The sequence below is a fragment of the Crocodylus siamensis genome, chromosome 15, assembly GCF_052110815.1.
Source record: "Crocodylus siamensis isolate JL-2025a chromosome 15, ASM5211081v1, whole genome shotgun sequence".
NCBI classification, from domain to species: Eukaryota; Metazoa; Chordata; order Crocodylia; family Crocodylidae; genus Crocodylus; species Crocodylus siamensis.
Genome location: NC_143409.1, coordinates 14,803,168 through 14,941,900, shown reverse-complemented (window position 1 = coordinate 14,941,900; position 138,733 = coordinate 14,803,168). Strand labels below are relative to the sequence as shown.

General features: G+C 50.4%; 6 protein-coding genes across 12 annotated transcripts; 3 read left to right on the top strand and 3 right to left on the bottom strand.

Annotated features, from left to right (window-relative positions):
* Positions 1-24,039: 24,039 nt before the first annotated feature.
* WDR93 (WD repeat domain 93) lies at positions 24,040-41,269 on the bottom strand. 3 transcript variants are annotated; one of them, XR_016439345.1, is made up of 17 exons: positions 41,003-41,269; positions 39,841-40,036; positions 38,371-38,435; positions 38,158-38,240; positions 37,014-37,146; positions 36,382-36,420; positions 35,242-35,329; positions 33,996-34,179; positions 33,516-33,586; positions 32,021-32,107; positions 31,268-31,399; positions 30,403-30,619; positions 29,647-29,707; positions 28,888-29,044; positions 28,708-28,777; positions 27,660-27,840; positions 24,040-26,605 (listed from the first exon to the last, which is right to left on the bottom strand). XR_016439345.1 is itself a non-coding variant. In XM_090029178.1 (16 exons), exons 1-16 carry the CDS (start codon positions 41,267-41,269, stop codon positions 26,506-26,508), a joined length of 2,061 nt encoding a protein of 686 aa, XP_089885304.1. In that variant the 3' UTR covers positions 24,040-26,505. The 3 variants fall into 3 exon arrangements, 2 of the variants coding, with proteins under 2 accessions (XP_089885304.1, XP_089885305.1); XM_090029178.1 differs by lacking the exon at positions 28,708-28,777; XM_090029179.1 differs by lacking the exons at positions 28,708-28,777; positions 36,382-36,420.
* On the top strand, positions 41,246-47,312 carry PEX11A (peroxisomal biogenesis factor 11 alpha). Of its 3 annotated transcripts, none has more exons than XM_090029182.1 (3): positions 41,246-41,370; positions 43,151-43,266; positions 45,088-47,312. In XM_090029182.1, the coding sequence occupies exons 1-3, from the start codon at positions 41,246-41,248 to the stop codon at positions 45,654-45,656; spliced, it is 810 nt and encodes a 269-aa protein (XP_089885308.1). In that variant the 3' UTR covers positions 45,657-47,312. The 3 variants fall into 3 exon arrangements, with proteins under 3 accessions (XP_089885308.1, XP_089885306.1, XP_089885307.1); XM_090029181.1 differs by lacking the exon at positions 41,246-41,370 and adding an exon at positions 42,877-43,070; XM_090029180.1 differs by lacking the exons at positions 41,246-41,370; positions 43,151-43,266 and adding an exon at positions 42,870-43,070.
* Positions 47,313-51,869: 4,557 nt separating this feature from the next.
* On the top strand, positions 51,870-66,865 carry PLIN1 (perilipin 1). 3 transcript variants are annotated; one of them, XM_090029460.1, is made up of 10 exons: positions 51,870-52,996; positions 55,307-55,423; positions 55,549-55,747; positions 56,984-57,066; positions 57,557-57,821; positions 58,987-59,174; positions 61,060-61,212; positions 62,497-62,730; positions 65,084-65,171; positions 65,349-65,548. In XM_090029460.1, exons 1-10 carry the CDS (start codon positions 52,952-52,954, stop codon positions 65,414-65,416), a joined length of 1,440 nt encoding a protein of 479 aa, XP_089885586.1. In that variant the 5' UTR covers positions 51,870-52,951; the 3' UTR covers positions 65,417-65,548. The 3 variants fall into 3 exon arrangements, with proteins under 3 accessions (XP_089885586.1, XP_089885584.1, XP_089885585.1); XM_090029458.1 differs by lacking the exon at positions 65,084-65,171 and having other exon boundaries at positions 52,203-52,996; positions 65,349-66,865; XM_090029459.1 differs by lacking the exons at positions 55,307-55,423; positions 65,084-65,171 and having other exon boundaries at positions 52,209-52,996; positions 65,349-66,865.
* Positions 66,866-68,388: 1,523 nt separating this feature from the next.
* Positions 68,389-73,478, bottom strand: LOC149852132 (ras-related and estrogen-regulated growth inhibitor-like protein A). Its single transcript, XM_090028465.1, has 4 exons — positions 72,844-73,478; positions 72,239-72,292; positions 71,749-71,825; positions 68,389-70,429 (listed from the first exon to the last, which is right to left on the bottom strand). Exons 1-4 carry the CDS (start codon positions 73,127-73,129, stop codon positions 70,004-70,006), a joined length of 843 nt encoding a protein of 280 aa, XP_089884591.1. The 5' UTR covers positions 73,130-73,478; the 3' UTR covers positions 68,389-70,003.
* A 1,319-nt stretch (positions 73,479-74,797) lies between these two features.
* KIF7 (kinesin family member 7) lies at positions 74,798-91,145 on the top strand. The gene is made up of 18 exons (XM_090028464.1): positions 74,798-76,262; positions 78,280-78,480; positions 79,550-79,958; positions 80,808-81,339; positions 82,778-82,915; positions 83,307-83,531; positions 83,955-84,151; positions 84,855-84,964; positions 85,315-85,467; positions 85,980-86,182; positions 86,343-86,540; positions 86,867-86,992; positions 87,579-87,755; positions 88,038-88,253; positions 88,571-88,777; positions 89,176-89,374; positions 89,519-89,668; positions 90,406-91,145. The coding sequence occupies exons 1-18, from the start codon at positions 75,470-75,472 to the stop codon at positions 90,786-90,788; spliced, it is 4,617 nt and encodes a 1,538-aa protein (XP_089884590.1). The 5' UTR covers positions 74,798-75,469; the 3' UTR covers positions 90,789-91,145.
* Positions 91,146-91,246: 101 nt separating this feature from the next.
* Positions 91,247-115,799, bottom strand: TICRR (TOPBP1 interacting checkpoint and replication regulator). Its single transcript, XM_090028462.1, has 22 exons — positions 115,046-115,799; positions 113,424-113,709; positions 112,575-112,813; positions 112,051-112,294; positions 111,636-111,768; positions 110,943-111,085; positions 108,486-108,698; positions 107,967-108,118; positions 106,482-106,582; positions 106,064-106,157; positions 105,821-105,900; positions 105,242-105,469; positions 104,066-104,162; positions 103,712-103,784; positions 103,017-103,163; positions 101,024-101,114; positions 100,670-100,731; positions 100,033-100,185; positions 99,192-99,349; positions 96,217-98,950; positions 94,258-94,371; positions 91,247-93,894 (listed from the first exon to the last, which is right to left on the bottom strand). The coding sequence occupies exons 1-22, from the start codon at positions 115,703-115,705 to the stop codon at positions 93,776-93,778; spliced, it is 6,321 nt and encodes a 2,106-aa protein (XP_089884588.1). The 5' UTR covers positions 115,706-115,799; the 3' UTR covers positions 91,247-93,775.
* Between the last annotated feature and the right edge of the window lie 22,934 nt (positions 115,800-138,733).

Genomic DNA, 138,733 nt, shown 5'->3' with positions numbered 1-138,733 from the left:
GGTGGGATTGGCTCTTTGAACTTTTCTTGATTCTCACAACCCATCCGAGGGTCAACAATGCTCAAGGTACATCACAAGGCTGCTCACCCCAAGAGCACTGGTGGGCATCACACCTCGGAGACGTATATTTGGCACTCCCTTAGAATCATGAACCTACTCATTACCCACTATTAGGGCTACACTTAAAGGTAGAGGGATCTCATAAAATACATAGTCCACCTCCTTCCATTCTCACCTGAAGCCAAATTAATTCTTGCTGCTCATTCTGTTTCCATAGCTTAATATTTTCTAATAGTTCAGCTATCCCTCCTTGGCTTGCATCTGCAGCACTAGCTTTTTTTCACAGTGGTCTCCCATTCAGGCCCACGACAGTTTAGCTTCCAAGATCAGGTATACCCAGTCTAGTGTGCTCACAGCAGATTACAGCATAGAGTCATAGAGAAGTAGGGATGGAAGACACCTCCAGAAGTCATTTAGTCCAACACCATGCTAAGGCAGGATCATTCCTATCCAAACCACCCCATCCAACCATAATCTAAACTCTGTATCAGCCCTGACACAACATAGACCTAACACCCTAACCTGCCACAGGTAAATCAAGGGAACCAGTCACCTTCTTCTCCAACCTTTTGCACCATAACAAACCACTTCCCAGTTAGTGCCCTACTTTTAGCTTGCTACCAAGAGCATGTGCCAGTGCTCTATTCCTTAACAGGCTTCTTTGTTTAATGTTTCTAAAAATCTTTTCACTAGAAATATCACAGACAACCAGACAGCTGCTTCAGCCCCCTCAAACATGGCCTTTCTAATTGGTTGAGCCAGCTGGGGGGTTGTTGTCCTTCCTTCCCCCCAGTACAAGTGAAGGAATAATTTGAACAAAATCAAACACCCCATGAGACTCAGCGATGTTTGTTTAACTCCAGCATTGGTGTCAGCGTTCATCCACTCATGCTCCCTTGTAGCTGCTGACAACAGAAGTTCCAAGATATCACATGAGATGATGCGGCTGCAGCATTCCCACTTCACCCACTTTCAGGGGACATCAGAAATTGCAAAGAAAGCAGTTTCACCTCAGAAGCAATGCAGCCCTTTGCATAGCATAAAGAAGTTCATAAAAGCTTCGGAGAATGACACAGACTCTTCAATGTTCTTCTCACCAGAAACCTCAAAGCATTTCAGATCCTCTTGAGGCTAAATGAAATGCACAGAGCTGTAAATTCCATTCCTTTCTTTTTTGCCTTTGAGGGGCAAGACTTGTAAACTGTAGTTATTTACATTACAATGCCTTTTTACATATATTTATTCAAGACAGCAATATTTTAAACCTTCAGTTAATAATAATATGAAGTCCTCTTAATTAACGGAGCTTGTAAAAGCTACGCTGGCATCCAGAGCTAGAATTGACAAGAGGAATTACTTCTACAGAAACATAATAATGAACTTGTGTGCAAATCACAATACTGATAAGAATTATGTACTGCATCTGGTTTCAATTTGCAGTTTTGACCTTTCACTGAAAATGAATTTTAATAGGCAATTGACTTAAATAATTGGTATGTGTCCAAATCAATATGGGAACGTGATGGCTAAGTGGTTAAAATAATTGAGGTGTATGAGATTTTTTTAAAAGACTTTAAGATTCAGGTCATAGAGTTCATGTTTACAGAGATGAGAATTCAGCTGTAAGGCTGGGCTCACACTAAAGCAGCAAGTATGTGCAACATTTGGCAAACCGTCTTTTTATCTCCTGGAGCATACCCAGTGGAGCATTATAGAGTGAATGATTCTTATAAAGAAGCAGGGTGCAATTCTCAAATCCTTTGCTTTTGTGTTTGGGGCAATGAAGATAGTAGCTCTATGCTCTCTTTGCATTACCCCTGGTGTAAGGCAGGCAGATAAACACACTTACCTCCCATTGTCATATGTTAGCGCGGTCTTTGGGCATGCCTCTTAACATGGACAATGGCCAGTTTATAGCACCAGAGACTATTAAGGACATGTTCTCTCTTTTCTAATTTACACAAACAAATTTAACACCAGGCATTAGAAACACAGTTACTATATAGGCAAAGTTAGGGCAGGGAGGCACCTTAGAGACTAAATGGGTCAGAAAGTTATAAGCTTTCATAGGCAACAACCTACTGCATCAGATGCTATGAATACAGTTACTCTACAGTGAGAGAAAGGACTTTGAAAGACGGCCTGTTGAGGATCCATGTTATTTTCTGACAGCTTCTTTTTCCTAACTGCCAGCACTTACCGGCTTGGTCTCGGACTGAAAGGTCAAGCTGTGCCCCGCTGCCTCAGCAACATCCCCATTGCCGTGGATTCTGCGCTGCTGACAATTTTGTCAATGATGTAGCAAGCAGACCACCTCCATCCTGGTCTTCCATAGCTGAGCTGGCCTTGAAGATCTCACAGAGGAACAAACTTTTTCATTGGTAAAATGAACAAATGACTCGGTGGCACACGCAGATCTCAAATGCAGTCTGAGATGCTGCTCCTCACTGCACTTACAGGCATCTGCAATTTTGGGGGGATGAAGATAAGAGCTTTGCTACTTACAAAAAGAGGAATAAGCCCTGCCATGAACTCATGTACAGCCGTATTCAAGGGGATGGTGTGGGTATGACGCAGAAGAAAGTGTGACGGGCTAGCTGGCAGTGACCTAGCCCAGGGGTTTTGAAGGGGTAAAAGATGATTGGAGGACTTGGGATTCCCTTTCCGCACCAATCAGGCCCCAGAGACACCCCCCCCCGTGTCCCAATTGGCCCCTTGGGTCACCTGGAGGGGGATAAAAGGGCCAGTGTGGGCTGACTCAGGGGAGAGACCAGCGAGGGACAGCAAGGAAGGAGCTTCACAGAGCTGGCAAGAGCTGAGCCAGCGGGGCAGAAGCAGTGCCCTGGAAGAGCCTGAAAGAGCAGGACCTGCAGGCAGCACTGGGCGCCTCAGCAGCGCGGCGTGCGGCCAGCAGGAGAGGCCCCCCCGGGCTCCAGGATCCCCTAGAGAGGCTGCAGCCAGCAGGAGGCTCCCCCGCTCCAGGAAGGATCTGAGCAGTGATCTGAGGGGTTCCCAGCTCTGCTTCCAGCTCCTCCAATCAGAGGCCGGGCAGGTTGATGTGAGACCGGGGCCCAGCAGGCTGGAGCAGCGCCCCCAGTGGTGGCTGTGTGGCAGTGGTCCTGCCTACCACGTGGGAGATCTGGGTTTAAGTTCTAGCTAAGGTGACTTGGGGGGAGTGAGACGACAAGAAGCAAGTCTTCTTGTGGAAAGGGGCCATTGTGTTCCCCCCTCCAGGTACCAAGGCCCCATATTTCCTTGTCATTTAACATTTTGCATTTTGTGCCTTTTTTATAGTTCACCAACCCATATTGTTTGTTCTGCTGTTTGTGTTTTACATTTTGTTAACCCTGTTTTTTGTCAGCGATTGTAAATGTCTAACCTTTGTTGAATCCTGCCCCCTTGGGGCATTGTAGTGTCCACTGTACTCTCTGATTTATGCCTGTTATGTTCCCAGTATTAAAAGGTATATGGTTAAGTCCCCATGGGTGGTCTGGCACTGCTCTATAGGGGGAGGAGAGTCCCTACACCTCCCACAGCGCTTGTGCACCTGCTTTGATCCCTTCAGTTGGAGAGGGGGTGCCTCTTGCAGCACCACCCGGGTTACAAAAGATTCCCCCAGAAACTGATGCTTCAATTTGCCCTACCTTTAAACAGCCTCTGTGCCGTGTTCATCACCGAATGCTGACCAATGGCTCTAATGTTGAGCAGAAGGATTCTGGCTTTTTTACAGTACATAAGAAATAAGACATTTTCTAACCAGCTCTAGACTGATCTTTTCCCACAGAAAACTGTGAATCTTCAACAGAAACATGGACACTCCCATTTCAATGTAGAAATCCTTCCTGGAAGGTGCTGTCTGAGCACTTCAAACTCCCAGTCTCCACTCTAGACTGAGCCCCCCTGATCAAATGGCATCTCCTACAGTAAACTAGGATTTTACCCTCTGATGAGGAGTAGACGGGAGGTCACGGGAATTCAGGGGTCATACTGTAGTGCTACTGGAGAAGCCATCCGGTAGAGGGGAATGAATTCATAGAAAAATCCAAAGTATATTTCGCAGGGAGCACTGCAGCAGCATCGCCAGTTCAAAACGCCAGAGTTTTGGAGCTTTCAGGTTTTTGCTAAAAGAGTTCAAAAATTTCTGTGGAAAGTGGGTGTTTGTTGCAAAAAATCACCTATGTTGGTTTGTTAGAAACTTAGTTTTGCATTAAAAATAGTTTCATTCGAAAGTTTTCCTAAATAAACCGTTCTCACTCACAGAGAGAAGACAGAACTGCCTTTGCGGATGCTTAGCCACTGCAGAAGACCAGCGTCTCCACTTGAAGTCTTTGGCATTGACCAGTGGGAGACAGAATCCTGGACTGGAGGCAGCTGTCTCCTCACATATTTATATGTCAACCGCTGCTACACTCTGGTGTCTGCGATTAATGTCAAACTTGGAATAAGCAGGGATATCTCTGAGCATGGCCCTGGGTGGGACCTCGCCAGCTGGTGTGAAGTGCTGAGTCCCCTTGGTGAGCTGTGCCCCTGTCACATTCAAGCCTTAGGAAGACAGTTGGTACAAACATGTTCACTATTAACGGCTTTTTTTTTTTTTTGATTCACTATTAACGGCTGTGCTCGTGTACCTGTCCTCTGCTCAGACTCGTTCCTTTAGAGCCATTTCTCCTCTCTGCAAACCAACCAGCTGTGGCCGAATTTAAGGCAGGGCAGGGAGAGGTAGGACTATCCCGCTAACCCAGGCTGAAATGGGACCAGGTGCAGCTCATTCACTTCACTCCAGATGAGAAGAGAGTTTCTGCTCTGCTTCCTGGGAGAGTGGGAAGTTTGGAGTTGATGGCTATAGTGGGATACACTTTTGTAGGGCGGGTGAGTCAAAACTCGAGTGTCTGGCTCCAGTCAGATGCCTCTGCCTTTGGTGGCTGGCATTGGCTGCAAAGAGAACAGCTGTTTCGGGAACTAAGATGTAGGTCACTGGGGTAACGGATCTGGCTTTGTTTGTATTCAAAACAGCTGCCTCACTTGGAGGCTGAATGGCTAATTGCAGGGAGCAGGCACTAAGGAGCCAGAGGGGAGTGTGCTTGGAAACACTGAATAAGAAAGCAAAACTGCTTAAATAAATACAGCTAAATGGTCTGGCCCTTCTGGGGGCATTGAGCTGGTATAGATCAGTGGCCTTTAGCAGGCCTTTTCCAGTTCATATGATGGCAGGATTGGACCTGCTAGAGCATGCGTCTCAATCTTTTTTAGACTCAAGGTACCTCTCCAAAACTTTTGAGAATTGCATGGGACCCAAATTCAAAAACTAATGTATTCATTATAGTGCCTACCTCACTGCACAGGCGGCTGGCAGTGAAAGTGGAGGAGCAGCTAAGCAGGGAGGGTTGGAGCTTGCCCTTACCCGATTATTTCTTTACACCTGAAACCTGAGCCTGCCTTTATCTGCTTATCTCCTCACACCTTGCTTATCTCTTCTTTTGAAGAGCAACAGGAAGTATGATGCAGAGGCAGTCATCTATGTGTATCCCTTCTAGATATGAGGCCCTAAGGAAATGTTGCTGCAGTGCTTTCTTTTTAGTGTCGGAACTCATGGTAGAGGTGATATTCTTTATTCGAACTAGATTTTTGCAAAAAAAAGTCTTTAATTTCTTTTTATTGTGTTCTTTTCAGGGCGAGGGTAGTCACAGCCACACTTCGCTGGTTAAATTAATCATCTTTCTGCAGTGAAATGAAGGGTCAGGCTAAGGAGCACATGTCAGAAATGAGCGCTGATAAGAATGGTACTCTCCAGTCCCTAGGTATTGCGACCTGTAGGGTCTGTGTTAAAGAGAAAACTGAGTATGCTGCTAATAAATGCCTAATTCTACAAGCTTTGCCTGTTTGTTCCTCTCTACGAGCAGCCCCATAGACATGACTGTTTTAGAGTATTCATTCTTGAAAAAAGCCTGGTCTCTACAAACACGTAATCGAACCCGCCTGGAATCGCGTAACACCGTAATACCCATCGCAGCCAGCCCCCAAATGAACCAATCCCTGGAATGCTTCCAGTAAATCCTTGTGACAACCTCCCTGTTGCACCTTCCCTGATACAGTCTCACAGTAACAGCCTCCAGTCCTTTGCAAGTACAAGTGTGCTGCCTCTTGTACAGCTGAATTTAAGGTACAAACCCGTTCCTAAGAGATGCCCCCAACTCTTGGAGAAGCTGAACTGCACAGGATCTCAGTCAGCCTACAGCACAGCATTTCCCTCAGACAGGAGAAGCATTCAGACTTCTACGACTTGGTCCTGGCTCTTCTCCAGCCGCTCCTGACAAAGCACTGGTAAATCAAGCACAGGGAACAATATGCGCTGGCAGGGGGGGAAGGGACCATATGGCCCTAGAGAAAACCCTTCTACCCCAACCTCTACGAACTGCTGACCTGAACAGGTGCAGGCGATATTTCTCTCTTATGAGAAAGGGAAGCAGCACAGGCTGCCTGTTAACTTTTGTTCATGTCTGAGAGAGGCCGGCAAGCGTGTCTGCTGTCGACATCAGTGCTTTTCCTCGTCTGTGTTCAGGCCAGCGACCTATGGCAAAGGCCTGGGGAAAGAGACTAGGTTTGAATGCAGCAGGGCAGGAGGGAGAAACTGTGTGAAAATGTGAAAATGTGTGCACTGAAATCAGGAGGCTGGCTTAGCAGCAGGGTGAGAGGCTGCACCACAGTAAGAACGTAGGAACAGAAGAAGTGCCATCCTCGGTCAGAGCAATGGTCCATCTAGCCCAGTAGTCTGTCTCCAACAGTGACAGAAATGGATGCCATAGAGAGCGAGAACCAAACAGAATTATTTCTAGAGTGATTTATCCCCTCTTCAGTATTCTCCCTGGCACCCACCATTATTGGCTTAGATATGCCAGAGGAAACATCTCCAACCATTCTGCTGAAATGGTTTTCCATGGTTTTTTATTCCAGCCATGAATAGATCTATTGTCCATTAACCCATCCAGTCCCATTTTGAACCTGGCAATGCTATCTGCCTCTACCACCTCCTGTAGCAATGAAGTCCATAAGTTATCTGCATGTTGTATAAAAATATTTTCTCTTATTAGTTTTAGACCTTTCACAGTGAGGTTTCAGCAGGTACCCTCTAGTTCCAGTATCCTGTGACTTGGTGAACAGGGGCAGATCCAGAGGGGGTGAGATGGTGCTATCACACAAACACCCCTTTGCTACCAAGAGCTCTGATCTGGGTTGCTGGATACATGCACAGTGAGGCCTCTGCAGCCGCTCCAGTCTCCTTTTCATATTCCTGGGAGTTACTGATGGGGGGAAATCTGCAATGTTGTCAGAGGGGATGTCACTTAGGAGCTCGATGTTTGGCAAGTCACTTTGCCAGGCTGACCTCATCTTTCATAATGCTTGTGATGCTCTGTGAAGCAAGGTTGGTGGGGATTAACCCTGTGCAGCACTTTCAGGCCCAGCATTTAGCTAGAGTGCAAAGCATTTTGATGTCACTGTGATCGACAAACAGGAGGCATGTCAAAACAGCTTCCACACTTCTGTGTTCCAGGAGTTAAAGAAAAGATTCATTTGATATCATCCCAAACATGGGGTGAGGCAGGCCCTGGATAGGGCATCTGACATGAAACCAATGCTCTACTTGATCCTAGCAGAAAGGCCATTAAAAAGAAATCAGAAGAGACCGGCTGAAAGCAATTTATTGGTTTACAAAATGATGTATTACATGCGCCGTGGCTCCAGGTTTGCAGTAATTTAGGCTGGTATTGATTGAGGAGAGACTGGGACATATTCCACTGGCTTCTTAATTTCAGTCTGATTTGGCTGCAATTTGCAGTTGAGAACCAAGTTTAATGAGATGAACACAAACCAAGCAGTGATGCCCCCTGCCCAGCAGGAGCAAACAGTCCCCACTTTGAAAGCCGCGTGCAAATGACTTAGAAGGTAAAGCAGAGAAAACAAGATGGGTTGGTAACCAATAAAGTGGGTCTGTGATGCATTTGTGATGGGCATCACCTGAATACACATTTGCTGTCTGCCCCACCCCCAGCATATACGTGCTGTCTGTTTCCTTATATTATTGTGCTTATTTTGATTCAATTGGCACTGATTAGATAGCATAATAAAGCCCAAGTACACATGGACACTTACAAAGGCCTCTAATCACATCATTACAGCCATGGGATGAGTTGGTAGAGCTCCAAATTATCAAAGTCATACATTACTGTCCGGGCGAATGGCATATCTGCCCTCAGGAAAGGGACAGGCTGTAAGTTAAGTGCCAGCCTACTGAACGTGCAAATGCATACTTGGTCTGTGGGATAGTGGTCATAGCACTCATCACAGAAGAAGGAAAAAGCTGCTGACTTTGGGGAGCAGGGTTTCTGCCATGACATCGTTATTTGGGTTGGGAGGAAGGGACAGCACCGCAGATCATGTCACTGGGTGGGATTGTGGGAGACAAAGTGAGCACCAGGGAGTTGGAAAGGCAAAGGTAGCTTTTTTCCACCTTGCATCCTCCTTAGCCTGGACTGTCAAGAGGCAAAATGGCTCCCAAGCTTAGCTTGAGTGACAGAGGGGTCTGCTCTCAGTTACTGTAGCCTGCCAGAGGTGTCCTAGGTTCTGTGCCCTCGGCATGCCCCCTACAATGAGGGTTTGAGAAAGGCAGCTCACAGCTGTATTCAGTAGTGCTTGCTGAGCTTGGAAGGCTCTTACAGACCCTGCATGCCACAGCGGTTGAAGGGGGCTGCAGGAGGAAGACAAATCCTTCCTCCTGGTCTGACTCCACCAGCACATATGCTTGGTGTTCTCTGTTATTAATGCATTAGCATAAAGTGATCACTCAAGTTCCACCTGCCTGCAGTGAGAAGAGAGGCTGAGCAGGCCGTGCAACTACTTTAAGCTGATTTTTTCCTGAGTTTGCGAGCAAAATGATACATGTTCCACATGGATTCCAAGACTTCATCCGTTTAAAGAACAATGCTGTGTTGCATTCACAGACGGGCAGACTCACCCGTCCTGGAATGTGTGGGAGAGGATGGACAAATTTTTTGGGGAAACCGGTGCAGTTTGCCAGGGAAGGGCCCAGACATGAGTCCTTTGCCAGCTGGGACTAACTTGAGCCCCAAGTACTGCCCATCCTGCAGACCTCCCATGCCAAGGAAAGGATGGTTGCCTCACACCTTCGTGGTGCACAAGTGCTCAACTGATATTGCCGCAGAAAGCCAGTCACTCTGGGCAGGAGGATGGAGGATCCTGCAATGGCGCCTTTACAGGCACAGACTCCTGGGGAGGGGTATGCGCAGCAACATGGCTCATCCACTGCCCCTCAACATTTCTACAAGGCAGGAGAGCTACAAATCGCAGCTCCCAGAGCAGAAATGGAACGGGACGTTTCTCCAGATAAGAAAGGCTTGGAACATGCTCGCTGGCACAGGTCAGTACTGCCAGTGAGTCAGCTAAGATGGTTGGCTTGATTCACAGAAGGCTTGTTCCCACGCAGTCCCTGGGCCTCGTTCCAAAAAATGAAGGGTAGAATTTGAATCACAGATTTCCTTCCACGTGACAGCACAGTGTGGCCACACTGCAACACCTGGAAGAAGTTTTTTGTCTCTTTCTGTGCCTTAGGGTAGCTGATCGCCTGGACCACCCATGGAGATACCATCACAGGCAACCATATCCCTCCAGGCCCTATTATCTGTGACCCTCCTGCTGGATCTCTCTTGGATCATGCATCACTGCCTACCTACTGCTTTCTAAGCTACAGGCTCTCTCACAAAGCAGGAGGCTTAAGAGAGAGGGCACAGCCACTGGGGGTCACTTAGAGGCACAAATTTCATGAATATCTTACTGACAGCTGCACTAAATGTCAGCAACAGCTCAGAGATCCCCTCCACTGAGCTCTTGTATTGATTGTGGAGGTCGCAGGGAAAGGTGCAAGTAAAAAAGATCTATTACCTGGCTTACGCCAACAGTCAGGTGTTGGATAAAAATAGATGAGCCTGATCTTGTGTGAATCTTGAAAGCATGCGCTTTATAGCACTTCTTAGCCAGATGCTGGCAGAGAGAAAGGAGGAACGGAGGTGGCTGAGCCAATTAGTGTCTCAAAGCATTTGCCGGTACGAAAGCTTTTCTGATCTCCAAACGCTTGTTCATTTCAGTTCTGTAATATTGCACTTGTGAGGCTCTTCACAGAAATGAGCAGGCTTTCACAGATAAAGGGAGAGGCGGCTTTTTGCTCCAGCAAGGTGCACTGGCTGACCTTCAGGCCTGCTGATCAAGTTGGCTAGAGCTCCTGAGACCACACAAGAGCTCATGCCAGGGTTTCCTTTCTCCTGGTGACTCATGCTTGCTCCTTAGGTGGGAAATCATTGAGAAGCTCGAAGTGCAGTACTTCATGCTAAAGGGCCATTTGTTCACTGATAGTCAAATGAGCTCCATGCCCCTCAGTTCTCAGAGACGGGGGAGCGTGGTAGCAGAGCGGTTAGTGTCGCACTGGGGCTCTGGAGGCATTTTCTTAAGCCCTGCCAGGGACTCATGCTGAAGACCAGACCATAAATGGGAACCTGGACAGGTGTGGTGAGGCATAAAAGGCAGTCAGACATGGTGCTGACCACACCACTCCTTTGTGCTTTCCTGACTACAGAAACTGGTGTGCCTCAGTCATGCTGGCCCCAGGGCTGCTCCACTTTGGAAAGCCTCTGTCTTTGATTACTTCTTGACAGGCAAAATTCAGTCTCAAAGAAGAACCAAAGCAAACTGGTGGCTCTAGGGCAAAGCAGATGGCATGAGGCTCCTGCAGAGAATCACTCCCGCCCTGAGCACACAGAAGTGCAGAGAAATCCATGCAGGAAGCCCAGCCCCCAGCTGCAGGGACTCCTCTCCGTCACTAACGGGTTCTGAAATGAAATCCAGCTGCCTGCACATCGCCTTGCTTCGCTTCAACCCAGGAAGCAAGGACCTCGGAAGTTATTGGCAGTTTTAATTAAAGCCAGAGCACACCAGAATAGTGCAGTGCCTGTTCCAGACAAGACTGCAATAACCGTCGCTCATTAAACAGAGCAGCAATATTGTTCACCAGAGACGAGGACATTAGCACAAATAATTGGCATTGCTCGGATGGGGAGCCTGTTCAGCCAAGAGGAGGATTGCAGGGATTGCTCCAAAGCCATAGGAAAATGGTTCTGGGCAAAGGCATCTGCTCTTGAAGAGAGGGCAGGGAGCAGAGCTCCTGGTACAGAAGGGCAGGCAGCTCTCTTCTATAGCCAAATACCCCAAAGCAGCCCCTTCACTTCTAAGTATAGCCTCTTTGGGAGATGTGTTGAAATAGTGTGCTCTCCAGCTAGTCTGCCCCTGCCTCAAGAACCCCCTGGAAGAACTGTCTGGGGGGATCAGAGAAACACAGAGAAGTAGGGCTGGAAGAGACCTCCCGAGGTCATCTCATCCAACCTCCTGTTCAAGGCAGGACCATTCCTATCCAAACCATCCTGTACAATACCTAATCTAACTCTACATAAGTCTACCCCCAACCCTGACACAACACAGACCTAACACCCTAACCTGCCACAGGTAAAGCAGAGGAAACATGGCAGTTGACATCCTGCTTCTATGAAATGTTGTCAATATATGCTCAAGAGGTCCCGAGTAAAGGGCCATGCCCCCTGCTACAGAGAAATGCAAAACCCCCACAGTTCATAGCAATCTGGCCATGGGAAAAAAATTCCTTCCTAACCCCAAGCATGGTGATCCATCTGATCCTGAGTGGAGGGGCAAAACCCTCTCTGGCTTTGCTCCCAGCAGGAGCATTGGCACACCCCAGTCAAATCTTCAGCCTTGGCTGTAGCCAACACCCAATGCCTCTGAGGGAGGCTTAAAAACACCCTGATACATGTAGCAGAAAGGTGAGGTGGGGGCAACCAGCAAGGCTCAGAAACCTAGGAAATACCCATAGCAGAACATAGGCCTAGCTATGCCTAGATCATCCCCAACCAGTGGCTGTCTAACCTCTTCTTGAACACCTCTAGTGATAGAGTCTACACCTTCTCTAGGCAGTCTGTTCCACTGCCTCGCTTCTAACAGTGAAGAAGTTGTTTCTGGATATCCAATCCAAATTTACTTTGCTGCAACTTCAAGACATTGGTCCATGTCCTCATCTCTGGAGCAAGAAAAAAAAGGTGCTTTCCCTCTTCTTTATGGCAGTCCTTCAAGTATTTGAAGACTCCTATCATGTCCCCTCTTAAGCACCTTTTCTGCAAGCTGAACGTGCCTGCCTTGTATGACTTGCCTTCCAAGCCTTTTATCATCTTTGCTGCCTGCTTCTGGACCCTCTCTAGCTTCTCCACATCCATTTTAAATGTGAATCCCAGAACTTCACACAGTATTTCAAATGAGGCCTAACCAGTACTGAGTAGTGAAGCATTATCACCTCCTGTGTCTCTTGCACCTAATGCTTCTATTGATGCATCCCAAAACTGCATCCACCATTTGTGCGACTGCATCATCTTGCAGACTCGTATTGTGTCTGTGGTCTACCAAGACTCCCAAATTCTTTCTCATAGTGCTGCCATCCAACCAGGGATCCCTCATTTTATGTTTGTGTTTTTTATTATTCCTCCCAACTTGTGGCATTTTGCATTTGTCCACATTGAACTTCACCCTGTTAGCTCCAGCCCAACTTTCCAATTTGTTGAGATCTTTCTGAATTGTGCTCACATCCTCCAATGTGATTGCAAGCCTTCTTAGTTTTGTGTCACCTGCAGACTTGCTCAAGACGCGTTCTATGCCAGCATCCAAAGCGTTAAGAAACACATTGAACAGTACCCGGCCCACAGGACAGACCCTGTGGGACTCACAGGCAGAGGGAGAAAAAATCATTTTGGTGTGCATGTGCCCTGCCCCCAGCGGACAAATCTGTGGGGGAAGGGGCAGGGGAAGGGGAAGTGTTGTGGGGTGGAGGGAGGGGAGAAAGGGAGTGGGGCTGGGACTGGGGTAGGCCCTGCACAGCCAGGGTGGGGCGCAGGAGGGAGCCACAAGTGGTTCATCCGGGGGTGCCTGGCATGGGGAGAGGGTGGCGGCTCCCACAGCTGCACACACCCCAGGAAGCGGGTGGGGCGTGTGCCCAGGATCTGCGCGAGGTGAAGAGGGCAACCGCTGAAGGCTGGGCTTGGGGCTGCGCTGAGCTCTTCTTGGCAGGAGGTTGGGCCACGCTGTGTTTGGGGTGGGTGGCAGCAGTACTGGGAGTGGGAGTTGGGGGGGCTACAGCAAATTTTGGGGTGGCTGCAGCCCCCCCGTAGCCCTCCACCCAGTGCTGCCTCTTCCCACCCCAAGCACAGCACAGCCCAGCCCTGCCACCTCCCGCTGGGAAGAGCCTGACACAGCCCCAGCCTCAGCCTGCAGTGGCAGCACACCCCGCGCAGATCCGGGGCACAAGTCCCCGGTGCCTCCCAGGGTGCGCATAGCAGCAGAAGCCATGCCCCCCCAGACAAGCTGCTCGCGGCTCAGGTCTGTGCCTGGGTGCAGGGCCTGCCCCAGCCCCAGCCCCAGTACCTTCCTCATCGCTGCCTGCACGCCCTTCCCCACTCCTACTGCAGCCGCTGTCCTGCATTTGGGGGTCTAATCCCCATTCAGCCCTCTCTTCCACCACCTATGCTGGGACTGCACTCAAAATCTCCTGCCATCCTGATGTGGAACTGTTAATAATGACCCTTTGCTTGTAGATATTGAGCCAGTTATCTATCCACCCTGTGGTAGTTTCATCTGACCCAAATTCCTCCAATTTGTTATGAGAAGGCTGTCTGGGACCTTGTCAAAAGCCTTGCTGAAGTCCAGATACACTATATCCACAGCATCTCCTTCATCCACCCGAGTAGTCACTTTGTCCAAGAAGATCAGGTTTCTTTGACGATTTGTTTTTCATGCATCCATGCTGGCTGCTTGAGATCAGCCTTCCCTCCTCCAGGTGCTTGCAAATGACCTTCCTTAGGATGTGCTCCCATAACTTCCCAGATATTGAGATGATCTAGTTAATCATTACTATGTTGCGGGGGTAGGGCAGACAGCAAATGTATATTCAGGTGATGCCCATCACAAATATGTCACAGACCCACTTTATTGGTTACCAACCCATCTTGTTTTCTCTGCTTTACCTTCTAAGTCATTTGCACGCGGCTTTCAAAGTGGGTACGCTTGGCTCCCACTGGGCAGGAGGCATCACTGCTTGGTTTGTGTTCATCTCATTAAACTTGGTTCTCAACTGCAAATTGCAGCCAAATCAGACTGAAATTAAGAAGCCAGTGGAATATGTCCCAGTCTCTCCTCAATCAATACCAGCCTAAATTACTGCAAACCTGGAGCCACGGAGCATGTAATATGTCATTTTTAACTGCATAAATTGCTTGTGATATGGACACGTCACACACACAGACACCATTACCAGAGAGCTGACAAGTAGCCCAAGAAAAGGTTCCACCTGTGAGATCAATCTCAGCCCAATTTATGACAAGATTTTTGCATCTCAAGCCCAAGGGGATGTAGCAGATTAGGGGCTCTGCTCCATTTGTATCTTTACAATTCCTTGGGAGAGGGGTATTTTGTGGAGGTGTTGACATGGTGCTTGCTTGCTTGCTTGCTCTGATGTTTCTTGGAACTGGGTGTAGTTTGATCAAGAATCCAGTCAGGTTCTCATATCAATGAATTGGTAAGCAGATGAGTATGGGCTTGATGAGCTACACCGGTGGAAGAACCTTTCAGAAGAGGTACCACTGATGCAATGAGCCAGGATAGCTGGGTAGGACTGATCTTTCCTTCTGTTTGCTCAAAAATCTACAGGACAGGTGGAGATAACCTACACAACTCAGTGAGCTGAGTGGGATATATTTATCCTTGGTGTGACTGACCACAGTCAGTGAAGTTACCTTTAGAGTTGCTTTGATATCTTAACTAGCAAAGACAGATCTAAAACCTAGTATTTTCAAAGCTGGCATTAGTATGAGATTGCAAGAGCAGAGCAGATTTGCCTTGCAGGGACCATAAATAAAAGCTGTGTTGCGCCATTGTTAATAAAGCAACTTCTATTTGTGCCCACAATATCCATGTTCTCAATGCATTTTACTTGCCAAATCTTGATTTTCCTGTTACTGCCTTGAAGAGGAAGTTTTTGAAATGACTATTTTTGGACTGATCAGTCAAGCATTTGATTTGAAAAGGGTAGTAGCATTGGAAAAGGCCTTCTTTTTAATAAAAATATATAAAACCAGACATATTGACTTCAGTGGAGCTCTCCCAGCTTGGACCACCTGTGGCTCTGGTCCAGAATACATAAGCCCTATGCCCCTTCCCTCCAGATGAAGGGTTTGACTACACTTTCAAAAGAAGTGCTGAAATAGGACCTGGCTGGTTCAACACTGAGAAGTGTAGTGCTCCCTTTGGGGAGGAAAAATCCTTAACAAACTTACAGGCTTGGTGGCACTACACTAGCTAGCACCACATCTGAAAATGACCTAGGGGTCATAACTGACCATAAAATGAATATGCACTACCAGTGTGATTCTACAGTTAGCAGAGCAAACAATATGCTGGCATGCATCAACCAATGCATCACAAGCAAAACTAAGGAAGCTATTCTCCTGCTCTACTCAGCATTGGTGAGGCTGCAGCTGGAGTTCTGCATCCAGTTTTGGGTGCCACACTTCGAGAAGGATGTGGAGAAGCTTAAGAGTGTCCAGAGAAGAGGTCTGAAGAGCAAGCCATATGAGGCTAGCCTGACAGATATGGGATTGTTCAGCCTAGAAAAGCGAAGACTTCAGGGGGATTTGGTGGCCCTTACAAATATATCAGGGGAGAGCATCAGGGGCTAGGCAAACAATTATTCACCAAAGCGCCCCAGGGGAAAACCAGGAGCAAGAGTCATAAACTCCTAGAAGGTTTCAGACTGGATATAAGGAAAAACTTCACGGTTTGTGTGACCAGACTCTGGAATAGACTCCCAGGGGGGTGGTATAGGCACCTACCCTGGAGATCTTCAAAAGGAGACTGAACACACACCTTGCTGGGGTTATTTGACCCCAGCAGTCTTTCCTGCCCAGAGCAGGGGGGCTGGACCCGATGATCTCATGAGGTGCCTTCCAGCACTAAACTTCTGTGAATTTGTGGAAGATGTATTTACCTGATGTTTACCTCAGTGGTTCAGTGGCTGGGAAACTCGCTGTGGGGTAGGACTGAAAGAGTTCTCATGGACGGATCTGTGCCGTCCTGGCAAGAAGTAGCCAGTGGTATCCCTCAGGGGTCTGTGCTTGGACCGGTGCTTTTCAACATCTTTATCAATGATTTGGATGGGGGAGCGAAAAGCTCACTGGCCAAGTTCGCGGATGACGCCAAGTTATTGGGCAGTGTGGTCGTGCCTGAAGATAGGTTGCAGATACCGACAGACCTGGACAGGCTCGAGAGTTGGGCAGACCAGAACCAGATGAAGTTTAACACTTCCAAGTGTACGGTGCTCCATCTGGGGGCAAACAACCCTCAACATACATACAGGCTGAGTGGTGACAGCTTGACTTGCACCACGGCCGAAAGAAACCTAGGGGTAAAGATCGAACAACACATGAATATGAGCCATCAGTGCGATGCGGCAGTCAGCAGGGCAAACAACAGGCTGGCATGCGTCAACTGATACATCTCGTGTAAAACTAAGGAAGTGATATTCCTGCTGTACTCTGCACTGGTGAGACCACAGCTGCGTCCAGTTCTGGGTGCTGTACTTCAACAAGGATGTGGAAAAGCTTGAGAGGGTCCAGAGAAGAGCCACCCATATGATCAGGGACTTGCAAGGCAAGCCATACGAGGAAAGGCTGAGAGACCTGGGCCTCTTTAGCCTAAAGAAGAGAAGGCTAACAGGGGACTTGATAGCAGCTTACTGCTATATCAGGAGTGTATCAGGAGCTTGGTGAACAACTGTTCACTAGGGTACCCCTGGGGAAGATCAGGACCAATGGATATAAACTCCTGGAAGGCAGCTTCAGGCTTAATACCAGGAAAAACTCCTTCACAGTCAAGATGTCCAGACTGGAATAAACTCCCGCCAGAGGTGGAGCAGTCACCTACCCTAGCAGTTTTTAAGAGGAGACTGGACAGTCACCTCGCTGGGGTCACTTGACCTCAGTTGTCTTCCTGCCTAGAGTGGGAGCTGCGAGCTCCCTTCCAGCCCCCGACAATCTATGAATCTATGATGTGTTTACCCGATGTTAAGAAAACTCATGCTGAGGACATGTTGTTCAGACTCTGCTCATCTTTACAAAAATATTGTTGCTGAAAGACTGTGTGAATCCACAGCTCAAAGCTGGATGGTGCATTAAAATAAAGATGGCTTTAGGCATGGCTTTATGAATTTTAGAGGAGTGCTGGATCTATCTTCAGGCAGGGGGTAAGGTTTTTGAGTCACAATAAGCATAATTTGAATCTGCTGATCATTTTTACTCACAATTATCTTTTCTAGTAGGTGCTTTTTTGCATATCTGTTCAATTGTATTCAGTTGTTTTTGCTAGCACTTTATGACTGCTGGGTGATTATCTCTGAAGCGGGGCTTTGACAGCCACTCTGTGTACAAAAGACGAAGGTATATTTCAAAATGAGGCCAGGGAACAATTGTATCAGCACTGACCAATCAAACTACAAACTGTACTAGCTTTTTCCAAATGGATCGGAAATGAGGGAATAAAAAGTGTGCATCTTTCAACAAAATAATTGTGCTGCAATGAGACTGCTCTCATGCATTCTGAAGGGAAACTAATTCTAACAAAAGCCTAAATAACTTGAGCTGCAAAGTGAGGAACCAAATTTTCCCCCCAAATGTGGGTTTTGGAATCAGCCCATTTAGAAAGAGAAATGCAAGCTACAATGCCCGGAAGCAATTCGGGATTTTCTCAAAATCTGACCAAGGCTCTGGATTCAGTTGGATCAGAGAATGCTTAAGTCCCTCTTTGAGCTTTTCATCCTGGCTCTCATATTAATACACATCAGCTCAGAATCTGAGCACCTCTCCTGATGGGGGAACAATGAATTGCAAAGACTACAGGCCCGTAGAAAAGGGTTTCAATAAAGTCTGTTCCTGAAAAACAGAGATTAGGGATATTCTAGCAAAGACAAACAATCCTAGGCCTGTTTCTCCCATATTCAGGTTAGCTCTTATATATGGCTCCATTGACTTGGTTTGGCATTTTCAGGTTTATCAGCCGTGCCAATGCGCTTTCTAGCATTTCAGATTTCTTCTTCATTTGTACTAAAAATAATGAGAAACTATCAACCTCCAGAAAGGTGGGTCAAGTTGGAAGAATGGAGATGACAGCAGTGGTGTGGAAGGGAGATGCTATTGCAGAGGTGAGAGAGGGCAGCAGAATCAGACCACATCAGCAAATCCATTTGCTCATTCTCATTGTAGCTACAATTTCCGTTTGGCTTATTTTAATGAGAGAAGTTTGTAAGGGGTGAAGGTACATAGGTGCCTACTGTCAACAGTATGTGGGTATCTTTACAAAACTCCCTATCAAGCCTGGTCTCACAGTCCTATTGCTTCTCTGTACCGCCCCCAATGTTTATGTCAAGTCTTTTTATCACTTGTTTTGGCCACACCAGAGGGTACCAGCATTTCATGGTTTTCACTGAACACCCATTAGATTGGAAATGTGCCTTGAAGTCACAGACTTCAGGTACTTGTGTTATTCAGCTTATCAAAGTGGGGGGTAACGGTGTCTTGATCATAGTCTGGAGAACAACACTTAGATAATGAGCTCTTCAGTCTCTCAGACACAGACATAATTAGATCCAATAACTGAAAGCCACACTTAGGCAAATTCACACAAATTATTACCTGTGAGGGTAATTAGAGGAAGACTTTACTTGGGGCTGCAGGGGATGACTTTAGTCTGGGCTCCACCCCCGATAGGTTTTAAATCTAGATTGGATTTTTCTCAAAAGACTATTTGCCAGTTGAAACAGGACTTAATTGAGGAAAGTCCCATGGCCTGTGGAATACAGGGTATCAGACAAGATGATCTCTTCTGACCTACCAACCTAGAAGTCTGGCTAAAATCTCCTCCCTGCCTGATTGCTAATTTTCCTCAGCTCTCAGTGCCACGTTTCCCCCTGCAAACCTGTTTCTGTTCTAGTCCCATTCATAATGCATGTCTTTTTCCCTTGTGTCATCCACAAAGAAGGCATGTTACTAGCCACACACAAGGGTACTGCATCTTGGCACTAGCATTACTGGTGAGAGGGGGTGACTAGGGTAGCAGTCAGTGCACGTAACTGCATGTGTGTGTTTGCATCACTTGGTCCTCTAAATAATTTGTCCTCTCTCTTTGTGCCTTTATCTGCCCTGGGACTTGCCCTTTTGGGGCTGTCAGTTCTGTGGGGTGTGTGCCCCAATGTGCTCTTAATTAGGGAAAATGCCATGACAATAAAGCAAGCTCAGTGCTTCCTCAACGGCACCAAAGTGACGATGCACATCTCACTCTGGTCAGCTGCATTAAATCCTTCTGCTCTGGTTGGCTGCCTACTGCTCTGGCCTGCTAACAGATGGCTGACTCCGCACTAGAACTGAACGGCCATACCTATCCCTTGACCTTACTGATCCCACACAGCAAGGCAAACTAGACCAGAATCAGGATACTCATCAGTAAAACAAAACAGCTGAATTAGGCCCTACTGAGACTGCCTGGAACATGGTGCTATCTTCTGGGTGAACTGGACAGATGAACCAGAGAGACGAACTGGAACGAGTCCAAAGAGAAGCACCTGAGATGACCGGCACAGAACAGGAGGGGAGAACAGAACTAAAAACACAGGGCTTGGCAAAGCTGCCCAAGGCTGGAGCCAGCGCACAAGTCAAGAGAGGATCCAAGTGCTGGGAGCAACAGGCTCTGATTAGGAGTAACAAAACTGGACCATAGAAAACATTTGTGTGTATCCTGTGGGGCAAGGATGGACTAGAAGAACTCATAGACCCTTCCCATTTCCAACTCCCCTGCTTCTGCCCGAGCAGGCTGCTCTTCAGCGAGAGTGAGGGAAGTAGACTTGAGCCTATAGACCCTCCTACTCCCTGCTGGGATAGATGCTGTCTGCACATAGCCAAAAGCTGTGCTGGGCACCTTTGATGGTGCAGTGGCTTGTTAAAGCACAGCCTGCTTTTCCTCTGTTATCTTCAGCAGAGCTGTTTCCCCTGGGATAGGCTTTGCCTTGGCATTATTCAGCCTAAGGATTTCTATTTCTGCAGGAAGGGCATTCCCATGATGGAGCAGGACATGTTTATGGTGAGGGCTGAACAGGTGAAATACCAGACCAGACAAATACCCCTGCCCCAGAGAGGTTACTATAGTAAGTGCCATTTAGCACAGGGATCAAAGATACAGCCCGTGGGCTAGATCCAGCCTGTAAAGGCACATCATCCAGCCCCCCGTCCTAGTCCCATGAGGGGCCAGTCCAGAACCCTCCCCCCTCTCCTCATGCCAGATCCAGCATCCACCCCATCTGCTCTGGCCAGTTCAAGATGTGAGCCACATGTATGTGGCACAGTCTCGGACTGGCCACAGTAGATGGTGGATTCAGTATGGAGGGGATGCAGTCTGGGACCTGTGCTGCATGCAGCATCCACCCCAAACCAGCTGAAGCGGGTGCCACATGAGGCTCACATCCTAACCCATCTGTAGTGCAGTCCCAAACCAGCTGGAGCAAGTGCTGCAGGTATTGGATCTGGTATGCAGGGGTGGGAGGTCCATGAGCCCATTTCAGCCCATGGGGCCAGCCCTGCACTGTTCTACAGCCTGTGCACTGGTCTCCACAGGGCCAGACAAGTTTCACACCCGTAATTTAACACATTGAATCTCATTCCCCTACTGCCAGCAGGAAGTAAAAGCATACGTCTCCTCAGACCATTCATGGGGCTCTAATAGCCTTTGGGGTGCCTCTTCCTCCAAAGAGAAACCCCTTTGAAGGGAAGTCTCCTGACAGTTATAGACCAGAGGACTTCCAGCAGTATGTCTCCAAGGGAGGAATTGTCAGGCTTAGGGTCAGAGCTGCCAAGGAGGCTCAGGGATACTGTAAATGTCCCAGCTTCCGCTGGTCCCCCATGATCTGAGAACAGACTCGTCACTTCTGCTTTCCTGATACGATCCTGACTCTGAATCTCCCACATCCCCACAAAAACCTCACTGAGCCCTCAGGAAAGTGCCTGTGGCTCCCTGAGCTGGGGAGTAGGCAATTTAGTGACAGGACCCCCTGCCAAGACATGGGGGCAGGCTACAGCAGTGAAATACACTGGCCTGCTACACTCTGCTCTCCGCAGACTGTGCAGCATGAGCTCCCCCGTGAGGGACCCTGTGCTATAGCCAGCTTGCTGGGGTGATGCTCATCTCACCTCTGCTCACTATAACCATCACCAATGGCCAAATTCCTCCTTCACTGAAACCAAAGTGCCTTTCACTGCACTGGGCTTGCTGCTCTGTGGACAGACCTGGACCCACCTGAAAGCACAGGTGAAACCCTCGCAGACTTGTACTTCTGCATGACAATACTTAGGACGCCTCTCAAAGCCCCTCCTCAGCTTTCAGTGGTGGCAGGATCAGGTCCCAGTTTGGCAGCTGAAGGTGTGAGTCAAAATAAGGATGTTTCATTCACTGCAGCTGCACCTGCAGCTGCTCCTTCTCCCATGGGGCCTCCCACTGCCTCATTCTTTTGATCAGGCAGGTCAGTGGGTCTTACCCATGGCCAACATGAGTGGTCCATAACCAAGCACCACTGGAATTCATGCAGGCTCACTGATGCGCTCTGTGGTCAATCAGCCCAAATCCTGCCCCAACCCCCTGCCTTCGCTGTTCTAACCCACTCTGACTCTCACATCCTGACACACGTGGATCCCATGGGGAGGGTAGCAGCTGTGAGGGCTTAAATCCAAATAATGTGGGGAGTTTTCAAGGACCAGACGAGCATCTGAAACTCTCTGCCTAATGTGTGAACAACATAATTTTCCTTTCAAATACTGCCTTGCCCTTGAGCAGCTGCACACGTTTTCTCAGCACTTCAAACAAACCAAGCTAAAACCCAGCATGAAAACTTAAGCTAAAACAAGTGCAATTTGTCAGAGTGACAAAACACTGTGAAGTGGCCATGGCTTGAGAGGACCTTCAAAGCCCAACCCATTCAGGTGTCCCAGGAGCTCCACAATAGTGCTACACTGAGCCTTTGAGTGCTGAAGAGGAAATGTTTTGTGAGTATGGAGTCAGCTGCCACAGGGAGCCCAAGTCCAGCTGAATCCTGGTATGAGATGGGAATGTTCACAAGTAAAGTTACCTGGATGTCCTGGTTCTGCAAGATCCACCTGGCATCCTGGTCCCCTGTGTAGAGCCTGGCACCTCCTCCTAGTTTCTACAGAATGATTTGGGTCTGTCTCCTGCTCCTGACTTCCCATCTCTGCCCTGAATGCCCAGTGCTGCTGTTCTCTCCAACCTAATCCAATGGGCCTGCCCAACAGTGATTAGTAGTATTTGCAGGCTTGAGCCAGAAATGATTTCCCTTTGACAACGATCATAGGAGCACCTGCAGAGAACTGCTTATAGTATAAGCTCCTCATGCCAGGGACCACATCTTTGGGCAGTTCCGGGTAATGTGGGGCCTCTGCAGGACATACTTGGAAATCTGGTGGTCTCACCAGATGACAAAGCTAACCTATTTAACAATTTCTTTGCCTCCATTTTTCTGAACAGAGACTAGGTCATCCCCACCACTTGGATCCCCGATGGTCCCAGGGGAGGCACAGCCAGGCCCAGGGTCAGTGAGGACCTAGTCAGGGAACTTCTGGAGGGACTGGACATGTTCAAATCAGCAGGTCCTGATGATTTCCACCCCAGAGTGCTGAGGGAATTAGCAGAGGTCATTGCGGGACCCCTGGCACAGCTTCACAAGCACTCGTGGTGCTCTGGCAAGGTGCCAGAGGACTGGAAAAGGGCCAATGTGGTCTCCATTTTCAAAAAAGGGAGGAAGGAGGACCCAGGAAATTACAGGCTTGTTAGTCTTACCTTGGTCCTGGGGAAGCTCTTTGAGAAAATTATCCAGGTGCACATCTGCGAGGGGCAAGCAGGAGAGTGTACGCTTAGGGGTAACCAACATGGGTTCATTAGAGCAGGTCCTATCAGACCAACCTGGTGGCCTTCTACGACCAGGTCACAAAATCCATGGACGCAGGTAGATGTAGTCTTTCTGGACTTTAGGAAGGCCTTCAACACTGTCTCTCACCCTATTCTCGTTAAAAAATTAGGAGATTGTGGTGTCGATGCCTACACAGTCAGATGGGCTGCCAATTGGTTGGAGGGCTGCACCCAGAGAGTGGTGGTGGACAGGTCATTTTCGACCTGGAGGAATGTGGGCAGTGGGGTCCCCCAGGGCTCAGTCCTCAGGCCTGCACTGTTCAACATCTTCATCAGCGACTTGGACAAGGGGGTGAAAAGCACCCTATTCAAATTTGTGGATGACACTAAGATGTGGGGAGAAGTGGGCACGCTAGAAGGGAGGGACAGGCTGCAATTGAATCTGGACAGGTTACAGGGGTGGGGGTGATGAGAATAGGATGGGATTCAATACCGACAAGTGCAAGGTACTGCACCTAGGGAGAAAGAACCAGCAGCATACCTACAGGCTGGGGAACTCCCTTCTCATCAGCACAGAGGCAGAAAAGGATCTTGGAGTCATTATAGACTCCAAGATGAACATGGGCTGCCAATGTGGGGATGCAGTCAGGAAGGCTAACTGCACCTTGTCATGCATCCACAGATGCATCACGAGCAGGTCCAAGGAGGTGATCCTCCCCCTCTATGCAGCACTGGTCAGGCTGCAGTTGGAATACTGTGTCCAGTTCTGGGTGCCGCACTTCAGGAGGGATGTGGACAACATGGAGAGGGTCCAGAGAAGGGCCACTCACATGATCGGGGGTAGCAGGGCAGGCCCTACAAGGAGAGGCTATGAGACCTGAACCTGTTTCAGCCTCCACAAGAGAAGGCTGAGGGGGGATCTGGTGGCCATCTATAAAGTGGCTAAGGGGGACCAGCAGGCAACGGGAGAGTCCCTGTTCCCCCAAGCACTACCGGGAGTAACAAGGAATAACAGCCATAAGTTGACTGAAGAGTAGATTCAGGCTACATATCAAGAGGCACTACTTCACAGTCAGGGCGGCTAGGATCTGAAACCAACTTCCAAGGGAAGTGGTGCTCGCTCCTACCCTGGGGGTCTTCAAAATGAGGCTAGATAGACACCTTGCCGGGGCCATTTGACCCCAGCATTCTTTCCTCCCATGGCAGGGGTCGGACTTGATGATCTCTGCAGGTCCCTTCCGACCCCACCAACTATGAAACTATGCGCATATGATGAGCTGTAACTAAGTGTAAAAGAAAACTGACAAGAAGGGCAAGGAGTGGCTCCAGGAATTGCTAAGCCTCTGCAAAGTGACACCTTGTCAGCTGTGATGCTGCTGTTGGCATGCAGAATCAGGGAGCCAGCCCAAGAGGAGCTGTATTGGCAGAGGTCCATGTTTAGCATTTTGCAGCACTGTTGTCTGCCAAGGGTTAAACTGGACCACAAGTTCTGTCAGTGCCAGGCAAAATGAAGCGGTCCTTACTCAAGCAAAGCATAGCTCCCCCACTTGAATTTACTAGGCAAAATGAAAGAGAAGAATTTAGGATCTAAAGCTATGGACTGTGAAGCGTCACTGCCACCTCCTTGCCTGGAGGAAGCTGTCATCCCCACTCCAGGTACACCAGCTGCCTGCAAAGGGACAGATTTCCTGTGCAAAGTCAAAACCTGCTGGAGTCTGCACAGGCCCCCACAAGCAGCCCTGCACCAAGGGTGACTGGGGCAGCAGTGTCCAATGGTGAAGAAATCATGCAGTGCTGCCTTTCACAAAGGGTGGCTTCCACTGTGTGGGTGCAATCAGTGCTTGGTACACATGCCCCCTGACCTTCCTGTTCAGCCCTGCTGGCTAACACCTAGAAAATACAGCCTTACAACTAAGGCCTGATCCAAAGTCCATGGAAGGCAACAGGAGTTTTATGTGCACAAGGAAAGCAAACTGGGGTCAAATTCAAAAGACATCCTCTTAAGCTTTCTCTGCTGCTTACAGTCAGCTGATGAACACTGGGCTCTTCTCAGCCTCTCCCACAGCAAAACAACCAGCAGGCTGAGCAAAACTTTCCAGCACTGCCCACTCCATGTACCTGATAGGAATCTCCTGCCAGTCTCCCCTATCCTGAGTGACCTCTTCTCTTTACTGATGTCCAGTGAGCCCTTGCTGGGTCCAGGCAGAAGTGCTGATCAGAGGCACAGGCCAACCCCAATCACGGCCAGTGACAGCCAGCATGGAGTTGACGATCTGAGAACAGAAAGCAGAGCTAGGAATATGGTCAGCTAGTCAACAAGGGCAGTACCCAGGTTCAGGTGCTTGTCACTAACCAGCATCTCCACTGGCTCCTGGAAGGGGAGTCTGAATTGCTGGACATGCCAGGAGGTCATTGCCCATCTCAAGCACCCAAAAGACTCAAGTCCAACGATTTATTCCCTACCTACAGCATCACAGAAGAAGCCCTGTAGGGTGAGGAAAACTTCTTTTCTTGACATGACAACATGACAGGAGAAGGAATCCAGACATGAAGGCCTTGTGCAGCCTCCTGCTTATCCAGTGGGGCCAGAATGGCTGTAAGGAAACAAGATGGGAGCTCTAACCAACCTCAAAGCTGATACAAGATCAAACTCAACCTTGAACCCGGTGAGACTAGTGCTAGGCAGTGCTGCCGGATGGCTGGGAAAAGCAGCTGGAGGCTAGGGCTAGCAGTGGCATTAGCATTAACCTTGGTTTGCCCATCCTGGGTCAAAGAAGCTTGAAGAATGTCTGGACTCTCTGTGGTTCCCATCTTGTACCTGCTCCAGTGAGCAGGCTTGTAGGGTGGTGAGACCTGCTGGGGAGTTCCAAAGTGGCTGTGGTACAAAAGCAGAGCTGCATTTGAGAGCCAAATGTGTGATACACCAGACGCAGATGCAATCACAGACGGCTTTGTTGACAGGGTTTAATAACAACTGAGCTGCTGGTAACAACGTGCTGCTGCTGAGCCAATCTTCCAGAACCCTGTGAATCTCAGTCACTCATCAAATCCTCCAGTTCAACTGCTTGACCTGCTGGCTGGCTTTGAGAAGAGACCCCTCTGCTATGATTCTGGCCCAACAACACTGCTCATGCCTGGTTGTGCCATGGCTATAGACAAGGGGTGAGGAGCTGCTGGTGCAGGCTGAGCAGCAGGTGTGGCAGGAGGCCAGGAGCCAATCTGTGCATTGAGCTGCCTCAAGATGGAGGCTATGATGAGTTACAATGAAAAGTTGCTGTTCACACATTGGAAGGCTGACCATAGCTACTCCCTTGCAAATCACTTCTTCTGTCTCTCCTTCTGAAGGGTGGCCGCGTACTTCTGCAACCGGCTCCAGCATCCCGGCATCTGCTGGCTGAGCCCCAGCAAGTGCTCTTGTCTAACGCAGAGAAGAACCCAGCCATTAGTGTGGCCCCTGTCACCACCTCAAACCCCATTCCCCAGCTGACCGGGACATAGTTAGCTTTGTGTGGCTCCACAGAATCAGTTTAGAATAGATCTGTGTGAATGAAATACCCCCTTCCAAAACACACATGTTCAAAGATGTATATCACCATGCAGAGAACCTTCACAGACCATTTAGGGCACACAAACATCTGGGCTCTTATGGGCTAGAAAATGAGCTACAGCCTCTACAGTTGTCCTCACACAGCTGTGTGCACAGTGCATACAGTCAAATTATTGCGCGCATGCCCAGCAGGGACTTTTCAGATGCATAGAGAAAGGCCCAGTGTGTGTTTATCCAGAATCGCATCCCTCTAAACTGAGATTGGTGGCATAAGCTCTGAATAAGAGAGGAATCTGAGGGGGTGGAGGTGTTCCTGCCTCCCCCATTTTTATAGTATAAGGATGATATGAGAATCTCATTCTCGGGGAAGTTCTGTGAACTTTCAAGAGAGGAACACAGGCAGTGATATGAGATGAGCACCTCTCCGTCTACAGCCAGCCAGCCAGAGCCCTGATTCAGCGCTGGAAGCAGAGGAGAGTTGGGGAACACTGTTAGGTAATAAGCAGTCTATGAGGCCCTTCCCACAGCCACCTGCTGTACTTCAAACTCCCAAGCTATGGGCCCACTGCATCACTGGAAGGTTTCCTTGGATCAGACCATAGGTTTCCCAAAGTAACAGCTCAAGGAACAACAACAAGAGATACTACAATGCCACCTAGTGACAACACAAGGCAAGTCCACTTGCCAGGCACAGGTTATGCTGTGTGTGGTCCAGAAGGTAATAGCTCCCACTATGTGTGTTAAATGAAATATAGCCATGGGACTATGAGTGGGAGGAAAGGGAATCATTTACAGATCCAAGCTCATCCTAGCCATAGCTGGAGCAGCATTTCCATCCTGAGGTGGCACAAGGAACTGCCCTAATGCGAGTACAGGCAAAGCCCCAGCTTCTAACTTTCCAGACTTCCCAGTCAGAAGACCTCACCTGTTGCGCAGGAAAATGTCACATCTCTTGTCCCATGGCAGGTGCTGCAGGGATTCCGGGGGAGACTCCAGTTTCTTTGGGAAAACATCCCTGAGCGGGTGGGAATTGAAGTCAAAGAGGAAGATGGTGCTTTGACTGTCTTTGGCCTGTGACACAGCATCTGCCTGCTGCTGCTCTTGCCCTGGAAAGCAGAGATGAGAGGGCAAGGAGCGTTACCTCCCTGTGAGGCATATTCTGCAGCCTTACTATGCATGGGACAATGAGAAAGGCTGCCACAACTGCATTGGGCAAATTACCCTGTCCTGACAGCTGCTCTGAAAAAGTTATTCAAACAGGAGAAATGAGAACAGCCTCAGATGAGTCTGCTTTGTGCCAACACCATCACAACTGAAAAACAGGCTTCAGTTCCCAGCAGGCCACTAAGTCAGAGAAACATGCATGGCCAGGGCTTGGTGAGAAATCTGTCAGCACAGATCTTATAGCAGTGGAGCTCCAGAGCATGTGTTAGAGGCTAGTACAGGGCTGGTTGGGCCCAGAGCACTCCTTGTTCCCTGCTGCTACATCTTTCTGGAGAAACTACTAATACAGCAGGTCTTTCTGAGGAGGGCTCTATCAGTAGGCAACTGCTGTAGGTGCCAAAGTGGGAGAGAGCTGCAGCAGGGAGTGGCAAACAGGTAGGGAAGAGGAACAAGTGGTGGGCATGGAGGGGAGGGTCTATGAAACACCCTCCTAAGTAGCCGGTGGCCTGCGCTCTGAGTAAGGCTCAGAACCCCCGCACCAGCCATCTGGGAAGGATACAAGCACTCAGTCAGTTCCAAACTCCAGTCTGGGGTTGCCATCTCCACCTAACCCCTCTCCTGTGTGCCCAAGGACAGACTGCAGGCAAAGAAGGAAGCAGGCAGACTTCTGAGCCACTCACTTTGATTAGAGCCCAGCAGTGAGGCTTTAAGTCCTTGTGCACTCCAGTAGAGCAAGCAGGGACTGCCCACACCACTCTCTGCATGCAGAGACAATAGCACACAGACATCACACACAAACACTGACCAACCTCAAGGCTCCAGGATGGCGGCATGACTTCAGGATTTGCTGCAAGAAGGCTGAGCAGATACTTTCTCCTCCTGAGGAACCACCAGCTTGACAAGCAATAGAGACCAAGAGTCCCCTTCCCATTCCCACATCCACCAAGTTAACTGCCCGCACCTGTGCCCTTGTGTGTCTCACTCCCTACCTTGGAGGAGTAGGTGCTGGTTCTCAGTATCCAAGGCAAACACTGGCTGCCAGGGGGATGCTACTGTGTAAGAGGGTGGGGTAACCAAGTGGCAAATGGTCTGCAGCATGGCTGTGTCTATCAGGGACACTGTGCCATCCCGGGAGAACACCAGCACCTGAAATACCAAAGGGACACTTAAAACAGTGCACAAGATGGCTGACTGGAGCTGGCAGGCTCCTCATATTAGGCCAGTCATGGAAGTGAGAGTCCCACCACTCACAGTAAGGACAGATGAAACTATGCATATCAGCAGTGAGCTGTGGGGGAGGCCAAGCCTGGAACAACGGGAGTGCTACTGGTCAAAATAGAGGTGGGTGACAGAGCAGCCTGGAACCAGGTTGCTCAGTGCCTGCTGACTAATGGCTAACTCTAGCTAGGTGTTTTTCACCCATTATTTTCCTAAGGACTGAACTCTCAAGGCTGCTTTGCCTATTTCCAAGCATCTGTCCATCTCTGCTGGTTACACAACTCCAGTCTCTGGCTCTAGTTTATAACTGTCTGGGGTTGTGTTTTCCCTTGAAGCCTCTCGGCACCAGGGATCTTCCAGCAGTGAGACTGTTCTGTTGTGGTCATCCCTCTCATCTCAGTCCCAGGTACCACAGGTCTAGTTGCTCAGCTCACTCCTCTCTGCATATTAGCCTAACCATGACTCTGACTCCAGGCCCTATTATACATTCACACTCTTCAGAGGACCTTGGCAGGGGCTTGCAAACTCACTGTGCCACTGAAGGTGAGAAGGGGTGCCACTGTGTTGATGGTCTGACCTGGATCCTCTGGCCTGTAAAATAAGTGTGAGCTTCTGATGTAGACTCAGCATTTTAATAGGCACAGTGACAGCAGCAGCAGTAGGACATGGCATAGGGGCACACATGGGGCTCATGCCATGCTACTGTTACCAACAAAGCACAGACTGCATTTGAACCCCCCTACAGTCTGTGCCTGGATGCCTCTGCCGTGGCTGGGTGCAGAAGTGCAGCCCCTTGTGAGTATACCTGCCCACTAAGGAGAGCAGTAACAGAACCATGAAACTGGCACTGCTCCCCAACCTCAGACTGGCAGGTGGCCAACAGCCCAGGACTCTGGCAGAGAGTGCAGGAAACTCCACCCCTGCTTCCAGTTGCAAGTTCTTTTGGGAAAGAGAGGGGAGAGAAAGTACTGGGGAGAGCACAGCTGGGTGGGAATCAGCTCTAGATCAAACCAGCCCAGAAGACAGCCATGCTAGTGGCTCCATAAGCCTGTGTCACTGCCTGTGACGATGAGGAGATGCCCCCAGTCTGGCCTCATGCTGGCACTGGGACCACTGGCTGCTCTAACTGATTGTCTGTCACTGATAACAGCAAATTCCTGCGGGTAGTTGAAGGAGTCTCCCCCTCCAGGTGAGAGGAACTTACTGGGAACTGCACATTGTTCAGATGACACAGGATATCTGGCCTTTGCACAGCTGTCAAGGGAACAAGGGGGTGCCCACCTCACCTGCCTGCCAGAAGCACTGTGTTGGACTGTCCAGTCCATGATGCTGCCACCAGGTGGAGAGATCCATCCACACACAATGCTAGGAGCTGCACTTTGGGGTGGGCAGGGTCTCCGCTAGGGCAGAGCCCCTGGTCCTTGGGGGCAGCAAGACACGGCAGGAAGTGGATGCTGCGGATCAGGCATCCCTCAGGGAGGGCAGTTACACCTAGGGGGCTTCCTGGGGAGAAACAAGCATCACATGACTAGTAACAATATGCAGCTTGTTAACACAGGGGCTGGCAATGTAAATAGCCCCACTCCTATGAGCTGGGCCAAGACCATTCCTCCTACCTACAGTTCAGTATGAAACAGCTGCTACCTTCTCAGCTGTGGCCTACACAGGTGCCACCATGGAGATTACTACCTCTGACTCTTGTCTGGGACAGTCTCTGTATCACAGCAGATGACTCAGCCCCCAGTGTCATCCAACATGTTAATCCCACAACATGGTGACATTACAACAACCCCAGAGATGTTCTGGCGTGTGATGTCAACCTGAGGGAGCATTCTGTGGACATTAGGCTGAGGCGGGGAATCAACCCAGATGTTGCAGTTCACACCCAACAAATGCACACGAACTTTGTGGGTACCCTGGAAGATAGTTTAGTCCCAAATGAAACAGCTCAAGATGTGCAGCACAATACAGTCCATTACTCAGCTAAGGCCACATGGGAGGTTTTGACCACCCATACCAGGAAACTGTTGAACCTGGAAGTCCTTCAGAAGGCATTCTTGGAGCCATATCCATGACCTGCCACTCGCACACCTTTGGGGAGCCCCTGCCCCAGCCAGCGTCCCACTGGCTCCCATCCACAAGACAGCTCACCTAGACGGTTGTTCCAGACAGTTATTGTTGAATCTTCGCATGCCAAAGCCAAGTAAGAAGAGCAGGAGCTGACGGCTGAGCATGTGATCAGAGCTGCACATGGCCAGACAGCATCAGGTTTCAGTTCAGTATCTAGAGGGAAGGTGGTGACTGGAGAAAGCCTTATTTCCAGGAAGACACAGAACCCCCACTCCATGAGCCCCTGAGCACAGTGGGTGCCATTCAGGAAGTCACACTGCAACACTGCCTCTCTGGGAGCCCCTTGAGCAGCCTGGAGCCCTCACTATCCAACTGCCCCCTTGGACCAGAAGGGCACACATCAGATAAAGGGCCTGCTCCTCTCCTCCCCATTTCCCTGCTGGTCATGGAGAATGAGTCTCCTCCTGCATCAGGAGACTTAAAATGGCCCTTGAGCCTCCCTGCAGTGTGGTAGAAATCCCCTCATCTAAATCTGACCTAGCTTGATTCCGCTGCTGCTTATAGGTCTCTGTGAGAATGAATGACTCAGAACCCAAGATGCCAGGGAGCAAACCACCATGAAGACAAGCACTTAGCCCACAAAGAGATGTACAGAAATCCCAGAACCAACACTGGGAAAGGTCAGATCACAGGCAGGGATCTTCTGTGAAAGCACAGGATGATGCTGAGAAAGATTGGGAGATTCCCTGCCAGGGAAACTTGGAGGTCATTCTTCTTTGAAATCTACAGCAGCAGTTTGGCCATCAGGGCTGGAGTGGGGTTTTGTCTTCTTACCTGCTTTCTCCTTTAGGGGCCGGGTCAGTAAATACAGACAGAGATTGTGGCTTCCACTCCAGTGCACACTGATACCAGCTGGGACCTCTGGAAAAGGGGAAGAAAAGAAAGCTAAAGTCGGTCTTCCTTAAACCTGAAGGGAGCAGCAGAAGGGATCTAAGCTACATTGCAGCCATCTGTGTAATCAGCCCCAGCCCTGAGCAGCAGCTGGTCCAGGGCTTTTCACTGAAGAAGGCTTGTCTGGATCCCATGTTTCTTGAAGTCTGTTCAGGCAAGGCCAGAACTAGAGTAAAATCTCTTCTTCCCATGATTTTTTTCCTTGCCCTGCCTGTGATGACAGGTTATATCCCCCTGCCCCCAAACACACAGCAACTCTGAGTATAAGAAATGACCCAGGCAGCCCTGCTGGACCACAGCCACCAAGAATGGAAAAGGCTTTGCAGTGGAGTGGTATAAAAATACTGTCCCTTGACCCACCTCCTACAGATATAACCCCAGTGCCAGCTGGTTCAGAGCAGCTAATTCCTAGTCTGAGCCAAGCTTCCTGGCAGTCTGGGCCATGCAGTGTGAAACAATGCTGATGCCACATGCTGACTTGCTTGACCAGCAGCAAGCAGTTAAGTATGAGGGAAGATATTTGCTTTGCTATATTCCAGAATCCCACAGCAGACAAACCAGCAGGACCAAGGAGTTCAAAGCAGAATCGCATAGCAGCAGAGACACTGGATTGTGGGGCCTCTCCCCGCATTCACCACTGCCCCACTCCATCCTCTCTCTCATCTCTCCTCATGCTTGTTTGTCTCCCTTCCATCCCCACACTCAGAGTATTCCTTGATGTCCACAGATGCTTCCCTGACAAAGTGCCCTGGGAAACATCTGAGTACTCTAGGAACACTGAGGATTGTGCCTGTTCTGAGAAAAAGATAGCTTTGCTGGCACCTGCTACACTTTTCATCCCCATCACCAAGAAGAACCAGGACAGTGGGAAGACGCAGCTCTCCAAGTAATACAGACTGCTGATGTAGCAAATCCCATGAACACCAGACTAACGGACGGACGGACAGAGAGATTCACTGCTGAATCCAAAGAAAAAGCCCCAAGGGAGTAAGTACTAGTATCTCCCCCCGGCACATCCTGTAAGTGGCTGGATCAGAGTCATACTTTATGCCACTTATGCTGAGACCCTCAGCAGCTGCCATATCAACAGCAGCCAAGTATCCAATTAGTTCAGCATTGTGTCTCCAGTGGTGGTCTATATCAGATACTTCAGAGGAGAAGAGGAATCCTTCCTTTTGTAATAATATAACACAGAGAAAGGAGGGAATTCTTATGAACCCCAGCTGGTCATTTGCCTAGGCCTGAGACAAAAGGAATGATAGGCCCTTGCATTTTCACCCTAACTCTTGTCCTTGCAGATGCTGTTCTTAGTCCTAGCAATTCCTGAATCAGTTTGAAGCTCCATGGGTTAACAATATGTTCCACCCATTTCAGGTACCTGGCTGTAATTTGATTTCAGGTCCCATCTGCAATATCCGACCAGGCAAGATAAAATGAAACATAGTGTGTCTGGAAAAGAAAGAGATCATCGGTGTAAGCAATGGAATTATGCTGATAAACAGGCAGCAACCTACTGTGACCAGGAGTGGTGGTGGCTGGGCCCTCATGCCTGGGGACTAGGGAGCTAAATTTGCAGGCCACGATTTACAGCAGTGGTGCCCAAATATTTTGGATTCTCATTCTCCATTCTCAACCTTCAAAATGTCTCAGATCTCTGGTCAGCAAAGATGCTATAAGAGGCATAAGGAGCCTGATGTGATCTGAGCAGCAGCTACAGACCCCTAGTTAAAAGCTTGAGTGAAGAAGTGCCCCAGAGGTGGCAATATAGAATGGAAACTCCTAGGATTACTTATGGCTGAAATGTTAGATGTGCCAAGAATGGGTGCAGGGGCCTTCATGGTTCTTCCCCTCTCCTCACCTGGGAGTCTCCTCCTTGCTGTCAGATTCACTGTCTCTCTCCAGGTATGTTTTGAAGGTGCTGTGAAAGATTGCATCCTGCTGCTCCAATTGGCAGTCCTTAATCATGTGATTGTGTCCCAAACCAAGTACACTGCCATCATCAATTTTCATTAAGGCATCCAGTGGACTTTTAAATATGCTTCCTGGATTGAGGTCATAAAGCAGAGTGACAGGCCTAGAAGGAGCAGAATCGACAGGGACCTGGGAAACTCTGGGGTATATCTAATCATCACCCCTTGTAAGTGTGATTGCTTTCTCATGGATGTAGGAGGCTAGACCCTATTCTTCTGCCTATGGGTGGAAACATCTCCTGTCACCTGGATGTTTCAATATAGATTTCATGTTTTTATGCTATTTTCCATGTTCTCATTCCTTTTTCTGATTGGCTAAAGGTAGGGGCTCACCTGAAAACACTCAGAGCACAGCAGCACTACACTGCTAGCCCCTTGCATTTCCCTGCCAGTGTCTTGGCACAGGGACTACTCCCTTCAGGTCCTCCTTAGACCTTCTCCCCACAAAAGACTCAGCTTTGGGTCACTGCATGTTCTTACTGGGGCAAGGGAGAGGAGCACACCAAAGCACGGAGGCCTGGGGCTGCTCTCAATTATTTGAGAGCCAGGATAAAGCCGGTAACCACCATAAGTTCTACATTCACTGCCAGGAGCCAGCTCCTTTCCCAGTTCAAAGGTGGCTACCTGCTATCTCACCCCCTTTGGTCTGCCTTCCTCTGCTCTCTTCTATCATACCCCTCTCTCTGCTCCTGTGCAGCTGAGATTGGGCAGGCACATGGACAACCAAGCTGACTCAGTAACAAAGCAGAGGGGAAGAAAGGCCACAGAGGTCAGTGAGTGAGCATGAGAAAAGATGCACAGCCCAACATGCATCTATGTGCAGAACCCATTGCCATAGTGCTGGGTCAGGGATGGGACCTTCAGACAGCAGTGCTATATAAATAATCACTGTTAAATCACAAAGGTGATGAATTATTACTGTGTCTAACTAAGCAGCTATTCCCACTCCAGGGTCTGTAATGATCTCCAGACCAGAGCAAGGGAGGAGGCAGTAAGGACTTTACTGTAACTCTCCTTCTCTGTTATACAGCTACACAGACACAGAGGCATTGTTACTTCATCCGACTCAAGGAAATTCCCACTTCCCCACCAAAAGGAAGTGGCCCAAAGCAAAGCACAGAGAACAATGCTGACCTGAGAGGGGTTTGGGTGGCCTGACCTTCAGCAGCAGCATGGGGTGACTCAGCCTGGCACCTAACTTGCTTGTAGACATGCGTGTCTCCTGCAATGGGAGAGGAAGACTGCCCTCAGCATGGGTACTTCCAGGGGCCTGTCTGCAGCCTGTGCTGCCTCAAACTAACACTAGGCAAACTGTTACAGCTGACCCCCTGCCCTACTGTTCTCCTGGGAACCAGATGCTTCCCTGCAGGAAGGGTTTGCAGGGCTTAGCACCCAGTACACTGCTCATGGAGATCCTCTATTCAGCCAGCTAGTGTCATAGTGATATTACAAGGGCCATACTCCTGCAGCCTGAGGGACGCAAAGGCCATGGTTTTGAACAGAAACACTGGGAGGAAAATATGCATAGCTGCATGGCAACCTGCTTCCTCTGGCTCTCAGACCTCAGCTCCTCCTTCAGCACCTCCTCTTCTCCATGCTCCACCTTTTAAAGAAGTCACTACCACTAGATGTTTGTCCCCAAATGCCCCTGAGTACAGCACAACCCTGGGAGCACCACATAAAGGATGAAGGCTCCAGAGATAGAGGGGCAGGATAAGAATTTTAGAGGGTGCTGCTGAAGGCAAGAACTAGGTTGGGCTCTAAAGGACCTGTAATAGCAGGAGATCCCCTCTACGCTTGGCTGAGAGGAATGGGGAGTCAGACATTTACCCTGAACTGGGGACCAGCATCCTCTTCCTACCCTCTGCCCTGGCATTGTTCATAGACTTGGCTCTGTAGGGAGTGGTCAGACTGAGCAGCCAGTTGCATGCAAGACAGAAGGGGAGGGAGCCTGGGTTCTCAACATGAGCACAGGGGGCAGCACAGGGGGAACACTTGGGCATTCATTGACTTTAGGATTGAGCCATCTCTGGGTTGAGGAGAAAGGAGCTGGCCAAGGGGATAGTGCTGAAGGGCAGTTCCCATTAAACTCCCAGCACTAATCTGAATTAACCCAGGCAAACACTGGGATGGATCGACCAGAGACTCAGGACAAAAAGGGTGGCCCAGGTTCCCACTGCTCTTCCCTGACAGAGAGGTCCAGGGTTTCAACCTCCAACTCCTTATCTACAAGCCCTCTGGGCAGCATAGGACAGTCTCACTCGTTATTATTACCATCTCTGCGGAACCTTCTCTCTGCAATTCCAGACTTTTCTGCCAAGGAAACAGAAGGAGACTGTGGTTACTCCACATGGACTGGCCAAGGTGATCCTGCTGCCTAAGCCTGAGAGGCTGACACAGGCTGGCCTTTTCTTTGGCAAAGAACAGGAAAATAAACCTGAATGAGAGTGCCCCAGACTGGACAATCAATGGTTACTGTCTCACACTTTGGAGATATCAGGCCTATGCTAATGCTTTTCTAGGCTGCTCCTGTAGTTCAAAGGGGCCTTAAAGAGGAAAAAGGCCTTCGTGAATACCTCCTGCACTGGGGGGGACCCCAGCTAGCACCACCCTCATGAGAAAAGGAGGTAGCAATTCCAGGGTGGGGAGGGCATGGAATGCTGATGAACTCCCCCGGAAAACTTGTCTAATGGGTAATAGGAGCATCTCAGTATCAAAACGGGATTGTGAAACATGGGATGGGAAGCACTGGCAACCGCCAAGCACATGTTCTTTCCTGCTACTGACAAACCCGTTCAGCCTGAAACATGCCGTCATTGTGTCTGCGGAGATGAGGGCTGAGGAGAGTGATGGATGCAAAAGGGCAAACAAAAAGGTATTTTAGTGAGACAAAAAATGTTTTGTACCATTTCTGAAGCCTGGCTGAACATCCTTTCCTGGACAGCTGGAGCTGCTGCAGCTGCAGCCCCTGGGGCATTTTCTGCCTCTCTCTCCCAGGAATCCTTAGGCAATCGGTAGATCTCCAGCCAAGCTTCTGTGCTGCCTGCATTGGGAAACTGCATTGAGCAACTGGAAAGGAGGAGGAAAGGTCTCTTAGGCAAGAGGCCTCTGCTGTCATACACACTTGACAGCAGGGTTTGGATTCATTTTGCATAAAAAATTATTCTCCATCTTTCCTCCCTGAAGCCTTCCATATCTCAATGACCCACTCATCCTCCTCATGGCCTCAGACCTTCCACCAAGGTCCTGTGTTGTCATCATTGGTATCAGAAACACCAGCCCATCTCCACATGCCCTGCATCCATGTCTGGCTTGTATCTCTGCACAGCCCCAAAATATAGCGAATAAGCAACATAAAAGAACTGAGATCCCTGGGGAAAACTGTTATATGGCTCCTGCTGGCTCCCTGCAGGACAGAGGTGTCAAACTCATCCAGCCCCACAGGCTGGATGAGTGGTGCAGGGTCAGTCCACAGGCCAGACCAGAGCCATAGATTGACGTTGTATTCTGCATCCTGCACATGTCCTGGAGTGGTTGGAGTGGGTGTCACACGTGGCCTGGTTCTGCTTTCCACTCCAGGGCTGTGCTGCACAACCCCCAGAGCTGCCGCCACAGAGCTCTGCTGCTCTAGTATACTGCAGTGTGGAGCCATCTGGCACACCCTGCATGCTGTCTGTAGGTCACTCTGTGGCCCTCAGGCAAGACCCACAGGCAGCACCACGGGCCAGATTCAGCCTCAAGCTGTATCTTTGACACCCCTGCCGTAGGATGTTACATGCTTTGTTTCTCTAAGCTGTGGCCCTCCAGGTTCCAGTAGAGCCCTGTGGTAGGGTATGGAGAGCCTGTTGAGGAGGGGGAGCCTATTCACATGAGCTCCCTCAGGCTTTGATGCGCTGAAGAGAGAACACTGCAATTAGGAAATCCCTGCACTCTGGTGAGGGTTGCTTGCTGTAGCAAGTTTGTGAAGAGCATCTCTGAGCTGTTCTCCCATCTGAATCAGGGGAGAGGAAGCCTAGCACCCAGTGTCTGACAAACTGCAATCCCTGAGACTTGCCTTGCAGCAGGACACCTGCATAACTGCCCCCACGGGAGAGCTCCACCTCCTCACAAGTGCTTCGCTTGCTGATATCTTCCTGCCAAACAAAGGACCACAGACATCAGGGAAGGTTTGGCTGCTGAAGTACGGTCAGTATTTCTTGAAGGATAATCACTTATTCCACAGTAGCTTTTCCTCAAGTGTCATAGCCAAAACCAATGACTTACCACTTCATTTAGGACTTTAATGAGAAGGAAGCTGTCCTTGGAAAAATAAAAGAGATGGGCAAATCCTGGAAAAGATAAACAAAGGTAAGAAGGGGATAGAAGGAGAGGGAATGGGGTGGGGAGTAATTTCAGGTCTTGACAAAACTGCAGTGACAGCTTATTCAAGGAGTTGGTAGCCTTAGGCATCATCTGTGGTTCTCAAGAGACTCATCTGCATCTTCTTCCCCTCAAAGAGACCTGTATCCAGCCCTCCTCCCAGAAGGAAGGGTCTTCAAGTGGGAGAGGAGAAACAGGAGGATCTCCAATCATTATGACACACTTTTCCTCAACGGGGTTGAAAGCAGATAATCACAAGTGACTGAAATACCAGGGAATTTGGGGACTCAGTAGCTTTGCTAGTAACTCCTAGCAGATGGCATTTCACACCACTCCCATCTCTGGTTGGGAATGGACAAGTTTAGTTTGGAGAGCCCTGCAGGGATGCAGCATGCACCAAAGGGATCCACTCAGATCCAGCTCCCTTCTAAAGGAAAGGAAACTGAAGGACATTGCTTTTAGACTGGATTCAATCATCAGAGGTTAAAAAGCCTTCCTAGGGTTGTTACATCCCTGGATGGCTCAGTGAAGTACAGTGGCCAACTAGGGGGAAGAAAACCCAGGCTATGCTGACAATGCTCCACAGACCTCACTGTACCACTGGTTAGTGTACTCACCTCAGTACAGTGCCACAGGCAAGCTAACTGGTCCTTCTGAGAGGTAGAGCTAAATAGCCTTGACACATGATGATGGCTTGCCACTCTGGAGGAATGTTACAGCTACCTCAAGAACTGGAACCAGTATAACCAGGTTGATACAATACCAGGCAACACCACACTGCTCCCTCTGTGGAGGGAGATGCTGCCTGGTACTGAGGAGACATTCTGAGGAAGTAGTGGTGAGGAACCAACTGACCCAAGGATATTTCTTTCAAATATGGAACAAAAATCTCACTTCAAAAACTATGCATAGACCCTGGGACACAGCCCTGAGATCTGGAACCATCCATGGTAAAACAGGACAGGTGGTCACTACACAGTGAGGCCAGCAGATTCCACAGGAAGTGAACAGATCTTTCTTGACCCCCATAGTGCCTCATGTTGACCTCCATAGAAAAGGGTCTCCTTTGAGGCTCAGCAACACTGCTCCTTGAACGGCCCAGGATCCTACTAGAGAATAACGAGAGGCACTGAGAGCTCTGCTGCCCTGTACGCCCAGCCTCTGCCACAAAGTTATAAGGCCATCCTCACTCTAACCATCTGATCTCCATGGCAGCTGGACCCTCTATTATATTTATTGGTCACATGTATTTCCTTCCTATTTTAGCCCTTTTTATGTAATGGATGCTTGTTTCCCACCCTGTGACACCCATCTCTTTATGGTACCTAATCCCTCCCTCTGGAAAGGACTCTGAGAAGCCTGTGTGGCACGGACCCATCTCATCCAAAGCAATGAGGACGTGGTTCTCATTCCCGAGGTCTGAGGCACGGATGGCACAAATCTCTAGCTTGGCTGCCTCCCAGGCACAGACCCGCCTACAGTCAGCTGCGCTGAAGGCTGCGAGTCCTGTGGAAATCCCAACAAAGATGTTTTTTCCAGATGCTGCCAAGCAGTTGGCTCTTCCTGCCACCTGTGGAGAGGAAAAACAAAGAGAAGGAACCATAATAGACATATGCAGCCACTATCCTGACAGAGGGATTCATTAGCAACATGTGGCAGTCTCCAGTGAAGGCTCCAGATCCCAGATCAAGTCAGAATGATTTGCAGTACATGGAGCAAAAAAATTGCATGTGAGCCTGCACATACCAGAGATCCCCCCCATGTCAAAGGTGAAGGACAACACATGAAGCCTCCCTGTCCCTAAGGGGGTTGGAAATAAACAGAAACCTTCAATCTGGAGGCACCTTTGAACAGCACTCAGTCCTTCCCTAACACAGCTGTGTGAGGGGGTGCTTAGCATCTCTATGCTCTTGAGATGACTAGAGTCAAGTGAAGTTATGGCAAGAGTCTGCCCTGAGCAAGAGAAACTCAGTCAGCCCTGAATGTTCAGCAAGTCTGCCGAAAAATGTGGGATTACAGGATATTTGTACACACGTCCTCCCTCTCCTCTAGAGCTTCCCACATTTGCCTACCCACTTCAGCCTACAGCAAGAACGTAAACACTGTAGACTTGGCAGTCTGGTCAGCAAGCCCACAAAGTCCCTACACACCATGCAGCTATTCTGTTCTAAACCATTTCTAAGGTATAATTTTAAATCACAGTTGAGTTTGTCCGCATTATTCCAGCTGACTCATCAACCTCTCCATGGTAAGCAAGGGTGGGGTCACCCTGAGGCAGAGAGGTTGTGAGTGGGTTTGATATAGTTTAACAGCTGCCTGCCCTGTTTCAGGGCGGTGTGGTGACAGACTCTGAAGAACAACCTGCCAAAACATCTTAGGATCTATAGCTTTACAGAACAAGGCTTGAGAGAGAGGGAAATGCTGGTGGGCTCCCACAAATTTGAACCAGACAGGAAAGGACGCAGAAAATCAACACACTGCTTGACAATACCACTGCAGAGCCAAGAGCTCCCTGCACTGTGAGGAGTTTCTGTACCTTGAAGTCACCTGTGGGCATGTACTGCGTGGGCTGCACCTTCAGTTTCTGTGCTTCTCGGAGTGCCTCTCTTTGCTCAATGATTTCCAAAGCCTGGTCAAACACCAGATTCACCATTTTATTGATCATCCGGAAGGGCTGAGGCAACTGGTCAAGTGTTTGATCAGGATCTTGCAAGAAGAAATTTTCCTCCTCATCCTCTTTAATCCAGTCCTTTTCAGACGGCAGAGGGATCTCGAGAGGATGCTTCCGGATGTACACGGGCATCTTTGTGCCTTCTTAGATGTACTGTACAGAACAGAGGATCCACACAGTAACCACAGCAAGTGGCGAGGACTGCACAACCCTGCAATGAATATGTTCATAAGGTAATGGAAGAAACAGATTTTAGCATCTAGATAAAGAACTCTTTACAACTTCCTGTCCATTCCTGATCTGTAGGCCTCACTTCTCTTCCCTGTTACCAGCCAGGCTGGCTTTCACAGCTCACATCCCTGGTGGTGACAGGGAGGTACCTTCCACCTTTTTTTTCCTTTTTTAAGGAAAATTATTTGTATCCCAAGTCATATCAGCCAAATCAATTCCAAATCTGAGAGTCACTCAAGAACTGTATGTGGCCCTACTAGCTGCAAGCATCCTTCACCCCCACCTGGGGCTTCAGATGCTTTCAAATCCTTTGGCGAGCATCCTACGTGCAGGCCCAAGCCCAGACACTTGGGGTTCAGATGCCTCTGAGTTTCACTTGCCCTTAGCCATATGGCCACAGGAACAAGCTAGGAAGAAGTCTCCCATTGCCATAAAGTCAGCCTATAGCCAAGATCTTCCCACTAGAAGCAGAGTGGGAGAGTAATTATGTATTAGCTTCCTGGCCTCTTGAAGGCTCAGATCAAGTGTAGCCTGTGCTCACCTAGGGGAAATACCGTGATCACCACGATGGCTTCCTAGTTGTACCCAGGGAAACCACGCTGCTGTAAAATTGGATAGTACCCGCATAGGTGATGCAGTTAACCTTGGCTTTACGCTCACTCTATGGAAATGGGAGACTTCTCCGTAGCTTGCTCCTGGGGCTTTATGGCTGAGGGCAAGCAAAACTTGGGGGCATCCGAACTCCAAGCCTCCAGGTCTGGGCCTGCAAGTAGGATGCCCGCCAAAGGTTTTAACAACATCTGAAGCCTCAGATGGTGGTGGAAGATGTTTGTCCGTAGTATGGCCACTTATGGTTCTGGACTGACTTGCGGATTTGGACTTGATTTGGCTGGGAATACAGAAAATTTAAAACAAAAAAAATAAATCCCCAAGTGGGAGGCTAAATATGCATTACTTCGGTCAGGGTACCACCCCCTGCCAAGAAAGTGGTTTTCTCCTGCCAGTCGGAAAACCACCTGGCCAAATATGCAGGTATAAAGGGTCTGATTTTGCTCTGCAGATTTACGGGGTTTGGGCCTGCCCTAGAGTAAGACATACAGCTCCGGTGAGCACCTGCCCAGTTCAGTCGGACCCGGAGGGTCGCGCCACGGGTGAAGATACACCTCGCGCTCAGGCCGTGTCCAGACGTGCCGCGAGCTGGCGCACTTCGAGGCGCAGGATACTTATGGCCTGCCCGGTGAGGGGCCGGAAAGGACCCCTGCTCTGGGTCTGGGGGGCTGGGAGAGGTGCATGCCGGGATGCTGGAGGAATGTCCTGCTGCAGCCACACCTGAGGTGACCCCGAGACGAGCCGGGAGCACAGCGGGGTTAGCCCTCCCCTACGGAGGCTCGGGGCCCGCGGGCCAGCCCCGGCCTTGGAAAGCCCCCGGGAGGCAGGCCTCGGGACCGGAGGAGCCTCGTTGGGGAGGGGAAGGGAATAGGGGCACACCCGCTCACCCGGCCCGGGGCGGTCGCTATGGCAACGCGGCGGTGCGCCGGCGCCGGCGCCGGGCGGAAGCAACGGCCGGGGCGGCAGGTTCCGGGCTCCCCTCGCCGGGGCGGAGCGCTAGCTCCCTCCCTCCCTCGCTCCGGCCCGGTGGCAGCGGCATGGAGGCCTTCGTGCTCTTCACCAACCAGACGCAGGGCCGCGACCGGCTGTTCCGGTGAGTGCGAGTGGCCCCCGCCGGCCGGCCTGACCCCGCCCCCGCCCCTGACCCCAACCCCGCGTGTGCTTGCCTTGCAGGGCCGCACAGTACGCCTGCATGCTGCTTGGCCACGTGCTGGAGCGCCGGGCCGGCCCCGGGGCCGCGCGGGCCGCCCTCCGCCAGCTGGAGGCCAGCATGAGCTCCGGCCGCAAGCGTGAGTACCGCCGCGCCCCCGCTCCCCTCGTCCGGGGGGGACCCTGGTGCAGAGCGGGGAGGAGGTGAGGTCGGACCCTCGGCGGGGATTGCCCCTTGCAGTCCGCGGGGGTCTGGAGGAGCCGGTCTGCCGGGAGGGAGGGGAGCTCCGGTCCGGCCCCCTCCCGTGGGGACAGCTGAGGGGACAGTCCAGTTGTCCTCTCTCCATCCGAAACCCGATGCCTTTATGTCTTCTGTTTTTCTCTTGACAAGAATCCGGATGCCTTTGTCCTCCGTTTCTTTCTTGACGAGAAAAACAGAGGGCATGAAGGTGTTGGGTTTTGTATCGACAGAGGACAGGGTAGCAGGAAACCTGGATGTCGTTTAGGGTGGCTGCCCTATGCCCAGCTGGGTTTTGAAAACTGAGCAGGCTGGAGCTGTGTTTGAAAGCATCTTCTGTGATTGGCTTCAGTTCACAGCAACTCGTAGGGGACTGGGGTGCAGGCACCAGAGATGTGGGTTTTCCAAAAAAATTTGAATCGGGAAAACTTTCTGGGAAAATGTTCCAATGCCCTAAAAAGAGCAGGATCTGATTTAGCGTGTTTATTTGACTTGCATTTAGTACACAAAACTGAAAAAAGGACCCCTGTGTTCATTTTATGTCCCAATAGCCACACACATTTAAACTGAAATATGAATTAAAGGCAGCACACTTAATGTGGTTTAACTGTTCTATTCAAACAAAGTCAAAGCTTTATGTGGAAAGAAATTATTTTAATTGGAATACTTGCAATGGTGTACTGGCTGTACATTTTCACATGTACTTCCCTTACATTGTTTGTTTAAATTTAAGGGGGAGAAAATGAAGGCACTGAAAACTGTTGACACACTAATTTTAACAAACCCAAATTATGTTAAAATAATTCTTCCGCTTCTGCAACATCTGGTGTGAGAGAGTCCCACATTTTAATGACATCCTTTTGATAGTTTTAAATTTACTAACCAGTTCCATGTTGTGGCCCCTGGTTCTTGTATTGTATGAGAGTGTAAATAATAAAATCCCTATCTACTTTCTCTTTGTCATTTAGTATTTTGTAAACCCTTATCATGTCTCCCCTTGAGCGTGTCTTTTTTTTTTTTTAACTGCATAGGCTGAGCTTCTTTAGTTTCTCCTCATATGGAAGCCCCTTCAGGTTTATGAGAAGCAGCAATGAAAGGCCATATTTTTTGTGTGGCGGGAACAAGCTGCAAAAAGATGTGGCTGAGGAAACGCTGAGTTTTCAGAGTGATCAGAAAGTGAATCCTCAGCCTTCCAGAATAACATAGAGGTGAAATATGATTAGTACAGTATCCTCTCCCTGTGAGAGATCCGAGTTAAAACCTGCTCAGTTTAGAGCTGAAATCAGCTTAGTGGGCCTCTGTCTACTTTATCTCACTGGCATCACAGGACTTGGTAGTAATTGGTAGTAATAAATCTGGAAAGGCTCAGAAGTAGCAGCAGTTGGTCTAAATCACTTTGGCAGGGTGGACATCAGCAGAGCTGTGTAGAGATGCCAAGACTAGAGCACATGGGATGGAGTAGGCTATTATTGTTGTATACCAAGAGAACTGCACGATATCTCTTGTAGGTGTTTTATTTTACTTGTGGTCTCTCACTTCTGTGAACTCAAAAGTTACCTCAGGTGAAGGTACAAATCCCCAGAGGATTTGGTAAGTTTTTGGAGAATACAGCTAGATGTAGTTGTATTCCAGAGCAGTACGTAGTGTCTCCTCCCTACAGGTTGCATCTGTTAGAAATGCACGTTAGCTAGCACGCTGTGTTAACCTCTGAGTTCTCTTGCAGTGTTCAGATTGGGCAACATGGTGCACGCCATAGTAGCAGCCAGGCAAACCATCCAGCTGCCAGACCCGATACCCCGCATCTGCTTGACGGCCTCCAACCTGACCCGTGCCCTGTATTTCATCTGTGACACAGTCCTGTGGCTGAAGAGCGTTGGCCTCCTCCCTCACATATACAAATGGAAGTGGCGGAGTTGGGCCACTAAGTGCTATTACTATTCACTGCTAATGAATCTGACCAGGGATTTATATGAGATCTCCTGGCTTCTGGAACAAGCTGCTGAAAAGGAGAAGGCAAAAGAGAACTCTTTTCCTTGGGACACACAAGACCAGGACCTGATCTGCCTGGAAACTGAACGGCGGTCACAACCATTTCTTCTCCTGCTGTGTTGCACACTGAAGAAGCATCCTCCTTTGTTGCTAGACACAGCAAAGAACCTTTGTGATCTTTCTAGTCCTTTGGACCGCCTGGGCATCTACAAGACCAACCCAGGAATTATTGGGCTCTGTGGCCTCCTCTCCTCCTTGGTAGGGATCCTCACGATAGCAAGGCCTCATCTGAAGCTGAAGTAATGACTGGAGAGCAGTGTGGTCATGCTCTGTGAGCTGACAGCTCAGTCTCTCTGCCTGGTTTTATTCCTAGGTTAGCACTTTAAAGAATAAGTATGTTTGACAATCATTCCTCAAACAGGAAAGCCTCAAAGGCTAATCTGTGGAAGAGTTAGTTATACTTTTTCTTCATCCAGGGCATCCTTGCAGGTGGGGAACTGCTTAATGCTGTGGCAGATTGCACAAGAGAGGAGACGGGAGAAGGAAGAGATGGAGCAAGGACTAAGAAAAAATCTCTCTGGATTTCTGTCGCACGCTGTTCTTCAGAGAGATTGCTGCTTGAGAAGGGATATGTTCCTGTACTTGAATAGAGTGGTGTTAAATTGTTACATGGGCAACTAATATATAAGCCATAAATAATGGTGCTGGCACTGGATGGGTAGAATTCAGTGATCAGAGGCTTATATAATCAAATGTCTGTGTCTAGCATGTTCAGGCATGTTGGCATCAGAAATATTCTGGGGCTATATTTCCACTAGCTTAGGTAAAAGTCAGTTCTGTGAAAGGATAGGATGTAGTGAGCCTACCATCTCTAGGCATCAGTTCAAGTCCAGCTCAATCTGGTAGGAACTGAAAAGTTGAACTATCAAATAATATAACATGGACACCATTGAAAATAAGTTGGTTGGCCTGGATCCCGCTCCTAGTGAATAAGGGTCCACATGCCAGAATCCACCACCTATCTGGCCTTACTACTGACAGTGCAAGGCCAAACCTTGCTCAGGTCGTGCAATCCAGATTCCGCTCCAGAGGGGTCTTCTAGGTCTGAGAAGGGGCATGTTGGTAAGGGGGCCTGTGTGAGGGAAGCCTCAGTGCTGCTCAGGCTAGGGATGAGCCACAAACTCCAGTATGCACAGCTACCAACCTGGCATTGCTCAAGTGCTGGAAATGTGACTGTTCCTGGGAGTGTTTGAAGCAGGAGGCTGATGGATGCTTTGCAGCAGGGTGGCTAAAGTACGACCTGTAGCAACCTCCATTTTACTGTGAAAGTGCATCCATAAACACCAGCAATCCTAGCATGGTGGTCTGAGCAGTCAGGATCTCCAAAGGTCTAATATTTGTCTCCTTGCTGGAAATTAAATGGTGGCCTGATTTCTTTGTTGGGAGGTTCCTGGGTATGCACCTCATCTCTCTGGGGCCTTGGAACTGCTTTCTGTTTTGCTAGGGTTTGACTAGAGTCTGAATATAGTGGAAAACTTAGTAAACTACTGAAGTGGCTTCTAGCTTGAGTGGCTGCCTTCTTGTGCCAAGAGGGCATAGTGCAAGGCTGAGCCAACCTCTAGTGTTTCTCCTTCTAGGGCTGGGGCTGATGGGAAACCTGAAACCCGGGAGCCAGGCTGGTGGGTTGCCAGGCTTTCCCTGAGGCTTCCTGGTATGGAAGAGGAAACCTTTTAAGTGGATTTTAGAAACTATGACATAACATTCCTTTTCCCAGCTGGAGACTACAATTTAATGCACCTTAATGTAGCTTAATGAAACTGAAGAATTAACAACATGGAAAGAATCCTTTTAGTGCCTTTACCTTATCTACCTCCCATGTACCAGCTGGATAAGGGTGGTGGCTGCTGCTGCTGCTGTTGTACTGTATCTGGAAAACACAAGCAATAAATTGTAAATAAGATTGAATCTGGGTCTGTTTGTAGATCAGGATATGTGTTGGGAGGTGCTGGGGATGAAGTTCTCCCCCTCCACCCCTGTTTTATAAAAGGGACAATGCCAGCAAAGATGTGCTGCCCCTGCCTGGCAGTGGGATTACAGAGTTGTCTTAAGGGCATCAAGGAAAGCTCCATTAGACTTATTGGGGTTTTAAATGAGTCCAGCTTCACATCTGAAGGAGGTGGGAGATGAAAATAACTCAGGTACTTGGCATCCCTTGTAATGAAAGGCACCAAGGCAGATGCTGTTAAATGGAAAAGAGCTGGACCTGTGCTCTGAGAGTAGGTCACGAGAGCTGGAGTCTTCTGGCCCACAGGCACTGTGACTTACATCAGCAGCTGCATCTGGATGCTGGTGTTGTATTTAAACTTTTTTTTGCCTAGCTGGGTCTTGGATAGGTGCATTGATACACTGGTCCGATATCGGATCTGTGGGGGGGCTACAGGTGTGGCTGAGGCCAGGGCTGTGCTGGGTTCTTCCTGGCAGATGTGGGGGGAGGGGCAGGTTGGGCCTGGGCTGCGCTCGGGGCAGGCAGCGGCACTGGGAGGGGGCTACAGCAAAATTTGGGGAGGCTGCAGCCCCCCTGTAGCTCCTCTTCCCCCACCCTGTGCACATGCTGGGAACAGCCCAATGTGGCCTCAGCTTGCATCTGCAACCCACCCTGCCCCTCTGGCACAGATCCAGGGGAACACGCCTCCCATGCCCTCCCAGGGTGCGCACAGGGGCAGGAGCCACCCTCCCCCCACACCCCCAGACAAGCCATGGCTCCATCTTGTGTCCCGCCCTAGTTGGGCAGTGCCAGCCTCATTCCTCCCTCATCTCAGGGGCCTTAATCCCACCCCTACCCCACACACCTTCCCTCCTGCTCCCCTTCCGCTAAAACAGACTTACTAGCTGCATGCAGCTGTATTGGAAGTATGCCGATATACCTCCTTAAAAATAGGCTGTTGGTGTCAGCCACCAAGATCTATCTCCTAGTCTCAGAGATCCAGGGTGAGCAACAGTGGCTGCTTTACAGCACACAGGTGTTTGGGACTGGAGGTGAAGCAAGGTGGCCTTTGCGCTGCAGAAGCATGGGGATGGATGAAGGGACACAAGTGGCCTTTGCCCCATGTCTGGGTGGAAGCAATGAAGTATGAAGGCATTATCAGGGCAGAGGTCTTGCTGTCTGCCAGCTCCAAACTAAAGCCAGTGGGGCGGGAGGATCAGCCACATGTTCCCTCCTGAGGGGTCAGTGGTGCTTTCACCATGGTTCACCGGATCCAAGAAAAACTCCATTGCCAAGTGCACAGAAGAGCAGCCACTGCCCTTTGCCTTGCTGTCTGGAGACAAGTGACTCATGCTAGGGCTGGTCTGGAAAATTTGCAAAGAGTTTCACTGCCTTTCCTTTTTCACCTCCATTTGGGGTGGGAGCCCAGCCAGCTTGCAAGGCCTGAGGTGGAGCATTAATATTTAGTCCCTGTGCTCCTGAGATTCCTTAGGGTGGGGTGGTATTTTCCCTAAGGCGCAGAGGTTGAGTCATCTACTCCCCTGCCTCCCTGGCCTCTTTCATTATCCACTCCCCCCACCATCTCCCTGGGTGTGTGTGTGTGTGTACACATACGCATGCATGCACATGCCTCTTTTATTGTCCAGCTCAAGGGAGCCTAAGAACTGTGAGTTTTCAGGGGCCTGCACTATGCTTCCAGCTTCTATGCTAGGCTGGGGACTGAAAACATGAATCAGCCACTTAGCAATAGGAGCTTTTGTTAGGGTGGCCGATGGCCTCCTGCCCTGTCTTCTGCCAGGTGGTTTAAAGCACCCAACAGCATCCTGTCTCCGAACAACATTTCTGCCTCTATCAGCCATTACTGCTCCCTGGATCTTTCGCATCTCTAAGCCCCTTCTCATTATTTCTCCATCCTCTCTGCCATTCTTCTCTCCCTCCACCTCAGTGTCTGTGAATTGTACCCTTTACTTCCTGCAAGAGGCATTAAACAAACCCAAACTTATCCTTGCTCATTATGACTTCCCACTAAACCCATCCCAATCCAGCAACATTGTCTTTAGCTTTGTCCCCTTCTAACCAGTTTACAACCCACACACACAACAGTGAACTATCTTTTCAGGTATGATTTTCAGTTGGGGTGCCCCAAATCTCTAGACCTGTAACCACCCCTGGCACTCCACTGAACTACTGTCAGGAAAACCTCCAGTAAGTTCCCCTAAGCCACATTTCTAAACCAGCATCACCTGTGACCTGTCAGCTGCTTCTGGTCCAATCAACTGTGTTCCTCTCCTAGCAATCTCCCCCTGCATTTACCTGTGGCTAATCTTACCTGCAAATACAAATCCAACTACCGTCACTATGGGAGATTCTCTACTCTATATCCATTTCCTTCTGTCCTAACTAAAATCTCAGCCTCTCTCTCCCATCTCTTCATAAAAGCCTAACTCTCAGCTCAAGCCCAATACAAGTTCAAAAGAGCTTGTAATCTCCCCCCTACCAAGCCCTCCCCTTCTTACTTTCTCATCCCCACGTTGGCTCTCTGTTCTGTATTACATCAAACATAGTTGACTCCTCTACACTTTCAAAGCCCTTCCCAGCCTTTTCCCACCCTCCTCATTATCTCTGTTAGTATCCAGAAGTCTGCTCCCACCTCATCATAGCCAGCTTCCACTGCCCATTTGTTAGGTTTGTCAAACAAGCACCATCCTACTTCCATGCTGTCTCTCACACGTGTGAACATAGGCACAGCTGCCACCCTTAAAACTCACCATTGCCAAGATGTCTACAAAAATATGACAATGGTTGTTGTTGGTGCGGGGAGATCAAACCTGATTACATATATGTCTCACTATTTCCTTGTAACCCCTCATCTTCTTGCCAATTGTCTTGCACTCAGTTTGTAAATTCTGGGGTCATCTATTGTTCAGGGATGATGCTCAAGGGCAACCAGCAGTTTCATTAGGGGCAGGTCATGTCAGACCAACCTGATTGCATTTTATGATCAGGTCACAAAAGCATTGGATGGAGGTGTCACCATGGACGTAGTCTTTCTGGACTTAAGCAAGGCCTTTAACACCGTCTCCCACCCCATCCTCATTAAAAAACTAGGCAACTGTGGCATTGATGCCCACACAGTCAGATGGATTGCAGATTGGCTCAAGGGTCGTACTCAGAGGGTGGTGGTGGATGGGTCATATTTGACCTGGGGAGAAGTGGGCAGCAGAGTCCCCCAGGGCTCGGTCCTTGGGCCCACGCTGTTCAATCTCTTTATCAGCGATTTGGACGATGGGGTGAAAAGCAACCTGTTTAAATTCTCTGATGATACCAAAATTTGGGGTGAGGTGATCACGTTAGTAGGGAGGGAAGACTGCAGCAAGACCTGGATAGGTTGCAGGGGTGGGCTAACAAAAGCAGGATGCGCTTCAATACTGACACGTGCAGGTGCTGCACTTGGGCAGTAGTAACCAGCAGCACACTTATAAGTTGGGAAACTCCCTCCTTGAGAGCACGGAGGCAGAAAGGGATCTTGGAGTCATTATTGACTCCAAGATGAACATGGGCCGACAATGCGAGGTCACAGTTGGCAGGGCTAACTGGATCTTGTGCATCCACAGATGCATCTCTAGCAGGGCCAAGGAGGTGATCCTCCCCCTCTATGCAACACTGGTCAGGCCACAGCTGGAGTACTGCATCCAGTTCTGGGCACCCCATTTCAGGAGGGATGTGGACAGCATGGAGAGGGTCCAGAGGAGGCAACCCACATGATCCGGGGGCAACAGGGCAGGCCCTACGATGACAGACTGCGGGACCTGAACCTGTTCAGCCTTCACAAGAGAAGGCTGAGGGGGGACCTGGTGACTGTCTATAAACTCACTAGGGGGGACCAGAAGGGTTTGGGAGAGACCTTGTTTCCCCTAGTGCCCCCTGGCATAACAAGGAATAATGGCCACAAGTTGTTGGAGAGGAGGTTTAGATTAGACATCCATAAGAACTACTTCACGGTCAGGGCGGCTAGGATCTGGAACCAACTTCCAAGGGAAGTGGTGCTGGCTCCTACCCTGGGGGTCTTTAACAAGAAGCTTGATGCCTACCTGGCTAGAGTCATCTGAGCCCAGTTTTTCTCCTGCCCAGGCGGGGGGTCGGACTTGAAGATCTACAAGGTCCCTTCCCACCCGACTTCTATGATTCTATGAGTGTTCTGTGTTTGTGCTGTACCTAACACTGTGTGGTCTTGGTCCATGACTGGGGTCCTCAGGTGCCATAGCAATACAATGAGTAGAACATTTCTGACCTCTATGGCACTCCATCCGTTATAACTATTATCAAGAGCCACCCAGACAAGACTTGTTCTTCCTGAGGTCTCCCACCTCCTCTATCTGCCAGTTGCTCTAAAGCATTAAAGTTCAGAAATTTCTCTTTGTGGCATCAGATTTGATGCAGGTCTGGCCAGCGGACCCGGGAGTCCCTGCATCTCATTCTCTGGGATCTGCAGTGAGAATGGGAGAAGGGATTTTTCAAGCTAGTCATGCCATCAGTTTTATGAATTTGATAAGACTCAAGTGAGCTGTTTGTCCAGTTACTACAGCAACTCACAGGCTCCTAAGCCCATGCAGCTGGGAGGTGAGGCTTTGTGGTGTTACCACCTGGGGCAAGACTCATGTGTGTCAGAGGATACACTCAAGGGCAGAGCACTGCCAGACTCTCTTGGCTCCTGGCACCCTGCTGAAGACAGCATCTCACTGCCACTCCGTGAGTACTCAAGTGACGCGCATGTGCCTTGTATGAATACTTACCCGTGCTATGGAAACCAGGGCAGGGATTATCTGGAACAATGATTCTGCCTTAATTACTCTTATTTAATGTGGAAAGCAGGTGGCAATGGGGGTGTCTGGAGGGTGCTTTGGTTAGAAGCAAGACGGATGGCAATGAGCTCCATCCCAGGGTGCTTTGGGCATGCTCTGGGTGGAGTGTGCATTGAAGTGCTGTTGAGCAGTGCTGGACACTTTTGAGGTGCCTTGGAATAGGGTTTGACTTTGTGTGGTGCTGATGGGATAGGCAGCAGGGATCTGCCTTCTGGGTACTCACTGCTGGCACTGGGGGGGATTGTGCTTTTTCAGTCCTGAACTCTGCCAGCTCTCTGTCCCCCTGACCCTCCACAGCTCCAGCTAATCCAGCCCTGACCTCCCCCCTCAATTTGGCTGGTCCGCCTCAATTGTGACCTGCAGCCCCCTTTCCTGCTCCTCAGGACATGCCTGCTGTGGGGGAACTCACCCCACAGTGCAGTCAGTACCTCTCCACTCTGACATGCAGCACCTGTCACTCCTCTCCTGGGCTGAAGCCTCTGTGACTCTGTTGCAGACCCTCTCTTTAGCTGAAGGGGGGTATTTTTGGAGTTGCTAATTCTGCTCTGTAACTGGGTAAATAGATAGCTGTTAAGTAATGCCAGGTCCCACCCACCAGTTGTGCGTGCTGCCTCAGCATAGCATTTTGCTCCTACCAGTCTGGGTTGCAGGTCAGGAGACACCAGACAACATTGGAGCTGCCAGGGTGGCTGAGAGCAACGGAGTGTTGTAACGAGCACTGGGAACTCTGCTTTGCAGGCTGATGTGTCAGGATGGCAGCAAAGAAGAATCAGACAACGCAGAATGGAAGTGCCAAGGTGAGTGGAGAGGAAAGAGGTGGAGAGCCAAAGATGGATGGTGTGATAGACCTCAGCTGGGCCACCCCAGCTTGAGGGGGTGGGGAGAAGGTTTCTGGTGCTGCCAAGAAGTGTTTGAGCCAAAAATCACAGTGCCTTGTGTTTCATTGAAAAAAAAAGTTTGCATCATATTTTCATTAGACTTGGAACTGGAGCAATAAGGTGTATCTGTCAGAGGGAAACAAGGACCTGTAGCAAACTTGGAAACTCAATAGTGCAGAGTCCAGAACCAATCTCAAGTGTGTCCTCATTTGACAACCATGATTTGCCTATCAACAACAGAGGCTCACTTAGCTGGTTGTTTGTACCTTGTCAGTATTTGCAGCATGGGCTACATGCCCTCAGCTGTCATGTTGTGAATAACCAGAGCCACTGAAATTGCCCCACTGAAGAACTTGCATGATTGCTGGTTTCAGTTCAGATTGGAAATACCATCAGTTCCTATGTTTATTGTATTTACAAAGCCATAACCATGCTTGGTAACCAGTGGGACAACAACTCAGACATAGACTGTCCCCATTTCTCTCACCTGGTGATCACCTCATCCTCTTCTATTGATTTGCAATATGCAGTCCAGAAACGGGGCTCACTTTAGAGCCACCATTCTGAGAGATGATGAGCCCAGCTAACCCCTCAAATCCAGGCAACTGGGAATAGCCCTCTTCTTTATAACATCCTGATGCTCCTCCTTTGTAATGACACTCCTTCTTCGTAACATCTAAACGCTAAGATGCAGGAGTCGAAGTAGATGTCATTTACTTGGGTTTTAAGAAGGCCTTTGATACAGTATCTCATCCTATTCTCATAAATAAGCTGAGCGGCTGTGAAGTAGATGATTACACAGTCAGATGGGTGGCAAATTGACTTAGGGGTCACACCCAGAGAGTGGTGGTGGATGGACCGTATTGAACTGGAAAGATGTGGGCAGGGAAGTCCCACAAGGCTTGGTCCTTGGACCTGTGCTGTTCAATGTTTTCATCAGTGACTTGGATGAGGGCAAGGAGACCACTCTGTCCAAATTCACAGATGATACCAAATTATGGGGTAAAGCTGACACACTAGAGGGTAGGGAATGAATCTAAGTGGACCTCGATAGGTTGGAAAAGTGGGCAGAACAGAATAGGATACAGTTCAACAAAGACAAGTACAATGTGCCGCACCTAGGGAGAAGGAATCAGCAACACACTTACAGGCTGGGGGGTGACCTTCTCAGCAGCACAGCACTGGAAAGGGATCTTGGAGTCATAGCTGACTCCGAGATGAACAGGAGTCGTCAGTGTGATGAAGTGCATAACAAGGCTAACCACACTTTGCCATGCATGACAAACAGGTCCAAGGAGGTAATACTTCCCATCTATGCGGCACTGGTCAGGTCGCAGTTGAAGTACTGCATCCAGTTTTGGGTGCAGTACTTCAAGAGGGATGTGGACAACCTCGAGAGGGTTCAGAGGAGGGGCACTCATATGGTTAGGGGCCTGCAGGCAAAGCCCTGTGAGGAGAGATTGAAGAACCTGGATCTCTTCAACCCCTGCAAGAGAAGGCTGAGAGGTGATCTTGTGGTCACCTGAAAATTCATTTGAGGCGGGGACAGCAAGGAATAGGAGATGCTCTGTTTGCCAGGGTACCCCTTGGAGTAACTAGGAACAATGGCCACAAACTGACCGAGAGCGATTTAGGTTAGACATCAGGAAGAACTTTATTACGGTAAGGGTTGCCAAAATCTGGAATGGGCTTCCAAGGGAGGTGGTGCTCTCCCCTACCTTGGGGGTCTTTAAGAGGAGGCTAGACAATGTACCTAGCTGGGATCATCTAACCCCAGCGCTCTTTCCTGCCCAGGGCAGGGGGTTGGACTCGATGATCTTCTGAGATCCCAACATCTATGAATCTATGAATAGCTTCATACACTGTGTTGTCATCTAAATTAGATGGGGGGCAGAGGGACAGGCAGAGCTTAAGGGATTTCCTTGTTTGTGTGACCATGAAATCCTTGCTTCACCTAGGAACAACGTTCTGACACTGCTTTCAAATCTGAGCTGCGCTTATGTCTAAGAATGAATATAATTAGCCCAGCTAGGCTTCCCACAGAGCTCACCCAAGCCAGACCATGCTCAAAGACCTGCATACATGGTGCCCTACCCCTCAGACATGCTGTCTCTAAGGCGCTCAAGGGACGGTTCTGCTCAGTGAGGAGCTGGTTTGAGTCTTTACAGATTGTCCCCTTCACTTCTGTTCTATCCTGGTTCTTATCTCTCCCTTGCACTTTGATGACAGGAAATGCTAGAGGTAAAGAGGAAGGTCCCAATGAGTGCGGGAAGACACGGGTCAAACAAGCACTGCTTTCTGTCTGCTTCATGCCCTTCTGCAGTGGGAGTTGTGGCCCCGGCAGTGGTAAGGACTGGAGGGACTTGTGCAGTTGTTGCTAAATGAACAGGGCCACTGACATTCCCTTTTCCACGTTATTGGTTGTTCAATGTACCCAGCCCGTTATCATGCCCTCTTTTTGCCACACACAGGAGAACGTGCTGCAGAGGGTCTTGAAGCTTCCAGTGGTGAGTTCGACCCGAGAAAGCCTTCAGAGGACATATGCCAGCACCAAAGAGGCACACCCCCTCGTGGCTTCGGTGTGTGAGGCCTGTGAGAAGGGCATGCAGGGAGCTAGCTCGCTGGCTGCCTGGAGCATGGAGCCCGTGGTGCACAGACTGGAGCCTCAGTGTGAGTCTGTCGGGAAGTTCCCAGCTGTGGGGCAGGAGGGTGCAGGGTGATGGAGAAGGGAGTGAGGGATTACCATTGCCTGGGATGCTGAGGCTATGAAATTCCCCCTGCCTATAAAACAAAGCTGCCTTTGGGTGATGCTACTTTACAGCCAGCACACAGGCCTGGGATCCAGGAAGGTCTGGTTGTATAGCCTTGCTTTACTTCTTCAATGGCTGGGGGCAAGTCACTTAACGGCTCTGGCGCTGTTTGCACATGTAACCCTGACGCCTTGCTCAAAGGAAGGAGGGGGGCGGTGCAGAGGGAAGGGCTGGGCTCATGCCTGGGAGCACCTGGAACATGAATGCAGTCACAAATGTCCTAAGTGTTTCTCACATATTCTTATGAGACCTGGTCTGCAAGCTTTGGCTGGGCTAATAAAAGTCAGTAGAGATCTGTACCCATTATGGAGAGGGAAAGCAAGGGTCAGTCCTCTCTCCAGGGATGAGCTGGAACAGCAGAAGGTAATCTCGGCTGGCAGCCAGGCTTCCCTTTACCAAGCCTTTTTTAGCAAGGTCTATCAACATCCTTAGCTTAGCCTCTCTCCTCCAAAGGAGAACCCCATCCAGAATGAACTGGGGGAAAAGCAGAGACGGTCTCGTCTGCAGCTCCTAGTTTACCCCAGTTCCCCCACACTAGAGGGAAGAGCCCATAAGTGAGGCGAAGGAGTGCAAAGCTCAGCCTGAGTCCTGAACACTGCCTCCTTTTAGTTATTCCTGGTTACCTTTCCCTCAGCTCTGTCCAGGTGGGTTTTTTACAGCCTCCTTTCAGAGAGCCACTACCCAGGCAAGCATCTTTCTTAGTAGCCCACATGCCCTCACCTTCTCACAGCCCAGCCCTAGCTCAGGTAAAGACTGAAGGTCTTGAGAGACTTGGGCCTTTGGTGTTGCTTGAATGTAGACAGGATTAAGCAGGTGGCCCCCTCTGACCAAGGGAGCCAAGCATGTCCTACATGCCTCCCTAGGGCCCTGGCATTGGGTGAAGGGGAAGGGGTGCTAAGGCTACCCTCCATTCATACTAGTCCTCTAAACCATATGAATTTGCCATTCTGAAAATGGCACCTCTAGCATCACAGTACCACCACTTAGCAGAGCTCTGGGGCCACACATTTGGAGAGGCTGCCCCCAACTGCACCCTCTCATGGAGCTGAGCATGCTCCCAACCACCAAGCTAATGTCCATGCCTTGTCTGGTTCAGTCAGTGCTGCCAACACCCTGGCCTGCCGGGGCTTGGATCACCTGGAGCAGAAGATCCCTGCCCTCCAGTATCCAGTGGAGAAGGTGAGTCAGACACTCAGGCCCTACCCCCACTCACCCTCTGCCCACTCCACTGACATACTGGAGGAAGGCTTTATTTCTCTGGGACAGGGGCCAGTACCCTGGGTTCCTGAAGCCAAGGAGCAGTAATTGGGCGCTGTTGAGCTGTCCTGAGGCTCACAGTGCAGCCCTGAGGAACAAGCCCCTGAGGGTCACCCAGCGAGGGGTGAACGTGGGGATGTGGGCTGGGGTCAGCATAAGGCATTGACCAGCAGGGTCATGTCGCACCTGCTCAGCTGCGCCTGAGGCCAGCGTTCCCTACAACCTGTTGTCCCCCAGGCACCTCTGTGCCCCTTCAGACAGGGGCTGGTGTTCCTCCCCACAGAGCTGCTCTAGCTATCTCCACAATAGTCTGGGCCTTCGTCCCACCTGCTCACTGTGGCCTCCCTACAGTGAGACCCCTCTAGCTGACTGGAGCGCAGCGTCAGGGTCTCTTCCATCTGTCCTGCTGCAGATTGCATCCGAGCTAAAGGACTCCATCTCCACCCCTCTCCAAAGTGCTAAGAGCACCATTGGCAGCTCTGTACTGGGGACCCTGGACAAGATCCTGGGGCTGGCTGCTGAGGGCTATGAGCTGACCAGGAGCACAGCAACAAGCACGGCAGAATATGCCTGGAGCAGCCGGGTCAGCCAGATGGCAGCCACAGGGGTAGACACAGCTCTAGGGAAGCTGGAGAAGCTGGTGTCATCTCTCCTACCAGAAGAGGACTGTCAGCCAGGTAGCCCTACCTCTCTAGGGCATATGGGGAGAGGGATGCCCCGGGGAGGGGCTGGGTGCCATGGGCTCATGTGGCAGATTTTCTTTTTGGGCAGACCCAAGGTCAGATCTGAGTGCCATGAAAACAGCTTTGCTGGAGGCTCTGTCCTGTTCAAAGCATTTTTTTTAAACATTTTATTAGAAACCAGACAATATCAAACAGATTAAAAAGGACCCCAACTGAGGCCTTACAAAGAGAATACAAATACAATTTCAAGAAAATACATAATACTCACATGATAAATGACGTCTCATTCACTTGCTTAAAACTGCAGTGTTATCCAGTGGACATCTTACCCTTGCTTCTTATACAAATACAGGTTCATGCATCAGCAGAGTCAAGCGGGTTTGTTACTGAGGATGCAGCACAGGATTAGAATAACGTGGGGAGGGGATGGTTCTCAGGCCAGGGGTGCGGGCAGCACTGGGTGAGGGCTGCAGGACCTGATTGGCAGGGAGGGGTGGGGAAAAGGGTCCTGCAAGTCAGGGCTGGGTGGCACAGGCAGAGTTGGGTGGAGTGCTGCTGCTGGGGTAGAGGCTGGGAAGCGGTGGGTTGCATCCTGAATACCTTCCCCCTTTCTGGGTGGACAATGGTTCCCTCACCCCTAGGTGACAAACATTGCCCCCTTGTATCCCTGTTGGGTTGATAAGGAGGGTCAGGGAGTGACCTGGGTTGTGTCTGCCACATGCAGGCACCCAGCAGAGTCTCCAACCAGCTGCTGATCTTCCCACAAGGTGACCCTGTCATCCCAGTCAGAGGCAGGCTCTCCCAGCACCGTATAGCAACACACAGACCTAGGCAGGGAGGATGGGGGCAGGTGGAAGGATGTGAAGGTGCTTCTGAAATGTCAGGAGGGAGAGGGCATTACTGAGCAGTGTGGCATTCACTCTGTGGCTGGGAGAGTCAAGGCCATTTCAGTGCCAAGACCTGCCCCACAAATGCTGGAGCCCCAGGGCAGTGGCTGTTGAGAGCCTGGGGATCTTCCCAGGGAAGACTGGAATAATGAGGGAGTCCCAAGCAGAGCTGCCCATGGGCAGGGGGTGCAGAGCCATCAGCAGGCCGTGTGTGCTTTTCTCTGTACTGGTGACCAGCCTGTTCCCGTGTTGCTCTGCCCTTTTGCCATTAGCTCAGAAGCCTGCAGCGGCACAAGGATCCAAGGCAATGGCCTCCCAGGCACAGCCGCAGCTTGGCACCCTCCACAGGATTGGCGCTCTGGCCAGCACTGTCTCTTACCGTGCCTACCAGCAGGCTGCCCGAGCCATCCAGCACACAAAAGCCAAGGGGCAGAAGCTGGCCCTGTGGATTCCAGGTCTGGTGAGTTCCCCTGCTTCGCACATCCCAGCAGCCTTGAGCCTGCTACCATGTCTTGTGGGGATATCAAGCAACAGGTTGGCCCCTGGTCTGATCATCCTCAAAATATGGGCCAACCCCCGGCTCTGTACAAAGTCTCTGTGTCTCAAGCCACACAAACGAAAGCTATAATTTAAGGCAGGCCTTAGACTAGCTCTAGGTGCAGTGTGTCCTTGCTACATGGCAGAAAGCACAGCACAAACCGCATCTCCAAAATAGTTCCTAGGGCTACACTTCCAGAGACCAGTAGCACTCTAAAGTAGCAGGAGTACATCTGCCTGGCTGTCATATTGCTGTTCCTGAGGAGCTCCAAGTGCTCTTATTCACTTCAGCCTTGTGCTCCTCTCGGGGGTAGGATGTGCTTTTTCTTTCTCTTTTACAGTGGGCTGCCTGGGAGCTGATTCATCAAGTGCCTGAGGTTTTGCTCTGGGCACAGGTCTGAAGCTCCTGGGTAATGTGGTGAGACATCTAATAATGTTGGGGCCAGGAATGTAACCCAAGTGTCTGGCCTCACTGTGCCCTCCTGACTGCTGAGGCCTCGCCTGCACTTCCCTCTCCTGGAGGTGGGACAGCATGGTTCAAAGTTTGACTTTTAGATCAGTGTTTTTCAACCTGTGGCCCTTGGACCCCAGGAGTCTGCAGACTTTGTCTAAGGGGTCTGCAAAAGATGATCAATCAAATTGACTATATGATCAATCAAAAGTCTGTGAATACTCACACAATTCAAGGGGTCTGCACCTCCACTGAAACCTTTTTAGTCTGCAAAACAGAATAGGTTGAAAACCATTGGTTTAGAGCATTTTAAAGAGAATAATGGTTCTTACTATTATGAATGGCTTTCTTCCATGCTCCAGATTAAGAGTGAGTGGGCCCCAGCCCCTGAGTCCCTCTGGCCCATATTTTGCTGCCAGCTGTTTAATTCTCCCAGGCAGCCAGGGTCCTGAAGACATGGCCCCTATATCCTCTGTGGCATTACCACACACAAAACCCTGGCCCAGATGGATTATTTTTAGCTGGCTCTACATGAATATTGTTGATTAATGCCTCTGATGTGACCTCCTTCCCAGAGCAAACAGCCCAGCGGAAACACTGATAATGTCAGGAGCAGGAAGACTCCCCCACCCCGCCTTTCCTTGAAGCTCCCTTGGTGCTAGGGCTGCCTTTCCCAGGCTTGCTAGAGTCCCAGAGCCCTCTCTGCCACCATCCTAGGCATGTGCATGCCTCCTCTGGCTCTCCTGACATCATGTCACACCCCTAAAGTCCTGGACCAGGGTGGATGTTCTGAGAAAAGTTGAGGCATCTGCTCTGGCCCTGGCCCTGGCCTGATTTCATCCCAGGAATAATGTCTCAGTCTCCTAACACCCCTGCTGCTTCAATGGCGTTCCTTTCTGGGGCACAGCTGTGCTGTACTTTCCACCCCGAGGGGGCAGAGGAAGCAGGGCTGAGAGAGCCAGTGTGGTACTTTGCTATCCCACAGAATTCAACCTCTGTGCTGGTGCCTGAGCCTCACAAGCCACAATCCCGCAGCCCCTGAGGTGCTGGGCCAGGAGCACCAGGGAAGCTGAGACATGGAAAGACCTGGGGTCATAGTGTACCCTAATATAGCTGCCCCATCCTTGACTCTGGACCAGGGTCTTTTCGCTGTTCTTAGCTTTCCTGCAGGAATTCAGAGCCAGGCACTGTGTGGGGGCAGTCTGACCTCTCATCTTCCTCCTGCCCATCTGCCATTGCCACAACCAGCTGCAAAACACTTGGGCTTGGGAACCAGTAGCAAGTGTGAGGGGAAGTGGGGTGGGAACCTGGCCAGGGGAACCCCGCTATGAGCAGTGGCTCTTTGCTCCCTCTGCAGGGTGGTATGGCCGAGCAGAGCACAGCCAAGGCCCAGCAGGTCCCAAGTGATGTGCAGCATGCAGCTTCAGGCTGGCTGAGCAGGCAGCAGAGCAAGGAGCTGGAACAGCAGCCAAAGAAGGAGATGAAGAAAGAAGAAAGTGAAGCCAGAGAGGTACGAAGATGAGCAGAGCCGTGAGCTCAGCCCACATGGCTCAATGGGCAACCAGGGAAGGATCCTACAGTCCCCACCCCCAGCCATGTTCTTGGGTCAAGGCAACTGTGATGGCTCATAGCACATCCCCTCAGGGCTGTGGGCCATTGGGGAACAACTGAGGCTTTGGGGGAGGACAGGATCCTGCTCCAAAGGGATTTGCTAACAGAGCTGAGCAGAGAACACAGGAGACTTAGGTACCAGCATTGTGCTCACTGCTAGATAACACTACCTCAAGTGAAACTGGTTCTGTTTTGAAGTTGCTCTGTGCCCCTGCCCAGACTGTGTCCCTTTGCCATATATTTCCAGGAACCAGGCTGAGAAACCCTGGTAGGCTCCTCCATCCCTGCCTCCTCCCCTCAGCGGCAGCCCAGCCCCTCTGCTGGCATCTGCCACAGGGACTTTGCAGGCCTAGGGTTTGTGCTAGCAGGTGACAGAAACCTAAGTCCTTGTGGTCTCCTTGGCTGGTAGAGAAGCTTGAGCAACCCTGTCCCACAGCTTTCCCCTGGAAAAGGGAGGTGGCAGTCACCATGCCAGGCAGATACAGAGACCCAGCCTCTTTTTGTCTGCCTGAACTGTACTCGGTGCCCAACAGGCCTGTGGGGTGCTTTGAAATCCCTGGTAGCTGCCTGCGATGCTGAGGGACTGCGCAGATCAGAGCAGGGTGATTGGGGTGTCGGGATACCCCTTTTCCTGAGGGTGTCCCTTGCACTCAGGACTTGGAGCGTAGTGGTGCGGAGCCACAACTGCAGTGCTGAGAGCCAAGGGACACTTGGAGGCTGGCTCCACTGGCTTTGCAGATGCCTTGTGTTGCCAGAGTGGGACTGAAAAGCTGGCTCAGGGCTTGCTGGAGTGGAAACTGGTCTGCTGGGACAAGGTACAAGGGACAAGGAAGAAAGGGAACTGCCAGCAGGGGGGTGTGGATCAGCACCTTGCACCTCTGCCCCCACTCCCAGTGCAGTAGGGGGAAGTCAGACAGATGGAAAGGTAGCCTCAGCCTGGAGACAGGTAGCTTGGTCTCTGGAGGCTGGGAGTGAGGAGCCAGTGAAATTCAATCTGCTCAGTGCTGCCATGGCTCCAGCAAAGTCAGTGACACTGGCTCCCCACCTTCCGCACAGCCTTGGGCTTCTGGGGACGGCACACTCAGAGGCAGAAGGGGTAATGGGATAGTGTTGGAGAGCAGAGGGGATGCCTGGGGCCGTGCTTGGCACTGACTGGAGCGGCTGGGCTGGTTCCTGTTTGCAGAAAGCCGAGAGCAGCAGGATTCCAAGCCTGGTAGGCAGCATGGCCCAGACGCTGCAAGCTGCCTATCTCTCCACCATCTCCAGCATGAAGAAGGTCCCCTCTGCTACGTGGGATGCAGCTGTGGGACTGCTCCAGCTCACCCCCAACAAAGCAGCTTCCATAGCCAGAGAGAAGGTGGGCGCTGTGGGGGGAACCCTGCGCAGTGCCTCGGGCATCCTGTCCCGCTACGTGCCGGTGAGTTTATCCTGTACTCAGAGAGCTGTTTGTCTGCACTGCAGGAGAGAGGGGAACTGTATGAGGCGTCTGGGGCCAATGTTCCCACCCATCTGGCCGGAGCCTCTCATGGCCTGGGACATGCCCCTTCCCCCACCCCGGATTGGAGCCCTTCCATGTTGGGCCTCCTTTCTGGAGAGTGAGGAACCCTCTAGCCGCTAAGAGATGTGACCCTGCAGTGCTGGCCTCACTGCCAGCCCAAGCCTGTTTTGCTCAGAACATGCATGATCCGTAGGAAGGAGGCTGGAGCCTTCCCTGGTCTTGGGGAGCATCATGAGTGATGGACCCCAGGGTCTGCCTACACTGGACATGGTGCAGGAGGGTGCTGTGAGGCAGCCCAGCCCTGGCCTGCAGCCCCTACTATTCTGATCCTGGCTTCCATGCACATGGCTCTGCTGATGTCCTTTACTGGTGCTGCTCTCAGACTTTCTGAGATCTCCACCTCTGAGAAATTCCTGGGAAGGTGAAAGTTCAAGGAGAAGACCCCCACCCTGCAAACACACACACACAGAGCTGATTCCTGCTTCCCTCCCAGGGCTCCCTGGACATTAATCATGTGTCCATGGAGACACAGACTGCCCCATGAATGACCGCTGTGTTCCTCTCTCTGCCCCCTGGTAGGACCTGTCTGGAGTCAGGCTGCCTCTAGCTGCAGACGTTTCCACTGAAAGGCAGGAGGGACTGAGGAGCATAGACCAGGACCCTGAACTGGAGGGAGGGAAGGAGAGGAGAGAGAGATTGCAAGGGAGGGAAGTGGAAAGATCCCATCAAGGGTGACAGTGGCATGATCAGATCAGCATGTTGGTACATAGACACTCAGACTACAGCTCCCAGAGCTGAACCCTGGCGATGTGGCAAGCATCAGGCAGGTGCCTAACTGGTCATGGTTTGTAAGGGAGCCCATGGGAATCCATGGATAAGGGGGTTCCTTGCATGCGGAGGTCCTTCAAAATGTCGGCAAGAGACCAAAGCATCTGGGGTCCCATAATTCTCCAGGGTTCTGCCAGCACAGTTTGTTGGGAGAGGGCAGGAGGTTGCCCTTGTCTGGCTGCTCTTTGTAACACTGGCCTCATGAGCAGCTTTTCCTACCCTACACAGAAAAGACCGCCCATAGAGATGCTGCACCTGAGCTCTCTGTGAGCTCCAGGATGGCTCATGTTAAATACAGGGCAGATCCTACCCAGCCTTTGTCCGTGACTATGACCTCCTGCCCCAGGTTGGGTACTCCATATGCCTCCTAGGCAAGGAGGGCTTTTGCCTTTGGGAGGAGACCCCAGGAGCAGATGCACACCAAAACTACTTGTTCTACATCTTCCATCACAGCAAGAAGAAAAACTCCAAGTGAATGGGCCCTAACCCCTAGAAACCAAGGCCTGTGCAGCTAGGGTCAAATAGGCCTGTTCCTAGATGGGCAGTCAAGGTTCCCAGTGGTCTCCTGCTGATGTGTTGCCTCTCCCTGCCTCTGGTGCAACTTTTCTGGAGACTGAATGCAGCTGGAGGGAGCCAATCCAATTTAGTCCTTTGGGGGTCAGAGAAGCAGGTCCAAGTCACTTAGAGGCTTGGGCCTGAGAACAGAAGATATCCAAGTCCCCTGGAACCAGAGGCAGGCCTGGAGATAATGCTGCCGGGCCAAACCTGCTTCCAAGCTCTGCTCAGACCAAAGGACCTGCCCCTGGTCCACCTCATCCTTGGTGGCTCTGACCATGCTCTGCTCTCCTTCTGGTCCCAGTAGCTTGAGAGACCTGAAGTGTCCAGTCAGGCAGTCAGTTGTGAGTAGGAATGCATGGGAGGAGGGGAGGTCATCCCACAGAGTACCTTGCCGAGAGAATGGGCTGGTGGGGCTGGTCTGGCTGCCCCCATCTCCCACTGTGCTGGGGGGAAGCAGGGAGGACGCTGCAAGGCCAGGGAGGGCGTCTGCAGGAGCCATACTTTGCAGTCTTGGCATTCCTTACCCCCCCAAGGCCCCTGCACCAGCTCCCCAGCCTCCTCCCAGCCCTTTTGTTTGCATGGGTTGGGTTTAACTACAGTAAAAGCCATATCATCCCTGCCTGGTGCACAGGGATTTAGCTAAAAGGATTAATTCCCGCTGGGCAGCATGCTCCAGGTGGAGGCCTCTTTGGGATGGCAACTATGACCCCTTGACACTGGGCACCCACCAAGGGGAGGAGGAGCTTGGGCCTGGCAGGGGGAGTGGGGGCAGGTGGCTGGGTCTCCTCCGTTTCTGCTAGCAAACGGGGCTTTCATCGAGAAGCAATCAGGGAAGGAGTGGCAAGATGGAAGGCTAGAGTTGCTCATCATCCTTGTTTTCCTCCAGCACCTTCCCTCCATCCGCAGCACCAGTGAAATGCAGTCACCTCTGGAGAGGGGTCAGTGGGAGCAATGCACTGGGGCTGTGACCACTGGTGAGCCCCAACCCTGATGCTGCCTCAGCATAGATCTGACAGGAGCATGTGGCTGTTTTCTGGGTACCCAGGCCCCCTCCATCAGCCAGTGCCTGGGGCAAAGCGGTGGTTGGGGCAGGGCAGGCTGTAGCCAGCTGGCAGTGAAGGGGTTAATACATGCACTCTTTTGCTGTTCAGCTCCCCAGGCTGCAGCTGAAGGAAAAAGAGACTCCATGTGGGAGCAAGCCCATCTCTGGTCTGCATAAAAGAGAGGAGGGGTCCAAGCCAGAGACTCCCCTGGCCCAGGAGAAGGTCCTGCTGAGAGTTGAGTGGCGGGCCAGCCAGGGCCACCATCCCCTCTCCTTCCTGGATCTTGAGGATCCCCTCTTCCTGCAACCATTCCCCTTTCAGCGCCAGATGCTGCATCGGGCCCTGGCCGTCGAGCCTGAATACACAATCTCCCGCAAACACAGCTTCTCCCCCTACAGCAGCCGGAGAGCGAGCGAAGGTTTGCACCGCTTCTGTTCAGAGCCCGTCTACACCAGGGCTCACTACAGCAGCCTCTACAGCACAGCCATCAAGAAAGACTGAGTGGGAGGGCTCCTGAGCCCGCTTGCTGCCTGCTTAGCATGTGCCAGCCTACAGCCACTGTATGTTATTCTTCCCCTTGCAAGCAGTGTGGCACTAGATTTAGCATTAAGATCCTACCAGTTTAATTTCCTAGATGTGCTCTCTCCCAGTGCCTAGGGAGGATGGGGACTTGCTTGTCACCTCTGGAACTAGGGTCGGGTACAGTGCAAAGGCAGAAGGAGATTGAGTTTGAAGGTGCCTATTCCATCCCCCCCCGAGCAGTGTGGTTGTGGGGCCAAGTTTCTGCATTGTTGTGACAACTGAACTGAAACAAAGGCCGACCTAGTAGGGAGGCCTGCTGGGCAGTGAAAATGGAGGTAAGATGAGAGCAAGGGTCTGGTTTGTATCACAACCTGTCTCTTAAATGCATCCCACCCAGGTGAGGCACGTGGGGCCATGCCCTTTCTGCTTCTTTCTTCCAAGAAGAAATAATCAGAACAGTCTCCAAACTCCAAATTCTGTTATTTTACAGTAGCCAAATCAAGAATACAATGGCTGGTCTGTACTGCGTTTGACGAAGGAGTTTGGGCTTTCAGATATAGGTTGTGAGACCTCTTGGGCCCAATTTAACAAACTACACGGTGGGTCTTTAACAAAAATAGATTTTCCCAAGAGTGTGTTGGTTATCATAGTTAAATAGGCCCTGAGACATTTATCCCACAAACTACCCTGTCAATGAAGCAGACAGGCTGTGGGAGGGGGCCCCTCATGCTTGTGATGGGGTTTTGACAGCTATCCAATTAGAGGTGGTTTCATAAATGAGCAGGAAAGCATAACAAGAAACAACTTATCTTGGAGGAGAGCAGAGTAGCCCATAGAAGAGGGAGAAATGGAGCAAGTAGAGACCAGAGGAGGAAAAGAGGAAACATAAGAGAATGGAGAAGGCCAGAGAGCGAGAGCTGAAAAGGGAAGGCACTGAGAGGCTGGTTGCTTGTAGTTGATCCTTCTTCAACAGACGTAATTGGCCATGGACCCTGTGTGGGTGGCAGCTGTGACAGGGACCTGTGTTCAACTTGAGACCCCCTAATCAAGGCCACTGGCTCTTCAACTTCTTGCAGCAATAAATGTTCCCCACTTGCTTTCTACATGACTTGCTCATTTCTTCCATGTGAGTCTCAGGGACAGCTGCCTGGTGCATACATGGGTCTTGAGTGACTGGCTGATCCTGGCACTGGAGACAGGAAAAGATAGCTGTGACCCCCACTCTCCCCCACAAATTCTGAAGGTGGCTACATTAAATCAGCTCCAAGAGCTGTTCCGAGTTGTGCTTGTCTTTCTTACCCACAGGTTTGCAGGCAGGTTGCTGGGTGTGCTTTCTTGGGGGTGAAGATAGGGGGGAGCAAATAGGGTGTGGCATAGTCAAATAGGGTGAGGCTTTGAGTTGGGTATTTTTGCTATCCTCCCAAGCCATGGGAAGGGCACAGCCCAGTTTGGGCATAGCAGCAGCTGAAGGGAAGCTGCCTCCACCCACAGCCCTTCCAGTGCAGGGCTGTGTGCACGAGGCAACAGTGTCTCGTAATGAAAAAGCATCATAACCTGCATCAGGGCTCTGGCTGGCTGAGTAGCCAGGCTCAGGCTCAGGCTCATTTCTATTGGGTTTCACCTGGATCAGGGCTCTCATTAAGCAGTAATAACTAATGGAAGTGGACCTTTCTGACTTGACCTGCTGGAGAAGACTTGGTCCCCCTGCTAGCAGTCATCTGCCTAGCTCAGTGGGAACTGCCTGTGCGCCCCTGCTTTAGAAACAGACCCAAGGCTAGATCTACCCCCAACTGAAGAACTGGAAAACAGATGAAACATAGCAGCCATCTATCCTGGCCAGTGGCCAGTGCATCCTCGAGTGTTGTGTGTACAAAGACTTGGTAACCATAGCACAGCCACCGCCAGGGCTTGTGACTGGTGCTCTGCCCACCCTGCTGTAAATGGGCATCTGGTTACAGAATTCTCTACATGGGGACTCACGAAGGCAGAGCGGAGAGGAGCAGAAGTCATGACATGCCGAGGGTGAATGCAGAGCACTGCACAGGCACCACAGAGCAGATTGAGAAGTCTGCCTGGCTCATTTCCAGGCTGTTAAAGCAGCACACAGCAGGCAAAGCCAGCTTCAGAAAGCAGCTGCAAGGGCTTAGTCTGGGCTGCGGGTGGAGCAGAAGGAAAACACAGGTCTGTGTGAGACTAAAAGCTGCCAGGGCTAGCACATTTAAGACACAATACTGTCTGCAGTCAGCAGAGCACACAAGAGAGCAAGATGGTTCACATCCCATCCTTTGACTCCCAGCCCAAATGACCCTGTGCCCATTTAAAGCTGCGTTGATGGGGGCAGCTGTCTTGTGTCCAGAACAAGGCCTCCAACTCCTCCTTTCAAAGGTCCAAACAAATGCCCTGGCCACTCTGCTACCACATGCTGGCATGCAGCAGAGAGGGCACTAGATTAATGGGGAGGGGGTCAGGGCAGGAAGGTCTAAGCTGAATGCAGAAGGTGCCTGGTATTTCTGCCCTCGTCATGGCAGACACCAGGGCAGGCTAAGTAAGAACAATCACCCTTGGGCACCCACTCCAACACACAAGACTCCCTTGCAGCACAAAGTCACAGCCACCAATAACCAGGTGCTTCTGGCATAAGGGGGTTTATTTAATTTACATACCATATCAGCACAGAAATTACTGGGTTTACAGCCACATCCTCTTATTCACACTCAGGGACTGTGAGGCACCAACATCACATGGCAGGAGCCTCCCAAGGCACTGGTGAAGGGCGTGCGGCAGGTTGAGGGGAGCATTCTCTCCACATTCAGGGTGCAATGGGGCTTTCAGGAAGAAGCCAGATAGCCTGATCCATTCAGACTTCAGCCCTTTCCCACACAGCTAACTTCAACCCCAGGGGGTGGGTGAGCACTGGGCAGACAAACTATGCCTCCTGAGAACCCAGGACAGACGCACTGTATTTTGCCCCACAGCTGTGTCCCAGGAACCAGCCAGGTCACCGTATCTTGCCCGGTTTTACGTGTTTGGCCAATATGTCATTTTAACCAGAGATGCTCATTGTAAGTAAAAGACCAGAAGCAGCCAGTTGGCAAGGGTAGCTCTAGGCACCTAATTACACCATAACAACTTGGTAACCAGTTAAGATTTCACAGAAGAGGAATAGGATGGGATGCTGGAGAAGGGCTTGGCCACAACTCTATATCCCAGTTGAAAATGCAGACATCTAAGAAGCCAAAGAGCATGGAAGAGGAGACGGCCACCTGCAATCAGCCTATGCAGATTGCTCTTCACGTCCTTTCCAGAGCTACCTTAGCTCTGGAAAGGGCCAAACAGTAAAGGTACAACGTCTGGTGCCACATCCAGGTGGGACTCTTGAGGCCAGGGTGCCCTTCCCTGCTCTATAATAGATTTCTTGAGTGACTAAGTCTCATATAGTTTCAGTGTACCTCACTTACCCTCCCTGGCCACACGTGTCTGTTGTGAGGATGAACAGCAGACTGGGAACTGCTCACATGCTACAGCAGTGGTGTCAGAAACAGCCACAGGCCAAGTGTTTGTTCCCAATGAGATAACTCTGAGGAATGGAGGGCTAAGAGGAAGAAAGCCACTGTCCAAGAAGGATGGCCACTCCTCCATCCTCAGCTGTCTTCACAGGAGAAGGCAGGACAGCTGAGGGCCCAAGAGTGCAGAGGGTGCAAAACCAGCAAGAAGATACCTTGGAGTTTTTCAGTACTGAGAAAGTAGTTACATAACACAGTAAAACCAAGGGGCACCTAGATGTAGTAGGGTGAAGACAGCTCAACACAATGGGTCCCCAACCCTGACAGAGGTCTCTGGAAGTTGCTGTAATATATATAATAAATAAGAACAGGGAAATATAGGAATTGAGGAATTATCTCCACAAAGGAAAAGTGGGAGCTTGGGACATTTATAGCTCATCTGGGCACTGTGCTAGTAATTGTACAAAAGTGCTCCAGCCCCCTGGGAATGGACAGGATGGTCTCCCAGGAGTCATTATGGAAAGGGTCTATGGCAAAGGTTGCAGTGAGCCTATATTGCAGCAGAGGCAGTCTCCACCATCACCCTGAGGCTGGAAGCATTGGTGGGGGTGCAGTTTACTCATCCAAACACATGCTCCCCTCCTCCACGGGCACCGGGGGATTAATCTAACAATGGAGACCAGGCACAGTGGCATTCCCACCTGAAAGCACATGGAGAAACAATGCCCAGCCTCCAACTCAGAGCGAGTCTGTTCTCTTCCGGGCAAACACAGCTGACATGCTCTTTACGATGCTGCGGATCCCAGTGCCCCTCTTTGGTGCCAGTTTGGCCTCACAGAAGCGCTCAGCCAGCCCCTGGAAGACCATGAGTGACCCGTGATAGGCCTCGGCCGCAGAGACCTCATAGAACCCGCAGTCCACAGACAGGGCTAGGAGCCGCCCCTCCTCGCTGGAGACCACCCGCTGGTGATGCAGGTCCCGTTTGTTGCCCACAATGACAATGGGCACCTTTTCCTGGCTAGTGGCCTCCTTGGTTGCCTTAATGAACTGGACTTTGGGGTGCAGGATGTTGAAGCTGGCACGATCACAGATGCTGTAGACCAGGATAAAACCATCTGCCCATTGGACCCTCTTCTCCTCTGCAGAGCTTTCATCTGCTCCATCCTGGGAAGAGAGAAATGGGGCCGGAAGTTGGATATAAATCAATAAGCCACATTTGGTGAATCTGGGGAGCACGTTTGTGCTGAAAAGGGTCATGGGCAATGTTCCCTCTCAGGAGTAACAGTCTGTGAGCGCACCGCCTCGGTCCGTGAGCGTGCTGCCTTGGTCTGGCATGGGACACTTATTGAAGGGGGCTGGAGGCTGGGAGCTGGGGCCTGGAGCTGGAGGCTGGGGGCCAGAGGCTGGGGCTGGAGGCTGGGAGCTGGAGCCAGAGCTGAAGCCAAGAGGCTGGGGGCTGGAGGCTGGAACTGGGGCTGGAGCTGAGAGGCCGGGGGCTGGCACTGGCTCCGCCAGCTCCGAGGAAGTGTTCCACTCCCCCACATCAGGGTCGGGGAGTAGAGCACTTGCCCGGAGCCGGTGGAGACCACGCCAGCCCCCCGCCCCAGCCTCCATCCCTGCCTTGCCTCACCTCGGGGAGGCTCCGCCAGCTCTGGGACACTGTGGGATACACCCACTGAACAGCAGACAGTTGGTAGTGGCCACATCTGACCTGGAAACACCAGCTTCCAGGAGGAGAGGGAGTCTGATCCTGCACTCCATCAGCACAAGGGGCTCCTGACTGATGGACACCAAGTCATGGCCTTAAACTGAACTAACCCAAAGGGAAAGGTTTCACCTAATGTCCCACATCCAAACCAGCCTCTGATCTGACTGTCAACCTGGAGGGCATGGGATTCTTCTACTGGCATTCTAGAAGAACGAGCTGGCATCATACAGCAATTCACTGCCCTTCTGTGCAAAGTGAGCCTACACTGCAGCAGAGGCAGCCTCCACCATCACCCTAAGGCTGGAAGCATTGGTGCGGGGGGCAGAGCCCTTCCAGGCTCAAGACCAGCTAGGTGGTTCTGGCTCCTTTTGGTGGCAAAGATTCAGCACCTACCTGTCTATGGGTAGGTTGTCAAGGGCTGGGGGTGAGCGGGGAACAGTAGCACACAACAGAACAGGGAACAAGCAGCTTCTAGCAGACCCTACTAAAGAGGCTAGAACAACAGGGAGCCAGTTCCTGCACTGGTGTAGTTTGGGAATGATCTCTACTGTCTCAAGTCCTCTCCGATCCAGGCAGGTGAAATCACACCCGAGGAATCTCAGCCGTCTCCAAACAATATGGCTGGCCCAATCGTGCTGGGAGACCAGCAGGAGCAATTACAGTTGGCTGATGCCTCCAAACCCCAATTTGCTATTTGAATTTCTTAGCAAGGGGAAACAAACAGCTCTTCTTGGAGTAGAGATGTGTGACAGCGGCAGCAGCAGGGCTCTCTTACCTGTGAATAAGAGAAGTCCCAAATGTGGAAGAGGATCTCCCTGCCCTCCACAGCCAGGCTGTGGCTGTAGATGGATTCTGTCAACAAAGCACAAAGACCCTTCAGAGACCACAGAGCTATGACCTCTCCTTGGGAGAGTCCCGCTGCACCCAGCCCTCTCTCTCTGCTGCACACAACTCCTCTTTAGGTGGGAGACTGTTCAGGCTAAGGCACCCACCACACACCAGTATGCTGGCACTGAGACCAGAGGGTCTGCCACAGAGTACCCCAAGATGTCTGGATCTACCCACTCCTGTTGCCCTGCAAGCCGCTACCTGGAGCTCCCTCCATTTAAACCTGAAGCTTCCAAGCAACAAGTTCAACTCTCAAAGAGAGACAGGCAGCTGGGAAACAGCCAGATCCTGGAGAAAGAATTAGTTGCACAAATCAGGGTCTTTGCAAAGTGGTGGATCTACACCCCACAAGGACAAGATGCTGGCACAGCACTTACTCATATCTCCGTATTCCCCAATGAAACGCCTGGTGAGGAAGCGCACAGTCAGGGCTGTAAAGGGAACAGAAAACAAGGAATTTAAATGACCGTGTTAGGTCCCTAGCAAGCCCATCTCAGCACCAGCACAGAGCTACTTCCAGGCACCGGCCAACACACTCTGCCCTGGAACATCCTCCACGTTAAGCTCTCACTGAATTTAGAGCGAGCGTCCTGGTTTTCCTTCTTTCCTTGTCTTTGTGCAGAGGATGAAGGGGTCAGAAACTCTCCCAGACCTGCATTACAAAGGACTGCAGCTGACAAGAAAGCTTTTTCACTTACAGACTATGCCACCCTGAGCTCCCGTGCTGTCAGGGGCTCCACTCCGCTTCCTCACACTAAATCACAGATTTCTGAGATGCAACGAACTAACCAGGTCGCATCTCTGTTAACTGACCACAGCAGGACTGTTCCCTACCTGCTCTCCAGTTTGAGTTTAAAAAGTCCTTGGACATGTGGTTCATGTCTCTTTCCTTGAAAGACTTCCACAGTTCACAGGCTCTTGTCTGAAAGCTTCCCCTGTCCCATCTGCTTTCCTGCTCCTGCTTTGGTGGTGAAGTGCTCACCTGATTTCCCCACATGGTCTGCTCCCAGAACTAGCACGTTTGCTTCCATTCTCTGCATGGCAGGACCAGGCACCTCCACCAAGGGCAGGGGGTCAGGGGCGAAGCTGGCACTTCTGCGCAGAGGGATTCGGAGAACCATTTGTGGAGCTCTCGCTGCAGAGCCTGACACTCCTCTACACTGCCGGGGCCGAATGATGCCCGCCCCAGAGCAGGGGACAGTGATCTGCATGGGCCATACCACTCCCAGGGACGGAGGGGTGACAGCAAGAGCTGAAGGTTTAACCATTCTTTGTGAGATCCCCAGAATTAGAAATCAACTCTGATACCGGTCAAATCATCCTAAAAGAAAGCCCCTGAGCCATAGTACCAGGGTGCTGGGAGTGTCCTGATGGGGACAACATGATGTTAAGCTATTCTCCAAACCAAACCCAATACTGGATCCTCAGCTGGGACGGGCACCCAGTCTCTTTTGCACTTCAGACATTGTCTCTGGCCCAGCAAGCTGCCAGGCCTCTTGCTTTTATTTCAGAGCTGCAACGTGAACGATGAGGCCTCTGAGCAGGGCGATAGGATTGCTTTCTGCTGCTCTGCCAATGCCCCTGCATCGTGACATACAGGGTGCCCTGCTATTCCAGCGCTGGTCCCACGACCTCAGTCATGACATGCAGTCCTGACCTCCTGCCGTCCCCGGGTCCCCACTCCACATCACCCCAACTTCCTCTGCCAACACACTCTCCTGACTCTGCTACCTAAGAGCTACTCCACACTTGCATGCAGGGACTGCTAGCCACGCCAACACGTGCAGTGCCTCTGCAGTGTGGAGAAACAACCACTGGCTGAGAGCACCAAACTCGTTCTCTGCAAATTTAACCAGTTGTCCACAGTAGTCTCATCCTGTGCCCCTGCCCAGGACCCTCTGGCTGGGGTTGGTATGGCAATGAGCAGGCCCCTGGCCCCAGTGAGGATGCTACTGTGGATGCTACTCCTTTGTACCAAAGACATTGGCACTGCTTCAGTCTGGGGGGCTGGTAAGGTTACCTACCTTTCCCAGCCCTCTTGCACTCAACCCCACCTCTCCGACTCCCTCCAGCCACTTCCTCTCTGAGTTTTTCCCCTCTCCTGCTACTACATCAGCCAGGGTGGGGTTTTTTTGCCTTCCGCAGAAGCACTGGGCTTTGGCTGCAGCCAAGGCTGATTGTGACTGGGGTGTGCCATGCTCCTGCTGGGACTTAAACCAGGAGATTGCTGGCTAGACAGCCTCGCCTTCTGCTCAGCGTCAGGCTGTATCTGGGGTCAGGAAGGAATTTTACTCCATGGTCAGACTGATCTGGACTATGGGGCTTTCTATCTTCCTCTTCAGTGTGGCCCTCTCCTTCAGATCTCTCCAGCATTTACAGCAGCAAGACATTATAGCTACCCTCATGCCCCTGCTTTACCCTCAGCAGGTAAGGGCACTGGGCCTGGTGGCTGAGTTGACTGTGGTAGGGTTGCTAAGAGGTTAGACAAGTGCTTCTCACCTGGTAGGGGAAATACCGTGACCACTAAGGTGGGGCAGGGGATGGCTGCTTTTCCGGCATCTGGTAGTACCCAGGTGAAGCTAACATATAATTACTCTCCCACTTTCATTTCTAGTGGGAAGATCTTGGCTTTATGCCCACTTTATGAAACGGGGAGACTTCCTACAGCCATATGGCTGAGGGCAAGCAAAACCCAGGGGCAGCCAAATCCCAAGCCTCCGGGCTTGGGCCTGCACATAGGATGCCTGTCAAATGATTTGGAAACTTCTGAAGCGCCAGGTAGGGGTGGAGGATGTTTGCTGGTAGTACGGCCATATAATGGTTCTTAAATGACTCACGGATCTGGAATTGATTTGGCTTGGAACATGAAAAATGTTGCTTAAAAAACCCCCAAAAAACTTCTCAACCTTTTTTTAGACTCAAGTCCTCACCTCGAGAAATGTTAGTTCTTTGCTGTCATCATTGGCAATCCCTCAATTCAAAGATGATCCCAAACATGGCTCACTGATGGGTCTTGAGGTACAACCCTTGAGGCGCAGACCCATCTGCAGAAGTTGCAGGTTTTTGCACAGGGAAGAGTAGGTCATAGGCCTCCCTTCTTCCTTCCTCTGCTTCTCTTCTTTACTTCGAGGGTGAGACGCTTTGCCTCGAAATGGGCAGCCTGCTTGGTCGAGGTTGGGGCACCGTTGGGTCTGGGACCTCAACTGGTTTGACCTCAGTCAGTTAAGTCTGGTACTACATTCAACCAGGTTTATCTCAAACCATTTGGAAACTGTTTTATGTGCACTGAACTTCTGTGCTGTCACGGGTTTAAACCAGTTTGTGATCACTTGCACCAGTTTATGTGCAACTTCTGTCCTGAGTCAATCAGCAGTCAGTTCCTCCCAGCTCTCAACATCATCATCCATTTCCTCCAGGTCTGCCTTCAATGTGTCCTTACAGCGTTTCCTCTGGCCACCGAGAGACCTCAGGCCACTCCAAAGCTGGGAAGAAAGCCCTGGTTTTGAGAGTTGAGAGTCGGGCGTCCGCACAAAGCGTCTGGTCCAGCGATGCAGATGCTTGAGGATCACTGACTCGCGGTGGGGCCGCCATCATAAAGGACAGTCCGGATGTCCTCTATCGATACGAAACCTGACGCCTTGATGTCCTCTGCTTTTCTCTTCAACAAAAAGAGAAGGAAGGCCCTTCTCGTAACTGCAGCTCCTCTGTCTGCAGAGAAACGTCTGCTTTCTCTTCAAGAGAAAAAGAGAGGGCACAAAGGCGTTGGGTTTCGTGTCCACAGAGGACAACGCGACCGCCGCTCGGCGGTGGGGTTAGGTGCTCCGGCCCCTGGCTCCCCCGCAGGGCAGGGTGGGCGACGGCGTGTCGTACCCCGGGACCTTTCCAGAGATCCGCACGCTGGTGTCCCCGCAGAGCCGCTGGAGCGAGTCTCGGCGCCGCGGGGGAGGCCCGAGCGCCCGGCTCCTCTGGCGCCTGGGGGCCGCGGCTCGGGCCTGAGGGGGCGGGAGAGGAGGCGGCGCCGGCCGACGCCATCCCCGCGCGCCGGCGGGCCCGGGTGCGGTGCGGTGCGGGCCGCCATGGGGCCGGCGGGCGAGGCGGAGGCCGGGGCCGGGTCGCGGGTGCGGGTGGCGGTTCGCATCCGGCCGCTGCTGCCGCGGGAGGTGCTGCGGGGGCACCGGGCCTGCGTGCGGGGCGACGCCGGGGCCCGCAGCGTGACGCTGGGCCGCGGCCGCCGCTTCCAGCCCGACGCGGTGCTGGGCGAGGCGGCGGGGCAGGCGGCCGTGTACGGGGCCTGCGTGCGGCCGCTGCTGCGCGCCTTCCTGCGCGGCTTCAACGCCACCGTGCTCGCCTACGGCCAGACCGGCTCGGGCAAGACCTACACCATCGGCCAGGCCAGCGCCTGTGAGTGCCCGGGGGCGTCCCGCTCCCGCCCCCGCCGCAGTGCTGCAGCCCCCATCTTCTCTTCTCAGCCCCGTTCCCCAGACCTTGAACCGGCTTTCTTGCCCTCGGCCGGACTCGCTCCGCTTTGGCCACATCCTTTCTGAAGCGAGGGTGTTCCCGGGGCCCTGCCTCCCCTCAGACACTTCTGTCCCTTGTCTGCCTTCCCAGGGCCCTGCCATCCCCCTTCCCGCCCTCCGCGGGCACGCGTGTGCCCAAGCTCCTCTTCCCCTGCCAGCAGCCGGTGCCGAGCGCGCCCACCCCCTTGGGACAAACGGTTCAGACCCCCCGATCTGGCGCTGGTGATGCTTTGTCCGGGGGGACCGGCCCGCTGTCCCTACTGGTGGCAGAGCGTGGCGAGCGAAGGTGTCGCCGCGCGGTGACACTGGTGAAGGGAACGTATCGGGGGTGGGAGCAGCGGGGCTTTGCAGGGCAGAGGGCGTGCGGCTGAGGGTGTCTGAAACCTGCAGTCTTGCTGGGTGAATGGGAGCGTCAGGAGTCGGGGACGGTGCACCAGCAGGGCTGAGAAACGCAGCGGGTGGTGGGGAAACCTGGGGGGACTCGGCCTCTGTGTTGTGGCCGTGTTGTACCCGGTGCACGTGAAAGCAGGGCTGGAAGGGACTGTGAGAAGTCTAGTCCAACTCCCTTCTCAGAACTGCAGCTTCTCCGTCTGAGCTGTCCCAGGGAAACGTCTGTTTCTGGTGCCCCGCAGAGGGTTTTGCAGCACAATCAGGTGCTGCCCATGCATAGGGTTTCCTGCATTGCTGAACTAACACCGCTGAAGGAACCTGATCTGCACTTTGCAGGACAGTTTGCTTGTCTGAGGCAAATAACTGCTTGAGCAGCGCATGAACTGTGCAGACCTCTCTGTTATCTTGCGGAAAGCAGGCAAGGAGATTGTGTTTGTGGCGGCGTTCCGGCTGGTTTTCTAAGGATGCCTTCTCCTTTGGCATGTCTGAGCCCTGCGCTTTACTTCTCCATCAGCCCTAACACAGGGAGTTTGTCACTGATTTTCTTTCTTGCTTGTTTGGTTTGTTAATATTATTGTTTGAGAAGAAGTGTTTCCTTTTTCCTCTTCCTAGAAATGCTTTGGCAATGAGGGACTGGTTGGGTTTTTTTGACCCCCAAGACCTCTTAAAATATACTGTGCACATGCAAAATAAAACTAACTTTGAGAATATAAAAACAGTTTTGTGTTTTAAATGCATCTTGATTCCTCCCTCCATCCCCTCTTAGGGCTATCTCTGTGCCCAGCGTGATGCTCATTTCAGATAGGTCTAGCTTATTAGAGTCAAAAAAGGGGCAATTTGAAATTCATATTCAAGAATGCTGAGGCCAGGTCAGGACATTCTTACCCCAAAATAGGTGCGTGTGCGTGGAGACAGTTCTGAGCTCTGCTGGGCTCAAAAGAAGGGATGTTGCAGCCTTTCCACACTCTTTGTTACCCACTGATGTGAAGATGTACTTTCCTCTTCAAGAAGCACTTGACAAGCTCTATGCAGTGGCAGGGCACGGGCAGTGTCCTTTGCTTCCTTGCTTTTTACCTGTAGCACAGATTAGGGGTTTCTGGTTTGATTTTCATATTGCTATGAAAGGTTTATGGGAGGTTTATGGGGCAGGGTCGGGAGTGTAGAGTGGATGACTTTAGGTCCCTTTGGATAATAGGTGCCTGTGAATTCAGGGAATTGGATAGGATGAACTGAAACCCCTTGCAGTCCTATGTTTGCACGACTGTAATGCAACAGCCCTGAGGCAGAGGGTAACAGAGAAGCAGTAGTGGGATGAGGGGAGTCCTGGCAAGCACCCTCAAGCAAACTATTGTAAGGAAACACCCCTAAGGATCTTTAATCCCTACTGAGCTGTGTCACGGTGTGAAATGTGCTCTGAAAACTGGCTCCTGGTTTGTGGCTAGGACCCACCCTTGAATTGATATTTTAAGCTTCCCTTGCACCTGATAACTGCATGCATCTCTCCCTGCCAGCTTCCATCAACGAGGATGAGCAGGGCATCATCCCTCGTGCCATGGCTGAGGCCTTCAAACTCATTGACGAGAATGACCTGATTGACTACACGGTCAGAGTGTCCTACCTGGAGGTGTATAAAGAAGACTTTCGGGATCTGCTGCAAGTGGATACAGCCAGCAAGGACATTCAAATCCGTGAGGATGACAAAGGGAACATTGGTATGTGCAGCTGCTCTAAGACTTCCTCCTGCAGTCCCTTCCCTGGCCAGAGCTGGATGCTTACCCCTGCAAAGTAGTGCAAGGTGCTGCTTCTTCTTCAGCTTCTGACACTGTAACAAGGACCATCTTGGAACTGATTTTGGCTGCTAGCAGCCTTTGCTTTGTTGCTGAAGGCGAAGTTTTTTTTTAGCTCTCCATTAGTCCTGCCAGAGCTGCACAGGGACCTGACCTCCTAACAGTAACCCTGCGCCCATATGCCACTGTGTGCTGTTGGCTACACAACTGGCCTGCCTCCTTACTCTAACTTAATGGGAGACTTGAGTTTAGGCACTTTAACAAGGAAAGTAATTGTAGTCAATAAACGCAAAGCAGCCTTGGGCTGACTGCCATAGGGGTAGGGGTTGTTCTGAGCTGCATCTTCATTCTGGCTTGTCATACCCTTCAAGGGGTATTGGGTATTGCTAGGCCAGAAGAGAGATGGGCCTTAGGTAAGAATTTTTCTGCTGCCTCACTAGTGGTCCATCCCCTTTGAAAGCTCTGTGTTTCTGTAGCATGGCACAGCATGAGAAGCTGGCCTCAGTTCTCAGCAACACTTGAAGCCTATGACTCCTCTTTCTTCAGCATGTCTGGGACCCAGGAAGTTCAGCCAAATGATGCTGTAGAGGCCTTGCTCTTCTAGAGAGCTTGAGTGGGGCCTGGACCAATTTTTCAGTTCTAGGGCCATTTCTGATGGTAGCTCTGCTTGGCTTTATCTGTCTGTGTGCGGTCCATGCTGTTAGACTGATAGGAAGGAGGGATTTGTTTCCCTCAATGAGCCAATGCTGGTTGTATACTTGTGACTGAGCTTGTGTATCCTTCACGATAGCACAGCTGTGTATGCATCACAACAGTAACCATGTACCCAAATAACCAAGGGGAAATCCTATATGCAGGGGACAGATTTCCCTTAGGGTGTTCTCTGAGCATGACCTAGATGCCCTTCCAGTGCTGATGTCCCGACTGTCCCTTTGTGCAGATTTCCTTGGCACCAATGCAGACTGTTCCTGCTACTCTTCTTGTCTTGTTGCAGTGCTGTATGGAGTGAAAGAGACAGAAGTGGAGGGGCTGGATGAGGTCCTGAGCCTGCTGGAAATGGGGAACACGGCCAAGCACACGGGAGCCACCCACATCAACATACAGTCAAGCCGTTCGCACACCATCTTCACAGTGACCATGGAACAGCGGCGGGGTGCCGGCCGCCTCGCCCTCCATAACTGCTCCGTGGGCCTGGCCTCAGGCCAAGTTCTGGTCTCCAAATTCCACTTTGTAGACCTAGCGGGTTCAGAGCGGGTTGTAAAGACTGGAAACACGGGAGAGAGGCTGAAGGAGAGCATCCAAATCAACAGTGGGTTGCTGGCCCTGGGGAATGTGATCAGTGCCTTGGGAGACCCCCGCCGGAAGTGTAGCCACATCCCCTACCGGGATTCCAAAATCACCAGGTACCACAAGGCCCCTGGGCTGCTCATATGGCCTTGTCTCCTGTGCACATTCAATCCTGCAGCGGGGCCCTTTGGCCTCCTTATCCCTTCCCAGCATGCTGAAGGAAAGGGCTAGCTTGGTCAGTCAGGTTTGGTGTCAGAAGCCCTTTGCTTGCACGAGTTGAATTTGCTGGGACTTGCCCACAATGGTCGTTCTCTGAGGCTTTCAGACTGTGCGCTTGGTTCTGAAGGCGTCAGTGGAACGTCTCTTTGGAAGACCATGCATCTCCCGGGCATGTCAGTCTTGAGTGTGAAACAGAGCCAAGGAAAGACTGAAAATCCAACTTCTTCCAAAGCTTTTCCATTGTAATGCATCACATCGGGGTGACCTATGTGCTGTTGCTTAAAGGATTAGGAGCTCCTGAAGAATTTCCTGCCCATTCCTGATTAGCAGTGACCTGAAGATGCTGCCATCAGACATCTGCATGGGAGCTTGTATGAAATAAGTTGGTTTCAGTCTAGTTCCCAGCAAAGATGTGTCCATGTTTGGACCTAGACCTGACTCCTTTATTGTCATCCTCAGCCAATGTCTCCAGAATCTGAATTCCTGCTTGCTGCCAGTGGTGGCATCTCCAGTCAGTTCTAAGGGACTATTAAGGGAGAAGTCAGCAGTGTTGCAGGCTGTTCGCTCCCTCAGGGCTGCTATCCTGACCCCTTTCACCAGGTCTAGGTAGAATATGAGGGAAGCACTTTTCAGTTCTTGGGTTTCAGGAGGGGTAGTGCTGGCAAAACCCTGCCCCAACCCCTGTGGGTCTACAAGATGGTGGGCTGTGGCATTTTTCTCTGATTTTCCTTCTCAACTCTTCTCAGGATCCTGAAAGACTCCCTTGGAGGCAATGCCCACACTGTCATGATTGCCTGCATCAGCCCTTCCTCCTCTGACTTTGATGAGACCCTCAATACACTGAATTATGCCAGCCGTGCCCAGAACATCCAAAACAAGGCTGTGGTGAACTGCCGCAAAGAGACTGAGCATGTGGAGGAGCTGCAGCTGCAGATCAAGAGCCTGCAGAAGGCACTGGAACAGCGGCACCGCTCTGAGACCCGCATCATAAACCGCTCGGATACAGCCAAGCAGGGCTCCCAGGACCACGTGGCCCGTGTGCTGGCCGAGTGCGCTCACTACCGGACCTGCACTGATGCTGCCTACCGGCTCCTGATGGAGCTGCAGGAAGAAGGCAGCCTCACGGTGGAGCAGGTCCTACGGGTGAAGGAGTGGCTGTGTGCGGTGGAGAGCGAGAGGAGCGAGTTGACCTCGGCTGGCCTGGATAGCGGCATTGAGAGCACTTCAGCAGAGGACCGAAGCCCCAAGGCACAGGGCTCAAAGCCAGCAAAGGTCCAGGTACAGGGCGTCGGCCTTGTTTGAGCACAGGGGCAGTATGACCATGGGCCTCTGGTGTGGTTTGCTGACTGCCAGGGAGTGCTGGAGAAACTACCAGGTAGACCCAGCTACAGGAGGTGGTGTTTGTCAGAACCGAGCCCTTGGAGGCACCTGGTTAGAAAAGCAGAGGAAACACTGTTAGCATTGGAGATGGAGATTGAGGGCAGATTGTCCCAGGTTTGAGCACATGTAGAGGTGTGTGGAGCCTGTAAAGGCACAGGACACCAGTGAGGGCACCACCCTGGAAGATCCAAGCTCAAATTGCTGTAGTCCTGGACAAGACCCTTTGGGCTTGTGCATGGTGAGGAAGGGGCAAACCTGTGGAACACAGGCTGCTTCCCCCACCATGGGCACTTAGTTTGGAGGGTGAAGGGGCAGCCAGTTAGCATGCACAAGGAGTGCATGCAGGGAGAGCATGGAGGAACTGCTGCTAAGTGATATCCCCAGGCAGATGAGCTCCTCAGTAAAAGGATGAGTGTTGTGGCTTTGCTCTCCCTCCCAGGGTGTGTGGTACTCTGGGGAGGGGCTGTGGTATGTCAGAAGATGCATGCTCCCCCTTATGCCCCGTACAACTTAGCTGCCATATGGATTGTGGGGTGGGGAGGCTGAGGCCCTGCTGCTGCCTGACAGCCATTTTCTAACCCCGCTAGCTCTTGGGGGCTCTGTACTAACAGTGCAGAGGCCCCCTTAGCCAAGGAACACAAACCACCTCACAAACATCGTCCTCGAGCCTCTGAGTCCCTCAGAAATAGGGGACACATGAAGCTCACATGACCAAGCACTGAGAGTCAGTTGTCTATGGGGTGCAAAGCAACTTCTGCACAGGCCCTCAGTACAAGACAATGGCGATGCATAGGGGGTTCACGTGCACCCCCTGAGGTTGGCGGTGCACTCCCTGAGAAAAGCACCGCCAGCACTGCTGGTGGCGCTTGTGGATGGTTGTCGTTCGCCACATTCCCCCTCTGCCACCGACACCGCCAGTGGCGTCTGTGGGCAGTTGTCAATCGCCAGTGGCTGCCACCAACCCTGCCGGTAGTGTCTGCAGGTGGTCGCTAACCAGGGGCTGGTGCTCACCACCCCCACCCCCCACCACCTCCTGCCACTGACACCCCCATGGCTACCTGCAGGAGCTCCCCGCTGCCACCTGCAGGTGATCGCTGTGTCCCCTCAGCCTCTGGGGGCACATGTCGTTCATAGTGCAAGAGATGGGGCAGGACTGGCTGGGGAGTCCTGGCTCCTGCTGGGGCAGAACATCATTATCTTGCTGTCCGGGAATCCATGAGTCTGGAATAGTTTCTCCTTTAGTTTTTCCTGCTAAAGAAGTCAGGGTGTGTGGCAGGGTGTGTGCCCCAGCTTTGGGGATCCTGATGCAGTTTCTTTCTTCCCTCCCTGGGGCCAGGTGAGCCTAGAGAATGGGTGTGAATTGGGCAAGGAGGAGCACGTGGTCAGGTTGCAGAGGCAAGTGGAGAGGCTGGAGGAGGAGAACCGGGACTTCCTGGCTGCCCTGGAGGATGCCATGGAGCAGTACAAGCTGCAAGTATGTAGCCTTGGCCTACACCCATGCAAAGATCCCTTTTTCATCCAATCCCTCTTGGTGCCAGCCAGCCCCATTCTTTGCCCTCCCTGGGTTCCCAGGGTCTCTTGCTCCCTTTGCCACCATTGCACCTTTACTCTGCACACAGACCAAGCCCATTTGGGATTTTTGATCTGAAGCACTGCTTGCCCCATGCTTCTCCTTCTGAGCTGGGCTTCTCCTTTGTGATTGTTTTAGTGCCCTGATACACAGCCAGAGTTCCCTGCTGTTGCTCTGCTATCCCCATCTGGCTGCTGGGGTGGAGTGGGGGAAAGAGCATGGCCTGTTGGTTCCTGAGCTAGTGGGAGGCCTAGGGTGCACGCGTGGGAAACAATCTTCTTCCTCCATTTTCCAGAGTGACAAGTTGCAGGAGCAGCAGGACAAGATCTTCGAGCTCCGCCTGCGCCTGGAGATGGTGGCACCCACCTGCATGCCAGAGCTCCTGCAGGATGTTCACCTGGTGGGAATCTTGCAGAGACCCCACACAGCCCCAGTGGATGCTGGGCAGTACCACAGCCTCAGTATGGTGCCATCCAGGCCCTCCTTTGCCAACCAGAGTGGAAGGGTTCATTGCAGAAAGGTAAGTGCATCAGTCATCCCAGGTACCGGACTTCTGCTTTTGGGATCTGCGTAGTTCCCACCATGTTAGGACCTGTAGCCCAGTCCCTCCTGCTGCACCTGAGTGGGGAAGCGGCTCCACAGTGAAACCAGTCCTTGGCTCTAAGGCTGCCTTCTCTGGCATGAGAGATTTGGGAAAACCATGTTTTAGGCTGAGCACTCAGGCTTTGATCTGAGCTCAGGCAGCAGCACATCTGAGATCAGCTGCCTGGGTCCAGGACCTCACTAGGTCTGCTTGTAAAGTCTTTCAGCTCCATGCTGCCTTCATATCTAGCAGAGGAAGCAGGCTAACTGAAGTGCTTCTGCAGAACTCTGTTGCCTGGGTGGTGTGTGTCTGTCCCTATGCACTAACACTTCCCTTTCCCCCATCTCTCTGCCCTGGCAGCTTAGCAGCAGCCTGTCTGATGATGGCGAGGACCTGGTGGTGTCTTCTCGAAACTGTGTTCAGGGTTTGGCCTGTGGCCTGGAGGCCAAAGATATGGTGCTGATACAGCCACTCAGCAAGGATTTGGAGAGGCCAGCAGAGCTGTCCTCAGGAGAGGAGGAAGAGGTGGAGCCCAAACCATCTCTGCACCAGTGCAGGTGAGATGTAGCTGCTCATGCCAGGCCATTGCCAGGCCCTGCCAGATCTTGTCCAGGACAAGGGCCCATCTGGCCACTGCCCAGAATGACTCTTCCTCAACAGAGCTACAGGATTTGGGCTGGCTTTGGCTGGGAGGGCTGCATATCCTCTGCACCTGAGAGGTGCTTCTAAAACCCAAAGAGATGAAGCAGGAAGAATCAGGACATGACAGTGCCTTTGTAATGCCTGAACTGCAGTCCAGAGTCTTGTCCATAATAATTGCAGAGGCTGGTACTAGTGGAGGGCAGAGGTGGTGGCCTGAGGTCCCCTGAGCCTTCCCTGATGGGGCCCAGCAGAGTGACAGGGTTTGCTTTCCATCTCTGTGTCTCAGCCAGATCAGGAGAGAACTGAAGGGAGCTATGTCTCTGGGGCTGTAGAGCCTTTGGTCTATCTGCTGAGGCTGCCACCTACTGTGGGTGCCCACCCAAGGGGAAACATGCTGACTGGGATGTGAGCCTGCCCCTTCTCTCGTAGCCCCAGCCACAGTCCTGCCATCTCCTGAGCCCCACTCTCACTTAGCGTCCCTGCCTGATGGCCTGCGGGCATCCTGGCATCCCTGTCTTTTCACCTGGTGCTACATGGCAGGTTTGGAGCAGGCCTACCTTCCTTTGGTCCTGGCTAAGCCTGGACCCAGCTAAATGGAGTTATTTGCTGCTCTTCTAGAAATGGGATCCACAGCTGGAGCAAAAAGGAGGTTTGCAGCAAGGGGATTAAGGAGCAGAGCAGAGGCAAACTCCCACCTGGCCAGGAGGAGCCCCTCGAGCTGCCCAAGGGTAAGTGGACACTTTCCCTGAGGGATTGGCAGGCAGTGCTGGGGACAGTAGCGCGAAGCCTCTCCAAGTGCTTAACTGCAGAAGAAAGGCAGTGCAGGGGCACCCTGAATGCCCAGTGCAGCCCAGCACTTGGGGGGCTCTCAGGACTACTAGAGTTTGTGGCCTGGCTGCTTTCATCTAGATAGAGCATTGCATGCTGGGATCTGAAGGCCTCCAGAGCTGCATGTGTGCTTCCTAGATGAGGGCAACAGGAGCTGTGTTCTGCCAGCTCTGCTGGTGGGCTGGCCTGTGTCCATAGGGATTGGGCACCTGCTGAGTGGGGTCTCAGGGCATCTTGCTTTATGTGGCAGGGGCCTGCAGGAGGAGGGAGCCATCTGGTCCAGGGGGTGGCCTGTCAACAAAGGACTCGGAATGGCGACTGGTGCGAGCACAGCAGAAAATCCGGGACCTGGCAATAAACATTCGCATGAAGGAGGAGTTGATTACAGAGCTCATCAAGACAGGTGCGCAGTGGGGACAGGGTGGGGGCTTGCAGCCACAAGAAGAGCTTTCCCCAGCGAGGCTGGAGTGGACTTCCTTCCATGGCTCCCCTTCCCTCCCTGTGTGTGCCTGCCCCCTATGCCTTGTCTAATGGAAGAAGGGCTGTGGCTTAGCAACCAGCCCCAGCCGCTGCAGCCTCTAGGGTGACTAGGAAGGAAGGCCAGAGGGGGGCAAGTTAGGGGCATAGCTGACTCTTGTAGGAGGTGGGTGGGGCAGAGCAAGGGCGAGTCCCCTCCCAGCCCTGAGTTGTGTGGCTGTTATTGAACAGCTGAATCCCATCAAAGGGAAATAGCTCCTTGTCATTGGAGCCAACGTGTACCCCCTGCAAGTGGTACTGGCAAAGGTCCTGTGCCATACTGCTACCACTCCTACTCCAGGTTATCTGGCAGGTGCCTAGAGCCTCCGGTTGGTTTGGGAGGAGATCTGGGAACCGGGCTGGGGGGCAGTGGGGCAGATGCTTACATGTGCATTCCAGGCAAGGATGCCCAGGCCATGAACAAGCAATATTGCCAGAAAATCAGTGAGCTGGAGCAGGAGGCAGAGCAGGTGCGAGCTGAGCTGAGCCACAGCCAGAAGCAGCTGCAGGAGCTGGAGGGCAAGGAGCTGCAGGATGCTGGGGAAAAGCGCCGGCTTCAGGAGTACCGCACAAGGGTGGCAGCTGCACAGAGCAAGGCACAGGTCAGTGTGAGCAGGGTTGCTCAGTGCTGGCCTCCAGGGGCTTTGGCCTGCCTGTCCTGGGCTGTGGCCCTTGGGGTGAGAGGAAAGCTGAGGGCTGCCTCCTCTAAGGAGCAGGATGGGGGGTACTCTGCCAAGGCTAAGTGCAGTCATCCTGTGGCAGGTCCTGCGTGAAAAGCAGCAGGTGACAGAGAGGCTAGTGTCGTTGTCAGCTCAGAATGAGAAGCGGGTGCAAGACCTGGAGAGGAACATCCAGCTGATGCGGCGGCAGCAGGGACAGCTCCAACGGCGGCTGCGGGAAGAGACAGACCAGAAGCGGCGCCTGGAGACTGAGGTGCACAAGCGGCAGCACCGGGTCAAGGTGAGTCTCAGGCTTGCTTGCTGGTACCAGGCTGGGGGCCCAGCTGGAGGGTGGGGGAAGCTGCTTTGGGTGTTGTGGGGAGCTCCTAGCCTCACGTGCCAACCAGGAACTGCGGTAACTCTGGTGGGATTGTGGAGTGAGGGGAAGGGCTCTGTGTCCCAGCCAGCAGCAGGCTGTGGGAGACTGTACTGCAGCACCTGGGGAAGCCAGCTAGGGTGATTGGTGAGTGAGGTCCCGAGGAGTTCAAATCTTCCTCTGTCCCTGGCTTTGGATCAGCCCCTTCCTGTGCTCTTCCAACACCCCGCTGCTTCCTCCCCCCTCCACAGGAGTTGGAGCTGAAGCATGAGCAGCATCAGAAGATCCTGCGTATCAAGACTGAGGAGATTGCTGCTTTCCAGAGGAAGCGCCGCAGTGGCAGCAATGGCTCTGTCATCAGCCTGGAGCAGCAGCAGGTGAGGGGCTGGGAGCCCAACACCCCCCAGCCTGACCACGTGGCATCAGCAAAGGCATGGAGTCCCTGGGCCCGGGCCCACTGGGATTCTGAAATCTCCCTGCTGGGCAGGAGAAGCTCAACCTTTGCCTCAGCACTCTCTCCATGCCTTGGGAGAGAGTCCCACATGCTGCTGATACCCCACAGTCCCAGCTTGCCTTTGCTGGGATCCTCCCAACCCCATGAGACTCCTGGTAGGTGAGGCATGAAGTTGTGGGAGTGGAACCCCATCTGCCAGAGGCTGGGCCAGGTGGGTGAGAGAGGCTGGCCACTAGGCAGAGCAGTCGCCTGCTTCTCCGGGGTCGGCGTGCTGTTTCCTGCTCAGCCTGACTCCCTGTGCCCCAGGCTGCTACTGAAAGGTGGAGATTGCCAGCCTGCCTCCCTCCTGGGGCCACGAGGGTACATCTGGTAGGCAGATGTACTCAAATCTCCAATAATAGGGCCCACATCAGCCAGTAGAAGCCTCTTCCCCCTGACCTGACCCCAGCTCCCAGTCACTGATGCAGCTGTGTGCAACTCTCCCCTGTGTTTCCCTTCCCTTCCATCAGAAAATTGAAGAACAGAAGAAGTGGTTGGACATGGAGATGGACAAAGTCCTGGAGCAGCGTCATGCCTTGGATGAGCTGGAGGATGAGCTGAGGAAACGGGAAGCCATTGTGGCCAAAAAGGAAGCGTTGCTGCAGGAAAAGAATGGCCTGGAGAGCAAAAGACTCCGCTCTAGCCAGGTGGGCAACTGGGGGTTGCTCCAATGTCCTGCCCCTTGGCACCCGGACTTGAGTTGGCTGGAGGGCAAGGTGCTTGGCAGGCTACAGGAGGTGCCCTGACCTGAGCTCCCTCAGCCTCCTCAGTGAGCTGTCTTGGACACCTTCCCTCACAGGGGTTTCATGGTGACTTGGATTGTCCTCGGCTTGGGCAGGTGAAGTGGAGGGTGGAGGGAGGGCAGTGGAAGGCCTGGATTTCCCAGGACAAGATGGTCATTGGGGGTCCTGTTCCTCCTGCTGCCCCAGGCCCTGACTGATGACATTGAGCGCATGTCCAGCCGCCTGGAGTACCTGGAGAAGGAGCTGATGGAGAAGAATGGGCAGCTCCGCCATGGCAGTGCCCACGACCAGCAGCAGATCCGTCAAGAGATCAACAACTTGCGTCAGGAGAAGGACCAACTGCTCAAGCAGAGGCTGGAGATCGACAACAAGCTGCGCCAGGGCACCCTGCTGTCCCCAGAGGTACCCTGCTGCCATGTGGGAGGGGCTGGCCAGGGCTGCTGCCTCTGCCCTTCCCACCCTGTTCACTAGCTCGTTGTGGTCCCAGGGAAACGGACTCTGCTGGGCCCTGTCCGGCACAGATGGCAGCTACTGCAGCTGGGACAAGAGCAGTGTGCATTTGGGGCAGGAGCAGAATAGCTGGGAGGGGCGTCACGAGGCTGGGACCTGGGTATCGTTTGCCCCTCCCATTCCTGATTCTCCTACTGGGTGAGAGGTGCTGCCCGGCTCTAATCCACAGTGACAGCAGCTGCCTTCCTTTCTCCACTCCTGGGTGGCAGGAGGAACGGATCTTGTTCCAGCTGGACGAGGCCATCGAGGCACTGGATGCAGCCATTGAGTACAAGAACGAGTCGATCACGTGCCGGCAGCGGGTGTTGCGGGCCTCAGCCAGCCTGCTGTCCCAGTGCGAGATGAATCTCATGGCCAAGCTCAGTTACCTGTCCTCTTCTGAGACGCGGGCACTGCTCTGCAAGTACTTTGATAAGGTGGGAGCCAGCTGCATGCCCTGCCTCAGCTCCAGCCCCTGGCCTGCCATTGGGAGCTCCCCGCTTCCTCCCCTTGACACTTCGCTTCCCCTTGCAAAGCTTCCATGCTACAAACTCAGCAGTTCTGCAAACACCTTCAGCAGGGCAGAAATGCTGGGTCCTCTCATGGGTCCCTGGGTCTCAACCAGGGCCTGGCTCCTCAGCTGTCTGCAGTGGCAGTTCATGCAGTGCCCTGATTGCTGCTCAGGCAACTGCTGCTCTGTGAGGGACAGGGTTTCCTCAAAGTTCATGTCCTTCCTACACCATGAAATGGCCTTGGTCAGTTGCTGGACATGGGGAAGGAGGTTGCCAAACCCAAGGAAGGTCTGACTGGTGGCTTGCTCTGGGTCCCTGGGCAGGTGGTGACACTGCGAGAGGACCAGCACAGGCAGCATATTGCTTTCTCGGAGCTGGAGATGCAGCTGGAGGAGCAGCAGCAGCTGGTGTCGTGGCTGGAGGTGGCGGTGGAGCGTCAGCGCCTGGAAATGGATCGCCAGCTCACCCTGCAGCAGAAGGAGCATGAGCAGAACATCCAGCTCCTGCTCCAGCAGAGCCGTGGTGAGTCCCAGCCACCTCCTCTGCTCCCTCCAGCCCATGGACTCTCCGACAGCCGTGCCTGAGCCAACCCTCTCCCCCCCCCATCCCTTCACAGGGTAATTACAGGAGCTTTTTCAAAGCCAGCCTTGCACCTTCTCTTTGTAGAGCACCTGGATGAGGGGCTGGCCAGCAGCAAGCTCCAGTATGAGGCAAGGATCCAAACACTGGAGAAGGAACTGAACTGTTACATGTGGGCAAACCAGGAGCTGAACCAGAGGCTGAGTGATCTGAGCCACCTGGGTGGGCAAGCCAAAGGTAAGGGAGGCTGCAGTTGCCATTGGGAGGGTTAGCAGCACTTTCACATGCATTTGTATGAGCAGAGGAGTCTAAACGAGTGATGCTCGACCTTTTGGCCCTGTGGGGTGGAGTGGTCCATGTGCCAGAGCCCCCAGGCCAGGCTCTGGCATCACCTCCAGTGGCCCCTGTGCACTGGGACTAGTCCCTGGGGGCCCAGCCCACCCCACCCCTCCTGCCCCCCAACATGCCAGGATTGGTCCCTAGGGTCCTGGCACTACCCTGTTCTACCAAGGTTGGGTCCTAGGGGGCACCGTCTCCCATCAACACCCGCTCTCCCCCCCAGTTAGTATTTGGGCCTGGTGCTGCCTCCACCTAGCCCTGCACACTGGGATCAGATGCTGGATCCAGTGCACAGCTGTGTGGAGTTCCTTAAGGGTCTGGACATTTAGCTGTGAGGGAGCTGTGCCATCACTCTCCTGCCTCAAATTTCCAGATCTGTGGGGAGCCCAACAGGCTGGATGACACAGGACTGTGGGCTGGGCACTGAACACCCCTGGTTTAAATTGCTTCTGGAGCAGCAAGGTGAGCAAGGATCATCCCCTGCCAGAGGCTGTTGCTGTAGCTGAGGCTTACACAAGCAGCAGGGGAAACACTACAGACCCATTCACTCTACTGGATAACAGGTGCCCCAAGTTCCTATGTTGTCCAGCAGTGAGGGGTGGCTGTCTTGACCGAATGCTTGTTGTCTCCTGCAGGACTGGAAAGGAGCTTGCCCGGGGCTGGGGACAGAGCTCCCACCCTGCTTCCACCCTGTGAAGAACCTGGCCCAGCTCTCGTGGATTCACAGCCCGCCTGCACTGGAGAAAGCTCCAGGTGCCAGGAGGAAAGCAGAGACTTGGTGCACGCCCCCCTGCCTGCTACGTGGCGGCGCTCCTCCCTGCCCAACGACTGCCCACCAGAGCTCCGGCAGAGGGAGGCCGAGCATGTGCTCAGGTCAGGGCAGCCCCATGAGGTGCTTCTGCCCTGGAACCCAGCACTGTTACCCAAGTGTCGGCGGGAGCTGCGCAGAGCCAGTCCCAGTGTGGCACCTGTGCCTTGCCACCCTGCCATGATCGACGTGAGGAGAAACCCGCTGTAGGCCAAGGCTCAGCACTAACCTTGCGCCAGGCTGGAAGAGCAGCCGCCACTGTGCAAACAGGGTACCCTGCCACTCGCCTTAGCCAGGCCTAACACACCAGAAAGGGAACACCACATCACACGGGCAACATGTCACTTCATTCCACTGTGAGTTTCCCATACAGGCAGTCTTCCCTGCTCCTGCTTCCTACCGGGGGGGGCAGACAGAGCTCCCTTCCTGTCCTCAAACACTGCAGACTTGGCTGTGTCCACAGGAAAGGCCTGTGGGCTAGTGCTGATGCCCATGTACATAGATTTGTAGTAGCTTTTATACATTTCTACTGTCACTTTCTAATAAAGCAGAGTGCATTTTATTAAAGCAGGCCTGTGCCTTAGTCTCTTATGCAAATATACCCATCACATATCAGATCAGCACCGATAAAAGGAAAATTAGCATTATCGGCAATTGGCTTTTTTTGGTCAGTGTAGCAAATATTGTCACTACTAAATGCCACGTGCAGGTGTGTGGCTGTGGCATGCATGTGGCCAGGAATGCAGCTGGGCAGCTTGGAGAGCAGCATCCTGCGGGTAAGTTGTGGGGGGGCAGATCAAGGCCCTCACTGTGAGGGAGGGGCAGGGGCAGGGGCAGGTGCTGCCCAGCCAGGATGGTAAATGAAGCTGCTGGGAGCAGGACAGCTGTGGTTGCCCCCCAGACTTATACATGGGGTGAGGGTAGGCTGTGGGCTTGGGGCCAGGGGCTGGGCTGAAGCCACACTTGGGGTGAGTGGCAGCAGCACTGGGAGCAGGGGCTATGGGGAAATTTGGGGTGACTGCAGCGCACCCTGTAGCCCCCTGGCTCAGCCCCCGGGAGGCAGTCTGCCTTCACCCCGAGGACAAATCCAGGGAGTACATGCCTCCCCTGGGATGCGTTCAGCAGTAGGGAGCCACCTGTGGCTCTGTCCTGCTCCTGGTGGGGTTACATTCACTGCTTCAACGGTGGGGGCCTTGATCTGCCCCATGCCCCTTCTCTCCTCCAGTGCCCCTTCCCCCCGCCCAGATTTATTTGCCTGATCTGCTCTCCAAGCTGCCTGGCTGCATTCCTGTAAATTGGCTAATGGATCAGTATCCAATATGGCCAGTTAATAATTGGCCATCGGTATCAGCCAAGAAAACCTTTATCAATGCACCCCTGATGGTAGGGAATTTCTTCTGTTTCCTTTTTCCCTGATGAAAAGCTCTTATTTTTATTTCCATATGGTCACAGCAAGCCAGGTCCAGTGCAGGACTATTCTGGATCTGTATGTTTATGGACATAGGGCTTGGATTTTACAGCTGTCTGAAAGCTGCAGCTGGCCTGTGTTGTCCCTTCTGTGTGAATAGGAAGCACTCTCCTCGAACCTGCAGTCAGGTAAGTATAAGTCTTTTCAGGAGTGGATTAAATCTGCCCCAGTGCTTCACACTGGCTGCCTCCTCTGCAGTGTCTGGATTGGGTTTTGCAGATCCCAATCCTAGTGTCTAACCTTCCCCTGGATTAGATGAGCAAAGCCACTGAACAGAGCTGTGGATTCCACAAGATGACAGCACAGCACCTAGAAGTGCTGCAGTGTGCAGCATAGCAACACTCAGGTTTTTTTGCAAATCCAGCCCCAAATCTCTTGAATGTCTTATGCTGAATGAAAGCAGAAGCCTCCAGCAGGGAAGAATCCATTTTCTTATTCCTCAGTAATTACAACTTTTTTATTCAACCCTCTGCCTCATTCATGCAAACGCTTTTGAATAAGGCGGCTAGTCCTCTCCTGAACAGGGATACAAGCCTGCTCAAAAGTAGTGATGAAGGATTATCTATTTCACCTTCATTATCCAGAGGAAAGCAAAAGCAATGGGAGGGGGAAGAGAGGCACAGGAGAGAGCTTGTCTTGCTGCTTTGGACAATCTACCTTCAGCCTCACCCAAGTCCAACAGTGACCAGGCCTTAGAGGAGATAACTACAAGGGGGCCTGGTCTGACCTTACTGTCACCTAAAGAAAACCAGTTATAGAAGTATTATATTCACCTACTGCTGTTGTTTGGCTTCCTTTTCTGGTTCAATAACCCCACTCCAAGCATCCTTATGGTTTCTCCCTTTGGAGGTGTGTTGAATCTATGGGGAGATGTGCATTTTGTTTCCTCTGTGTAGAAGTCAAATCTACCCTCCTGCTAATGAAGACATGCCCCTCAAAACTGCTCCACTCCCAGGAGCTATTGCATAATGTTACCCTCTAATACCTCTTTAAAGGTCATCACATCTTGTAGGTCAACAGCCAGGTCATACCCATTTTCCATCCCTGCTGTCTAGTACGAGGAGCCTTTCTTAGTGTAACTCAGCTAAGTGTGATTACATTTCAGACTAAAGTTATCCTTAGAGGAAAACATGCTCAGATGCGTGGAAGGATTCTGGCCAGCCTGTTTGCTGAAAGAAGGGGGCTGGAGGAAGAAAGATCGCCCAACAGCAGCTTTGCTTTGCACTGCAGTAAGTTGTACTGGAACCTCTGTGCCAATTCCAACTTTCTTAAGAAATTGGACAAAGTAGCCATTCAACTTAATTTATTTTACAAAATAGCTAAAGAAAAATAAAAAAGTGACAGTTCCCCTCCCCTGGCTGGGCTGAATCCCAGTTCCAGCATGCCTGAGGGGAGCATTAGTGATCCCCAGCAGGGGTTAGAAACAATGGGCACATAGCTCCTGCTAAATTAAAAACCCTTTTTCTGGACTCCAGGCAGCTGTCCCTAACACACTGCCTCAGAGCTACCCCTTCCTGAGTCGCATCCTGGCCTGTTGCTTCCAGTTAAGGCAGGAATTTCCAGGATGCTGGCTTCACTGGAGGCAGCAATCTATCACAGGCAGAGATCAGGATTTCCCACATGCTCAATACAGAACGTGGCTGGCAGTAAATCCTGCACAGAGGGCAAGGGAATCTCTCAACAGTCTGAATTTCGTTATTCAAGCACCATCTAAACCTGGCTTCACACTTCAGCTGAGCAGCCTCTTCCGGGAGTAAGTTCTGCCAAGGGGCCGTCTCTGGAAGGCCATACTGTGGACCGGGGACACTTCCTGCTCTGCAGCACCAGGAAAGACATCCAGGTTGTCATCTGCACAGGAAAGAAGAGATCTAACAAGAGCCTGACCCCAGTCACTTTAAGGCCCATTCCCAGGAAACCCAGTACCAGCTGGAAGCACCAGGGGAAAGCAACACAGCCCCTTCACTGCTTACAGCCAATCTTTCCACTGTTCTCTCCAAGGAGAATAGAGTTCAGCTTGGTCTATGCTTCTACGTAAAGCTTCTGAGGAGCTGAGGGCATGGCCTGTTGAATGCATACAGGAACAAGCTCCCCCTGCCCTGGCCCACTGCATACACATGCCTTCTGAGCAAGGACTGCACTACTTGTACCACTTCCCCCTGCGGACAGATCACAGGTCCATTTGAGCCTAACCCTCCCATATTAGGTGGTTACCTCCAGTGCACTTCCTCCAAGATGGTGGCGTTTGCCCCTGGTAAAGCAGCGGAGACTGAGTCAGTGCCCGAAGGCTGCTTGCCGAGAGGGAGCTCTTGACTGGCGGAGTTAAGCCTGGAGAAGACCATGAAGACATGACAATGCAGCCTTCCCATGAAGCCCTGTAACATGCGAGCACAGCTCACAGGAAACTCATCCATCCCCTCAGGTATGTCTCCAAGGGCCCTTGACCCTACCCAAAATCCATAGGACTTTGCTTACAATACTATGGCTATATGCTTTCCTGAGGACCAGTAAGTGGTCAGTAGCTCTAGTAGGAATAAACTAAATAGAGCCACTATTAACATAGCTGCTATTAGCATTGGCCAACATGACCTCTCTCATGCCAAGAGCATTGCCACTTACATTCAGTGACACTTCTGATGAGATATACCCTCGTCCAAGTCGCTGGGTAAAAAGTACCCTGTTCAAATTTGCAGATGACACTAAGATGTTTGGAGAAGTGGGCATGCTAGAAGGAAGGAATAGGCTGTGACTGGACCTAGACAGGTTACAGGGGTGGGCAGATGAGAACAGGATGGGTTTCAACACTGACAAGTGCAAGGTGCTGCACCTGAGGAGGAAGAACCAGCACCATGCCTACAGGCTGAGGAACTCCCTTCTTGTCAGAGGCAGAAAAGGATCTTGGAGTCATTATCAATGCCAAAATGAACATGGGCCAACAGTGTGGGGATGCAGTCAGGAAGGCCTACCCTACCTTGTCATGCATCCACACATGCATCTCAAGCAGGTCCAAGGAGGTGAGCCTCCCCCTCTATGCAACACTAGTCAGGCTACAGTTGGAGTACTGTGTCCAATTCCGGCCGCCGCACTTCAGGAGGGATGTGGACACCATGGAGAGGGTTAAGAGGAGGGCCACTCGCATGATCAGGGGGCAGCAGGGCAGGCCCTACAAGAAGAGGCTATGAGACCTGAACCTGTTCAGCCTCCACAAGAGAAGGCTGAGGGGGGATCTAGTGGCCGTTTACAAACCGGCCAGGGGGGGGACCAGCAGAGGACACTGGATGAACACCTAGCTGGGGACATTTGACCCCAGTACTCTTTCCTGCCATGATAGGGGTCGGACTTGATGATCTGGTCAGGTCCCTCCTGACCCTACCAACTATGGAACTATGAGTTACCTGCAAACGAGAGCTGGGAATGCTAACAACTAGTTACGTCTGGACAGCTACGCGCTGTTAGGTTGAAGCAACCCACAGGTGCCTGCCCTGCAAAAATCTACCCCAGACTAACTTCAAGACATATGTGTATAGTGTTAAAAACCGTATGTGGAAAAAAAGTTGAGTAACAGAGCACGTTAGATTCCAGTGCTGTCCAATATCCTGTCCAAGGCAATAGAACTGTCATGACTTTCCATGGGAAGCCACATCCCAGGCAAAAACCATCTACCACTGCAACTCCCCCTATCATATCCAGCTTCTCGTCACCACCTAAACGACAACTCTTCCACCCTGGGATTCAGCAGCCTTTTGCTACTGAAGAGCAGCAGCAGGTTGTCACTAACATGACTAACAAATGGCTGCACATTTGGCCCTTCATCCTTTACGTAAATGCCTCCAGCCCCCAGGTCTTTTATGCTCCTCTCACATCTCTCTCCCATTTACCAATATCCAACTATCAAGCTACTCACAACTGATCACAATATCCCAAAATTCTAATACTACTAACCTGGTCTGTGACATGGTGTTTCTGCATTAATCTGAGCTGCAACGCAACATAGCTTGCAGTCTGTCTTCCCCCACCTCCATCTCATTCCCTTTTAAATTATTTCCCCACAAGCATTAGCTGCATCTTGCGGTTCTTGGCTAGACATGTCTCCTACCCACCTTTGCATTCCCTGTACACATAGCTCCTCCCAATTTAGCATGTTAGATTTTCACTGAGGTGCCATGCAACTACCTGAAGAAAGGAAGACTTCATCGTCCCCTAGGGAGCTCTGCTGCACTTGAGCTCCATTTGAGGATGCTTGGGTTGTACCAGGTAGCACCGTACAGGTTCCTGTTCTGCTGGTCTCGTCTGTGGAGACCCGATCCGAGCCAGCATTACTTGTGCAAGACCTCTTTGCTTCCCATCTGGTTTGCCCATGTGGAGACAGGCGCTGAAAAGCCCGTTTCCTAGATGTCAGGCCTAATACATCCAGGGAAGTGCTCTCGGGAGCTCTGGGTTCTGAGTCACTGGGAGGTGACTGGTCCTGAAGCTTATAGACTCCTTCCAGCTCAAAATCTACCAGGTTCAAAGTTTTGCTATTATAATCAGAGATTCTGGCTTCTTCGCCTGTTGACAGGCTTCCCACACAGTCCATACTTTTCTCTATTGGGCCACAGCCAGCATTTGTGTTGTGGCCCACTGCTTTTTTCTTCCGGGGCCAGTCTTTGATGGCATCAGGGGTAGTCTTGCCTTTGTGCTTTGGGGAAGGTGTCCAGGGCACTGCAGCATCCACACGGGACGGGGAGGGGGTGGTTGAGGCACAGCTGGTGGGGGTGTACGACTGGCATATGTATGTTTGCCCTCCACCCTTCCCAGGCGTGGTATGGGAAGAGCGAGAACAGGAGGGTGAAACACAAGAAGCTGCTAGTTTCCCTGGGTGTCTGCTACACCAAGTGACTGTGAGATCATTGACAGGGCTTTCCTCCTCCCTGGGTTTCCCAGCCTTTGTTTCAGGCTGTCCTTCCAATGGTGAACAAGAGCCAATCTTTTTAATACGAAGCTTGGGTAGGCCAGAGGCTGGCATCTCTAGTTCAACCTCATAAGCTGTTGGGCTTGCAGGAGCCATATGACGGGGAATGTTTGGAGTGGAGAACCTGGCTGGGATTTCAGGATTCCCTAGGCGAGCGGCAGCCTCCCGCTGCCTTCTGTCCGCGGTGCAGCGCAGGGCATAAGCAGGAGAGGCAGACACTGGTGTAGCATCCACATGGGAGGGGGAGGGGGCGGGGGTGGTAGAGGCACAAACAGTGGGGGTATACGACTGGCATATGTATGTTTGCCCTCCACCCTTCCCAGGCGTGGTATGGGAAGAGCGAAAACAGGAGGGTGAAACACAAGAAGCTGCTAGTTTCCCTGGGTGTCTGCTACACCAAGCAACTGTGAGATCATTGACAGGGCTTTCCACCTCCTCAGGTTTGCCAGCCATTGTTTCAGGCTGTGCTTCCAGTGGTGAACAAGAGCCTATCTTCTTAATATGAAGCTTGGGCAAGCCAGAGGCTTGCATCTCTAGTTCAACCTCATAAGCTGTTGGGTTAGCAGGAGCCATGTGATGAGGACTGTTTGGAGTGGAGAACCTGGCTGGGATTTTAGGATTCCCTAGGCGAGCAGCAGCTTCCCGCTGCCTTCTGTCTGCAGTGCAGCGCAGGGCATAAGCAGGAGAGGCAGATGTTGGTGTAGTGGGCAAAACAGTCAAGCTAGACGAGGAATGTCTCTTATGAGTAAATGCCTTCTGCTGTTTAAACTCTCTTGTTGGCGAAGCTGTTGTTTCTGGCAGGTCCTGGCTCTTCCCTGCTTGAGGTTCACTGGGGAGGGATGCCCTAGTGTTTGTGCTAGCTGGGGAGGACTCCAACTGCTCATGCGTCTCCACAATATCCAAGCTGTGCACTTGTTCTTTAGCAGGTGAAAAAGAGGCACGCTCTTCCAGACTTTTCTGCTTCTCTCTTGGAGAGGAGCCCTGAGCTTCTAGACCCACTAGTTCCTTTCTCTCTACCATGGGAATTTTTCCAGAAGCCTTGAAAAGCCAGTTGCTTTCTGCAGAAGGCCTAACATTGGCATTACTGTATTGTTTCTCATTTCCTGAAGTCTTTGCAGGTAGGAGAGCAATATTTTCTTCTCCAGATTTGGTTCTACATTTGGCCTGCTCAGGGTCATGGAGCAGAGACCCGACTGCTTTCCTTGGGGATGCATGAATAGCATTTGGAGACTTTAGAGAGCCTGTGGCCAGAGCTTTTATGGAGGAATCAAGAGGAGAATAATTAGATTCTTTCCACATCTTTGAGGCAGATTTTGGAGATAAAGGAACACTCGCTGGGCTCCTAGATTGTCTTGCAGGTGTACATCTAAATTTCCTGGGAGTTCTTTCTACTTCTTGAGGCACTGGCTCCAAACTGATGTTTGACTCTGGATTTCCCTGAGTCTCTGTCTTGAGAGTTTGCCTTTTAGGACCAGCTGGACATGCTGAATTTTGAGTGGATCTCAAGGAGCATCTGGGAGTTTGCAGATCTGTGGTGATTTTTTCTTGAACAGGAGATGAAAACTGGGTGGTTGTGCTTGGACTGGAATCTTTTAGAGGTGACCCAGATGCATCTAGCACCCCATCCACTGCCTGTTCTCTTGTTGTTTGTAACCTCACCTTCCTGTGAGGGGTGGAAAGTCTTTTCTCTGGAGAACAGTCTTTCCCAGGAGTTATTTGTACTAAACAATTCCTCCTCCTCTTGTTAGGTACAGGTGGTGACTTGTCCTTGCATCTAGAAGGGGAATAGAACTTGCCCAAACATTTAGCTGCAGACTGTTTGACAGCTGGACCTTTGCCAGGGGTCTTCTCCAGACTTTTTGGTGTTCTGCACAGAGGACGAGGTGATTTCCTTGACGTTTTACTAGATGAGTTCAGTGGTTTCTGGGTAGCTTTGTGAGGAGTTTTTCTAGGAGTCTGTAGAAAGAAAATGAGAGAGATTGATGAAGTCTGTACTGTTCTCATGGTAGGCATTGTCATCTTGGCACCACTTCCTGAGAATAAAACATGGAAACTAAAACTAGCAAAAGATGATGCACAATTTAACAGAAGTCCTTATTCAAAGACAGCTTGAACTACGTCTGTGGAAGGGGGGAGAGGGAGAGAGAGACAGAGAGAGAGCGCGTGCGAGCGAGAGTGTGCAAGAAAATGTTTTTACCTGAAAGCTAACTGGCTTCTCTAATTCGAAAGAGTTGTGTCTTGTTCTCCTTGTTCCAGGTAAATCTTTCACCGTAGGGCTACTTACATCAATAACTGCTCCAAAAAAAAGCCTCTTGGGAGACTGGATGGTAGAGTTATTGGGATGTGGTGTAATATCTACAGAGGAAGAGACGACAGTTAGACTGGAACCAAGAAGTGTGGGTCAAGAAAAACAGGCCATAGTGCTCTTTGATGGCTACCCATTTTGTAACAGTCTGAGCTAGGGTATTATTGCTTTCTGGAACTAAACAGCTGAACTAGCACTTCTAGGAAGGGTCCACTAGGCAAAGCTAATGAGGGAGAGAAAAAAAGTAATGCAACTTCATGTCTACCACCTTGCCCCATGTGACCCATGACTAGTGCCTACAGCTGCTCTGACAATACAGTTCCTAAACTCTTCAACATAGAATTCTTCTGAAGAAATAAATGAGGAAGATTCCATCTGGGTGAGTCTGTGTTGTGCTGCCACATAGGAGACCTAGTCTGAAGCAGTTTTAGGACTTCAGTGCTTACTGAAGCCATGTTATATTTAACAGGAAGTAAGCAGTGGGTCAGGCAGCCAAACTCTTTCCTAGCTACCAGAGTAAATCTCTTTAATCATAGGAGCCACTGCAGTGCCACTCCCAGTACAAAATACTATACTTGGTGGGGCTGGCCTTTTCTGGCTATAAAGAATGTTACAAAATGAATCTCATCTCAAGTGAACAACACCTTAAAACCTCAAGAGTGTCATCTCTTACTCACACCAACCAAATGCTGGCTTTGCAGGCCAGCAAAATGGAGCTTTGTACTTCCAATACCTAAGTCCTGGTGAATGGAGGACTCTTCCTGCTGCCCTATACACACTCTTTGCGTATTCTGCGAGTTGGACTGTGTTGTACAGTAGAAAAAGCCAGACTGTTTCCTATTCAATGACAGCTGTTTGATACGTGGGCTTCTTCTTAAACCCCCATCTGCAAGACAAGAATACCATCAGGGCACTGCTCCAATTTACATACAACACCCTCCAGGAAGACCCCATAGCTGGCAGACAAGCAACTCAGGAAGGAACAAAGACGCACTTTTTAAAATTTTTCAATGCAACTTAAGAGAGCTAAGAGTTTCACAGCACTCAGCAAGAAGAGAGATATTCATGTCAGAAATAGGGAAAGATTCTAGCTTGAAATCATGCTCTGCCTCCCTCAAGTTCTTCATTCAGATTTCAGTTAGAGAAGTTATTTGCTCCCCTCAAAAAACTCTTGTATTAACAGTGCCAAGCACAGAACTACTAGCATCTTCTGCTCCAGGGGTGACTGCATTTCACCTGCAGGACAACAATCTTCATATATGTTAATATAGAGTACTGAGGACCAAGTTGGCTGATGTATGTCACAACACTGTCTGCTGTGACATGGTAAAAAGGGAAGATAGTCCATGTATATTAAAATTAACACTCACCACTCATGGTCTTCTCAGGAGATTCTTCTACAACACTGATATCAGAACTTGGATCAGAACTCCTGGGAGAGACATTTCATGTTTCAGAGTCACCAACATCATCCATGTTCACCAATAAAATAAATCAAGAACTGCACAGAGCACCACTTGTCAAAGCTATGTGGAACTACACATTACTCTCCAAGTGTCATCAGAACTTATCATCCCCTCCCAGGTCTCTAACCAAAGGACATCCTTCCAGCTGTGGCACAGATTAGTGAACATCAGACAGGAGCAGTCTCCACAAACTGTCCACGTTTTGGCCATCAAGCTCTTGGTACAGGAATTCAGAATTACCACATCTTATTTGCTCACCGGCCTTTGATCTGTTTATGAAGCAGTCTCCTGGAAATTTGCTTGTGCAGTGGTGTCTCTGCAACTCTCTTGGTTAGTAGCTTGCGATGGTCTGAAATGGAAGGAGCAAAGTACATGGTTAGACTGAATCCACGAGGTGACTCAGACTGAGGAAGCAACAAGAATTTGAGATGCATAAGATCTACATTAGTTTGTGTGTAATGTAAGTGAATAGGTTTAGACTTCATTTTAAAAGCACTGCAAGGAAAGCCCCCCAGCTCTCATAACTCCTTTCACACACCTTCCATTTTAAATTTATATAGGAAGGTTTCTCTGAAACCTTGGTACAAACAGGGCACATGTCTGATATAACTAACCCATTCATTAATTGTTCACATTTACCCCTCTTTTCATTCCTCTGCCTTATTAAGCCACAAATCCTTATTCTTGAGGTTATAAGGTAGTTAAAGGACCAAGCCTTAAAAGTAGTTTTTTAGGGCAGGATGCCTGTCTCTCCAAAGATCTGTACAGCAATGAGCCTTATTAGGGTTCTGTAGAAAACAACTAGTACCATCAGTAACTTAAATTGCAAGGCCAAACCAGTATTTCCATTGAGTAATTTAAGTGAAGAGAATAGAAATATAGATGCCTATTATCATAGTTTCATAGTTGATAGGGTCGGAAGGGACCTGAGCAGATCATCGAGTCCGATCCCCTGCCATGGCAGGAAAGAGTACTGGGGTCAAACGACCCCAGCAAGGTGTTCATCCAGCCTCCTCTTAAAGACCCCCAGGGTAGGAGCCTGCACCACTTCTCTTGGAAGTTGGTTCCAGATCCTAGCCGCCCTGACAGTGAACTAGCGCCTCCTGATGTCTAGTCTGAATCTACCCTTTGCCAGCTTGTGACCGTTATTTCTTGTCACTCCTGGTAGTGCTCAGGGAAACGGGGACTCCCCCAATGCCTGCTGGTCCACCCTGACTAGTTTGTAAATGGCCACTAGATCCCCTCTCAGCCTTCTCTTGTGGAGGCTGAACACGTTCAGGTCCCGTAGCCTCTCCTCATAGGGCCTGCCCTGCTGCCCCCTGATCATGCGAGTGGCCTCCTCTGGACCCTCTGGATGCTGTCCACATCCTTCCTGAAGTGCGGTGCCTAGAACTGGATGCAGTACTCCAACTGCGGCCTGACTAGTGTCGCATAGAGGGGGAGGATCACTTCCTTGGATCTGCTCAAGACGCATCTGTGGATGCATGACAAGGTATGGTTGGCTGTCCTGACTGTGTCCCCACACTGCCAGCCCATGTTCATTCTGGCATCAATAATGACTCCAAGATCCTTTTCTGCCTGTGCACTGATGAGAAGGGAGTTCCCCAGCCTGTAGGTATGGTGCTGGTTCTTCCTCCTCAGGTGCAGTACCTTGCACTTGTCAGTGTTGAAACCCACCCTGTTCTCACCTGCCCACCCCCGTAACCTGTCTAGGTCCGATTGCAGCCTATTCCTCTTCTGGCGTGCCCACTTCTCCCCACATCTTAGAGTCATCTACGAATTTGACCAGGGTGCTTTTTACCCCCTTGTCCAAGTCGCTGATGAAGCTTTTGAACAGTGCGGGCCAAGGACCGAGTCCTGGGGGACCCCACTGCCCACATCCCTCCAGGTCAAAAATGACCCGTTCACCACCACTCTGCATGTGGCCCTCGAGCCAATTAGCGACCCATTTGACTGTGTAGGTGTCAACGCCACAGTCCCTTAGTTTGTTAATGAAACTGTATACATTTCTCTTATGAGATTTGTCTTTGTGAGACTCCACAGGGTTTTCAATTAACAGAGTCTGTTTGGATTTAAACAGTGCAGGAGATAATATTTTAGCTGGATCTTGCCATACATTTGATACAGAGGAGAAGGTATCTGCTCTGAAGTTGCAGTTACCAGAAAATAATTTTTCTTTCTTTGGTGGGTGGGAGCAATGAAGAAAAGATTAACTACTAGTAGGTGCAGCGTGTTGGAAGCTCTATCCTACCTCTGGTGCCCTCATCCGAGTAGCTGCTTTTGTGCTTCACACCTTCCACAGCAGATACTGACTGACTTCGAGGCATCTTCTTTAGAGACCTTTTTGATGAAGAAAGCATATCCTCATTGAAGAGGTTCCTTCTCACCTTTGTCACCTCTGAAAACAACACAGGGCAAAAAATGAGCAGATATACAATGGAAACGTAATTCGCTCTTAATACAATGCAGTTAGAAAGGACATAAGTAAGCCTACACTGGATACTAATGAAAGCAGATAACCTTCCAGGAGTGTAAAAGAGCACTGAAAAGTTGGAAAATATCACTGGCCATGCTGTCCCCATCCTCCTCCTGGATTTCTTTTGAGAGTTAATGTCTCTGTGCTTTCTAGCTATATGGTGCTGTCACAGGCTAAGGAGAAATCAGCTACTTGGAGTTCCAGATGCCAAATCATCTCTATTAGGATTACTGGAAATATAGGCTTTCAAGAATCCGAGCTATAGCAAGGGGTGTTAGAGATTTATTGCCTTATGCTATGTGTAAACAATAGTGTCATTTTTGTGCATACACAAGTGTGTGGAGTGAATCCACTCCAACTCGCACTTTTCCTCAGACCACTTTCTCAACCTATTTATTTGTATATAATGAAATCAGTCTAAGCAAAGACACACTCAGCTTTTTTGTGAAATAAAACAGAAGTCTTCATACCTTGTGCTGCCTCTTTCTGCAAGGCAGGCATCTGTTTGGGTTTCTCAGCAGCAAGGTAACAGCGAGAATTTTCCTGAAATTAAGAAGTAGCTTGATTTACTTAAGGGTTAAGTTGCTATTTTTTTTTTATTCATAAGAATCAAGCCCCTCCCCTGACCTCCCTAGAAGTTACATTTACACAGAATATGTTATCAAGTTCTCCCTCAGAATGAGGTCTGGGTAGCTCATCCTATGCACTCATTCAATGGGGAAACAACATTTGCAAGATCATGGATTCTGCACTTCTGTTTGGGATCAAAATGCTGCTGTGCCTGCAGAAGCTGCCTCACCTAATGCCCTATGGGAAAGCTTTACCTTTCTGATGAGATTCTTTGGAATTTTGGGCATTTCAACTTGGCGCAAGTTTTGTGACGTTTCTGTCATACTCCTGTGTCTGGCTAAGGCACTGTTCCTGTAGCAAGGACAAAAAAATGCAATCACAATAAAAACAGAGATGCAGTTACCAGCTATACCACAATGTCATAAGCAACTTATTTGAGTTTGCTTCTACAGGCGGGTGATTCAACTTCTCCCCACACAGGTAAAATGGTGTCTCTTTGGGATACCAGCGATGTCACATTATCTGTATTGTGAGGCACCTTTAGATGTCTGAAGATAAACAACCTTAACTGGGGCCCAAAGCCAAGGCTGAAATGCCTTTCATTTGTGCAAAAGCACACAGACTAGACCAGCCACTGGTTAGGGATCCTGAAGTAATCAGTTCAATCTTAGCCACAAATTCTCGGGAACCCTATATGCTCCTATAGCCAAGCATAACGATTTACATGGAAAAGACTTATAGATTTGCCTGGGTATTTTATTTTTATATACATGTTATTGCACATACACAAGTGATGCTTAAGGCTACAAGGTCCCATAGTGTGCAGAACTTTCAGCACCAAAGGAGGTAAACTGCAGATTCATTGTTTCTGTGGGCTCCCTTTAGCACCTTTGCAACCTACTAAGTAGTAGAATTTCTTTAAAAAGAAAAAAAAAAGAAAAGAAATCAAATCCAAGTGCTACACTACCACCACTGAAGCACAAAAACCTTCCTGGGAAAGAAACTGGGAAACCAGTTATAAAAAAAAACAAACGGTGAAGCAGCATTCCAACTCTGTTACCAACCAACTAATCAGTTGCACAATAACCAGTGCTTGCTCTGATGTCACATGGTACTAACACTCACTTTAAGGAAAGAAGTTTGCTGACTGTTGAAGTGTTACATTCTCATAAGTTTAAACTGAGTCAGAGGCCCAAACCACAGTTCTCCATCAGCAGCCATGGCAGTACAAAGACAATGACCACCCTTCAAGTTAGGATATAGTCCCAGAAGCAAATACTTAACAGGTAATGTACACACAAGATCAGCAATTTTCAGATTGCTCTGTCTAGGTATCCAACAAGAGCCCACCAGGACAGGGACCGTAACTGCTGTAGCTAATCAGCCAGAGGACTTAGGAATGAAGCAAACCATTTCCCCTCAATTATCACCTCCTTTTCTTGGCAGATCTGGTGCGCAGTTCCTCCAGCTGTTCTGTCTCTGTGCTTGGAGCTGGGGCTGATGGCAAGGATTGGGGATGGGTTGGAGATTTGCTATCCATAGTCATGGAGTCATCACTAAAAAAGTCTGCAGGCAGAACAGATGCCAGCTTCAGGGGAATCTGTGTGCCCAAACTGTAGTAAAGATTCCCAAGGATCCTCGGTATAGAATCCATATACCTGGAATGTACCATGCAGTATGTTAAACACACAATTAACCCCCCAATTCCATCTCTTGTGGGCTTTCACTTCCATGTTCTGTACCAGGCCTTTATTCAGAGTTATAAGATCCTGCTTAGACTGGACAACTCCCTGTTTTTGATGGAAGAGTAAAAGCTCTGTTGTCCTTTCTTTAGCCATCAGGATAAAGTGGACCAAGTAGAATAAGTCTGAGCTAGCACATTTCCAGGATAGTCTTACAAAGCCATCTTAAATCAATACTCAAAGCTTCACTGTTTATCCACGACAAGTACATAAGCTTATATGCCCCTGACAGCACTTAGTATTTGGTCATTATCATAAAGCACTTACAATGCTAGGACTTCCTCCAAAAACTTTGTAAGGTATCCTGGGTCTTCAGCCAGACACAAAATACGCAGCATCTCTGTCATCTGTAAGAGAGGATGAAATTAGGAAAGAGTCATACATCAGTAACTTCCAACAAGAGACCCTTTGATTAATGGTGGAAACAACAGAGACCATGTTGAGCAAGCTATAGGTTTCTGGTCAGTGACCCTATTCCTAACTAGAACACAGCCAGGCCAGTTTACTTGCCTCTTCTACCAGTTGCTCCATTTCATCGGTGCTGTTCTGTAGCAAGGGGCACTGCAGGCATGTCTCAAGGCGCAGAAATGTTTGAAGCTGGCACCTATGCAGAAACAGTATGTAGTCAAACTCTTTCCAAACTATAATATTCACTAATAAACCTTTAAAAAATGGGCTTTTCTTCTTTTTCAGCATAGATGTGGTTAGTCATCTTCTCTGAAACCATCACTTTTTATCATAAGAGCCTGTATCACGCTTCTCTGCATAGCAAGATGTACACTGAAGGGAAATTAATTCACCAAGGCAGACAGTACCAAGGGTTTGCTGCAGAAATGCATTTCTAATTGCAGTAGTGTGACAGGTAAAGCAACTACCCAGTACTGATGCAAACAGCAAGTCACAGTAAATAGAGTATCATCTCTCTTACTCTCTGACTTTGTTTTTCTTGTCAGGATTGGTACCATAGTCTTGTCGGAGGGCTTTGCTGGTCTTCAAGAGATGGCTTCTGACTCTGTCCACACAGGCTACCTAAAGATGCACGGAACAATACTTCAGAGGCTCACAGGTACTTTCACTCCTCATGTGGTAAATTCTGGCTCTATCCTATTTAAATGTATGGAAAGCAGCTCAATTCCAGATTCAATTACTCCTTTTCCTAGGGGCAGGGTTACCTTTCTTTCCCCTCTTTCTTTTTTAAGTGGTACAGGAAGTAGTAGGATGACAGTGAACAAAGGAAAATATAGACCAAAAGTCATATGAGAGCTGCCACTCATCAGTCAGTCAGACATACAACAAAATAACCTTCATAGCATAGGACATGTTAATGAGAAAGGACAAAGGATCATACACTGGCCTCTGGCAAAGGAAGGATTAAAATGATCTAACAGGCCTGTTACCATCGCTAATTTCTGTGAATTATCAGGTAGCATTAAAGCAAACCAAACTAATATTATCTCAATGAAATATTTGTCTACAGTTCTGGACTCATTAAAAGTAAAATCCAACTTGTGGAGCTTTTGGGAGGCAGGAAAAGCTGCACACATGGATTGGGTTTTGATTCCAGGAGCCTCAAAGCAGTTTTGAAATTGTGTTCCAAAAAGGCTTTTTGTCTTCATTATTTATGACCTGGCGAATTACTGAGTGTCTATGTACATGCTCCAGGGTGGGGAAGGTGGCATTTTAACTAGAGCTCCCACACAGCTGCTGAATTAAAGTACCAGTGTCACATGTATTAAGCCCCCATGCATTTAAAAGTGACCATGGGATGCTTTATCTAAAGCTGGTTAAACAAGATCTAGATAAAGCACCCCCAACAGCCATTTTAAAATGCACAGGGACTTAATACACGTGATGCTGCAGCAACGCCGCAGCATTCTAATTAGAACACAGAGCAGACTTGATTAATTGAGTCTGTTCCAATGAATTCTAATCAGAATGCCAAGGAACACGTGTTCAGGTAGGCTTTGTTTCTAAATAAGCTCCTACACCCAGAACCCCTGCAGCCATTTCTTATATCACTCATATAAATACATTTTCCATTTAAATAAGTACCAAGTCAGTTGACTTGAGTTCACAAAGAATTTTCCTTAGAACTCCAAGGTAATATACTCATTACAGCAGCCTGATCCTTATGTAAGTTACCCAGTCCTGGCAGAAGAACTTATGTTTCTTATTTTCTATAGACATGCACATAAAAGTAAGATGAAATAGTAGAGTTACAAAAACGGTAAGAGTTTTTCTTTAAATTCATGCTTCAGTAGTGAACCTCAGGTATAATTTTCATTAAAAGCTCACACCTCTGGAATCCCAGAGCCTGAGGTTAAGTGCCCAAAGATCCTTATCCTCACATGGAATTAACTGGAAAGACCTGTGTTAACTGACAGCATATGCACATGTGAACAGGTTTCCCTACCTCTTGCTCTGGGGCATCTTGTATTTTCAGAAACCTTTTAATGGCCAGGACCATATTCTCGGCACATGCATGCAAGAGAATATCTCCCTCAGTCACGGCCTTCTGGTAGCTTGCAGTTAAATGAGAAAGCAGCTCATCCTCCGTTTTGAAATCTGGAAGATATGCAACACAAAGTAACTAAAAGCAAGCAGTAAAGAATAGACAGAATTGGCTGCCCTTTCCAGTTAGAAGCTGTTAAAAAGAACAGCTGTTTTCTTGCAAAGAGATGGACAGACCACAAAATTTACTAAAGGAAACATTCTGAACATAGCTCCTCCAATAGCTCTGTGAAATCCAGTCACTACAAACAGTCCAGGACAGTAACCTTCAGAGAGAAAGAGCATCACTTCTGCTGACCTGAGGAGGAAGAATCCTAAGCCCAAGACAGCTACCTTGGTAGGCTACACAATTATTTACTCTTCCTGCTATCTCCATATACCCTGCCACAAACTTGAGTTGACAAACCTGTCCAACACATACCTTTGGGGATTTTCAGGGCTCTTCCTCTTTCTTCCAGCTTATCATCTGATCTCTTTAATGACAACCTCTGAGGCACTTTCTCACCAGCTGGTGGGGGCATACCATCTGGCTGAAATTTCTGAGCCTTGACATTCAGTCTTGCTACATTGAGCATCTGCAGGGAGCGGGACATGGTCTTCATCTTCTGCCGGACTGGAGTTCGGGGCACTCCACCTGGAAAACACATGTGGTGAGTTTCTTCAGGCTCTGGCTACTTAGAGTTCTGAGACTGCCCATGCACACTCACCATCTAGCAGAACAATGGCATTGAAAGGCAGAAGGCATACAATAATGACATTTTTATAATTTTTACTGTCTTTAAATCTACAAATTTCAGCAGTCAGTCAGTCTCCTTTTCAAACTATGGCTCTCCAGTAAGCAAGGAAAAATGGAGGCTGCCAACTCAGAGCTGTAATGTTTTCAGTTTGCTTGTCATGAACATGGAACATTATGTCACAAACCCCCAGTGTAACTCTTAGGCACAGATACCTGTTGCATTCTCAGTCATAAAAGGACCAGTGGCCAGAGTGTGTGCTCAAGGTACCCTACAGGAGAGCTGAGACTAGAAGAACAATCCCAGAAGAGTCAAGAAAGAGTCAGTGGTAAAAGGGCCTCATTTTAGAGAAAAATGAAAACAGGAATACTCAAGTGGGGAAAGTTATAAGCAAGGAACTTGGGTTGCTCTAAGACTATCCTATTGAAACCTATGTAGAAACAGAATTGTTTTAATTCAGAAAATGAGTTTTACCACTTTCATAAAAGACTTCCATTAATTTATTATTTAAATGCTTGTGCCTAATAAAGGTTTTCTATGTTTTCTAATGACTTAGAAAAAATAAACCCTTTGAAAGTCCTACCTTCCCTTCCTGTTCCCTTAGAAGTCATAATGACTCATGTCTTCCAAATGAATTCAGGGTGTTTTTTATTATGTATTTCTAAACCAAATGGGAGCCTGAATATAAAAATGTGATATCTTAAGTACAGAAGCCCTGCTAAACAAAAAGAAGGAAATACATCAGAGTTCACTTTGTTGTATATGCAGTTCCCCTGCTCTATACTGGTGGGGTTAAACTTGCAAACTGAAACATAGTAGCAGTTAATCCAGGACATACAGGCAGTCCTCAACTTCCAATGCTTTGCACTTACAAGGTTTATAAATTGACACCCTGTTTCAACTTTATGACATCAGCTTCGACTTTACAACACTTGACCTGATGCAACACCACACCAGTGAACAAGTTTGTTTCATCACTCATCTCCCTGGAGAACACCCGTCCAAACTTCCTTGGACACTTTCTTTAAGAAAGTGGACAAGGCTCCAGAAAAGCCTGCAGCCAAGACTCCTGAGAAGACTCTACCCACCCTTCAAAAAGTCCAACCAAGAGCCTTTCAAAAAGTCCAGCAAAGTCACCTCAAAGCAGTCCTTCCAAATCAATATGATTGCTATTTACAATATACATACATTAATGTAGCTATATTACTCATCTATAATTGATCAAGTACAAAATTCTGAGGTATTTCTGGTGAAAACAGAATATTCTGGTGAATATCAGGCCTTGGTTCAGGAACAAATCCCCTATTTATAACATTGTTCCTTATGAGAAAATTGGTTCCAAGTTACGTTTCAACTTAAGACGTGGTTTTCAGGAACCAATTGTGTTGCAAGTCCAACTACTAAGAAATGTGCAATAATTACCTACTTGAAAAGGGGAAAAAAGGTTAGTGTTTTACTTTTTAAAAGGGAACAAAGTCATGTCTCTGTAGTTGCGAAAACCCAGAGAGGCTGTTCAGTTTAAGCACAATAAATTAAGATTCATAGATGCTAGGGTCAGAAGGTACCTTCAAAGGACCATCAAGTCTGACCCCCTGCCAATGCCAGGAAAAAGCGCTGGGGTCATGTGACCCCAGCCAGGTCCTTGTCCAGTCTCCTCTTGAAGACCCCCAAGGTAGGGGAGAGTACCACCTCCCTTGGAAGCCCGTTCCAGATTCTGGCAACCCTAACCATGAAGACGTTCTTTCCGATATCCAACCTAAATCTACTCTCTATCAGCTTGTGGCCATTGTTTCTGGTTATTCCAAGGGGTGCTCTGGTAAACACAGCATCTCCCATTCCCTGCTGGCCCCCAACCCAGTGAACTGAACACATACAATTTTCATGTTGCTTCATTCCTGGATGCTGTTCTTTCAATAACTAACTCTTTAGCCTGACTGGGTTGCAAGTGAAGCCAGAGCTCGTTTTATACACGATACCCCTTAGCAAACAAGTTAAAATCACCAAAACCCCTTCACAGAACTGTTTGCTCAGGAGAGGGCAGTCTTTAGGTTCCGTATAAAAGCAAAGCTCTGGTTGGGAACTGCAGAGGGACACAGGAAGAGCATGGGAAAGTTCAGTACCAACATAACCTATTACATACGTACGCCTTTTTTTGTAATCCCGTGGCCCAGATGGCACAGATGCTTCACCAGACTTCTTCAGATAGAATTCAGACAGACAGTTTGTCAGCTCTGCTTCAGGCTGGGATACCTCTTCCTTCTCACCAACAGAAACAGCCTGCAGTAGCCTGAGCAGTTCAAAACAGATATCAGCATCAGCAAAGAACGGGGAACCCACTGAATGTTGGCCATACCATTTGAGTTGTCAGCCCCAGTGCCCCTATCACCTAGAGAGCTTGCCCTGTTGTCCCGTCCCCTACCACACACTTTTTTCCAGATCCCCTGCTGCCCTGAACATTGCTGGGACAGCGCTGATAAAGGCAGTGGAATATATTTATTGGGTCGTGCCAAGTAGGGGGGTTTCTAGGTTTCACTCAGGAATCCCTTTGTGAGAATTTCACTATGACAAACCTTGAAGGGCTGAAGTCTGTAGTTTGTCTATCTTAAGGTATTTCTAGGGCACCTATCATCAGAGTACCCAAGCACCCAAGTCTGCTTTAAGAGTTAAATCAAGATTCCCGGTTTCTAACCCTGGTTCTTACTTCAAATAACCTGAGGAATACAGAAAATTGGCACATTAACACACACCCACCTAACAAGCCATTTATCTAGAGCTGTAGAAGTGCAAGGGACTTGGACAGAGTCACAATGTCTCTGAATAGTATTCAGGAAAATTACCTGAATGACTCCATCAACTCTGAGCTTGCTCCACAGACACTGGATAAAGGGTACCACCCTTCGACTGCTGCAGGACTCCAGCCACCTGTGCGGGACAATTCTTGTTGGACCCATTCTGGGACTGGAGTTTCTCCTGGATAGACAGAGATGAAATAAGTTAGACGGTAACTCAAGAAACGTCATGTGGCATTGCTAATCAAAAGCCTCTACAGCATCTGCTCCTTGGCACAAATGACCATTCCTTAGTATTACTCTTAGTAATGCAAAGATACACTAGCATAACACTGCTGTGAAAGCTAGTGCATTGTGGCCCGAGCAGATAGCCAGATGGAGCAAGATCCAAAGCTAGACAGCCATTAACTATCAGACTCTGAGCGGTCAAAAGAAGATTTCCTGTCCGTTTCACTTTCCTTACCAGAACTAGGCAGATTGTCTCCAGTCAGGGAATCAATTTCACTCAACACACTGCTCACTATATTCGGGAGGTCAAAGGAGTAGTCTTGGGAAGAGTTCTCCACTACTGTTCCCTGGAGGAGGCGTCTCTGAACTTCAGCTGCCTTTTCACTACAGAACACAGTAAGAACTGCAGCACAGTCAGAGAGTGGGGACAGAACACCAGTGCAGGGGGACCAAGCCTCAGATGCAGATACTTCAGCAACCTGTACAAAGAGAAAAGATGCCTAGGTTATCTAGAGCTGTGCATACAAACCAAACCACCCCCGAGAGGGTGGGAACCTAAACCAAGGCCAACAAGCAGCTCATAGCTAGAACTCTGAATTGTTTTTCAAAGGGGTTTTAAAACAGCATGGTGCAGGCTGTTATAATATACTGGCAACACTACTAACAGAGCCCTCACTGCTGTAATACAATGCCTGTTATCTTCTTATATTGGGTGGTTTCCAGAAAGTGTATTAATCAAGTCTGGAGAACAACATTTACCAAGTATAACTCTTCTGTTGTTAGCCTTTTTACAAGCTGCTGAAACAACACATCTTCCACAGATTGTCCTGCCTGGGAGCTCTGCAGGATCCAGCTCTCTGTAAGAAAGCTGCCAGCTTGTGTCAAATTCCAGCCCGTCAAGCTGCCTTTCAGGAAAATATTGACTGGACTCCGGAAGTATCTCTGGTTCATGACTAAGGGCTCCAAGATCACCTCACAGCTCCACTGCTTCTCCACACCTGTTAGAAAGGAAATAAAAAGGCACTGGATGAAGCCAAACTTTCAGCTATTAAAGAGAACATCCTGGAGAAAGCAGAAAAATCTTCAAGATGAGGCAGGGAGTGGCTCTATAGTAAATGTGCTACAGAACTGATCTTTAGTAATCCTGAAAAAAGAGACTGAAAGCACTGAGGGAGATATTGATTCAGCTCCAACACAGTGGATAAGACAACATTCACATCATCGTTGATGTGAGCTGAACCAGTCTGAAAGGGATTCTCCCATTCAGCCACATGGGCCAAAAAAAAGCTGACAGGAGAAAGCATGTCAGGAGATTTTGTGCACACTAAAGAGAGGGCACCACCACAAAGGAACTAACATTCCAGAGGTTTGTGCACAAGCAGGTAAGTAGATTCTCCAAAATCAGACTCAACAGAAATACAAGCCAATATGTACTTTGGTTCACACATCACCAGCCACTTAAGAGCTTGGCCAGGGTACTGTCTTTCCAGTTTGCTTTTATCAGAGGTCTTAAACATACTCATACTGTTCACAAGCAAAAAGCATCACAGATCTGTTTTCTAACACACAATCTATTACTGTGTATGGCCTGGCCATCCCTTTCATTACCGTGCATGCTGAAAAATAATGCTCCTTTCTGTTGCGGGAATGATGCTTGGAATACAGAAGGCTTAGAGAGCAGGCAGCTCAAGGTTGAGTCAAAAGGCAGGATGGAGGAGGTCCACGGGATGAACTGTGGCTTAGAGGAACCGCACTCTCCAGGAAAGCCGGGAATGTCTGTTCTGTGGTGACCCAAACATGCAATTAAGGTCTCGGATGGAAAAATGGTGCCCCCAACTGGGCGGATCAGTTCAGCCATTGTCCAGTATCCAACATGATCTGGAGATTCAAGCAACTGAAACAAAATAAAGGAAAGATTCCTAGTTAGTGATTACTGCCCAGATAATGACATCAAGGCAAGAGAATACTTGTTACGTTTTTAGAAAACCTGGAACAAGAACTGCCTAGAAAGGTGCTATGAGGGAAGGTCCATTTACTCTTCTCTCTCTTAAATAAGCTTTCTACATCCTGAACACCAAAGCAATATGCAAGTACTTCGCAAGTATTATCTACCTAATCTCACAACACCCATGTGGAAGACATTGTTTTTAACAACTAAATAAGGCCAAAGATTTAGGCGTGTGTTCCTGATTTAGGCACCCAAAAGTTTAAACCTAATTTTTCAGATGCTAGTTAAGCAAAACAGCTTCATTTAAGTTAATGGATAAGGCACCCCATAAACCGGCTCTCTGCAAGGTTTCACATCTTCTGCTGTACCCAAGTCTCAATGTGTAACTGCCAACCCACCATGGACCTCAGCCTGCTAGATGTTCAGGGGAGAACTCCAAGTATCCCAAGTGCATTTCACTCTAAAAGGTTACAAGCCTAAAGCAGGGTTTCGCAACCTTTTAAGTAGCAAGTACCCCCTAACTTCTGACAATTTTAGTAAGTACCCCAACACTCAGTTTTCCAGGGGATTTTATATTTACAGACTAATGTGTGTCGTATGTTGGAAGAAAGGCTGTGTATATAAGGCTGTGATATGACAGATGTCTGATCCGGTGTGGGTAGGGTTGCCACCTTTTACACCAGAGGTACACAACTCAAGTATGTACCTGGGCTAGAGGTGATGCTGGCCAAAGCAGGGAGGTCTGAACCCAGTAATGCGCGAAGTGCAACATGCCAATTATTACTGGAGAATTTAAAGCACCGCACAATGCACAGCATACCAAAATTTTTGCCATAGTTTTGAGGGGAAAAAAGGGCAAGAGAGAGAGGAAAAGAGGGTGAAAGAGAGAGTGTTGGGGTACCTGCATACCCCCTGCCTATGCCTCGTGTACCCCCAGGGGTATGCATACCACAGGTTGAGAAACTATGGCTTAGAGCAACTTGACCTCGCTAGTGGGGCTAGGTCTGTGGCCTGGATCTGGCCTGTGGAACTGTCTCCTGCTCTGGGAGGTGCAGTAATTAACACAGTTACTGCTCCCCTGCCACCAAATTTCCAGACTTGGCCCCATGCGTCAGATCACAGCAGCGTTGGGCTGGCAGGCTGAATGGCACCCACGGACCCGCCCTGCGCCATTCATTTGGTTCAAAGGGATGGGAAGGTTGAACCCCACTGGGCTACGGAACTGGAAGAAGATGGTTCCCTATGACTGACGACTGCAGGACATGCCACATACTCTCATTACCTTGTACCGTTCAGCAGTGTCCACCCAGTACAGAGCAATTTTCTGTCCCGTAATCATCTCCCGGACTCTCCTGGGCAAGAGTTTCTCTGCCACCTCCTGAGAAGCAGGCAGCTCACAACAGGAACGGACTTCATTCCCCGAAACAAACTGCAGCAGCTCCCTCTGGGAATGGGGGCACGGAGAAAAGAGAAAGATGAGGTTCACAAAGCCCTCAGAGGGCATGTGGCTCTCCAGCGGCTCATCTGGAGCCACAAGCAGCTTGCTCTTCTGGCTTCTCAAGACAGGCTTGGTGGGCGAGGTGATATCCGGGCGATCCCACTGATAATCCAGCAGCGTTTCCTTCAGCACGTTCTGGGTGAGGAGGGCTCTGGGCACGGGGCCGGGCAGGTGAGACTTGCAGCTCTGCATCCCAAACCTGGCCTCCAGCTCTTCCTCAAAGTCCTCCCAGCTGTGGGGCCCCAGTTCGCGGAAGTCGCCAACGCGTGAGGCTCGACCCCGGGAGCCCAGCGAGTCGAAGAACTTGAAGCCCCAGCGGACCTTGGCTAGGCCAAACTTGCAGCCCAGGTAGTTCAGGATCCGCAGGGAGCCCAGCTGCAGCTGCTGCTTCGGCACCGGGCTGGCCGTGTCCAGCAAGAGCACCACGTTGTGGGCGCAGGGCATGGTGCCTGCCGTCCCCCTGCGCCCCACTCCTGACCCCACCACCCTCGCTGCTCCTCACTGGCCTCGGCCCCCGCCCCGCAAGCCCCCCGGCCGGGCCGTCTCACCCCTCAGGCCGCCGCCGCCGCCGCCATTGCCGCCTCCCCCCTGCCCCGATCCAACCGCTCGCGCGCTCGCCAACCCCGCGCCCCCATTGGCCTCCTGCTCCCCCCGCCCCGCTCGCCCATTGGCCCGCGGGGCGGTGGCGGGGCCCGCCCCTCTCGCGAGGCTTCGCCGTACACCCGCCCCACTCGCGAGTTGGCTGGCTGCACCTCACGACCCGGAAGGAAGCTCTCGCGGTTCCCACTCACGTCCGCACTCCGGGCCGCGCTGATTGGCTCGGCCTGAGAGGGGTCGCAGCACCCGATTGGTGGGAAGCCGTGACACCCCCGGGGAGGTGGGGCTGACGCCGTGATTGGCCGCTGGGCTGCGTTTAAAATTTAAAGGTTGGCAGGGGAGCGGGATGGGCTGAGTCGAGATAATGTGATCTCTCTTTACTTCTGCGATGACATCACAGCCGCGATGACATCATAGCTATAACACTGCCTCTAAACCTTAGTGTTGTTCTTGTGATGTCAGTGATGGCATCATGCTGATGCCATTACAAGATGGCACCTCTGCCTTATGCTCCCCCCACCCCACACGCTGGAGAGCTGGGGGCAGCGGGTCAGGAGCGAGAGGCACTGGGCTGGGACTGGCCAGTCACTGTTTCCAGTGGGCCCTGGTCCAACAGAGGCTGAGGACCACCACCCTCAGCACCTGGGCTGGGGCGTGCAAGGGGCCAGCCCTAGTGCAGCAGCGTCTCCTGGCCAGTGCTGCGTCACCCTGCGCAGGGCTTGTGCCAGACGCGGCGGGTCGTTGTGCAGAGATGCTAGTGCTGCCTCTCCAGTCTGTGTCTCTCAGAAATCAAAGCAGACTTGTTTTTTGCCCCCTGCGTAAGAGGCGGCGAGCTCTGTAGAGGAGGGACTCTGTGTTCCCAGTCTGCACAGTGCATGGCACAGCGAGGTCCTGGTCCTTGACTGGGGCTCCTGGGCACTATGGGATAACATATGAGGGATACAAATAATGACTGAAGCATGAGGGGAGGGGGTTGCCGACTTTTGTCATTTCATTGCCAGTCTTGTGACATTAGGTGGAGCGAAGTTTGAAAGCGTGAGCCTTGAAGGGGCAGAGCGGAGGAGCCAAGTAACACAGATTACAAAATGTAGGGCTCTTTAAAGATGTCCTCAAACATAATCTCCTGGTTTGCAGTGGGAGGGCTGCCTCGTTATTCTGGAAGGCTGGGATTAGAAGTGATGCATAACACAGGGTTATGTAGACTGCATAGTGGAGGAATGATGACTTGTTAAAAATCAAAAGCAAATAAACAACAAATGCAAACTAAAACAGTGAGAGAGAGAAAATGGAAACTCCAGGATGGCGGGGGGCTCAAGGGGCACCCATCACCGCTTTCAGTGGCTTTCTGATCTCCTGGGTCCCTTCTTATTCTCGGAGGAATTCCGTCAACAGGGGCCCATCTGGCTACTGAGATGAGTCTACCCCAGGTGCTTGTGTTTTTTGCTCTTTATATTCGTGGTCAATATCTTGGGGGGGAGAGTCGATGTCACTTCTGCCAGCCGGATTCTGGAATTCCTTTCATTGCAGACCTATAAGGAGAAATAGTCTCCCATGTTCTTTAGATGCTTCTGTGTTCTCATCTGGTAGATCAGAAACAGTCTGTTTAAAATCTAATATCCCACGTGTGATGGAGGTTGGCGTTCTTCTGCTACTCTAATTTCTTGGAAGGTTAGGCAAGGTTCTTTGGGAGAATCTGATATCTTTTATTAGACCAGCTTAAATAGTTGTAAAAAAAAATGTAGCAAGCTTTTGGGTTTAAAACCCTTCGTGAGGCTGAGGACGTCTCTGCAGTTGGTATGTGCTCTTCCTGGATGGAATGAAGAGTAGAGATCATTCCATCCAAGAAGAGCACACACCAACTGCAGAGACTTCCTCAGTCTGATGAAGGGTTTTTAAACCCAAAAGCTTGCAAAAAATTTTTTTCCCAACTATTTAAGTTGATCTAATAAAATATATCAGATTTACCCAAAGAACCTTGTCTACCTATGTTCTTAGACCAACACGACTACACCCGACACTCTTGGAAGGTTAGGTCTTTTGTAATCACTTCAGGGTTAATAGTCTTTTGGCTCAGGAAGCTTCTTGGATACTGAAGATTTTTTGGCCCTTTTCCATATCTCTCAATGATGAAACACAGAAAGGTATGTTGTGCTATGTTAAGATTAGAGCCATATGGGGAACAGTTTATCCAGTCCCTGAAAACTTTCAGGATTTCACATTTTTTTCCAGTTCTGCACTGTTATGAAACAAAGACTCTTCAGTACTTCCCCCTCTGCCCACCACCCCTTCAGAACAAAAAGACTAAAAAAAACAATGCACAGGAAACCCACCTGCAAATAGTCAGGTATCCAAAGGCCCTGGGGGAACTGAACTGGGAAACCAAGGTTCAAATTCTTGCTCTGCTAATTTTCCATATTTGAGGTGGGTGTCCTAGACACTGGGCCCCTGGCTGACCTGTGGTGGGACTCATCTTGGGACTGGTCCTCTTTGTATTAAATATTTTATGGCAGGCAAAACTTGAACCCGGGTCTCCAGCGTTCCTGCTGAGGGCCATGACACCTGGATTAATCTGAAACGGAAGCTCACTTTTTGCTCTTTTCTCCCCTTCTCTCAAAACTGGCATGTTCTGATAGGAAGCTTTAGTTTAGGTGCATATACATTTTCTCACGAGAAGTTGTTCTGTTAAAGCTCTCCAAACCAGCTTGAGACTCTAACAGTGTCAAGTATAGGTCTCAGGTGCCTAGCTGATTGCATCAAGTTCATCAGTGTTTGTCCTGACCTTTCTGCTAATCCAGGAACCCACTTGTAATCCACCCTTGTGTTTTGCCAATGAACTTAACCTGGCAGTTTGTTGCCAACATTTGGGGATCATAACAGCCTAAATAGACAAGACCCCAGGAGGCACCCCCCCTCCCCTCAGGCTTTAGTTGTTAGCACCCAGGAGCCCAGTCAAGGACCAGGACCCAACTGTGCTAGGCACCACACAGGCAAGGATCATAAATAGTCCCTGTTCTACAGCACTTTCAATCCATTATACAATGCAGATGTAAGACAAGAGACAATGGATGGTAACAGGGAGTACTAGTCAGATATGAAAGAACATTGGTCAGTGTGGCACATCAGCTAGACCTAATGGTTGCAGACATCCTCTCAAAGGACAGTTTTAAAGTATTTGAAGGACAAAAAGAGATTTACAGATGTTTACAGGGAGCTTCTCTGAAGTATGAATGACAGCAGAAGACAAAGACCAATGATAGTTTGAAAAGCTCTTCAGCTGACCCAGCAGAGAGGTTGTGTGTGGATAGGTGGAGAACCCACTTAGATAAAGATACTTAAAGATAAAGGTGTGGGTTTATTTAATCAGGAAGGGAGAGGGATGCAAAGGAGGGGTAACCAGCTCAATATGCTGAGTCAGGAAAGTGATCTTTCAGCCTCATGTTGGATGGATGTTGCCGGGCAAGGCAGCATTTGTCAAGGCCAGAGAAAAGGAGGCGGCAGTAATTCAAATTGGGCCTTTCTCATTTCTGCACAGCTAAAGATCTTTTCCAGACTCTCCACTTCATGTCTTGACTATAGTAGGCAGAATCAGTAAGTCTTGGATATGAGGACCCAAAGAGAAGAGAAGTCTGAGTTGAAGATGCTGATATTGTCTGCAGTGATTGAGACAGGAGGTAGTAGGAAGGGTTAGGTGAAGAGAGACCTAGAGCTCTCATTTTTGGCCCCTTGAGCTTGAGGGAATGGCTAGACTTCTATAAGGAGATGACAGAGGACGTGTATAGATGAAACTGGGATTTACTTAACTCTAAATTGAAGCAGTGGGTTTTTAAAAACACTGTTTCAGTTTAAGGTGAAGTAAACCCCTGTGTCATGTACAGCTGTGTCTTACCTGCCCCTCCGGCAACAGAGAGGGGAGGGTGAGCTGCTGGCAGGCGGAGCAGTCCCTGGGTTACAGGGGAAGCGGGGGGCAGGTATTTCCCTCCGTAGCAGTCCCAGGAGGCACTGCAGGCACCTGGCTGCAGGCACCTGGCCCTCCCTGCCTGCAGGCACCTGGCTCAGGTGGCACTGCAGCCACAGAGGGAAGGCGCATGAGCTGCCAACAAGTAGCATAGCCATGCTGGTACTGAGCATGGCTTAGCTGCAATTCTAGTCACAAAGCATTTGGCTGCACCCATTGCATACCTCTGGCATAACAGATGGCAGGAGCAGAACTGAGAACACCACCATCTTGTCAAGCTCTTTGCTGCATCTAACTAGCTCCCAGCAAACAGGGCCTCCTTGAGCTGTCTCCGAACCCTACCCGTTGGCAGCTCATGCTGGCAGGCAGGCTGCAGGGGGGGGAAGAAAAAAAAGATTAATCAAGCTTCAGGCCTTTTTTTTCCTTCGGTGGAGCCTGCCTTCCCAGGCTGCTGCCAGGCTGCCTGCACGAGCTGCCTGTAGAGCTCCTGAGCCTCACGGAGCCTAGTGCTTTGCTGCGCTCTGCTGCTGTAGGGCAGCAAACTAAAACTCCTCGGAGGTGCTTTAGTTTGCTGCACCTCAGAGTCATTTAAGGCACATTACACCACCAAATGTGCTACAGTGGCTGAAATTAATGCGCAATATGCCACCGACACGTGTAGACGCCAGTGCCATTAAAGGGGTGCAAAAGCATTTAACTCGCTTTAAAGTGTCATGCACACGTTCCCAGAGAGGTCCAGCTTTCAGTCAGGACAGGAAATAAGGTTAGAGGAGGAAAAAAGATCTGAGAAGGCATAAGATTGGAGGCAGTAATTGAAGTGGTATTTAAACTCTCTCCCAGAGATGCAGGTTCCCTTGGTGCTAGATGTGCGATTTTACCAGTCTCTGCAATAACCCAAACCCATTTCTTTCTCACTGTTGCATCCTTATTGCTGTTTTTCAATCTTCCTCTTTGCCTTATGCTGTATGTGTGTCGTGCTGAAACACACATTTGCCACGAGAGGTCACTATTCACCCAGAAATCAAGCCTCTGGTCTTACCGGCAAGCTGGCTTTCTCTGTCGGGCCACTTCTAGGTAGCTTGAAGGTGAGGCTCCCTACTAGTGTGTTAATGAACTGAGAGGGTATTATCCCAGAAGGACTGGGCTCTTCAGGGATGCCTGAGCAGTAACCTACATCCCTGCACCAGCTGGAAGGGGAAAGAGATGAAAGAGTCATGGTCAGATATTTTAAAGATCCCATAGGCAGGGAGGAACTGGGTCCATGTGGTGTGGAGCAGAGGGCTGCCTCTTGGGGAAGGCTGCCTTCCCAAGAGCTCTCCCACCTGTCTGAACTAGCCCAGGGAAATGGCAGTTCTCCTAGGGGAATCCCTGAAACTGCTGACCCCAGGCTGCTCTGAAGAAACAGGACCAAGAGAGATGGGGTTTTGGAACAACTGTGGGAGTAGAGGGGGTGATAGCAGAGATGGGGGCTGGGGCTGGAGGGATGGGTGGTTTGCTGTGGGAACAGAGTCAAGAGTGAACTACACCTTCAGGAAGGGGTAATGCAACTGGAGGGGGCATAAGTATTGGCTGAGCAGATCTGGGGCAGGTAGGATGTTCAATGAGGAGGATGACTGTAGCCAGAAGTAATGCAGTAGGTAGGACCAGCAAGAGGGTTGCAGATTAATGGGGGAATGGGGGATGAGGGTCCAATATGGAAGGAGAGACTAGAGCTTAGGGGCCAGGCATGGAACAGCAAGGGAAGTACATGAGGGTTTATGGAGATGGTGGGCTGCAGGCAGGGGAGGCGTGGAATATGGGAGTGGTCTGTCTACACACTAAAGCCTGATCACAGCTGCTGTCCCTCAGCAGGTATGCTATGGGCCTGGCCTTCCTGCAGCTCAGTGAGTTGCTCTGCCTGGCATTAGGATTTGTGCAGGGCCTCATTGCTGATGGTGCTGCTTGGAGAAACACAGAGGAACCAGGAGGTGCACTGGAGCAGAGGTAATCATACCACACTGCAGCTACGCAAAAGCCTCTGCCATGTTCCCCTCTACAGCCTGAACCTCCCAGTTTAAACCGGTGTTACTAGCACCAAGTTGTATTTATAGACCAACAGAGACAAGTGTGCAATAAACTGCCTGATCACATTTATTACTGTCCATGGAAGGCAGGCTTAATGGCCCAGAACCAGGGGCTGATCCATTTAGGGGTAAAATGAAACCTACCAGCCAGGGATAACTCAAGGACACCAGGTCTCCTTCGGCTGACAGGAGAGCCTGGAGCCTTTGGCCCATAGCAATAGTGACTGCCTAACAAAACCCTTCCATTCTGAGGCACAATACTTGGAAGAATAAAGCTGAGTTTGTGTTAGACCTGAAGAACATGCCAGGTATTGCACAGAATGGGTCTGTGGATTCAGGACTGTAGCCAGGAAGGAGGGATCTGAGGAAAGGGCAGGGAGTTGGGGCTCCTGGGTTCTGTGCCAGGCTTGCTGTTCACTCACTGGGCCAGATTCTCCTTGGCCTAGGTTTTGTTCATTTAATAGATGTCTAGGGTTGGAAGGGACCTGTTAAATCATCAAATCCGACCCCCTGCTCTGGACAGGAAAGACCGCTGGGGTCAGGTAACCCCCAACCCCAGATTATGAGGCTGTCCATGACACACATGCAGAACAGGGGTATAGCCCTATCACAGTTGCAATGGCTGCTTTTCTATCCACTTTGCACTGGTGTAAATGACCTTGCAGGGCACAGAGAATCAGGCCCTCAGAGGGTAACCAGGCAAATTGCTTTCCTCTGTGTGTCTTGGGAGGATGCTGTCCATATTCCATCTTCTGTAGGGGCAGAAGGGCCCCTTCACCACATCTCCCTGGTTGGGTGAGCTGCGCATGCCCAGGAATACTCCACTGGAGCAGTGTCCCCACAAGAAAGCCCAGCTGACCATGAGCAGAGGCATCAGGGGTTGACTTTCCAGTAGGGTTCAGAGGCAGCTCAAGGAGGCCCTGTTAGCTGGGAGCTACTTAGATGCAGCAGAGAGCTTGACAAGATGATGGCATTCTCAGTTCTGCTCTTGCCATCTGTTGTGCCAGAGGTACACAATGAGTGCAGCCAAATGCTTTGTCTGTGACTAGAATTGCAGCTAAGCCGTGCTCAGTACCAGCATGGCTATGCTACTTGTTGGCCTCTATTAACAGTAATGACTTGTTTTCCTGGGGAGGGGATCAGGTGAGTTGACTCCAGGTTCCAAAGTAGTGAGCTCTGAACTGGGCCAAAGTTGAAGCTGCACTACAACTCCTCATGCTTTCAACCACTGGGGACTCCTGCCTACCTCCTTTCTTTGCATGCTTTTCACTGGGGTGTCACCTTTGCAGTCTCAAGAGTGACTATTTATCCTGTCAGTGAAACCTGGCCCCCAGAGGGGTCCACATCCCACTGACTGGAACAGAGTCCTTGCTGTTCCAACCACTGCTCCTATGCGGTAGCCCCGTATGGCTGCCATCCTGCCAAGGTGCCCTGCGTAGTTTCAGCAGGAATCCCACCAGGCTGATCCTGTCCCTGCAGCCTAGAAAGGACACTTAGCGAGGTGTGACCAGAACCTGCTTTATCAGGGATTGCTCAAGAGTGGAAAACAAGTCAAGGCCAGAGGAGCATTTCCTTCGCTCTTGCTTTATAAAATTTCTCGAGTCATGCTGGTAGCATGAGGGTCCCAGGGCTGGGCTTACACCAACAGTTAACCTACTGGGGTAAATGATGAAGCCATTCCATCCCCCAGGTAGATTATATTAACCTCTTCTTACCTGGCTTTCCTGACTGGCATTGCTCCTCCCTTTGCCCCATACCAAACACTACCCCCCAAGATCATATCCTGTGGCTGTGACCTGACCACATAAGCCTTTTCTGAATCCATCCACTGGTTCCTCTTTCTCCACTATATCAAATACAAGCTCTCCTGCTGCTTACTACTGACCTGCTCTTGTTTAGGCTGCTCCAATCCTTGGGGAAGACAACTGAGAGATGCCCATTGACCTCAGTGGGTGTTAGAACTGCATCTTGCCAAATCGTTGGCTCTACCAGTGATAGCAATGGCCACTGCCAGCTTGTCTCTCTCTCCGGCTGCGGAGTCTGTGCTTCCTCTCATGCTGCTCCAGTGAACTGCTTGCTGTTCCTAAGCTGGACTACAAAGGCAGTAGAGTGGGGCATATTTTGGGAAAATAAATGTTTAGCTTAGTTGCCAAAAAATATAGCACTGGATGGTGGAAACTAGGCCTGTGCGAGTAGGCGGTATTTGATCCGGCCGCTTCAGATGTAGGCAATCCGATCCAGAGCTGTGGATCGGTTTGCAGCTTTGATCTGGCTGAAGTGGCTCTGAAGCTTTGGAGCTGCCTCAGAGATCCGGCCATAGGGTATAATGGGGAATCGATGAAATATCTATAACTTTGTTGTTTTGTCTTTTATTTGGAACTTAAACTTGCAGGAATGGTAGCCTCTGCTGAGAGCATGAAGCCTGGTAAGTTTCAAGAAGATCGGTGCAGGGGTTTGGGGGGAACTCTACCCCAAATTCTTGAAAGCAAAACTCATGTCACATGTACATGTTACACCACAGGGGGTTAAAAACTGCAGGGATGGTGGCCCCTGCTGAGGCCACAAAGCATGCCAAGTTTCAAGAAGATAAGTTTAGCGGTTTGGGGGGAACTGCACCCCAAGCTGCTGACAGTAGGGGAGATTATGCTTAGGGGCAACCAACACGGGTTGATCAGAGGCAGGTCCTGTCAGACCAACCTGGTGGCCTTCTATGACCAGGTCACATAATCCTTGGACACAGGGGTAGCAGTGGACATCGTCTTTCTGGACTTTAGGAAGGCCTTCAATGCTGTCTCTCACCCCATTCTAATTAAAAAACTAGGGGACTGTGGTGTCGACACTTACACAGTTAAATGGGTCACTAACTGGCTGGAGGGCCGCACCCAGAGAGTGGTTGTGGATGGGTCATTTTCAACCTGGAGGGATGTGGGCAGTGGGGTCCCCCAGGACTCGGTACTCGGGCCCGCACTATTCAACATCTTCATCAGCGACTTCGACGAGGGGGTGAAAAGCACCTGTTCAGATTCGCAGACGACACTAAGATGTGGGGGGATGTGGGCACGCTAGAAGGGAGGAGTAGGCTGCAATCAGACCGAGACAGGTTACAGGGGTGGACGGATGAGAACAGGATGGGTTTCAACACTGACAAGTGCAAGGTATTGCACCTGGGGAGGAAGAACCAGCAGCATACCTACAGGCTGGGGAACTCCCTTCTCGTCAGTGCAGAGGCAGAAAAGGATCTTGCAGTCAGTATTGATGCCAAAATGAACATGGGCCGACAGTGTGGGGACACGGTCAGGAAGGCCAACTGTACCTTGTCGTGCATCCACAAATGCATCTCGAGCAGGTCCAAGGAGGTGACCCTCCTCCTCTATGCAGCACTGGTCAGGTCGCAGTTGGAGTACTGCGTCCAGTTCTGGGTGCCGCACTTCAGGAGGGATGTGGACAACATGGAGAGGGTCCAGAGGAGGGCCACTCACATGATTAGGGGACAGCAGGGTAGGCCCTATGAGGAGAGGCTACAGGACCCGAACGTGTTCAGCCTTTACAAGAGAAAGCTGAGGGGGGATCTAGTGGCCGTTTAGAAACTAGTCAGGGAGGACCAGCAGGCACTGGGGGAGTCCCTGTTTCCCTGAGCACTACCAGGAGTGACAAGAAATAACGGTCACAAGCTGGCAAAGGGTAGATTCAGACTAGACATCAGGAGGCGCTACTTCACGGTCAGGGTGGCTAGGATCTGGAACCAACTTCCAAGAGAAGTGGTGCTGGCTCCTACCCTGGGGGTCTTTAAGAGGAGGCTGGATGAGCAGCTTGTCAGGGTCGTTTGACCCCAGTACTCTTCCTACCATGGCAGGGGTCGGACTTGATGATCTGCTCAGGTCCCTTCCGACCCTACAAACTATGAAACTATGACAGGCAAAACTTGTAACATAGATGACCAAGTGTGTGTTAAAAGCGCAGCGGGCTGAAACCTGCAGGGGTGGTGGCCCTTGCTGAGGCCACGAAGCCCGTGAGCTCTGTGTGTGTCTCGCTGGGGGAGTCTTTCTTCTGGGGCCCTGCAGCTCTGGCTGCTAGCAGGCAAAACTCATGATGTGGCTGGGTGACACTGTGTGTGTTAAGGTGTGCCCTTCCTGGTGCTGGGGCCTCTGCAGAGCAAGGCAGTGTGCCCCAGTGAGGCCTCCTCCTCCCCTACAGCTTCATGGCCAGTCCACCACTTTGTGTGTCAACAGGTAAAATAACTTAACTGGCTCAACACCAGGAGCAGCAGCAGCAGCATCAGAGGTCCCCAAACGGAACGGTCACAGGGCCTGTTGTTTTATAAAGGAATTGACAGCAAGAAGTAAAGATGTTGTGTTGTGGTGGACATTTGATACTCATGGTGTGTGATGGCTTATCTTGTGTTTTTATGTCCATATGTGTATTATGAAAAAAAAGGAGTATTTAAAAAAATGTATCTTTGGAATCTTTAGGGTTGAAAACCCCTTTGTCAGGCTGAGGAAGTACCTGTGGTTGGTCCTGGATGGAAGGAATAGTAAAGAAGCCAGAAGCTGGCCTGGCCCGTAATGCAGGCAAGAAAGCCAGTCAGTGAAAATGGAAATGGAGGTGTCGGGGCATGAGGGACAGGCTGGGGTGAGGGGTAGGGAGAAAAGGGATGTAGCAGCACAGGTAAAAGTGCAGAGGTGCCTGTGGTGTCAGATGTCCGGCAGGTCGCAGTGTGCCAGAACTCCACTGTGTATATTGAATCCATGAGTTTCTGTACGTACTACCTAGAAGGCTGATGAAGTGCAGGTCGTAGGCCCAGCTCTGAAAAGTGGTTTGTACATTCAAACCAACACCTAACCTCGTCACCGGAACTGAAGCCAACTATCTACAGTTCAAAAGACAAAACCCGCCAACTATCTCCAGTACCCCCACAAACTGCACACCAGAATCTATCGAAGACGACAAAACCCAACTACCTGTGGGGGCACATTCCTTACCAAAAAAACACTCTGCCTCCAGTCTCTCAGGCCTGATCCTGAGAAGGAACAAATTATAATGCAAACCACTTTTCAGAACTTGCCCCCCTTGATGCTGCGGTGGAAGTAGCCCGCCACCTTCCTTCATTTCAAAATCAGCTGGCTTGTAGCAGTAGTGGTGGTGGCACTGTCACCAGCAGCCCTGTCCCCCTCCAAGTCATCCCTCACTATTAGGTGCAGCCTGTGTGCCACACAACAGATGCCAACAAAGTTGGCATCATGGACAGGCTTCACCATATTGGCCCTGTTGTTAGGCCTGTGCAAGTTGTCTGCGATCCAATCTGGCTTCGGATCTGGCCGCTTCAGATGGCCATGATCCTATCGGGAGCTCCGGACCGGGTTTCCGCCTTGGTCCATCTGAAGCTTTGGAACCGCCTTGGAGATCCGGCTATAGGCTACAATGGGGAATCAATCAAATATCAATAACTGTTGTTTTTTATCCAATTTGAATGAAACTTACAGAAATTGTAGCCTCTGCTGATAGCATGAAACCTGCCAAGTTTCAAAAAGACCAGTGCAGGGGCTTGGGGGGAACTGTAACCCAAATTCTTGAAAGCCAAACTCATGTCACAGCTGTGTGTTACACCACAAAACTGCAGGGGTGGTAGCACTTACTGAGGCCACAAAGCTTGCCAAGTTTCAAGAAGATTGGTGCAGGAGTTTGTGGGGAACTGCACTCCAAGCTGCGGACAAGCAAAACTCGTGCCATGGGTGACACTGCGTGTGTTCAGGCGCAGCGGGGTGACAGCTGCAGGGATGGTGGCCCCTGCTGAGGCCACGATGCCTGCCAGCTGTCGAGGAGATCGGTGCAGGGTGTTTCTGGGGCCTGCACCCCTAGCTGCTGACAGACAAAACTGGTGCCAAGATGGTGTCTGTCTTGGGGCAGTTGATTGTACTGATTCTTTCCTCTCCTTAGCCTGGTTTTATAGGTGCTCATTGATGCTCGTTAAGTCAATATGTATTAGCTAGGTCCTGTGTATTGAGCTGGTCCTGGAGTGAATCATGATTGATTGGTAACTGGGAACACAGCAGCTCAGCAGCCAGGCCTGCAGCAGTGTCTCCCCTCCCCGCCCCAAGACAGACACAGCCAGCCCCACAAGCACCCATGGCATGAGTTTTGCTTGTCCGCAGCTTGAGGGGCAGTTCCCCCCAAACCCCTTCACCGATCTTCTTGAAACTTGGCAGGCTTTGTGGCCTCAGCAAGAGCTACCACCCTTGCAGTTTTGACCCCCCTGTGTTGTAACACGTAGATGTGGCAGGAGTTTTGCTTTCAAGAATTTGGGGTAAAGTTGCTGCCAAACCCCTGAGCTGATGTTCTTGAAACTTGGCAGGCTTCATCCTCTCTGCAGAGTCTACCATCCCTGAAAATTGCATCCAGATAGGACAAAAAACAACAGTTATAGATATTTTATTGTTTCCCCATTTTACCCTATGGCCGGATCTCCAAGGCGGCTCTAAAGCTCTTTGGGAAGCCGAATGAGGCAGCACTTCGACCCGGACGTGCTGCTTTGAACCCCAAAGCATCCGAAGCTTCTCCATATCCGAAGCTCTGCCCGAAGCCTCGCACAGCCTTACCCATTGTCAGTGACCATGAAACCGTGGGTGAGCTCGGCCTGCCCAGTGAGCCACCCCTGCACCATGCGGTTCATGGCCCCCGTGATCTCCTTTGCCATATGGGACTCATCCAGCACCTCGGCTTGCAGTAGTGCCCACCGATGGCCAGACTGATCGCACCAGTGCCCCATGAGGGAGAGGTAGGCATGATCTAAGCTAAGCTAAGATAAGCTAAATCCTACCCAGTTCTTTCTAACAACAAAAAGGAGCAGGCAAGTTCAAATACTGAGTGAAGTAACCAAGCTGATATGCCTGAGTCTTCTAGGGTACCTTTCTCATGCAGTTCCTGAGAGGGAACAAGCTAGCAAAAGGCACAGCATGCCTCCAAACAGAGGCTTTTATGCTGTTTCTAGGTCCCTCCCACCAGACACTGTCACTGGAAAGGCAGCCAGAGAGAAATCCTTCTCACTGGCCACCTACACATGTCAGTCTTCCCCACCTCACTCTAACCACCCCCCCACACTCTCCCTCCCTCCCTCTTCTAACTTTTACTTTCAGCATCCAAAGCTTTTCCAAAGTGCTTCAGAAGCTCGGAATTGCTCCAGACAGCTTAAATGAGTCTGCGCTTCACTCCAGGCATGCTGCTTTGGACGCCAAAGCATCCGAAGCAGCACTGGATCCGAAGTGCGATCCAAAGCCCCACACAGCCCTAGTGGAAACTTTTCAGAATTAGGCTCAAAGTCAGTAAGGGGCAGAGAGAACTTTGTTTTGCAGTTTTCAAAATGTTTCTGTTTGTTTCAAATTGTTCTTTTCTTTTCAAAATTTGCCAAAATGCAACTTCAAAGAAAAGGGGTTTAAAAACCCCAAGAAGAAAATAAAAGAGTTTGTTTGGGGTTGCACACAACACTGGGTTCCATCCCAAATTAAACTCTTACTTCACTGTGAAAACTGTCTCAGCTCAAAACAATTCTCCCCCCACTTCAGACAACAATGCAGTCTTTAAGGTTTGGGTTATCATCACCTTCCTGCAGTGTCAGCCAATGCACAAAGCCCACAGGAAATGAGTGGAGGGCAAAGCCTCCTGGTTGCCATCATGCTGGGCATAAATTCCTGAAGATCACTCTGGTCCGTGCTCTTGTTACTCCCCTCTCTCTCCATATGTCATCAGACTCCATGGTGAAGGGGCAGGGATTGTTCTGCTTACTCTTAGAAGGACACACCTAGCAATAGTGCACAGTAAATAGTAATTAGAAGGGTTTCTGGGGGCAATTTCTCCCCTTGTGTCTTGAAACCAATGGAGCTGTGCCCATGTTGCCACTCTCAGCCCTACATCTTGTTACCCAAAGGCCAGACCTGGTAGGTACTCATGGATTTTGCCTTGTACTTTGAAGGGAGAGGAGAGTTCAGGCTGAGCAAGGTGCTTTTGGGTGCTTTCATATACAGAGTATAAATCATCAGACCCATCCCTTTCTGAATGTGAATAGGCTGCAGGAGGAAAATTGGGCATCAGGGAGGTGGGAATGGATTGGCCAAGCTGCCTTGGCATTGAATATGCCTGTACTGAGTGGGTGGAGACAGTGGTACCAAGGCCCTGATTAACTGACACCTCCGGAGGTGTTGGTGGTGGTGGTGGATTCCATCCTGCCCGTCCAATGATCCATAGCAGGGAGGGAGGCTTCCTGGGTCACCCTCAGAGCCCCATCTTCCTGCAAAAGGATTTGAGCTATGTCTGCTCATTTCTTAATAAAACACACTGGGGCAAACTGTGCTCATTAGCATTCCAGCAGGAATGCCAAGACCTGAGCCCAGAAGGGACCTGCCCCACAGGCCATGCTGACCCTATCTTTGTCTCCATCTGTCCTTTTGTTCTCACTCAGAGAAGATTCAGATCATACCTGTGTTTACGTCATTCTCTTCATTCCAGCAAATCCCAGGAGTTGCCCCTAGTTCAGGAACAGTGAAAACAAAGCAGGCTGAGGCTTGCTGGATCAGGGATGTCCCTGGCTGCCCCAGTGCAAGGGCTTTTTGAGGCAACACTGCTGCAGCAGGTGTCTTCTCTGGACATTGTGCTTCCTGCTCCCACTGATAAATGCATCTCACCAGGCCCCAGTCAGTTCTGCATTGCTGACGGTTCCCAAATGTGCCAGTTGCTTTTACAAGCTGCAAATTCCCCCAAGCACAAGCACAGTAAAAGGCAGTATACCTGCTTCTGAGAAACCTGAGCAGCTGCTTCCAGCCCTGCCATCACCCCCTAAGAACCTGCGACCACCCCAATGCAGTTGTACAAGGATGGGGCTCATTATGTCCTCTCCAGAATGACAGCAGCACATGGTGCCTTTCCCTTGGTGTACATTGCAATGAGATTTGCTGAGGCAGCTCTGGGGGAGCCCCCCCATTCTCCCCAACTCAGGAAAACTGCTCACAGGCCTCAGGCAAATGGCATGGGGTTCCAATGTCTTTCTTTGTTGTTAGTTATCTCCATTCTAATGCTGCTAAAAGTGAGTCTCAGTGTGTGTCTACACATACACTTTAATGCGCATTAGTCTAGTTTGATTTGCATTCAAGAATCACAGAAAAAATGTAGGCATTTTTATACATGCTTTGGGATAAAGCACCAGGAACTTTAATTAGTGAACTGTGCTAATTAAAAGCACCCGCATGTCAAGTGTATCAGCATCCCTACGCTGAAAAAATGATGGCGAGGTACTTTGAACTAAAGTTCATCAAATATATTTTATTCCAAAGTACTCTGCAGCCATTTCTTCAGTGCAGAGATGCACAGGGACGCTGATACATGTGACACAGAACGTTGCTGGAGTGCATCAATTTCCATGCTCCAGCAGATTCGATTAATCAGTTTGGCCCATGAGTTTTTTAATTGATTACTTGATTAATCGAGTGTGCTCCAACACGCTGGATTTCAGCAGACTCCACACATGTCTATAGGAGCACAGAGCTTTTTACTTAATACACAGTAAGTGTCACCTTAAAAGCGTGCTCTTTAGTTAATATGTATTAAGCCAGGCTAATGCACATTTTCCTAGTACCTCACAATGGAGGTACTAAATGTAATGTTCATTAACTAAAGCACATTAACGCATGTGTAGACCCAGTGAGGATCATCAGAGTTCAGACACCCACTCAGTGCTGCCTGCAGACCCGTCCCCTCTCTCATGACAGCCTCTTCCCAGAAGGGCAGAATCAGCTGTGTATGTTCTAGGGACTTTGCTCCTAGGGCTACATTCAGTAGACAGGGTTCCTGAGCCCAGGAAGATCCCAGCCCCTTGCACGGTTTATTTTACTGGCCATTAGTGGGAGGAGGTGAGTAGGGCTTTTATGGAGAGCAACTGTTCTCAGGGCTGGACTAATGCATAGGCAGACAAGGCATATACCTAGGGCCCTGAGCTGTGGGAGGGTCTCAGTCCTTCCCTGCATGGTCGCAACACGAATGGCCCCATCTGTCTCTGTTCCCTTCCCTTCCCCGCCCCTCTGCTGGTCTCACTGCTGAGGCGGCTGCTTCCTAGCCACAGCTCCAAGCCCCACTCCCTGCGGGTGGCAACACTCCGGTGGGGAGGGGAGTATCGATCAGCCCAGGACCCAGAAGTTTTTTTTTCCTAGGGCCCACTAAAGGGGTAATCCGTCCCTGACCGTTCTTCATTTATGCTGTGGAAGCCTCCAGGACCAGGCCATGGACTGGCACCCCCTTGTGCTAGGTGCTGTATGAAAGATAGTCCCTGCCCCAAAGAGCTTACAGAATAACTTCTATGAAGTATAAAGCAGCCAGGGAAAGAGAGAGTAGCCTGGCTCATGTGGAAGCGTGTTGGCAAGGGGAAGGAAACTATAAGCTTCCTTCACTACCACCATATCTGTGCTTCAGTTTGTAGGCTAGGACTTGTATAATTAAAAGCAGCTGCTGTTTTTTATGCCAAGAGCGTGTTATTGTCTATATGTGCCATAGGAGTGGTACACTTGCCTGCGTCCACTTATGCAATGGGAGCTGGTGGGCCTGAAGCTCCCCTGCAAATAGCATGGCTGCATGAGCTACAAAGGTGGGATGGATCAGAGGTCAAACCACCCGCTAACAGGGCCTGAGTGGGTCTATATGCCCACCCCAGCTTCAATCCTGACCCCCAGCACCTCATTGTTCTCCTTCTGGGCTCCCCATCATCCACATGCCTGCACACTGAGACGTCACAGATTCATTGCACTCATGCCCAAATCCAGTGCTGGGCCACTGCATCCTGAGGTGGAAGGCGGATGCAGTAAGCCCTCGCAGTCCTTCTCCTCAGGCCGTGAAGCACATGTCTTTGGCCAAAATCTTTAACGGGGTTTTCACTGAGGAGCCTGACTGAATTGGCAGCATGCCTAGGAAACCAGGCCGAGGGGCTCTCTATCCCTCCAACATGGTTAGGGCCTCACTGTTTCGCCAGAGAAACAGAGGCATGAGTTCCCTCCCCCGCCCCTGAAAATACCGGACAGGAATCCCCGGGCAGCAACAGCCTTGTTTATGACCCCTCCCTGCCCCCCCCCTTTTTGCTCCCTGCTGCTTGAGCACGGAGTTCCCATTATGGAAGCAGAGGCCAAAGGATAATGACTTTTCCACTGGCATGATAGTCTCACCTTGCTGCACTGCCCAGCGTTCCCACCTTATCAAGCTGCAGATCAGCGCAGAGCCCAGTCAGAGCCTGCATGCTCCGGTGGCTCCTCTGCACTCAGGGGCTGACCCCCTTCCCCACTCTCACCTCCTAGGACCTTGAGTGGGCATTACAAAGCAGCCACTCTGTAGGGGAACAGTGCTACTAGAGCAGTGATTCTCAGCCTTTTTAGACTTGAGGCACCCCTTGGAAAATGCCAGCTTTTAGTTTTCATTTATTTAACTACAGAAAAATACTACAGCAATTCTTCTGTTGCAAAGCACTCAGAAAGACCATGGCAGGTCAGAGTGTTTCTGATACTATAGATTCCTATTTGAAATCTTCGGGTTTATCTTGTGAATCATATTTGCATGCCTAACAGTGCTAACATTATATCGCACCCTTCGAAGGATCTCAACACAGCCCAGGGTGCTGCAGCACCTCATTGGGAATCACCGTGCTAGAGGGGCTAGCATAGGGGATGGCATTGCTAACCACTTGAGCTCCATTTAATATGTGGTATACCATGCTGAAAGGGAGAAAATGCCCAGAACAGTCTGGGGCGGTAACAAGGAGCTTTATAGAGCACTTTAAAATCCATGCATTCTCTGCCATAAGCCCTCTTACTATGTAGGACCCAAAAGGCCATTTCACTGATGGGACCTGGCATTGCAGCCTATCTGGGTCAAGGTAAAACAGCCTCCAGGAAATGACTATTGAAGTGCCAAGGATTTGATTCTAGAACAGATAGAGCTGGGGCTTGGGGAAGTGTGTGAGGAAGGCCACTACCTCTTTAAAGGCCACTTGTTGCAGCCACAACAAGGTGGGTGTGCCAAAGGAGGCACCTGCCCTACCCTAATCCTGGGCTATTTAAACTAGAGGAGGCTACTGAGCCAGAGCAGGAGTCTGGAAGTTGGGTGGATTGGTGAAGGCAGCGGTCAGTGTTTTGGGTAACTCCAGACCTGATTCTGCTGCTGGAAGCTGCTCCTTGTTGAAGCCCTGAGGCAGTGCTTTGTAAAGTGCGATGAGATGGCTCATTCTGTGCCTGCTCTAACCTGGGGGTGCTCTTGTCTGTTTGAATTGTTGATCCCATCTCTCTCTCTTTTCCTGTGTGTACAAGAGTCGTCTTGTTCCTACGGATGTGGGGGGGACAACAGGACAGGGGTTGGAAGCTCAGTGTGGTGCATACTGAGGAAAAAGGCAGGGCGCAGCTACAAATCTATGCCTTAAATCCTAGACCCACTACTCAGAAACTTGTCTCTGATCACAGAGGGAGCCTGTCTCTCTGAATGAGAGCATCACCTCTTGTACCTCCTAGAAACTGGGATTCCTGCCCATTGGTGTTTAATCTCAGAACATCTGCACTGATGCTGATGCCTCACAAGTACTTGATTCGATCGGTTGGTGTCTGCCTCAGGGTGGTGACCATTCTGTAGCGCTGTCTGTCTGCCACATCCTTCCGTATACATAAAGAAATCCAGTGGTCCCAGCAGCTAGATCACTGGGAGTATTTCATCTTATGGAGACACGGTGAAGTGATGCACCTAGTGGTAGGTAGGGCTCAGACTTGGGGACCTTATTCTGAGTACCCTGCTGTTATCAGTAGACAAGTTGTCTCTGTGCACCCTCTACTGCCATGGATCCATTCTTCTCCTCCCCAGTGCCTGTCTCACATGAATATATTACCTGTTTGCTCCCCACTGACTCTCTTTGAGCAGGTAATAGCTTCCTTAACAGGAGGCAGATGGGAGGGTTCCCATGGCACATATGTTTCCCCTGGTGAGAAGAGATGTACCTTTGTTATCAAAAAAGCTGATGAAGAAATCTAGGCAATAGCCATGTTGGTCTGAGCACAAAAGGCAGGTGAATTCTTTGGGTAGAGGTGATTTCTTTTATTTAGACCAACTAATTTTACTTGGTCTAATAAAAGACATCACCTCTACCCAAAGGCTTTATCTGCCTGATGAAGGAAAGCACTTTTGTTTTATCCCACTAGAGGGGCCTTGCACAGCCCATGTGTCCAGGCTGTGCAGCCAGGTTGTAACATGGCTCCGTGAGGAAGGAGTATGTTCGGACCCACCAACTTCCCCAAAGCAAATCTGGCAGCAGAAGAAAATAGGGGGTTAAGTTATGAAGGGGAGAAGGGCTGGGTTTTCCACGTCTGGTGGGGCAAGTAGCAATCCTAGCACGAGGATCTCATTTCCTTATTTCATTGACATAGTTGGAGTCTCTCTAGCGTATTCTGGGGGTAATGTTTGGGAGTTCAGCTCCTACCCGAAGCTGTGTCTCCGCTTGTTTCCTGTGGTGGTTTGTTCAGGTGTTCTGGTCCACTCGGGCTATGCAGGAGCATGGCTGCAACCAGAATCTTTCTTCCCTTAAAAAAAAAAATTATGTTCCAAGTCAAATCAGCCAAATCAATTCCAAATCCGTGAGTCATTCAAGAACAAATTGTAGCCCTGCTGCTGGCAAATATCCTCCACCCCCACCTGGGGCTTTAGATGCTTCCAAATCCTTTGGCAGGCATCCTACATGTGGGCCCAAACCTGAAAGCTTGGGGTTCAGATACCCCCAAGTTTGGTTTGCTCTCAGTCAGATGGACGCAGGAACAGGCTAGGGAGTAGTCTCCCATTTCCATAAAGTTGTAGCCAAGATCCTCCCACTGGAAGCTGGCCATTGGGAAGCTAACTATGGAGGCTGTCATAGGGAGACCTGTCTGTAAGCAAACAAGGGTGCAACCCTCCACTATACAGTGCCATTTTAAGTGCATTACCTCAGTCAGAGTATTTCTGCTGTCACCACTGTAGTTATGGTATTTCCCCTGCCAGGTAATTTGGAAAACCACCTTTATGGTGCAACCAGAATCTTAAGAAGACAAGTAAGGGCAGGGATCACAGATGCTGCACCACCTCCCTGCAGGGAGTCTCAGGGAGGCTAAGCTAAGCTGGTCCTTTGGGGTAAGTATGTGACCTTCTGTGAAGCCAAGCAAGGACATGAGCATTATCTCCAGGCAGGCTGCGAGATGAGGCGAGGCAGATGCTACTTGCTGTGGGTTCTTGAGGGTTGGTCAGCTCCCAGGCTGGCTAAACAAACTCCCTGCCACAGGAAAGGGCAGGTTGTAACCAGTGCCTGTTGCTGAAGTATACACCTGCCTGCAGTAAGGGTACAAACAACCACTATCACAAACAGCCACTATCAGCTACAGCCACAACACAAATATGGGGGAAAACACTGCGTTCTGACTGCTGGGCCAATCCCACTGGTGGAGCCACACCAAGCCATGGTCACTGCTGGTGCCCCTGATGCCAAGATCTCTGCAGCAGGATGGTGAAGAAGCTGGGGCAGAGCCTGGAAACCTGTTAGCAAATGATCTGAGAAGGGATGTAGCACAGGGTTTCAGCTAAACCAGATTGGCCTTATTTGCCCAGACCCTACCTCTTTCAGCGAGCAGAAGCACAAATGAATTCCTCTGGAGCCAGTAGACAAAGTGGCTCTGATGAGTCTCATTCTGGGGTCAGGGGCTTAAGGCATGATCTGACACTTCAAGGGATGGGAAGGGGCTATGAGCCTTTGCTTGAATGCAAGTTTGTGGATTGTCCTGCCCCCTGATTGCTATTCTTCCCCCAATTCTTTGACCTTCCCACTCTACAGGGCTGTTACCCTTGCAGCCTCCCCTGGTCCCTCCTAGAGAGGTGTTCAGCCTGCCAGGCTGGTGAGTGAGCTGGGAATGGACAGTGATTTGGTGGGGATTTTACTTTAGCATCAGTCCTTTTCCGTGTAGAAACCACATCTCCCTGACTGAGAAAATGCCATTCAGACCAGACCTTCTCCTTAGTCTGCAGAGAGTATGAAGGAGTTTCCTCTGGATAACTCAGCTATCAGGCAGCCACTGCTCAAGGGTGATTGATTGAGCTAGACCATCTCATATGAGGTCCTGGGTGCAAGCAGCTAAAGGAAGTGTCCAGGCTAAATCTGCTTAGCCCCACTACCACCACCAGCAGCTCTGGGAAAACTTCATGGTTATGTTAAAACTTCCCAAGCTTAACATTTCAGCTTTCTGATTCTAAGGCTTTCAACAGAAAGTTAAAAAAAAGCTGCAGTCAAAATAGATGTTGTGTGCTCAGTGGAAAAATAGGTTTTTGGCTAAATGAACATTCACAACGAAACTTTCATGTGCAGAGGTGCTAGCAGGAGTGGTTTACAGCCCTAGCCCTGATGGCCTCTCTCCCAACAGCTAAATGGGAGACCTGATCTCTCTTGTACAGAGCACAGGCCAAACAACTTAGGTGTGGGGCAGGTGAAATGCAGTTTGTTTCCTCAAAGAAGCTTGGTTCAGATGCAGTTTTTTGCTGGCTCTAGGGTTGTGTTCTGTTGCCCTGCAGCCATGTTCTGGTCACCAGCTGCCCTGGTTTCAGATAGCTCTCAAATATACTTTTGTATTGACTGATGGGTCCCTTAACTCTCATTTCAGCTCCTCACAGTCATGCACCAAAGTTCTCTGGGCCTCCAAATCGTCCAAAAGGTCCCTGTCCTGCTGGCTTCCTGAGCTGCCAATGACACAGGCTGACTGTCTGGCCATCCGGCCGCTTCCTACCCTGGTGCCTGGAGTTTCTGTTGGTTGTCACTTAAGAAGAGAGCAAGTGTGAAATAACAACAGATCAATCAGTGCAGAAACCACAGTGCAATCTGCCCAGCCTTCAGACCCAGAATTAAACAACATCAGCAGTTCCTATGCCAGCCTTGAAAACTTGGACTGGTTGCTGATCCTTCCTGTCCAGAGCTGGCTGTATACAGCAGGGTGGCTGCCACATTAGGAGTTTGCAAAGCACAGAGGGAAGGAGCAACAATCCTACTTACAAGCCTGCTTGGCTTGGTCTCTTTTATGAGACACACTTCAGTACTGTACAGTAACAATCCCACATGCTACTTGGAGCTGTTGTGTTGAGACAACAGTTTACAGCAGGGGTGTCCAACTCATTTGGCCTGCAGGCCAGATTGGCAATATGGGGCTTCTTGTGGTGCAATGGCTGACTGGTGCTGTGCTCGAAGCCAGGGAGTGAACGCATTATCAGTTGCCTCCCTTTTCCACTGCTGCCCAATGTAGTCACCACTGATGACCAATGATATTTCCTGAATGTAGCTATTGGCAAGGGAGCAGGAGGTGCCAGGAGCATGGAGTTCACCCCGAGTTCTGCAGTTGCACCACTGTAGCAGCTCTGGCAAGCCCCACAGGCTGCGATTTAACAACTTGTGCCCATCAGTTGGAGAGCCCTGCTGTACAGTCACAGTAGCATATGAGAATGGCTCTGCAGCCCCATAAAGAGTGCTGACACTGTCTGACGAGGTTGCTTCAAATGTGTGGTGTTATCAAGTCCATGCATCATGTTAAAAGTCTAGACACCACCTAGGTCAATGTGGTATATAGTTGTCCTTTATTTTGAAGACTTGTCACTAAGTTGAGCAGCAATGCAAAGAATTCATATCAGTTACCCCTGTTGTGTAAGTAAGCTGAGATATCAGATGACACTATGTTGTGTTTTCTCAGTCAGACCTGCTGTGTTTAATTATTTCCTTGTCAGGTATCTAAAAGGGTTTGACTGTTATTCTAAGGCACAGAGTAATAAGGGGAGGAAAAGAGGAGTTCTGCTAGAACC

Coding starts and splice junctions, on each gene's coding strand:
- PEX11A (XM_090029182.1), top strand. CDS start 41,246: ATGCTTCCGGATGTACACGGGCATCTTTGTGCCTTCTTAGATGTACTG. Junction 41,371..43,150: donor GCAATGAATATGTTCATAAG/GTAATGGAAGAA, acceptor CTTGCCTTGCAG/GGCCGCACAGTACGCCTGCA. Junction 43,267..45,087: donor CATGAGCTCCGGCCGCAAGC/GTGAGTACCGCC, acceptor GTTCTCTTGCAG/TGTTCAGATTGGGCAACATG.
- WDR93 (XM_090029178.1), bottom strand. CDS start 41,269: ATGCCCGTGTACATCCGGAAGCATCCTCTCGAGATCCCTCTGCCGTCT. Junction 36,421..37,013: donor TCAGCCAGGCTTCAGAAATG/GTACAAAACATT, acceptor TTTCCTTGGCAG/AAAAGTCTGGAATTGCAGAG. Junction 32,108..33,515: donor TGAAATCAAATTACAGCCAG/GTACCTGAAATG, acceptor CCCCTTTTCCAG/AGGTCCCAGCTGGTATCAGT.
- PLIN1 (XM_090029458.1), top strand. CDS start 52,952: ATGGCAGCAAAGAAGAATCAGACAACGCAGAATGGAAGTGCCAAG. Junction 55,424..55,548: donor GAGTTGTGGCCCCGGCAGTG/GTAAGGACTGGA, acceptor TGCCACACACAG/GAGAACGTGCTGCAGAGGGT. Junction 59,175..61,059: donor CCCTGTGGATTCCAGGTCTG/GTGAGTTCCCCT, acceptor CTCCCTCTGCAG/GGTGGTATGGCCGAGCAGAG.
- LOC149852132 (XM_090028465.1), bottom strand. CDS start 73,129: ATGGTTAAACCTTCAGCTCTTGCTGTCACCCCTCCGTCCCTGGGAGTG. Junction 71,826..72,238: donor TGGGGAATACGGAGATATGA/GTAAGTGCTGTG, acceptor CTTTGTTGACAG/AATCCATCTACAGCCACAGC. Junction 70,430..71,748: donor GGGACTTCTCTTATTCACAG/GTAAGAGAGCCC, acceptor CTCTCTTCCCAG/GATGGAGCAGATGAAAGCTC.
- KIF7 (XM_090028464.1), top strand. CDS start 75,470: ATGTCCTCTATCGATACGAAACCTGACGCCTTGATGTCCTCTGCTTTT. Junction 81,340..82,777: donor CAAAGCCAGCAAAGGTCCAG/GTACAGGGCGTC, acceptor CCCTGGGGCCAG/GTGAGCCTAGAGAATGGGTG. Junction 82,916..83,306: donor TGGAGCAGTACAAGCTGCAA/GTATGTAGCCTT, acceptor TCCATTTTCCAG/AGTGACAAGTTGCAGGAGCA.
- TICRR (XM_090028462.1), bottom strand. CDS start 115,705: ATGCCCTGCGCCCACAACGTGGTGCTCTTGCTGGACACGGCCAGCCCG. Junction 113,710..115,045: donor ACACTGCTGAACGGTACAAG/GTAATGAGAGTA, acceptor ATTTTGTTTCAG/TTGCTTGAATCTCCAGATCA. Junction 112,295..112,574: donor CAACAGAAGAGTTATACTTG/GTAAATGTTGTT, acceptor CTCTTTGTACAG/GTTGCTGAAGTATCTGCATC.